The 144,179-nt window shown below is 39.7% G+C and overlaps 4 protein-coding genes across 10 annotated transcripts; 1 reads left to right on the forward strand and 3 right to left on the reverse strand.

Moving 5' to 3' along the window:
• The first annotated feature begins 13,115 nt into the window (after nucleotides 1–13,115).
• Nucleotides 13,116–45,309, forward strand: TCFL5 (transcription factor like 5). 5 transcript variants are annotated; one of them, XM_072633338.1, is made up of 6 exons: nucleotides 13,116–14,401; nucleotides 16,695–16,881; nucleotides 17,444–17,606; nucleotides 19,536–19,788; nucleotides 26,776–26,917; nucleotides 45,140–45,309. In XM_072633338.1, the coding sequence occupies exons 1-6, from the start codon at nucleotides 13,623–13,625 to the stop codon at nucleotides 45,191–45,193; spliced, it is 1,578 nt and encodes a 525-aa protein (XP_072489439.1). In that variant the 5' UTR covers nucleotides 13,116–13,622; the 3' UTR covers nucleotides 45,194–45,309. The 5 variants fall into 5 exon arrangements, with proteins under 5 accessions (XP_072489439.1, XP_072489437.1, XP_072489440.1 ...); XM_072633336.1 differs by lacking the exon at nucleotides 45,140–45,309 and adding an exon at nucleotides 32,029–32,880; XM_072633339.1 differs by lacking the exon at nucleotides 45,140–45,309 and adding an exon at nucleotides 29,810–29,963.
• COL9A3 (collagen type IX alpha 3 chain) lies at nucleotides 32,879–85,243 on the reverse strand. The gene is made up of 32 exons (XM_072633335.1): nucleotides 84,976–85,243; nucleotides 83,452–83,520; nucleotides 80,090–80,125; nucleotides 78,655–78,726; nucleotides 77,639–77,692; nucleotides 72,278–72,313; nucleotides 71,881–71,904; nucleotides 70,311–70,364; nucleotides 69,625–69,678; nucleotides 68,265–68,306; nucleotides 63,822–63,878; nucleotides 62,548–62,601; nucleotides 62,063–62,116; nucleotides 61,169–61,222; nucleotides 59,249–59,302; nucleotides 57,633–57,686; nucleotides 56,780–56,833; nucleotides 54,683–54,736; nucleotides 54,031–54,084; nucleotides 53,186–53,230; nucleotides 51,881–51,934; nucleotides 51,279–51,332; nucleotides 50,053–50,106; nucleotides 48,490–48,561; nucleotides 46,122–46,157; nucleotides 43,445–43,489; nucleotides 41,682–41,714; nucleotides 40,785–40,931; nucleotides 40,424–40,478; nucleotides 39,350–39,532; nucleotides 34,491–34,568; nucleotides 32,879–33,871 (listed from the first exon to the last, which is right to left on the reverse strand). The coding sequence occupies exons 1-32, from the start codon at nucleotides 85,039–85,041 to the stop codon at nucleotides 33,681–33,683; spliced, it is 2,043 nt and encodes a 680-aa protein (XP_072489436.1). The 5' UTR covers nucleotides 85,042–85,243; the 3' UTR covers nucleotides 32,879–33,680.
• An 8,778-nt stretch (nucleotides 85,244–94,021) lies between these two features.
• OGFR (opioid growth factor receptor) lies at nucleotides 94,022–114,215 on the reverse strand. Of its 2 annotated transcripts, XM_072633341.1 has the most exons (8): nucleotides 113,581–113,878; nucleotides 108,425–108,562; nucleotides 104,672–104,740; nucleotides 103,081–103,159; nucleotides 102,135–102,213; nucleotides 100,565–100,631; nucleotides 98,649–98,797; nucleotides 94,022–97,488 (listed from the first exon to the last, which is right to left on the reverse strand). In XM_072633341.1, the coding sequence occupies exons 1-8, from the start codon at nucleotides 113,713–113,715 to the stop codon at nucleotides 96,285–96,287; spliced, it is 1,920 nt and encodes a 639-aa protein (XP_072489442.1). In that variant the 5' UTR covers nucleotides 113,716–113,878; the 3' UTR covers nucleotides 94,022–96,284. The 2 variants fall into 2 exon arrangements, with proteins under 2 accessions (XP_072489442.1, XP_072489443.1); XM_072633342.1 differs by lacking the exon at nucleotides 108,425–108,562 and having other exon boundaries at nucleotides 113,581–114,215.
• A 14,865-nt stretch (nucleotides 114,216–129,080) lies between these two features.
• Nucleotides 129,081–136,961, reverse strand: MRGBP (MRG domain binding protein). 2 transcript variants are annotated; one of them, XM_072633345.1, is made up of 5 exons: nucleotides 136,442–136,961; nucleotides 135,042–135,163; nucleotides 132,268–132,349; nucleotides 131,664–131,726; nucleotides 129,081–130,520 (listed from the first exon to the last, which is right to left on the reverse strand). In XM_072633345.1, the coding sequence occupies exons 1-5, from the start codon at nucleotides 136,929–136,931 to the stop codon at nucleotides 130,330–130,332; spliced, it is 948 nt and encodes a 315-aa protein (XP_072489446.1). In that variant the 5' UTR covers nucleotides 136,932–136,961; the 3' UTR covers nucleotides 129,081–130,329. The 2 variants fall into 2 exon arrangements, with proteins under 2 accessions (XP_072489446.1, XP_072489445.1); XM_072633344.1 differs by having other exon boundaries at nucleotides 131,652–131,726; nucleotides 136,442–136,960.
• Between the last annotated feature and the right edge of the window lie 7,218 nt (nucleotides 136,962–144,179).

The raw sequence follows: 144,179 nt of genomic DNA on the forward strand, positions 1-144,179 counted from the left end.
AGACTTTGAAGAATAACTCCCACAATTTTTTGCTTGTTTCATAGGATCAAAAGTCTAGATAGTGAAGCATGCTAGTTTCTGTGGGATGTGAAAATAGGCAATAATAATAACAGCAATTTAAGGTTTGTAAAGTACTTTATACAAATAAATTTTGATCCTCACAACAACCCTGTGAGGTAGGTACTGTTATCTCCATGTTACAGATGAGAAAACTGGTGATGACTTGCTCATGTTGGTGGCTCATAAAAGAGATAGTATTAATACCTATGTAGTGCCAACCTTGGTAGCTTAAATTTTAGTAGAGGAAACCAAAAACAAGCCTTTCATACTTCTTATCAAGGAACCTCACCTCTGAAACCCAGCTGAAAACAAAATAAGGCCCCTATGTTTTAAAAATGTGGCAAACATTGTAGGTATGTAAAGCAGTAGTGACTGAAATGGCTCACTGTTGGGCTCATCAGTTCCTCAAGCTCATCCGTAACTCCTCATTCACTCACCCCACGTATCTAGTTCTTTTGTAAAGTCATATTTCTACTTCCCAAACAACTCACATCACGCCTCTTTTCTCCATTCAGGCAGTTATCATTTATTTTTAGGGGATGAGAATAATATCCAAAAAACATCTTAATTGGTACTATGGGTCCATCTCCTCTTGGTTTGGAGGTGGGTTACATGTTTCATCATGAATCCTCTGGAATTAACAGTAGTTGCATTGATGAATGTTCTTAAATCTAAGTCATTTGTCTTTATGGTGTTGATATTGTATGAATTGTTCTCATTTAGATACACATCAGTACCTACAAGTCTTCCTAGGTTTCTTAGAAACTGTCCCTTTTCTTCCTTACAACATAATAGGATTCCATTACATTCACATACCATAATTTGTTCAGCCATTTCTCCAATTGATAGATATCCCATTGGTTTATAGTTTTTGCCATCAAGTGGGGGAAAACGCAACAGCTTGTGGTTGGTTGTTGTCCTTTGTTCTCTCACTATGTTAACAGTCAAGTTGCAGTGTGTCTGACTGTGACTGATCAGACCAATGTGAGCTCAGAATGCTCTACCATAGGTTGAGCACAAGTAGTCCATAGGAACATTTGGGGTGGATTCTCTAAATTTATACATCTCAAGTCTTTTGAGCTCTTGCAGTTTTGAGCTGCTAAGAGAGCACAGTGCCTTCTTTGATGCAGGTACATCACTCTGGGTGGTCCTTTGCCAGCATCTCCCATGTCATCCAGTCAATTCCAAGTTCTTCAGAGGGACCTTGAGAGTGTCCTCGTATTGCTTCCCATGACCACCATGTGACGCATTGTGTGAGTTCTTTGTAAAATAGCGTTTTTGGCAAGTGCGCCTTGGACATTCAAACATGTGGGTAGCCCGTTGGAGCTATGTTCTCTGTAGTAGATTTGAATGCTTGGCAGTTTAGCTCAAGAAGAGACCTCAGTATCTGATACCTTATCCTACCAGATGATTTTCAGAATCTTCTTAAGACAATTCAAATGGAAATTATTCAGTTTCCTGGAATGGCACTAGTATACTGTCCAAATTTCAAAGGATTACAACAAGGTCAGCACAGTGGCTCTGTAGATCTTTTGTTTTGTAGACAGTCCAATACCATTTCTCTCTCACACTCCATAAGCTCCCAAAAACTGAGCTAGCTCTGGCAATGCATGTGTCAACCTTATGATCAGTGTGCACATTCCTGGAAAATATATACTGCTAAAGTAAATTAATTTATCCACAGTATTCAAAACTCCAATTGCTATAATCGATGGTTCCATGTACAGATGCTTATAGCTTCATATATATCGGTACTTTTCCTCTGATCTATTTGGGGCTACAGACCTAGTAGGTCTATTGCTAGGTTAAAGGGTAAGGATAGTTTAATAACGTTGAGGGCATGGTTCCAAATTGCTTTCTAGCATATTGGAAATACTCTGAGTATCTGGACCAAGTTCCAACAGTGAACCACAGCCTATTTGGTCAACTTTGCAAATTTCATGGGTGTGATATGGAACTTCACAATTGCTTTGATTTGCATTTCTCTCAATGATTCGGGGCATTTTTCATATGACTACTGATAGTTTGGATTTCTTCCTCTGAAAGCTGCTTCACTCATGATCTTCTCCTTCTAACTCCAGTCCAAACCATCCTCTGCTTAGCTGTCAGAGTGATTTTTCAAAAATTCTGTGACCACATCATATTCCCCTCCCCCAACTCTCCAATAAACTAATGAGTGACTATTCCTTCTAGTATCAAATATCAAATTTTCTATTTGTCATTTAAAGCCCCTCACAACCTGGTCGCTTCTTACCTTTCTAATCTTAAACTTTATTCCCTTTTATGTAGTCTACAATCCAGTTACACTGGCCTCATTGCTTTTTCTCACACACACAACCCTCCCCCTTCCAGCTCTGTGCCTTTGTGAGGCCTGTCTGCCTTACCTAGAATGCTCTCCCTCCTCACTTTAGCGTCCTAGGTCCCTTTAATGAGGCCAAGAAAAAAAAAAGACAACAGGCTGGGTGGGAAACGGCAACAGTTACTATTGATAATCACTCTAAAGCTAGGAGGGTTAAGAGGAGCCCTTAGGCAGGGGCCAGCCCATTGGCATCCCAGTTTCAGAATGCAGTAGGTTTAAGGTTTTGGGAGAGGACAGGACAGGACAGAACAGGAGAAAGGGAAGTGAAGGGAAGGAAAGGGGCCAATAAAACCCAAGTCAACTGGGCAACTTTTGGCCATCCAAATTTACTGTCCTTTGGAGAGGAGAAGGAAGGGGAGGGGGAGGGAGATAGGAGAAGAGGAGTTGAATTACCCTGCATCTACTCACAGGATTGTGTCTGTCCTTCGGTGCTAAAGAAGACCATGCCATCCGAGAAGTGATGACATGACTTGCACTTGACTTTGTTTTGAGTAAGGGAGGCTGTGCAGGTCACCAGCCTCACTTCTCCTCCAGAGCCATCTGAATCCAGTGACCTGATATTCTTCAGGATGACTGGAGGTGACTCAGGATGTAGAGGGAGACCTTGGGCCCAGCCTGTTGTCTTTCTTTTTCTTGGCCTCATTAAAGGGGTCATGGCCTGACTACTTCTTAAACAGGCCTCTTCAATGAATGGGTGTTGCCTCACCCTAAGTGAGTACCTGCAAAGATCTTGCCCTAAAGGGCCCAAGGTCTCCCAGTGCATCCTGGGTCATCTCCAGTCATCCTGAAGAATATCTGGTCACTGGATTCAGATGGCTCTGGAGGAGAAGTGAGGCTGGTGACCTACACAGCCCTCCCTCACTCAAAGTCAAATGCAAGTCATGTCATCATTTCTCTGATGGCATGGTCTTCTTTAGTACTGAAGGACAACCACAAGCCTCCTAGGTTCTCCACTTTCCTACAAGACTCAAATCTCTCTCTCTGTCTCTCTCTCCCTCTCTCTCTCTTCTCTCTCTCCCTCTGTCTCTCTCTCTCTCTCTCTCTCTCTCTCTCACACACACACACACACACACACACACACACACACACACACACACACACACACCTTTTTTCCTGTTCTCTTTCTTCCATCTAAGATTCCTTCCCATTTACATCGTATATATTTTGTATGTCTATATCTTATATTTCCATGTTTACTTGTTTTTTCTCCCTTTAGAATGTAAGTTTCTTAAGGGCAGGGATGGTGCTTTGGCCTTTCTTTGTACCCTCAATATGTAGCACAGTGCCTGGAAATAGTTTGTTAGTTGACTGATGAGATTTGGAGCATTTGTCATTAGAATAATGCACAACAAAATTGGCTAAGAAGAATAGAGAATCGTAAAAGCTAGGGAAATGCCTTGACACAGGGTTGTGTCACGTAGGAACTATAAGATTTTCAACAGAATTGGATAATGAAAGCCAGCATTGTTCAGGAGATATTGAATGTTAGCGAAGAAACCTGAAGCAGCTAACTAAAAGAATTTTATAATAAGAACATTCCCCAAATAAGTAGCAGTATGTAAAAGTATGCATGCACAGAAGAGTTATTCATTTGTAAAGAAATATCAATCCCTTTCCCACTTTTCACTAGTACTAATCACTAACTGGAACTTGGACTAGGGACAAAGTCTATTCTCCTACCTGTGCTAAGCCCAGATTTCTGAGGTTGTAAAGGAAGACACCAAACAGCAGTAAAGAGATTGAAGTTGGCTCAGTTGCTGCTCTAATATTTCTAAATCCTTTCACAGAATCAATATCATAGCAATTATCATGTTTAAATTGTTTATATTGTCACTAAGCTGATTTGATGGTAACAGTAATTAAGTCACAGTCCCTAGCTCACAGCAAGTGTTTTTAAGTTCTTGACTCAACTGTATATGATAGAAGACATTTCAGTTTAAATAAATCTAGCATTAGCAAGTATTTAAATCAGGTTTTCTCTACTTTTGTTATTTTTTTCAGAATTTGTTCAACATATACTGAATTTCAGTTTTTTTAAAACCAGAAAAATATTACAAATGAAGTGCATTTCAGAGTTGATTCCATTAAGGCTGATCTTTTCACTGTTATTCTTTAGTGACAATGTGATTCCCCAGATTCTCTTGTTTATGGATGGCATTGTGTTAACCCCATCGGGCCCCACAACAATAAGCTAATAAAAGAAATCCACAAGATTAGGATCATAGATCTAGGGCTAGAAGGGACCTCAGAGAATAGGTAGTATAATAACTTTTATTTTACATATGAGGAAATTGAGGCCTACCAAGGTAAAACAACTTACCTAGAGTCATACAGGTAACAAGTGCAGAGACAAAATCTGAATTTGTCTCTGACTTTAAATCTAGTAATCTTTCCACTGTGCCATACTGTTGAGGTTTAAATCCAGAGATGCCAAAAACTAGAGGTATAAACTCTAGGACACCAAAAACTGTTGAGGTTTCATGATGTGTTGTGTGGAACCGTCTCAAAGAATTCAGAATTAGACCATTTCTAATCCAAGTATAGGTATTTATTGAGACTGACACCTCTCATGAAGCAAGCTAAGTTCCAAGAGGAATCAGCAACTTCAGAGAGAGTAAGATGGATTTTTATAGGGTAAAAATGCAATTACATAATAGAAATTTACATAGACTATAGGATTATAATTAATATTAAAAAACAAGAGGAGTTTGTTAAAGGATTAGGTAATGGAGGAGGGGTCCCATTTATGGTTTGGTGGTTAAACATGCTGCCCTCCAATTGACTAGTTATTGTGGTCCTCTCTGGTCAAGATGGATAGATAGGTATTGTGGTCCTGCCTTGGGCTAGATGGATGACATGATTGATTACAAGAACACACCTGTTTCTGTGGGAATGGGTCTGGGGGTCATGGCTGAGTAGAGGCAGTGGCTGAGTTCCCATGCCTGTTGCTTCTGTGACAACTATGAGTTTCAGGGACACACTTGTTGTTCTAGTGAGTAGTGAGACATATGAAGAAGTTAGGACATTGGCAGGGGGAGGGGGGTGAGGGGTGGTGGTGTAGGTAGGTACATTGGGCCTGTAATGACGTAGGACTATTGGGGTTGGGGGCAGCTCCCTCAGAGAGCTGGGATCCGAATTCATTGGGAAAAGGCTGAAGGTCTCTGCTTCAGTAGTTTCTTCAGGTTGAAAAGGGATGTAGAGCTGTCCCTGTCCCAGTGGGTCTGGGGAAGGAAGTTGACTGGAACCAAGGATAGATCACAGAGGATGATGGGTAAGTATGGATTGGTATCCACTGTTTGCTGCTGACTGTAGGTGAATTGACCTATAGTCTGAGAGACACAAATCTGACATGCAAGTTTAACATGCAGGGCCCCAGATATAAGGAGAAAGACAGGTATATCTAGTAACAAGCAGTTGACCAGACCAAATACCCATTTATTATATTATTTAGGCTGTAGAAAGGAATATAATTTTAGGCTGATCTAACAAACATTTTGGCAGCTCAGATGTATTCCAACCTTAGTATATGGGATAATGATTAACATTGTTTCACAAACTTCTTTTTTCACTTGATTATTCAGGCAGGCAGATGACAAGCCCGTGTACTAATTTACCCAATTGTTTTGAATATGGAATGACTACACATTCAGATTGAAAACAGCAAGAGTTCACGTATTTGTATTGTTCTCATATCTTTTTCTGACTGCTTACTCTAATTAGAGAAATTTTCTATAAAAGGGAAAAGCAGGGACATGCCAGATACGACAGGACAAAGCATCCTTAGTTCTGAATTCAGATAATGGGTCACTTTAATTTCATCTCACAGCCAGATTCAGAAATAGCCAGGTGGGAAACATTCCTTTTCAAAGGAAAACAACGGGGAAACTGATTTTGGAAGGTTCCATCTTAGACTGAGGCTAAAATTGACCTTCTGGTTTTTTGCAGAAAAATCTCAACCTTTAGTAGGATTCCCTCTGAGTAGTTTGTGGCATTTCTCTCAATTACTGACTTAATGCAGACAACTATATCTAAATTCAAACTCAAAATAAAATTACTTGTGGTCCCAAGGGCTTTTAGCTCAAATGGCAAGTCTCACCAATCACAGCTCAGGACTAGATAAAATTGTTTTTACTCTTATGGAGTTGCAATAAGCAATAAAAATTTACCATGACTTACATATATAAGAAATTTCATTTTTCAGTCAGCCAAGTTCATTGTTTAGGAACTCTATAACCCAAACAAGCTTCCCTCACCCCATTTTTTCACTGGGGTTTATGACCTTTCCCACCAGATGATTTCTGGGGATCTGACAAGTTTGTAAATAAGGAGAAATCGACTCCAAAGGGACTCCAAAGAAGGGGCTGATCTGGCTATCCCTCCTATGATATTCTTCCTCTGGACTTGTGAAAGCCTCGGACTTTCTGCAGGGAAAGTCCCCTAATTTAATTTGTTTTGCCTTGTCTGGTTTTTCTTTTTCCTTGCCACGGTGTCCTTCAGGGTTCCCATCTTTTATTTTTAGGACCTAGTATATGGTAGCTGGTGCTTATGGCCTCCAGTCACCCCCCCTATAACCCTACATTTGGAGACAACCTTGGCCATCTTCCTAAGGGAAGAGAGTAGTGAGTGTCTACCCTTAGAGCTGCAGTGAGATCAATTTTAGGTTTCAACATTATAGCAATAGTCCCACAGAACTTAGTTAATGATCTTACAATTTTCATAAATGAGGGCCAACTTGTTTTAGCTGTAAGACAGGGTTAACAGGGCTCAGTAAAATAACATAACTGGTTTTAAACAGAATTTTTCCACTGTCTTTAAGTTTCAACAAAACTCAAGATTATAAATCGCTAACATAATTTCTGACTCACTATGGTCACTCACATTTTACAATATAAGAGAATTTAGAAATACAACAATTACAGAAACAGCAAACTTCAGATGACATTAATTGCATTTCCAAATCAACACGTATGAAAATTATTGATAGAAGATTGGGTTTACCAAATGTAGAGGCTGGTTGGCTGGCTTCTGACCTCATTTTCTCCTCTCCCCACAGTTGCAGAGCCTGGTTGTGGGGGTGGTCGATTTGGGAAGGAAGGAAAAAGAGGGTGTTGCTCCTTGTGTGGGAGGGACTAAGGACTGGGGAGTGCTTGGAGTTTGTAGAGTCCAGCACCTGAATTAAAGGTCCAGGGGCCATTGAGGACGGAGATTTTGTGAATAAGGAGGAGGGTCCCTAAGGAACCTACAAGCCTCCTGATAGGGGTTGCTCAGCTTTGGGGAACTTGGAGCAGAAGCTCCAGTTCTGGTGGTGTGGGAGCAAGAACTTGGGGGTTTGAGAGGAGAGATTCATCTGCTTGCCTAGATGGATGTGCTTCAGGATGTGCAGGTGCCTAGGGCTGTTGCCAGTGAGGCCCCACTGTAGCTGCTGTGCCTCCCCCCTCTTTCCTTTTGTTGGCTGGGGGAGATTAACTCAAATTCCCTACCACTCTTTTAACTTTTCCATTGCAGCCTTAGTTCAATCAGAGCCAGGATGACAGGGTAAAGAACCATCTTAATGGTTCTAACCTTTTACTGTATCCTCAGCTTGATCAGAGCTGGGATGATAGGGAGAAGGTACTGTAGCCCTAGCCCGGGAAGACTTGGGACCATGGGGAGGAGAATCTTAGTGGTTCTTACTTTTCATTGTAGCCTTGGTTTGGTCAGAGTTGGACCACAGACTTGCACCTAGCCTCATCAGAGCTAAGACCACAGGGAGGAGAGTCTTAGTATTTTTTTGGGGGGAGGGGGGAGATGTGGTTTAGTCAAATATACTTCACCTGTGTCTACTCCTTAAAACTTCTTTAAAAGTGAGAACCTACCAGTCAAGGTGTGTGGGACCTCAGAAAAGATCCAGTGGCACCTAGTCCCCTTTTGCCCATACTCAGAGTTTCATATCTGAGGTGTCTTTTTTTCAGTTCTATGCATTTTCCCAACTTATATCAGCCCAAATAGTAACCAGAATTTCAATTACCTGGATCTATATTCCAAATGATATTACGTGGTTCTCTGTGACTAGTTAAGGGTTAAGTGCTAGTTCTATTCCAAAATGTAGCTTTGAAGCCTTCCTCTCTTTGATCAGTGAAGTTACCCCTTTTCTCTTAGGTAGATCTGAGGGGAGAAGTTTCCTCCTTTTTTTACTATCTCTCCATCTCCAGAACTTGGCCAGAATCCAAGAAAGTAGGAAGAGAGATTTTTTGCCAACAACCTTTCTTTAAGACACCATCTAGCTCAGGTACAATTTTTTTTTTCTTTTCTGGATGTTTGCATTTTAAATCTTATAAGGTAGCAGAATCAGATTTTTACAGACACAGTAAACAAATACAAACAGAAAGCACAGATAGAGAGCAGGATCTATTAGTCTCATAGGATGGGTGTTGGGACTGAATGCCAGTAGGCATAAAGAAATTCCCCCTACAGCCACCTTCATCTCAGTGGCGACCCATTGAAGGATGAAGAGAAAAAAATGCAAAATTCCCAGAATGTCCTTTGTCTAGAGGGAATTTTGCTGCCTGGAGTGCCTTGGGTACTAAGGTCCAAGCAATCCAGTCAAGCCTTCCTTCCTAGGTGATTGAAGGACCTCCCAGGGAAAAAGAAAGGCTTACCTTTGGATTGAAGGTGGGGTCCAATTCAGACATTCTGTTCCATATGGAGGGGGAGGTCAGAGTAAGAGACTTGAGCCCAACCAGGAACACCAAAAACTGCTGAGATTTAAACTCTGGGACATCAAAAACTGTTGAGGTTTCATGATATGTTGTGGTGGAACTGTCTCAAATAATTCAGTCAGACAATCTCTAATCCAAGTATAAACTTTTATTGAGATTGACACCTCTCATGAAGCAGGCTAAGTTCCAAGAGGAACCAGCAACTTCAGAGAGAGCAAGACTGATTTTTATAGGGTAAAAATGCAATTACATAACAGAATTTTACATAGATTATAGGAATATTTTTAATATTAAAAAGACAGAAGGAGTTTGTTAAAGGATTAGGTAACGGAGGAGGGGGTCCCATCTATGGTTTGGTGGTTAAACATTCTGGCCATGCTGCCCTCCAATTGGCTAGCTATTGTGGTCCTGTCTGGTCAAGATATATAGGTATTGTACTCCTGCCTTCAGCTAGATAGATGATGTAATTGTGATTGACTATAAGAATACACCTGTTTCTGTGGGAATGTGTCTGGAGGTCATGGTTGGGTAGAGGCAATGGCTAGGTTCCTATGCCTGCTGTTTCTGTGAGAACTATGAGGTTCAAGGACAAACCTGTTGTTCTAGCGAGCAATGGGGTATATATGAAGAGGTTAGGACCTTGGGGTGAGGGAGTAGGTAGGTACAGTGGACCTGTAACGAAGTTAGACTATAGGACTCCATCATTACTATCTCAGTGGTCTAGCAAGAGACACTTCTTGTTTATACAAAGAGTACTTCCTCTTCAGATATACCATCTAGTCACTTGAGTAACCCATAGAATTCATGTGTGTGTGTGTATATGTGTGTGTGTCTTGAACATAATGCCAGAAATAGGAAAGAAAAAGCTGAGTATTGTACATACTTCCAATGATCCTAATTTTCTCCCTCATCTTTTCAACACATAAATCTTGATGTACAACTGTGAAGTATGAATGTCCCAATCACTAAAAGACTAAAGTTGATGGTCATCATTTAGGGCAATGGAAAAGTACATGGTGGACACAAAGAGGCTAGAATTCATCAGCAACTGGGAATTACAGAGCAGAGGTAATATAAAATGTTATTAGATATATAAACAAAAAAATTGGACTAGTCATCTGGCATGATCAAATGATAATTGAAGGAGAGTACACAGATTCTATTGGTATCTACGCAATGTCAAGAGAATCATACACAGCCTCCCTGCACATCGGGTGGATCTTCTGTGGAGGTTTTATGAAACGACATAAATAAGAGCTGAACAGGAAGAGAAAATGTGCATGGGCTGTAATCTGCACCAGTGAAGTTTCCACATTAAAGACTTTCTAGATTAAAATTAACTAGCCACATATAGTTTTTGAACAGTATTACAGGGTCATAGATTTAGGGCTGGAATGATCCTAGAGGTCATCTAGTCCAGAGATTCCCAGAGATTTGGCCTTCAGAATCTTTTTCAAAAAAAAAAAAAAAAAGTTGCTCAGCAACCCTCTAGAAATCTACTTCTGTTAACCCTTAATGGTTTTTTAAAATGTCATTTTCAAAAATGAAAATTTTAAATTATATATCTTAAGTTTAATAATTTATTGTAAATTTGGTTTTTTCCTGCATTGAAATTTTGGTGATGCAATACTGCCTCATGCAACCATATAGTGTTGTATTGTAAACAAGTTATCACATGCACATATTCTTGCTGATGCATACTGGACTTCCTGACAACGCATGATACACTAGTCTACTTGTTAAGATCTGTTGACACACTTGACCACTGATCAATTATAACTTGTATTTTGTGTTCATTTGGAAAATAATGTAATCACTACAATTTTAACTGTTAAACAATAGATGAAACATGTACAAACGGTTTTTCAAAATGTTCTTCTTTTCTCTTCTTTCCTTATTTTTATTCAACAGCCCCTAGCTGCACCCCAGGCTACTACTTCTCCCGGCTATTGGTCCAGCACCCCCCATGGAGTGGTATCATCCACTTTGGGAACTTCTGATGCAAGCCCTCACTTTCCACATGAGCAAACTAGGACGCAGGGAGATGAAGTGATTTGCCTAAAGTCACCCGGATAGTAAATGGCAGAGATGAGATTCAAGCCAGACCCCCTGATTCCAAAACCAGAGGGCTCTCCACTGTGCTAGACTACTCTTCTTTTGTGGTCATTATGTCTCTCCTCTCCCACCTCCATCTATTTGGCCATGACTGGTGAGTACAATGGGCTTTCTAGTTGAGATTTCCTCCAGATTTGAGGAGAAAAGAAACCAAGAAAAGTGGGGATACTTACATCTCTGTATCACCTTGTCATCTTTCAAGCACTGTTAGGCAATTACATGAGTTTGTAATCATGCTAGCTTTGTGCTTGAAGTGTCAAAATACGGTGGTTACATGGTAATGAGGTGCTTATAAAGTCGAAAAAATATTTAACAAAATCTAGGAACAAATTACTGCTATTAATTTTGTTATCCTCGGGTTGCAATAAAATATCTTCATATTGTCATTTAAAACCCTTGTACAGATGAGTATTATTAGCACAATAAAATTGCTGTTGTAAGCTCTTAAGTAGTAGGAAAGGGGAATGGAGCCCGTCATTCAATAAACTTTGTGCCTACTATGCATCAGACACTGTATTAAGCTCTAGGGACACACACACACAACAACAATAAACAAGGTATATAGGTGTTAAATTGGAAACAATCAACAGGGTTGGCATCAGAATGAAAAGCGATCGGGAAAGCCTTCCTGCAGAAGGTACAATTTTAGCTGGGACTTGAAGGAAGCCAGAGAAGAGGAAACACATGATAGATGAAAATTAGATCCAAAAGATGGAATTTCGTCGACAAAGAGTAGAAGGGGAAATTTACAAAGGAAAGCAGCAGGTTAAGTAGCGAATTTACCAGGACTTTGAAACAACTGAAGCCCTCCCCGGGGAGGTGACTGGATCGTAGGACCACACAACACAGACTGAACCTCGTGCGCTTGCACGTAGGCACCCACATGGGAAGCGCGTCGTCCCTCCGAGATGCCAACTCAAATTGTTTTGGAGGGGGATGCCAGGTCTGCCTCTAAACAAAGTCAAGGGAGGGGGGAGGGGCGAAGCGGGCGGAGGAAGGCGTCGGGCTTTCCAAATCAGAAGAGGCTGGAATGATGCTGTCGACTCGGGATTTGGGGGTGTTTTTTTTCCTGCAAACTGGGCAGAAGACCCTCCTAGGCCACCTCGCCCCAAATCACCTGCTCCAGCAGCCCCCATTGCTGCATCTCAGGAACAAACGACAGCCCGGGTCCGAAGGACATCGGAGCCCCCCCCGCCCCTGCAGCCACAGGACGCGGAGCTTTCCGCGGCTCAGCCGCCGGGCGCGGCTGGGCGTGCTGACCCGCTTTCCAGACATCACGCGCAGAAGCGTTTCTCCCTCCAGTGCTCGTTTGCACCCACGCTCAGCCGTCTCGACCTGCGGACGCGCTCCCCCGCCTCTCCCCTTAGCAACCCGGGCCTGTGAGCGCGCGCCCGCTCCCTCCCTACTCCCACAGCGCCGACCCCCGGCGGCGGCGACGCGCGCGCGCACGCACTACAGCGCGCACACGGTTCCCCCTCTCCCGGGCTAGCACATTCCCTATTTATCCCCGCCTCTAGACCCCTCAGCCCCTTACCCCGGGCCCCCTCCTCGGCCTTTCAATACTTCTTCCAGTCTCTCCAGTCATAAACCCTTGTCCCCCTCCCCCTTCGTTTTTCTGTCCCCTGAAACGGTCGTGGTCGCGGGCTGGTGGGTCAGGCGGTTGGTCACTCCGGGGTGGGCGGGGAATGGAAGAAGCTAGGTTAGCCCCGCCCCCCGGGCCAGTCCGTCGGCGGGTAACGGGGGTAGGGGGAGGGCATTGCTAGGGTCGAGGGGGAGGGGTTACCGTTGGCTAAGGGGGCGGGGCAGAATGGGCGTGCGCACGCGTGCTGAGCTCTGCGAAGGGTGAGCGGTTTTCCCTCCCCCAACGGGAACTTCTGCTCGCCTCAGTGGGCTTCCCGCACGCGGCTCGCCGCCGCCGCCGTCCCGGGGTTTTTGGTGCGCGCCGTCCCTCCCTCCCTCCCTCGTTTTCTTTCTCCCCCCAGGCGCGAGCCGCTACTCCTTCCTCCCTCCCTCCTTCTCTCTACCTTCCCTCCCCCTCCCTGACCTCCTCCTCTTCCTAGTGAGTCCCGACGCGGGGAACGGGGCCTCCCGGGCCGCCCCGCGCAGGCTCCTCCCCCTCAGCCCCTCGCTCCCGTTGCTGCTGCCGCCGCCGCCGCTCTTGCCGCCGCGGCCACGCCTTGTGGTCGGGGGACGTCCAGGTGACCAAACCAGGGGCCGGGGGCGGGGCGCCCGTGTCAGCTGGGGGCGGGGGTTTGGGACGAGCCCCGCCCCTCTCCCCGCCTCCGACCGCGGGGTGAAGGTCCTCCCCAGCCCGGGTTGCGGTCGTCCTGTGCAGAAAGCGACCCCGTGGAAGCCCCGCAACTCCCAGGTCAGCCCTTTGTTTGGAAGTCATGTCCGGTCCGGCCCCCCGAGAGCCCCACACGTCCACCCCCCAGGCTGCGGCTGCTGCTGCTTCGGCCTCGGCTGCTGCAGTCGGCGGCGCCGCTGCTTCCGACCCCGCCCCCGCGGCCGAGGGCCCTTCCAATGACACTTCGTTCGGGGAGCAGGGCCTGAGCTTCACCACCACCGACCTCAACCTGGTGGAGATGACGGAGATCGAGTACACCCAGCTGCAGCACATCCTCTATTCGCACATGGAGGCCCAGGCCAATGAGGGGGAGCTGGAAACCCGGCTGAATTCCGCCTTCTTCTCTGCAAGCAACCCCTCGAGCCAGGCTCAGTACCAGTCCTCCAGCAGCGCCAGCCAGCCCAGCTACTCCTCCAGCAGCACGGGGAGCCAGTCCGTGTATCCAGTCATCTGCCAGTCAGGCCTGGCTTCTGACGGCAGCTTTGTGGGCTCAAACCAGTGTCTGGGACACATTGATTTCCAAGAGCTGAGAATGATGCTGCTCAGTGAATCCAATTTACCTGTGACAGTTGCCAACCAGGTAGAGAAAACACCCAACAGTAGCTCTGTAGAGGTCACTGGCCACAGTGTGGTAAGAGTTAAACATGGAGAAAATGTTGGTGGACCAAATAAAGAAAATATAGCTGTTGAAAATCTGGCTCCCGTGCCAGAAACCAGATCTAAATCTGCAGTCCGAGTTCGGCTGGAAGACAGATTCAACAGTATCCAGACAGAAATTCCCAGGTGCCAAGAGCCTCAGGAATCTGGAGTTACTCTTAACAAGTGTGTTTCAGATCTTTCTTTTTTTTAATTTCATAGATTTTTAAAAGTTGCTTCAAAACAGATTTCATGAATTTGAGTACAAAAATGTCAAGAACACCTAAAAATAACATGCTTAAGTAATTGTACCATAACATTTTAAAATTACTTACCCTCACATTGTGCTTTACGGCTTACAGAGTGCCTTCCTTGAATTCTGTGAGGTAGAGTGCAAGGATCTCCATTTTAAAATTCCCTTCCTCTTACCTGTGGGGGATGGGAAATTCTCCCTGTTTATTTAAATAAAATTTAAAATTGAATGATGCAGAAACTGAGAGTTGAAGTGACTTGCCCAGGTTGCCTCAATAGTGATAATAATAGTTGTATAATATTTTTAAGTTTTGCACAATGCTTTACTTTTATTTCCTCCCACATTCCTGTGAGATGGGTAGGATAGGTATTATTGTCTCCATTTTATAAAGAAAAAGACAAAGAATTGAGATGACTTACCTAGGTTCACAGGCTTAGGAAGTGACAGAGTTGTAATTTAAACCTTAGCTTTCTCACTCCTAGTCCCATGTTCTTTCCAGTATACCACTGAAGCCTCACATAAATGTATGAGTATATATACACATAATTTTTAAAAATCATGTTTTTATTGCTATCATGTTTTTGCATCACCTTCATTTTCAAATATATTCCTTCCCTACTCTCCTTCAGTGAGCCAGCCCTTATAACAAAAAATTGAAAAAGAGGGGAGAAAAGTTTAGAAAAACCAACACAGTAATCGTGTGCAACAGTACAAACAAATTACACACAGTCTCTCATTTTTGCAAAGAGAGGAGGAATATTAATTTTCTCAACCTTGTTGGGGTGACCTTGGTCATTATAGTCACACAGCACTAAATTAGTTGTCACTGTTTTGCTTTTTCTAGTTCTGCTTACTTCATGCTGTGTTAGTTCATTGAGTTCCCCTACTAAGAATTCTTCATACTCACCATTTAATATTAGAGTTTTGTAATGGATCATTACATCTGTGTACCATAAATTGTATAGCCATTCTTTAATCAGGTGTCTGCTTTGTTTTTAGACATACACATTTTTAACAACTTAGTTAAAATGTGTCATAACAGTTTCAAAACAGTGTTTTACTTAGTTTTAGCTAGATAATTCTGCTGAAGGTACAATCAAAAGAGGTAGTTTTGTCATTGTGATAGTAAAATAAAGCGTTTTGTATATTCAGATTCTAGTATTTTTTTTTAAATTATAAGTTTACACAAAACTGTATCATTTGTAGTTTGAATCTTTAGTCTGTGGCAATACACAAAGGGAAACATTGAGGTCTTGGCAAAAAATTGTTTGCCTGAAAATATTTGGATATGTCACTAGAGTTACTGTTTTGATGAGCCTTTCTCTTTACCTAAATATTTACCTCAATTCTCATTCATTTTACTTGGGCAAAAGCAGCCTATAGACCTAGTCAAACAGTATTGAGGAACTTATTGTATTAAATTAAGCTTAAATGAACTATGAACATACTCTTCATTGCATATATATATATGTATATACACATATATGTATAATACACATACATATTATGCGTGTGTATATATAATATGTATATTATATATGATATATATTTCAAATAGGTGCAGGGTGATGATATGGGCAAGTCACTTAAACTCTATCCTAGGCAAAACTCTTAAGACTAAAACTGCTGATTTGTATCAGTGAAGGGAGTTTTCCAGACTTTTGAAATCACAGATTAAAATAATCCAAAATCTATTAAGTTGAAATTGTCCAATTTATGTCTTATGTTCAACAAATTCAGTTAAACATTCGTTAAGCATCTTATAATAATGCAAGTTACTATTTCTAATAGTACTTGAAATGAGCAGCCTACCTGCTGGGGCAGGATTTGTGGTCAGCAGTGGTTCTCCAGGCTGTTAACCTTGTCATTGCCCATTTTCACTTAAGCCTGACCTTGTTCACTTCAGTCCTTCATCTGTGGTTTGAGTGAAGAAATAGAGCAAATGAAGGTAACAGATATGTCTTGAGTTGTTTGCACTGACTTGGAAGAGAAGAATAATTGAAACCATTAAAATAAGAAATAGGAATGCCATGCCTCTTTTAGTGGAGAGTAAGGGGAGCAAGCACAGTCACTGAGCTAATTACTAAGGTCGGTAACAGTAACTGTTTGACCTGTATTTAGAAAATCAAATGTGATCTGTCAGTCAGTGGCTAAAGTATGTCTGGAAGAGTATCAGTTGCATATTCTTGATTTGTTTTTTCTGGGTTGTCCTTTTTGTTTTGGCAGTTTGGTAACCCTTATTCGACATCCATCTGAACTAATGAATGTTCCTCTTCATCAGCAGCAAAACAAATGTACCACATTAGTGAAAAATAAAACTGCTGCTGCTACTACTGCTTTGCAATTTACATACCCATTATTTACTGCAAATGCCTGTTCTACTGCTGGGAATTCTAATCTTTCACAAACACAGGTAGGGAAAATGATTAGTGAAGCTCTGAAGTACTAACTTTTGATGGGTTGCCATGGCCAAAGAATTCACCTAAGGTGGCCAACCTACTAGCGATGAGCCTTTCCACATTTAACAGGGCTGGCCTTTGAACAGCAGACACTCTATTGCTAGGTTCATGTTCCAAGCCTTTCCAGCTTGGTAGAAACTGCCAGAGCTTGTGCTCCACTCATGTACTCCTGAAGTACCCAGGGTCATGTCTATGCCAGAATAAGACATTAGAATAGGATTTTTGTGAAGGAACTTTTGATGGACTTTATTAATCATTGTCTTAATTAGACCTCATGGATTGTATTCTTTTCACTGGATCTGATAAATAACTTTTTAATGAAGGTACTTAGGGAATATTTTAGACTCTACAATATTTAGTTTGCAAATTTAAAGTCTCAAAGTTGTATATACATAAGTGCTGTTATTAGTATTTACGTCATGTTAAAGTACATTTTACTTGTGGCAGCAGAGAGGAGATTAAGATGCATATTGATAATAAAATTAATTATATTGCTATTCCTTCATTATATTCCAGAGTTCTAGTAACTCATGTTCTATACTTGAAGCTGCCAAACATCAAGATATTGGGTTACCCAGAGCATTTTCTTTCTGTTACCAGCAAGAAATTGAATCTACTAAACAGACTTTAGGCAGTAGAAACAAGCCTTTACCTGAGCAGGTTTGGATTAAAGTAGGAGGTAAGATATATGACATAAGATAACAGAGTTTCTTTCTTTGGATAGGCTATGTAGTAGACCTTGTAAAAAATTGCATTAGACATCAGTTTTGTCATGCAACAATTTCCCGTTACTGGGAGACCTTTTTAGACATTTATCAGTGATTCCTGTCCCTCTTTTCCCTACCTTCCCCATGCCCCTGAAGTGATCATATTTCATTTTTTGAGCATTCCTTCTCAAGCTTGAACATTTGAATTGTGCTTGCCTAGTGTAGCAGTATATTAAGCTATTGGACTTTTTCCTTTTAAATAGTGAATTTAGTAAATAGCTAATAATCATTTTTTGTGATAATAGTTTTTATTTTCAAGTTGCTTCAAGCACATTATAGTTCTTCCTTTTTAGTTTTCTCTCCATCTCTAATTGAGGAGTCTAAAATCCTCTACAGGTAAATTGCCATTATAGCAGATACTACAATGAGGTATTTAGTATAAAAAAGTTTTTTTTTTTTCCAAATCACAAGTGATTGACCTTTAACAATGGTTTGGGGTTCTACTTCCAACAAATTTTCTGTGACAGTTCAGTAGAACAAAGAACTAATGAAAGCACGAGTAAATATTCTTTGAATTATAGTTAATAGCTACTGAGTTATAGCTGAATTGTTTGCAACTCTTCTTTTGCCATTTGGCAACATTTGTACTAGTAAAGAATTTCTTTTGCCAGGGACCTGTCTTCTAAAATTATGATCCTGAAATTCTTCACTTCATTTTGCCACAGGGCATGAAAGTCTACCACTTAGAGATTCATTTATGCTTCATCTTATGAAATATAAATCCCTACGAAATGTTTTAAGTGGTTATCAGTCTTTCAAATCTTAGTGTGAATTAGGTTAATCAGAATGCTTTCTAATAAGAAATTGAGATTCATACTAAGAGAAAGGGAGTTGTTATTGGGGATAAGTTAAAGAAATTTTATAACTTGGTACAGTTTGGACATGCAGACATGGAGCACTTGAGAATCATGATGAAAGAAAGCTCAGAAAGGGACATAAGGTAATGTCAAGACAAATTTGGCCTCTTGAAGTTTTGTCTAGGGTCAGTCCTATTCTTCAGCCTTTGATACCTCAAGCATTTTTCATCATGTGGGGCAATGGGAAAGGGAGAGGCGGAACTTAAAACTATAAAAGCTATCCAATAAAACAAAATTTCTAGAGCTTTTAGGGAAAGTGATAGGATAAAGGTGTTTGCCATGCCACCTCTTGCTTTTACTATTATCAAATAAGAACCACTGAAAGGCTGAGTTTGTTGTAGTAGAGGGGAAATAATCCTATGGAATTCATTATAATGAGACTATACTGGTTTCTAAGGAATAAGTATAAATTCAACATCTGTTTCTAATTAGTTTGTAGTAAGATATCCTTTAGGGTAAGAAGGTATTACATCACATGCCCTTTAGGTTTTTATTCTCTTTTCTAAAAACTGCAGTAAGAATAGCAAGTATAATAATTTTATATTGTGCTTTAACGAAGGGAAGAGAAAATGTTTTTCTTTTTTGGAGAAAACAATTTTTTATTTACTTTGAACACCAGAAAATGTGAACAATTCCAGCTTATGTATGATAAGTACCTAAAGATTCTTTTAAAAATAGAAAGTGTAATGCAAAGATATTCCAAAAACATTCCAAATATAGTATTATAAAATAGACTTCAGATTTAATGCTGGGCAGCCAGCTAAAAGGGAGTAGCATTTTTACTATAGAAGTAGAGTAGTTAAGTTTTAGGTTAATTTTTTAGTTTTGCTTTAAGTTATATTCAAACTACAAAACATTAATTTTTTCTGTTTTGTACATAATACAGAATCTAATAATGCAGAAAAATCAAAGATTAATGTATTAGGAATTCATTTAAAAGGAGAATAAAAAATTAAAGTACTACTTTTTTCTTGTTTTGCAAAGAAGAAGCGTTATGTAAACAAGCAATAAATAAAAGAAATCGCAGTCGAATGCGTCAGTTGGACACAAATGTAGAAAGAAGAGCTCTTGGTGAAATTCAAAATGTAGGAGAAAGCCAAAGCACCACAACTTCACAGGGTGCTTGGCAATCTACAGAATCCACGCAATCAAGCCTAGGCGACCAGACACAAAGTGGGCAGCAGGGTGGACGCTCTCAGCGCAGGGAGAGGCACAATCGAATGGAAAGAGATAGAAGGTAAGTAATATAATTTAGTAGATTTTGTTCACAAATTATTTTAAAAGCATTGGTTCCTCATAATCAAAGAGCTTCTGAACCATTTTTTGTTTATTAGGACCTTAACTAAAGGGTAGGCAATAATATTTTGTTATTTAATAGTAGTTTTGATAAAATGGTAAGGGATAAGGTTGAAACTAATGGCTGGAATATTGGTAAAGTAAATTCATAGATTAAATAAACCCATCTGTATTATTCATATTCTTATCCCTTTCATCTTCCTTATGACCCTCTACCTCCCATCATCAAGAGTTGGCTGTTTTAATTGATTTTCAAAATTGTACTTATATTCTTCACTGAAGTTTGATTCCAATGTGTCATTCTAAAATGGCAGTGGCTCTGAGTTCTCAAAGGCTATGCAAATCCTTCACACAAGCTCTGGCAAATCCTTCAAAACTTGAAACCCAGAACTTTGGTTCTGCTTCTGATAACCATTTCTTGTCTGAGGACAAGCCTAGTTAAGTGTGGAGAAACTCATCACCAGATGACTGTGGAATAATTACATTTTTGACTATAGTTCACCTCATATGCCACATTCTTCATTAGGCTTTTCCTGCCCTCTAATGTCCTCCCCCCACTCCTGATTTAACTTTGTACTTAATGTGTGTATATATTGTATACATTTATATGTGTACATGCAGAATGTAAGTTCCTTGAGGAAGGAATATTGTCTTTGTATGCCCAACACCTAGCACAATGCTTAGTACATAATAAGAGCTTATTAAGTGTTTTTTAATTGATCGCAACTCATAGACTTCCTGTGACACTGCTCTCTTGATTCTCCTCCTACTTACTTTAATCCCGACTTCTCAGTCTCCTTTGCTGATTTAGTTTATATTATGCCTCGTTACTCATGAGTATACTTCAAGTATTTGTCCTGGACTCTCTTTTCTCTCATTTAATGACCTCATAGGTTTAAATAGGTTTAAATATCCTTTTTATTTAGCTGTCCCACAGAATTGTAAATCTACTCATACTCTCTCTTAACTTCCAGTCCTATGTCTCCAACTGCTTATTGAGCATTTCAGACTCAACCTGTCCCAAAAACTTGCATATCTTCTGAAATTCCTTGTCTGCATCAAAAGTGCCACCATCTTTTCAGTCATCCAGGTTCAAAACATTGGAATTATACTTTCTAGGCTTCTTACTGTCTCACCTCACATATCCATTAAGTTGTTGCTTCAGTTTTCACATCTTTTAGATCCATCCCTTTATTCACATAGCCACTACTTCAGTTCATACCCTCATTACCTTTTGCCTGTACTCTTACAATAACCTTCTTAATTGTATCTACCTCAAATCTTTCCACTCTCAGTCCATCAGCCACATAGATGCCAAAGTATAGATCTACCCATGTAATTTTCCTATGGAATAAACTTCATTGACTCCCTATTGCCTTTATGATAACATGTGAACTCATCCAGTATTTAAAACCCTTCATGGCTTTGCTGTCACTCACTTTTTCAGCTTTAATATATAATAACCACCCCCCCCTCCCAAATGGTCCAGCCAAAATAGCCTTTTTATTATACCTCACATATGATATTAAATCTTAAGGGCCTTTGATTGACTGCCCTCATGCCTGAAATGCATTCTCTCCTTTGTTTCTTAAAATCACTTGATTCCTTCAAAGCTCAACTCAAACACTACCTTCTACCATGAAATTATCCTAATCTCTCTAACTGCTAGTGCTGACTTCTTTCAAATTTGTATTTATCTTGTATGTACTTGTATATATACATGTTTTCTCCCTTGGTAGAATGTAAGCTCCTTGGGAGCAGATACTGATTCATTTTTGTCTTTGTATCCCCAGTGCCTAGCATAGTGCCTGTTATATAGAAGGGGCCTAATAAATGTTTGTTGACTGATTGATTGGTAGAGTGATTACAGTTTGCATTGGTGGAGGCAGTAGCCACACTGACGATCACAGATCCTTCAAGTAGCCTTGTTTAGTATTTTAACATATAAAAATAACTGCCTACAGATAGCACTTAAAGGTTTACAAAGGACTTTTAACATATTATCTCGTTTGATCCTCACACCAATCCTGTAAGATAGTACTGCAATTATTATCATCATTATTTTACTGAAGAGGAAACTGATACTCAAATAGGTTGTGACTTACTTAGGTTTACACAGCCAGTAAATGTTGGAGGTGGGATTTGAACCTAGGTCATTCCTGATTTCAGATTTGCTCGCCATTCCATCACATTGCCATCCCTATATGAAGACATAGATGTATAAAAATCATCACAATTTCAAAGCTGAATCTTCTTGTTTTAATGCTTAATTAAAGCAAGTTACTTCCATTATAAAGGAGAGCTATATCAGGTGCACATAAGCTATAGTTATTTTCATGTTAGTTACTGTACTTTTGCTTTCACAAACACACCAAGTGTCTCATGACATGTTTCTTCTTGCCTATGAATATGCAGTGAAGCTGTCTCAAATTTCGTTTAGCTTCAACTTCTTTATATATTCTGGTTTTATGACATTAAGAATGACAATATGGATGTGTTTAATTCCTGCAGTCCTATACTTGATGATCAAAGATCTTGTACTGATGATAACAGTAGTTAAGTTGATGTTTATAGATGGCATGAAAATTGTGTGATTCTTAACACCCTGTATTCCCTTTTCTGTCATTTGGAATTGGGAAGAGGCTCCCCAGGACTGAGGACTATTTTGCTTCTTCTTTGTTTCATGACTGGTCATGGCCAAAGAATTAATGACCTAATAAACAGTCAGCTGATGTTGAGCCTTTTGTGTCCTTAGCTAAGCTGGTCCTTTGACAGTAAGAGTGATCTGTCATAGTATCGTATTTGAAACCTTTCCAGCTTGGTGGAATCTGTCAGAGTTTGCACTTCAGTGATATACTCTTTAAGAACTTAGAATATCCTTGAACTTTAATAAATCATTGGATAAAGAGTTTCCCAGAGAACAAAGAAGTAAAGAACATGACAAAAGACTTGTAAACCAAGTCACTATATGTATATGTATACAAACATATGTACATACATATGTATAAATATGCATGTTTGTCATAATGCTCAATGACTTCATTATGAAGGTGGGCACAGGGAAGGGTTGCAAAATGTTTTGCAACAAATTGTTTGGAATTAAGAAAGTCTAAAGTCTCAAAAATAATTCCAAAGCATTCAGTCTGTGTTTCAACAAAATTTCCCTATATTTCTATAGGGAAAGATTTAAGAGGTACAGTACATGAAAGAACTTCACAGATAATGAAATTGACCAGTATTTTATAGCACTGACTGAGTCATTTCTGAATTTGTGCTCTTTGTAGAGGTGAACTATCAGTTACAGCAAAGATCAAAGTCAACATCAAATTGAAAAAAAGGATAGAGCTAAGACAGCACTATATGCAGTTACAGCAACTGAAACCCAACCTGTTTAAACAAGATTTTGCCTCTGAAAAATGAGAAGTGACTAAAGATAAAGATTATCTTAGAGAAAGGCCAAACACTATAAATATATTAAGAGGTTTGGTTGTTTTGTTAAGTCCTAAAATTGTCTCATTGAGTGAATATGTTAGATGACCTAGGAAAGCAGAATCATAGCAGCCACAGGAAACATGACTTTTCAGTACAAGCTTAACTACAGAACTTTATATACAAAGCATGGGGGAGGTTACCTATATCATTGCCTCATAAAACTGTTAAAAGTAGAAAAAGGGAAAATGAGTCTTCAGAAAGCTGGGCATGAGACCCAGTTACACCAGTTCATCCTAATAGCATTTATAGATGAAACTAGAAGGAAGATAACAAATTTGAAAAAGCAACAGATTTGTCAGACATTCTATTGTGGTCTGACTGTAGTAGAACCCATTACATTTGGACTTGTTGCATCTTAGTACTTGTTGAAGAGTGAGAACTACCACTTGAGAAACTATCATTGGGAAGCGTGGCTGGGTTTGCTGAAGCAGACACAGAAGAAATCTGGTCAAGGCAACACAGTTTTGGAGGCAACTGAAGAATTTTCAAGATTCACAAAATGGGGAAAGATAACAAAGGAGTGGGAAAAAATCATTTATGGTACTATTACCAAGAGAAGACAAAAGTATCAACAGCTACTGACTAACCCATTTTCCTACTTTGTTAATTTGATGAAATCTTTTTGAGAGTGAAACCTTGATAAAAGTTTGAAAGGGGGACAGGAGGACTCACAGAACATTTTCTAGAATATTATTCTTTCGTTCATACAACTGATTGAATGGTGTAGAGAATACAAGATCCAACTGCATCTTATTACAAAAATAATTTTTCTTGGTAGAACAAAACACAGATTTTAAAATTCTACATAAAGTATGTATTAAAATCATATGCAATTCCTTGATAGATATAACACTAAGGTAATTTTGTTTAGTGAAACAATGATTAAGTGTAACATAAAACAAGGGAAAATGCACTTGCCAAAGGTTTTTACTACCATCATTGAGGATGTCCTGAACAAATTCCAAAAAGAAGATTGAATCTCTGTGGATGATATTAAACTGATTGTACCAAGCCCCAGAATATTACAGGCTTTCCACAATGAGATTCATAGCTGCAAAAGAGATTGACAAAGGAATCTCCATAGGATAAGCCAAGTGGATAAAGAATACATACTGCCCAGGTCATAGCATATAGGTGGATGATCAGTTATTAAGTCAGTTACCATTTATATCTTGGATAAGACACTACATGGATAATTTTCTGGGTCCATAACTGAATAGAAGAAAGAGCATGTGCTTAGCTGCATTTGGGAAATTATACAATGCTTTCCAGGAACCCAAGCTGTTCCCTGACAGACAGACCCATGTTTTTTTAAATACCAATATTCTCAAGGTGATGTTATGTGACTGTGAATGATGAAATACCTCAGTCTCTAAAGAATAATATTTATGAGTGATCCAGAGGGCATCAGAGAGCTTCACAGTGGGTGTGTAGGTAGGCTATGCATATTAGCAATGATATCTTGCCTACAAGAAGTACAGTAAAATATCATCTACAAAATATATACTTGGAAAAGGAGGTGGGGTTGTCTTACAGCAAGCGTGGGTTATCCAGCTTGTTGGTTCATGTACAACACTGGTACCCATAAGAAGTTAAGACCTAGAAGAAGATCTCTGGTGTTTTGTGCAAATCTTCCATGGTGGATTTATAGAAAGTTGTATGAACAAGAGCCACCCAAAATGTATGCACTGGTGAATGGAGTACCCACATTGAGGACATCATGAAGCCATATAGGGCACAAGCTTATAGTAATCACTTCAGGGCTTCAGTAAACTACAAGTTTTGTATAAGTAATTGCAAATGTATCATTTGAGAGGCAGTGTGTCATAGTGAATAGAGGGCTGGCCTTGGAGTCAGGAAGACCTGGGTTCAAGTCTTCCCTTTGACCTATACTGTCAGTGTGACCATGGGCAAGTCACTTAACCTCTCAATTCCCTGGGCAATTTTATTATACAAGAAGTTGCAAAAGAGTTGATGACCTGCATCAGTGGAAGGAATTTCCACACTGGGAGTGCCAAGCACTGATGCAATCACAGGTCTCAACTTTAAAAAAAAAAACTTTTTCCTACCTGAGTATCCAATTGAACCTCAGTTATACAGTTGTGCCTCTAGCATCAAATGAATTGCTCACTTGCTTCTTATGGATATGGTTAGGAATATGCAGATTGGCAAATGGGGCCACGTTGTATGTATTTTCACAGTACCTGCATCCTTAAGACTGGATACTGAGGAACCAAAAATTTGGAAGTTACAATGTAGTCTAGAGATACAGTGCAAGTTAATTGAACTTTGCTTCTACTACATGATACTATAAATAAGTCTATTTCTGTGGACTGTGGATATCCTACATTCCTCCTAGTCTGTAATGTGAAATAATCTTTAAAGATAAACTAATACTTCAGGTCTACACTTAACATAGTTGGATTGCTGTATAGTACCTTAGTACCATTATATATTACCCCATTGACCTGAAAGCATAATTAACCTCTAAAAAATGGACAATTTTGAAAGTACTTTATTAATCCATAAATTCTGACTTTCTTCAAATTTTATATGGATTAATCTAACCCAACCCAACAAACATTTATTGAATGCCTCTTGTTTGCTGGGTGCTGATGAAGTATTATAGTATTTAAATATCAGTCTTTGAAAACTAGTTTATAAATTGTTTAAAAGTTTAGAATATTAAAAAGCACATGAACTCTAATATCAGAGAAATACAAATTAATGCAACTTTAAAATATTAACTTACAACTAGCACTCTTGCAAAAATAATTGAAAATGCAGTGTTGGTGAGTTGTAGGGAAACAGGCACTGTGCTACATTGTTGGTATGACTAGATTGGTGGTGTTTTATGGAAGGAAAAATTTGGCGAAATATAGAGCCACAAAAGTGATCTTTGAGACAGCTGGTCCTCAGTGTTCTCATTTCTGGGAATATCCAAAAGATGCCATTAAAAGAAAAAATAATCTGTACAAAAAATATTTATAGATGATTTATTTGTACTCATATATATGCAACAAATGGAGAATATCTGAGTAAATCATGAAATATTAATGCAACTGAGTATTATTGTGCCATAAAAATAAGTTTGAAGAATAAAAAGAAAATGGAAAGATTTATATGAAGTGAAGCAAAGCAAAGTCAACACAATAAGAACAACAACATACACACTGATATCATCAAAAAAAATAATAAAGAGAACTTTAAGTATACAAATAGATTAAAGAGCTATAGAAAAAATACATTATTGTTTTTTAAAATTATGCTTTTTTCAATGAAAATGTATATAGTTTTGGCTTTGACTTCAAAATGATTTGTTTGTATTTGTTGAGAGTGTTAAGTTTATAATAAAAAAAAATTTTAAAAGAAACATCATTTTAGATGGCTAGTTTTATTTAGTTTCTTTCATGACTACTTTGGGTTTTGAATGCAGGCGCAGAATTCGGATTTGTTGTGATGAATTGAATCTTCTAGTTCCATTCTGCAATGCTGAGACTGATAAGGCAACAACTTTGCAGTGGACAACAGCATTCCTAAAATATATTCAGGAAAGACATGGAGATTCTCTGAAGAAGGTTAGTAATTAGGCCAAAGTAAATTTTCAGAATTTCACTTTAAAAGCCCACAAATAATTAAAAGTGCTTGGCTTTTGTTTTAAAAATTATTTTCATACTGGGGTCCTTTATTATTTTCTTAAATATTGCCATCAGGATAGTAGGTATAATATCAGGAAATAAATACACATTAATAATGTTGTTACTTAATATTTATTAAAAATGAAATAAGAATTGTAGCTAGCTAATAATATGTAGCTAACAATACATCAGACTGGCATCCCAAATTTACAGTATGTTGGTCATTGCCCTAAAAGAATTTGAAACCTGTATGGATGTGAGACATGTATACATAGAAAAAATTAACTAAAGAAGGTGATAATTGTTATGTATCAAACAATTATTAAATATCAAAGTGGTACAGGCAGTAAATTCTCCCTGGGGGAAGAGATTTGTGTAATCTCTTTTAGAGCAATCTGGAAAGGCTTCAATGAAGTATGAATCACAAATGTATATATTATATGTGCTTTAGCTGTAGCATTTATTATATACATGATATTTCACAATTATTGAATTTGGATCCTCAAAAACAATGTTTGAATGCTAAAGTTTGTATTGGACAGTTATGTCAGCCCCTTGATGTTTCATTCTAAAATTATGTTTGCTGAGATGGTTTTATTTTGACTGTGCTATGCTTTGGGATGGTTACATTGACTATAGATTTTGATTATTTGCTTCTGCTACTCTGGGAATATGATTGTCAGTCATACAAAGGATGGGCCCTGACAGACCACATATACAGGACAGTGATTTATAAAATAGAATACAAATTTATTACTTTACATTGAAGGAAATAATTTAAGCTACTAATCACTACTGGACACCACTTTCGCATCAGAATTTGATTTAGTAACTAAAATTAGACATTTAATTAGCAAATATGAAATTGAAAATGTTAAAGATATTTCTAATTGGATCATAATAAAGCCTGATAGATCCCCCTTTCCCACTACAGGGTCTATACATGTCCAGGCTACAGAGAAACCACCAACAGATAGGGCATCCCTCTCTTAGACAGTGCTTGCTTGGGGTGATACCAAGTTTGTTTCTTCTTCATCCTCCCTTTTATATTGTTTACATTAATGCACAAATCTCATGAATCACACCATTTCATCCATTTCCTGGTTTTTGTCTTTAGAGTTGACATACTTAACTATATTATGAATCAGTTATGTTGGATTTATGTCTGTGTGAAGTGTCATCCTAATTTATACTGTGGCTTATCTTATGTTGTAGCATATTGATTTATGTTTATTTTTAATTAAGTGAAGTTTTTAATCCTTTTGAAATTTGACTTTTATCAGTTTAATAAACTTTTTGGTGTTCAGCTTTGCAAATCTACCAGATACTCTTACTACCTATATAATGGATATGGGATTCTTGCTTGTTTTTAATAGAAATGGGAACTAGGTCATTACTAGCTTATAATTTGGTAATATGTATAAACTTCCCAAATATATGGCATTGGACACATACATCCATCTCTTCATAGCTTGTTTAAAAAAAAAAAGTTTTATTTTTGCCTCTTTTTTTAACCAGTTGTTTCCATATTCTCCTTTTACTGAACCTTTCCTTATTTAAAGAAAACAGTTAAGCAGAATCAACTGACACAGCGATAGCATTTCACAACATATACCACATTATTTGAATGTAGTACCTACCTCTCCACTGAAGAAGAAGTAATGTTTCCTTTTCAGTTTTCTTTGTCCCAGATTATTCATTACAATTCATTAAAGATTAAGTACTTTTTAGGGTTATTTACATCATTATGGTCATTGTGTATATCGTTCTCTTGGTTTTTCACTGAATCACTTTTTGCAATGCCTACCATATTTCTCATACTTAAGTTTCTCATACTTGTTTCTTACTCTTATTCTATTACATTCATGTACTGCAATATAGATATCTGTTCCCAATTAATGGGCAGTCCTTTTGTTTCCAGTTTTTTGCTACTAAATTGTGCTGTTAGGTATATTTTGTTTTATATTATAGGACCTTTTTCTGTCATCAACTTCCTGCTCAGTATGGCAATCACTTGGTCAAAGGGTTGAAGTTTCCTTAGAGTGTGTTGGAGCATCATTTGATCAAAGGTTTAAGCAATTTAGTGGCTTTACTTTCATAAATTCTAAATTAATTTACAGGAAAATTTTCATCAATTCTTGGTTCTACTAATAGTGTGTTAGTAAACCTGTCTAACATTGACTATTTCTGTTTTTTATCATTTTTGCTAATTTGGTAGGTATGAGCTTTAAGTTTACATTTTTCCCCTTTCTGTTTTTGAAATGGAACAGCCTTTCATATGTTTTTTGCCATTTGCATTTCTTCTGAACACTGTTCATATCCTTTGCCCACCTTTTTATTGGAGTCCTCATATTATTGCTTCTAGGTAATATTATCCTTAAATTTGACCAGCAAAAACGATTAGCTAGTTAGCAATGGCTCTTTAGGAATTAAAACATAAATAAAAATACATGTCTTTGGTCACAGTCTTAATAACCATTTCATCCTCCCCCCTTCCCCCTAGTAGGAATTCCAAGGGATTTGCATGAATTGAGATTAGAAAATGTCACATGGCCAAAGATCTTATTTGACCCAGTTCCCATAATTATTCAAAGTATTACCAACAGCTGATGTTGAAATTCTAAGTAGACTAAGAAGGTAGAAACTAAGAATGATACTGGGATTCTTATAATACTTCAGCCTGACTGTATAATTCGAGAAAGAAGACGTAATTCTGTCATTTAGTTTCTTTAATCAGATAAAGGTAGTTTAGTTTATCTGTCTCCTACATATGAAATAAAGTATTATCAAAGTAGGAATAAATATTCTACATTTACATTTTCTGTTATATAGATATGTATGGACATGGTGACAGACTCTGTGTTGTCTGAGGACCATACCAGCTAAATTTGTAGAGGTTCATCACCAGAAGGTGGACCCCCAGGTGATGATTTTCCTTGATCACACATGAAATTCTCTACTGAAGCATGGAGAGGTTTCAGTTTGTTACCAGCAAAAGGAGTACTAACTACATTGATGAAATAACATACCATTTATACTACTAAAGCATAGATATGTATTATCTCTGTTGATATGTATGAAGAACCCTGCATTAATGTCATATCAGACATTGATCGTCAGATTCAGTCTAAATAAGAAAAATCGTCTAATAGATGAGCCATTTAATTGACAGGGTTAATCAGAATAAAAACATGATTATAAAAATAAAGGTATGTTTGTACTTCAAGTGAGTGTTTTATGGTATTTTGGCTTACAGTGAACATTAGTACATTAGGGCAAATATACTTTGTTAATATGGGATTGTGCATGAGCCATAGCTAATCTGTTTGCCAGTTCTTTGTACTGATAAATATAAGGTAATAAATCTGAATGTTCTTCTTTGCCTACTTGGAATTTGACTTTAGTTGTGGGCATGAGTATGATAATTACAAAATGTGAATATCAGCTTTGGTCATATGGCATCTTTCTTAAAGAATGAAAATATGCTTCCATTAATTGTATTTTTACATTGCATATGAGCTTATACTTATTAGTGAAAGAGAAAGAAGAGAAATTAAATGGGGAAATATCAGTAAATATCCATAGCTATATGCTTGGTTCATTCGGTTGGTTAGGGTTATGAGATCTGTTGGCTTTACTCTGACCTACACTCCCTAACCTATATTGTAAAAATGCATGACTTTTTTCATCATGGTGGGTTGGGGTGGGGTATGGAGTGAGCTCAGTACATGTATACATAAATTTACCACTCATTATCACCACTAGAAAAAGCATTTAAGATGCATGCTTTATTAAGAGTAGATCAGCAATAGCTTTTTCATTTATGAAAAAAATTTAACTTTACTACATAGTACTTTTTCATATTTAGAAGAAATTACTATTTTCCTTTATTTGATGTTTTTATTTAATCCTAAGCACTGTACTGTCTTCCCAGAATATGTGTCTGTAGACTATGGTTAGTGGACCATCTATGTGTTTTGGTCTCCAGGGTTTTTTTGTTTTTTGTTTGTTTTTAAGTACCTGTCAAGTAGTTCAAATAAGATAAAAGCACCTTATCATTTTAGAATTTTAATACTGAGACAAGACATTTGGGATACCGTCTGTCTGCTCTGACCTTCGTGTTTCACAGATGACTAAACTAAGGCTCATCCAAACTCAGGACTTATCCAAGGGCCAGATTGCTTGTTAATGATAGAGTAAAGACTTGAATCCACGCCTTCTGACTCCCAGTCTAGGATTCTTTCATAATGTCTCCTTGCAAATTCTCCCCGCTCTCCCCAGCAATATTCAGTTTTGTTCATTAGCTGCCATTTCAACCTTCAGACGCATGCCATTTTACATGGAGGAATAATTTTAGTAACATGTCTTAGGAGATAAAGTGTGAAATAATATGCCTCGTCTTGAATTGCAGCAAACTTCTGAAGCACTTTACATTCAGAGAAAAGTATAAAAAGAATTTATACTTAGAGTATAAGCTGTAATGAATATGTTTGGGTGTCTAGTTTTTTGAAAGAAGATGGATTTAAAAAATAAAAATGCCTTCTAAAATACAAAACAGTGGTACATATAATCTACATTAATTGTATTAACTAAGAATTTTATACCAGTGTTTAATATTGCTACTGTAGTCCTGCCTACCAGTGTTATTAAGTAATTATAGTAATTGCATAGTGAAGTAGTAATGTGATACTTTTCCTAAAAATCAGCGAATAAATAAAAAAACTTATATTTTTGAAAAAATATAAATTACTTTTTCTGAATAGGTAAAATGGCTTTAATTTTTTATTCATTCTAAAGTTTGAACTAAAAGCTAACCATAGTTTGAGAATTATAATTTACTTCTCATTTATGTGAGCATTTATTTGAAAAACTATATAATAAGCTCTGTTAAAAGACAATTTCATGTGTAATTTATGTGAATATTAAAATAACATTTTTGTAAACAGCCTAAATGTTTATACTGTTATTAATTTGAAGCTTAGTAGTTTTGTATCTGAATGCAACTTGCACAAATTCAATATATTAAATTAATTATCATTTTTTGACTTTAGGAATTTGAAAGTGTATTTTGTGGTAAAACGGGCAGAAGGCTAAAGCTGACCAGACCAGACTCATTAGTAACATGTCCAGTGCAGGAAAATCTACAGAATAGCCCCGCTATGGAGATCAAGTAGTTTGAACTGAATACTTAGTATTTTTACTAAATATATGGCTATCCAGGGATGATCCATATCTATTTTCTACAATTCTGGAATTCTACTCTCATGGTCTAATTTTATATTGACAACATTTGTTAATGGGATTCCAGTAGTAGCGACTTACTGGCAAAATACATTTTGTAAAAATATATATCTAGAACATTAAATATTTGTTCATCAGTGTCCTCTTGGACCTTTGGGGGACCAGCAGCAGCAAGAAAGCATCTTGACAATAATTAGTAAGTAATTCTTCAATTATCAATGAAATCCATCATGTTTTTCTAACATGATATGTTATAAAAAATATCTGAACAATCTATTTGATTTGTGTTTATCCTTATTAAAAGGTACATTGCTTTTATTTTATTTATATTTCAAATATGCCCACTTAGCAATTGGAACAAAGTTAAATTGTTCTTGACTATAAGTAGTTTGGAAATGATACTGTATTTGAGTTAATTTGCCAATTATCTGTCCCCCTTGGAATTATATTTTCAGTCATACAGTACTGTTTGTTTGCATTGTTTGCAAAATACAGTACTATTTTAAACTATTTTATCACAAGCTTTCCAAAAGTTTCTCTAAGCTGCTTTTGCCCATAAATGGTATGCTGTAAACAATGGATTACTTATATGCACAGAATATTTTCATATTGAGAGTAATTGCTCTATGTGATAATAAACTACAGTGTTTTGAACTAAAATACTTTCAGATTTGAGTGGCTTTATTTATTACAACAGATGACACCAACAGGCTTTAAAATACATACAAAGTCACCTAAAATAAATACTGTAAAATCACAGATATTCACAAATTTGTAGCAATTTATTTTCAGACAAAAATAAGTGTTTAAGAGGTAAATCTGGCTAGAGCTTTGTGTGTATAGGATATCACAAGTTTTTTTAAAATTTCCTTTTATTTTTAATAATACTATTACCAGTTTTACTGGATTCAATTAACTTCCTTTTTTTTTTTTTTTAACTGGGATTCTATCATAACCTTTGGTTATGTGCACAGTATTTGTGAAAAAGTGAAGTTTGGTATGATCTTGTTGTTGAATATCCTTTGTCATCTTATGGAAATATACAAAAATTCTCCTCTGAAAATTTTATTTACATACATTAAATCCCCTTAGAAATGTTTTAAGTTTATTGCTTATGGCAAGTTGAGGTATGAAATCAAGTTTAATTCTTGTACACAAACAGACAATTATGTGTAGAGAGAAAAGATACTAAAAAGAATAAAGCCCTTCTGCAAGTAGGAGTTTGTTGCCATTAAAAGGTGTTGAAGGAAATAGGTTAAGCTTTTTTTTTTTTAAAGAAGGGCATATATAAGGTATTGAAAATGCTTTTGTTATAGTGCTTCATTGAGCTGAATTACCATGTACAACTTTGAATTCATTAAAATTAATAAGGGAATACTGTCTATCTGTGGGACAATTTGTCTTTTCATAATTCAATGTTTACTCAAATATTCAGTCACTGGTCCATTTCTTTAAGTTACATTTATGAGCTTCTAGGGCCAGATTTTTCTCCCCCTCCTCCTATAACAGCTCCTTGACAGGCTGAGGTATCACAAATCCCTGGAGTTCCCTGAGCACCAATTGCACCAGGAATGCCAGGATCACCTGGAAACCCAGGCTCACCATGGGCACCATCTCGACCATCTTTACTAGTTCCAGGAACGCCTTGAGGTCCTTAAGAAAGATTGCAAGGAGAAAAAGTTAGGTAGAGTTTGGATACAGTTCTTACATTATCAGTTGGGTAGTATTTAGCTTTTATTTTTAAAACATAGCTCAGTAACTAGTTATTTTATTCCTGCTGTTGAACCTCTGTCTTTGCCTTGCTCATGTCTTATTCAGAACTGGCTACAACCACTCCATAGATTAAAAAACATGTTTTCTCATTCACATTTAAATGCCAACTCATGTTTGACAATCAGATTCTAGGGTCAGTAGAAAGGTTCCCAGGTAGGAAGGAATTTATGCTTACATACAGAAGGAAGACCTTTGGTAAGGACCTATGTTGTTAGATAATTGTTTCATAGTGTTAAAAATGGTTATTAAAATCTTTAATAAAATTGTTTATTTTTATCTTTTCAAAATGGTCAAGAGGAAGGTCAAGGGAGTTAAGATTTTAATCTAGGAATGATATTATTTTTGCCTTTAAGAATTCTACCTATGCTTTGCTGAAGACAATATTTTTCTCATAAATAACTAAATTTCAAACAAATGTTTCATTTAAATACTCTGTCAGGAAACTGGAATGCTGACAATAAAGCAATATAGACTGTATAAAGATGCAGCGTTCTCATACCTTGAGGTCCTTGATCTCCATCAGGCCCATCAATACCTACACCAATAGCTCCTTTGTCTCCTCTGTCACCCTGATCACCTGTATTGAGGTATTGTGACATAAAAATGATTTAAAATAACTCAACAAGATCCCCATAAATTTGAAATAATCCTAATACAGCATTATAATGCCAATTACATTGAAAACACAAATGTTTAATCCTACTTTGGGTTTTTTGTTTTTACAGTGCATCCAGTTTTCATAGCATTTTATATTTGCTATTACTCAAAAGTCCTTCTTTGATGCCTCATTATGGTGTGGAGGTGACCCAGGGTTCTCTGAGACTGTGCCAGTGAAGCATAAGCTCTGGCTTGTCCTCCCAAGCTGGAAGGCATTGAATATGGGACCAGCCTTATTAAGTTCAGAGAGGCTCATGACAAGAAGTTTGGCCACCAGGTGATGATTTTTTTCTGACCAAAGCAATTCATGAAGATGTCTGCTCTGGCATAGAGGGGCTATGATCTGTGTTAGTGAAGGAAGACCCTCTCTGATGAAATCACACATCTCTTAAACATATTTAAATACTTAAACAGTGTTGCAGACAATTTCTCTTACAGGAATAATTGTGGAGTCCTGCAAAATGAGATATCTGTTTAAAGTGGTTCTAAGACTTTTATTGCTATTCAGTGCTAGAGACCTGTTGATGGTACCTAATTGAAAATCCAGTTAAATGGGGAATACCACTGCCATAAAAAGAGTCACAAATAAAAAGCTCTTTGGTCTTGCTAGTAGTGTTTTTGGGTGGGGTATTCTGTCTCCAGAGACAAGATGGAAAAATGTACAAGGGTGATAAAATCTGAAACACAGAGAACAAGGGGGCACTGAGGCTTCACCATAGGATTTTGGGATAGCCCTTTAATTGCCTTGGCACAGTGATTCAATTCACACATTTATTGTGGTGCCTGGCACTGTGCTATAATAGCAGCTATAATAGTTGCTATTTATGGAGCACTTACCATGTGCCAGGCACTGTGCTAAATGCTTTACAATAATCTCATTTGATCCTTACAACAGCCCTGGGAGGTAGGTGTGTTATTATTATCCCCATTTTACAGATGAGGAAACTGAGATAAACAGAGCTTAAGTGCCTTGCCCAGGGTTACATTGGTAATAAGTGCCTGAGGTACTTCCTGACTTCTGGCTCAGGGATTTATCCACTGTTAATAAAAAGGGGGAAAAATGGTTCTTGCCCTCAAGGAGCTTACATTTTAGTGAGGAGAAAGCATACACATATATGTATATATACATATATATACACACATACATACATATACATATATATATATATATACATATATACATACATAATACAGAGTAGATGGAAGATACCTCAGAGGTAAAGACACTAGCATCTGGAAGGGCTGAGAAAAGACTCCTGGAGGAGGAAGCACTAGGGCTGAGTCTTAAGGGAGCCAGATTCTAAGAGTCTGAAGTTAGGAGGTAGAATATTCCCTATGGGGAGATATAGTGCAAAGGCACAGAGATGGAAAACAGAGCTTTGTGCTTAATGAACAGAAAGTAGCCCAGTGTGACTGGACCATAGAGTGTGTGGAGGAGTAACATGTTAGAAGACTAGAAAGATAGTAATTTAAATGCCAAACAAAAGTTTATACAGGGTGTCCCAAAAATCTTAGTCTCTGTTTTAAGTATTAATGGCTTTATTAATTTTTAATAAGCTTTAATAGTTTTAACACTACGCTGAATTTTAGAACACCCTATATTTAATCCTAGAAGTAAGGGGGAGGGGGAGGAGAGGACCAGGCAGCACAAGAGTTTTAGTGGGGTGGATGCGGGAGAGGCTAATGGTTAAACCTATACTTTAGAAAAATCATTTTGACAGCTGCATGGAGAATGGAATGGAGTGAGGAGAGAGATGAAGCAGGGAGTCCAATTTAGAAAACTATTGCAATAGTCTAGGCCAAAAGTCATTTCTCATTCCCTATACTTCATCAAATGCCAAGTCTTGCCATTTCTACCTTTGTAATATCTCTATGTAACCCCTTCTCATTCACACTGACACCATCCTGGTGCAGGCCCTCATCACTTCATACCTGGACTATTGTAGTAGTCTGCTGTTGGTCTCCCTGCCTGAAGTCTTTTCTCCATACTCCATTCCATCCTCCACTCAGTTTTCAAAATTTTATCTTCCTAAAGCACATATCTAGCTATACCGCTGTTCTCCCCACATCCAGTCAACACTAGTGGCCTCTTATTGCTTCCAGGATCAAATGTAAAATCCTCAGTTTGGCTTATAAAGCCTTCTATAACTGGGTTCATCCCCATCTTTCTAGTCTTCTTACACCTTATACCCCTTACATACTCTGTGATTCAAAAATAGTAGCCTCAAACACAAAATTCCATCTCCTCACTGTGCATTTTCACTGGCTATCCCCCTATGCCTGGAACTCTTTCTATCTTCATCTCTACCTCATAGCTTCCCTTGCTTCCTTCAAGTCTCAGCTAAAGTTACACCTACAAGAAGCCTTTCCTGATCCTCCTTAATACTAGTGCCTCCCTTTTGTTGATTATTCCCAATTATTATTCCCAAATACATGTGTGCATATAATATATATATATGTATATAATACACACACACACACGGTTGTGTGTCTCTCCTCTTAGAGGTTCCTTGAGAGCATGAACTATCTTTTGCCTTTGTACCCCAGCACTTAGCATTGTGCCTACTATGTACCAAGCACTTAATAAATACTAGTTGACTGAATTATATCAAAGTGTAGTTATCAGAATATTTAGGCTGATGGTTCTAATAATGCATTTGATTCAGAAACCCTTTGTCAAAATACTTAATAATAAAACAAAAAAACTGGACTGCATATGATTGACAAAATGAATTACTTGATATTGTTTGTCCCCTAGGGTTGGCATTCCTAAATCACTAAAAGGAAATTCTAAAATAGTTCTTAAATATGCTATAATATTAAATTTTAAAAATGTTCAATGTGAAAAACTGAAAAAAAATGCTAAGGAAATTTTTTGGAAAGTAATTCTGTATTTTCTAATCCTGAAAATTTTTGCCTTTGAAAAAAAAGTAATAAATCAGAGTTATACTGCCTAGAACCATGTTTTTAAATAAAAAGTCCTTTAAATTAACTGTGAGTTTAGTTTACATATACCACACACTTTGCAGTGATAAAATGAGGCAAATTTTAAAGACCATTTTAAAATGGGGAATTAAAAAATTCCAGTAGTTCAAATTATTTTGTATTGTTATATTTTTCCTATATTAAGACCTACTACATTCAGAGTTCTGCTAAGAAAAAGCAGCCCTAAATCATATTCTTCTGATTACACATTAGTGGTAGTATTCAGTGTTAGGTTTCTTTCCTACTCTAGCCTTATATTAAAAAACAATAAAAACAAAGTACCATCAAAGTACCAACAAGACCTGAGTTCAAGTGCCACCTGAGATACTAAATATGTAAACCTGGGCAAGTCACTGAACTTCAATGTGCTTCAGTTTCCTCAATTGTAAAATGAGGGTAATTAAAGTACCCACCTCTCAGGGTTGGTGTAATGCTCAAATGAGATAATATGTGTAAAGCACTTACCACAATGTTTGACACCCAATAGGATCTATATAAATGCTAGCTATTATTTTTTATGTTTTATATATATATGTATGTATATGTGTGTGTATATTCTAATTTCATACTTAGTTTGAAGTAAAATTTACTTAGTTCATCACAATCCTTAGTGTGTGTTAGGAAATTCAATGTCATTTCTAAATACAGTTTACATGTGAATTTCCTAGTCTTACTTTATCTGACAAGGACCTAGGTATATTCAGTATTCATATATTGACAGCTGTAACTAAGACATAAACTAATCAGTGATTGACCTTCAAAATAGGGATAGAGTATGGAACTGTGATTGTACCAGTATAGGGAATCCCCAGGGAAGGAAATTTCCTCCATAAATGCAGATTGGCACCTTCTCTTCATGTCTCAGTTGTTTAGCTAGAACATTGAGAAATTAAGTGACTTGCCCAGGGTCACACAGTATGTGTCAGATCCAGAACCAAAACTCAGGATTTCCTGGTTTTGAAACTCTCTCTCTACCCACTGTGCCATGACGCTTCTGGTCTCCAAATAGGAATTCACATCAGGATTCTTCAAAGGATATCTGAATTATTCTTCCCTATTTTATGGAACTTTGTCCTTGTTTTGTTGATTAATCTTTTGTATTTTCCACCAATTTCCTCACAAAATATCATTCTGATGTGGTCTTGCAATTATTTAATTTTCCCCCAGTGCTTAAGATGCTGTAAAATTTGTTGTATTAGGAGGAATAGGAAAGAATATGATATGATCTCTTCCTTCAAGGAATTTATAAACTAGATGCCATGTTTTTCTCATTTTATGTACATGTTAAATTATTTCTGTAAGTACTTGAGTTAAACCTTGAAAGAAGTAGGTCAGCAGAGAAGAATGAAGGACTCACTTCAGGCAGGGGAGCCTTCTGAGCAAAGGTCAGGGTCAGGTACATGCTTGTTTTGGTTTGACTAGAATTATTCCAAACCACTGATTTATAAGAAATCATGTTTTCTTTCTCCATATTTTTCATCACTTCTAACAAACTCTTGGTTCTTTTGTTTACGGATTATTCAGACCCCTAATCTTCCTTTCTGTCCTCTTTTGTTCTTTAGTACCTCTACCTGAGAATATCTCCGGTCCAGGAAGTGAGTGAAATGAAATATAGAGCAATCTGTAACAATTTGGTGCAATTCTCATTTGAGGGGAACAGTTAAAATTGGGAGGGTCTACAACGGAATTCACAATATCCGTGGAGTTATAACTCACCTCTGGGACCTGGATCTCCTAGCTCTCCAGTTGGACCTCGATACCCAGGTGGCCCACGAGCACCAGGATGACCAATCGATCCTGTTGGACCTGGAGGGCCTGGGGGCCCAGCTGGACCAGGTCGGCCAATTGATCCAGGAGTTAGAGGCTTCCTTAAGTTAGCAGCTAACTGTGCAATTTGTTCTGTTTTGGGGGGGAGGGGTAGAAAACAGGGGGAAAAATGTCAACTCTTGGTAGGTATACCATATGGAAGAGAATTCACGTATGCATTATCACAGATATTATGAGGAAAACCATAAAAACCTTTTAAGAGCCAGAATTAAGAAATTTATCCTTTAAAGAAAGAAATGTTTCATGTTCTTCCTTTGAATCACACAACCAACACTAGTTTCCTTTTATGGATAGCACAAACACCTTTCAATAGAATTAGTGACAGTGCTAAAAAAGACTTTCTTTCACTGGTTATCTGATTCGTTCCTAGCTGAATTATGTCTGCTCCACATATGATACAGTATTGTCTTAAACAGTTCATTTAAATTCAACTAAGACAACCCGTGGGAACTGAAGCAGAGATACACAAGGGAAACTAATTTTCTGTTGTTTCTTTTACATCAGGACCTGAGTATTTTCTGAGGTCTTCCATTGAAACACCATAACGAGTTACCTCCCAACAACACATCCCTGCCTCAGGTCCAATCACTATGGTAACAGTGGCAGTAATGATGATGACACTATTACTACCGCCTTACCTGTGTTTAACTGTTCATACTTTTCAAAGCACTGGCACGTACATTATCTCGTTTGTAAATACAATACCCTGAAGTAAGAAGGAGCAGGGCACTAGTCCTTCCCCACCTTCCCCTCTCCCTCTTCCTACCCCTGTCCCTACGAATAGTGCTAGCAAAGTTCCCTTCCCTCTCTCCTCTCAGTCACCAGCTTCTACACAAACAGAAGCAGGAGGATGGGGAGTGAGCTTTTCTTGATACCCAACTAGTCTGTATTTTGTTAAATAGGTGAAAAGAAGTGTAGGTGGAAATCTGTACTTTATATAATTGTTTAGATCCTTGTACTCACCATTAATCATTCCTCCACAAAGTTCCCTTATATGTTGCTCACTGGCTTCTTTACCCTGAAATTACCAATTTTTTTTTTTTTGAAACAAATGAATTTACAGATAACCTTTTTAGTACTGAGTGCACAGTTTAACCGGATCGATTACCTTTGGTTCTTGTAAAAGGTCCCTTGTGTGTGTGTTTGTATGTGTGTATGTGTATACACATGTGTGCATGCTCACATGTGTGTACTTGTACAATTGCTTGCTTAATCCTATTCCTCACAGGCCCAGCCCCTGAACCCCACATCTCATCTATAAAGTCAGTGAACATTCAGACTCCAATATGTATCTGTTTTAAGAAAGGGCAAAAAGAATACTTACAGGAACCCCAGGTTTTCCAGTAATTCCAGGGACACCTTGCACTCCCTGGAAGCCCGCTGGACCAGGATGGCCTGGGAGCCCTTGGACACCAGTGGTACCATTAGGACCCTGAATACCTTTAGGGCCCAGTTCGCCTCTACTACCTGACTAAAAAAAAAGGAAAACAACCACAACAAATACCCAGAAAGGGGGAAGGGATCAGAATTAGAATTTACAAACTATTTCTTAATGTTTGAATGCCTGTTTATAAAATACTCCTTTGCAAGCTTTCTGAGTGTCAAACAAGAGCTTAGAAAATGTTTTTCATATCAATCACTCATAGGAATTTATAAGTGCTTTACAGCTAATGCCCATAAAGCATGCTTACTAATTATCAACAATTGTTCCCATCATGGATGCTGACAACTGTTTGCTGAGCACATACCATTTGCTGTGTATTCTGAGCCTCAGAATGACACATTGTTTTTGTTTTTTAATTTTAAACAATTATTTTTAGTTTCAGATTCTCTCCTCAGAAAATTTGATACCCATTAAGAGCAGTCAGTGGTCTAATCCCAATCATTCCCATTTCCCTAAATAATTTCCCATCTTGGTTTTTGTTTTCTCCAGATTGGTTTATATTTAAGCAGTCACTTAACTTCTGCATTTGGAAACCAGTAAACCATAATTTCCTGTTCATAGGAGAATTAAGCAAAAGGCAGGGAGCTGGTTAAGTACAATCACTCCCTCCTCCCAGAACCACCCTTAAAAAGAAAGATAAAAGAACCATCATAAACTCAGGAGATGATAGAATCCTTGGAGATGGTCATTATACAATCAAATCAGAAGTTCCCCAGAGATATGACAAACATATGTATTCTGAAACTTCCCAAGTTCAAATCTTTGACAATCACTTACCTCTCCTTTCTGTCCAACAGGACCATTAGGACCCTAAGGAAATAAAAAAAGAGAATAGAGGTTAAGGGAGGAAAGAGAAAAGTTAATGTTTAAAAGGTTGCCTTTTTTTTTCTTAACTAGAAGCCACCGATGTACCGATTTAGTAGAGTCACAAGAACCTAGTTATAGACATATTGTCTTCTAAAAAGTACATTGAATTCATGCTTTTGCCTGTATGCTCCAGTCATTTCATGATATAAGCATATTCTTAAAAGTCACTGGGCTCCTTAGCACTTCAGGGCTGTGTGGCTTGGGGCATATTCCCATCTCTGATAGAGCATTGTAAGCAATATGTCTGTTAGGTAGTTCTATTTGATTATAGAGATGGATTTAGAAGTCAAAGTAACTAACGGTAGACTTGGTCTGTACAACAGGAGGCAGTGAAAAAGGCATGACTTGTTTGGGATAGACTATCCTTCATATATAACCATCACTTTCATCATTAATACCATTCAGAAACATGTAAGGTTTCCTAACTTACCATCAGTGATTCTCTCACTAGTCTCCCTTTTCTCTGTCCTCAAAAGCCAAGGGAGATTCAAGCTCAAATCCTCAAAAAAATCTTTGTTTCTATACTTAGGCTTGAAAAAGTAATTACAATTATAAGGTGGACCCAAGATCTTGAAAATTCAGTGAGTTGTGATGAGGCTACAACAAATGCATGAAAGTAAAGAAACATCTCTTTCATCCAAAGACACAGAGGAAATTTATACAATATTTGAAATACCAATTATTTTAAAGTTGGATAGATTTTTGGAAATTCATATTAGGCCCATAGTTGTTAACTTTGGGAGCACTGGTCTGGTTGAATCACTATCCTCATGGCCAGAAACAGATCAAGCTGAATTCTTCTTGGCTGTACAGCAGCCAGTGGGGCTTATGTACTTTTTTAAGCTTCAGAATGGGTCAACAAAGCATGCATAAGAAATATTTCTTTTATCTCATGGAATACTTAGCCAGAACTTGTGGATCTTTGCCCATAGCAAGAGAATCCTTCTTTATAACTAAAACTTCTCTTGCTTGTTAACTTAGCTATCATTCACCCCTTTATATCAAAAAGTTATTTCTATAGTGAAAAAAATACATAACTTATCTCAGGCATTTAACTTTGGAAAAATTTATACCATCAGGAAACATCATTTTAGTGTTGTAATCATTTATTGAAGTGCTTCTATTATGTGCTTTATTATAATGAGGTTCTCAACAGCAACATTTGCCATCCTGAAAGCAAAAGTAAAGACTTCACATATAGGTGAGACACTGTGTCTCAGGACGAGTCTTGCCAAGACGTTCATCATCAGAAGACTGATTGGTAGATTTTTTTGGGCCACCACAATTTAAGAAGTGCCCCCTCTATTGCATGACAAAGTTATTTTATGCATGAGTGGATGGGGCAACCCCCATTGATGTAATCACAGGTCTTTTGAAAGATTAAAACTGAATTCACCAAGAACAGCTTAAAACCTACTGGATCCTCAACTGTCCATTCCTAGGACATGTTCCATTATACCTAGACATTCCGTAGAATTGTCCACTAAAAAGAAATGGTGTTGCTTATTGTGATTCATTGTTACTACCCATTGTGAATTTCTGTGTTCTTATACTCAGAGCTCTTCTTTTTGAATTCTCATCTACAAATTCCAAATTTCCCATTTAGAGTTCCCATTAGACTTCCATTGCTTCTATTGTTATTGGATTTTAAAGATAGATTTAATCAAACATACCAGCTCTCCTTTGTCTCCAGGAAGGCCATCAGCTCCAGCGATACCCTGAAAATGACATGCCTCAGATTAACAGACCAGGTATCACTCTCATCCCAGCTCTCTGATGCTAAGGAATTGAGTGGTTTTCACAGAATAAACTTAATACAAACCAAAGTCAATAACAACTCAGTTTCTGTAATGCATAAACATAGAGTATTTGACAATGTATGTCCTCTAGCATGATACCATTTTACCAGGTCATTTGTTAGCTAAATTAGTTTTTGACCAGTTAGCTTAACATTGTTTCAGATTTAGGAAAATCTGAGTTACATCAAGTACATCTGTCATTGCTACTGCCACTTAACCACTTGGGAGTGGGGTAGGATTTCGAATCCAAATCTCTTAGTCTCTTGTATGTACAAAGCTGAAAGATCTGAACTTCAGTCAGGGAGTCTGAAGGCAGGATTAGCAAATTTCAGTGGAGGACCTAGAGAGAAAAGCACAAAACTATCCCACAAAGGAATGAAGGGATAAAAAGCTGTATACATTCAAAGCAACTCCCTCTCTCTGCTGCACTCTCCCAGTCTGCCCTTTTGAGCTAAGTGGAGATGACCTAGAAATCACTTATCACAGTAGAGGCATTAAACTTAAAAAAACAAACCAAACCATTTCTACCTCTGCCCCCAAGAGCGTGTCATGGTGGAGATTTGTTTTTCTGGGAATGGATTAGCTGACCACTTGAGATAATTTCCAACTCTGAAATTCAATGATTCTATGAATATTTATTTTAATTTACCAAAATGAAAATCAAATCTGTAGCTTAAGAGATAAGCATCCCTAATAATTCTGCATCAGTCACAACCTCCTTCTCTCCTTGCCCTCTTTCCCAAATCATCATTTTGGACACTGAACATTCAGTTCTATTTGTCAGCTATAGCTTGTGAATTGACATGCCACCTAATTGGTTGTCTTACTAAATCTTTATTGGTCATTCTGGAGATAAAGAAGACCCCCTTTTCAGTGAATAGTAGTCCACAGATAGAGCCAGAACATGGACCACAGGAAGAGAGGGAAAAAGAAAGCCAACCAAGCACACATGTAGGGGAAAATGCCCACAGTCCACTCATTATCTGTCCTTATAACATGCATCTCCTGTTCAACTAAACTAATTGCCCAAAATTGAGTCTGAATCAAAGCATGGATTTTGTTAAGAAAGAGTCATTACATCCTAATTCTCATGAAAGCTTTCCTCAAACTTAGGAAATGCAGTTATATGAACTACAAAAAGAAATGGTGAAGTGTTTTGGGAGAGTAGTCATCTAGTTAAAAACCAATCTAGTGATTATACTGAGTAAGGACGCCCTTCCAAATGAAGCATGGTTTATAGTAATGGTCTCAAGTCCACACGAACTATATTATAGAATTATGGGAATGTTAGGTTTGCTCAGTAGTTAAAACCTGGAGATGATGAAACCAGAACTGCGGTTTAAATTGGGATATGGGGATGGCTGAATCAATCTTTCTCTACCACTGGAGGATCACTATGCTATCAACAATGGGTTATCATCTTTGCTTACAAAGGACAGCTCCTTTAAGAAAGTTTCCTCCTCATACCATGAGAGGGCGTCTGCCACTAAGTTGTAACTATAGAAACCCCAAGTACATAGTACCTAGCTTACATCATCATCGATTGCTGTTTTATTCTTTCTGTTACAGGGGAGTGCAGCAACTGATGTCAATATGGATATTTCCACTGACGCTGAAGCCTGAAGTCACTGTTTAAATATGATCAGTATGTGATATTTTTGCAAAATAGTGAAATCTGAAATAGTTTAATCCCAACAGGATGCTAATATACCTGTCAATATGAAATGAACCTGCTCCTGTACCGGAAATCAAACAAAAATAGAAGTAGCTGAAGCACCATTAAAATTGTCAGCAGAGAATACCTAGCTTTTTCCAAGGTTGAAGTTCATGAATGTTAAGCTATTTCTGTGGCATAAAGAACTACAGGTACTTCTAAATTTGTTCAGCCCAACCTTCAAGCATCTTCCTTTGCTGCCTGTATGAAAGTGATTCTGGGCTTCTGAAGGGTCTAAAAATAAAACATAAGGTCTAGTAGTTGAAAGGATTAACATGCAAACTTGTAGGATGTATAGGTATGCTGCCTAAGGTACCTACCTAAGTATAGAGAAGCTTATCACTGAAAGGATGAATGCCAGGTGATAGATTTTTGGGGCTACAACTTATAAAAACACCTACTAAATTGTGGAAGGCTATAACTCTTCATCAATGGGGAACAGATAGGCTCTGATGAAATCATGCAATGGTTCACGTTCCAACAGCAGCACGCTCTTTTCATAAGTGGAAAAGTTTAGAGGCAAATTCAGTAAGCCGTATAGGTGACATTCACTGTACTCATCCCAAGAGAGATAACTGTGGTATATCTGGGGGGAGTGGAGTATCACCTGAAGAAAAAAGTATGAATTATAAACCAGTTCAGAGTCAGAGAGGATGAAGAAATCTGTTTTTTTCATGGAGAAGACTGAATGGCACTCACTGAAAAAAATGGAACTTTAAAAAAAATTTTTTTTACTACATTAGTAGGAACTGTATCTAATCTGAAATATGTGCCCCAAACACTCTCTCCCACTCTGCCTCAGTGAAGACAAACAGGGAGCACAGCTCCTCCACTCACCTGATTTCCCTTGGGACCCACAGCTCCTCCTGGGCCCTGTGGAGAAGAAAAAGCAGCTGAGCTGAGGGATGACACCATTTTCTAAGGTGTTAAGGGCATGATCACTGAGAGCCAGGAGCCACACACACACAGTGAGATAGCCTCAGACCACAGAGCCCTGAGACCTTGCTGTTCAATATGCAGTTTGTGTTCATAGGGAATTACAATAAGATTTAAAAAATATTTGACAGTTATTTGGGGTGATTCTTTCTCTTTTCCTTTTTTAATACAAAGACCAAACGTTCAAATTTTTCCTTGTAAATAAAAAGTAAAGACGAAAATTGTGTATAATGATCATTAGCATGAAGTTGAATAATTATGTCTTTTCCTTTAACTAAACTTACCAGGAGAACTTGGCTCATATTGCTATACCTTCTTGAATGAAAGCAGTTATTGATATATTCCTAAGCATAGCAGCCATCCTGCCTCTCTGGGCTTCTATGTCATCTCAGGGCCCCTTGAGCTTTTGGGTAATTTTTCCCAACCTCTGGAATGTCTAGCTTTTAGGTTAACAAAGGGTCTACTGTCCTAACTCCACAGGGCATTGACTTATACTAAACTTCCACCTTCAAGAATGAATCAAGGTCTTGAAGCATGAACTTCCCTCCATCTCCTCACTTGTCTGCCACCATGTACTGGGAAATAGGTGTGTCTATGTTCAGAGTGGGTCCACCATGTCCCAAAAAGACATTCTTTTAAGAAAAAGGGACATTTTATTCAGTGGGGGAAGGGGAAATTCAGGTGTCTGAATTATTCTGAAATGCTTATGGATAACTCAAATTCGTCATTTTTTATGTTACAATAATATTTCATTACATTCTACTACACAGTTTGTTAAGGCATTCCCCGATCAGTGAAAATTCATTTTGTTTCCAATTTTTAGCTGCTATGAACACTCTGTGAATGCACAGAAATGGAGACAAAGCAAATTGGGGAATGGCTGAACAAGTTGTTATACACAAATAGAATAGGATGGTGCTGAACAGAAAAAAAATGGACGCACTAAATATAGGGAAGCCTGCTAAGACATAGGAACCGATACAGAGTAAAGCAAACAATATACACATGACTAAACCAATGGAATGGAAAGAAAATAACCAAACAATTGAAACTGAAAGCTGTGAAATTAGAATGGCAAAGTTGGTTCCCAAAAGAGAGATTTGAGAAGCTCTCTCTTGGTCTTCTGTGTAGAGGCAGAAGGCTCTAGAATACTTCATGTTATGCCAGATTTCTTTTAAAATGTTGGTAAATTTTGTTAAACCTTACTTACCAATTTAAAAATTCTTTTAAAATTCTTTGTTATAAGCAAAGGATGGTTCTTGGGTGGCGGTGGGGTGAGGATATATTGAAAAATGTAGGTGATGTAAGAATAAAAGATGTCAATATAAAGTTTTTTATTAAGTGCTGCGATGTTAAAAGACTTAAACACTCTGATCAATGCAATGACCATCCATGATTCCAGGGGACATATGATGAAACATGCTGCCCACCTTTTGACAGAGAAGTGAGAGACTCATATATACATATATATGTGTATACACACATATATATGTATATATTGGATGGTCAACGTAAGAATTAGTTTTGCTTGACCATTCTTATTTATATTGAGAACTTTGTTGTTCTTTTTCAGTTAGGTAGTAGGGGGAAAGAGAGAAGGTAAGTTGTAGTTAATTGGAAAAAAAATAAGATTTAAATTTTTAAAAGCACTACTTTAATTATTTTGGTATATGTATGGCCTTTCTGTCTTTTAATTTGTGTGTGTTTTGAAATTGGATCTCCATATAAAAGGATATGAAGAGTTTAGTAACTTTTCTCTAATAATTCCCAATTACTTCTAGAATGTGGGACACTAGTTTGGTCTTTTTCCCTAAGAGAAGTAAGTTGATTTGCCATGGTTATGATTGCCTTAAAAAATCTCTGACTATCATTAAAAGGGCTTTAGGAACTCTGTGGTATAGTAGAAACTGAATATAGAGGATTACAAGTCAAAAAGATTTAGGTTCAAATCCTAGTACTGCCACTAACTTCTTGTGTTATTTTAGGCAAGTCATTTCCTCCTCAGGTTGAGGTTTTTGGGTTTTGTTTTGTTTTGTTTTTGTTTTTTTACTGTAAAAAGAAGTTGCATTAGATGAGCTCCAATGTCCTTTCTAGCTCTAACATTTCTATAATATCTCTAACATGTTAAATGTAGATTTAAGGCAAAGAATTCAGTCTCAGTGCCCATAAACTTCTCAAAAAAGGTAACAGGGAAGAAACAATTCATGGATCTCAGGGAAAATCACAATAACCCATTGCCCCTCTTATCCCAGCAGATTATTTTACCTACCTTGTCTCCAATACCACCTCTGAGGCCCTGGGGGCCAGGTAAGCCAGGATCTCCAATGCTGCCCTTCCGACCCTGTAGACAATACAGCAGAGGGGAAGTTAGTTATTGATGTTTCAGAATAACTCCAAGATAACAAAAGTTTCTTCCTGGGTGGAGCTCATTTTCTATGTTCAGATTCATAACTCAAAATTAACATAGGTACAAGGGAACACAGAGAGAGGAGGGTTCACCAACAATACAACTCTTTTTTATGGCATTTTATGAGTAAAAAGGTTGTATACTTATGGGAAGAAATTTTCATCTCAGTGTTTCTGGATCTGACATTTCTCCACTCTCATTAGACTGTGAGCTTCTGAAGGTAGGCACAACGTCAGTTTTCATCTTTTCATCCCCTGTGCTAAGCACAGCACAGGGTGTTATCATAGATGCATAATAAATTTTTTATTTGAATTAGAAGCTATTATCCATTAAATCTACCACAAAATGTATTCCTTTGCCATGCTCACCTACCTCGTCCGTCTTACTACACAGGCAATTTCTGATTATGTTTGCGAGGGGATAGAGAATGTAACAGTTCTCCAAGTGCAAATATGAAGGACCAGTTATAGATGACAGTGCTCTTGTGAACAGCACATTTAATCTATAAGATTAGATAATCCATAATAGTGGATAATCAGGAATAGCAGAAGAACATGGACATTGGGATGCATTATAAGAATATTCCCTTGGATTCCTGATTATGTCTCTCAGCCTCTGGAATCATCCCAGGCTCTGGTAAGTGGGCTTTTACCTTATCTTGGTGGCATCCAGGCCTTTTTATCTCACTTCCTGGTCATCTCCAAACCAAGCCACCTGCACTCCAGTCATCCTCCCTGCCTGATCCCCACTGGAAACTTAGACTCATCCTTTGGAATCACTCTGGGTTCTGAAAGGTGAGCCCTTAAAATTTCCTGGATTGAGACTCACTTCTCAGTCACCTCCAAATAGTGTCACTGTGGGCACACCCCTTCCCTTACTCTTACCCCTTTTTAGCTTCCTTTTCTGTGTCATTTTCCCTCATTAGAATATAAACTCTGTGAGGGAAAGGATTCTTTTCTTTGCTTATATTTGTGTCCCTGAAGCTTAGCACAGTGCCTGGCTCATAGTAAGTGTTTAATAAATGTTTTACCTATTCATACTTATCTAAAATCAAGCTGCATTTCCAGGACACCCAAAGCCAGGTGACTACGGTCACCGTATAGATTGGTCAAGGAAAATACACCCATTTGATATGAGGTGTTGATTGTGGTTACCAGTTACCGGAGTAGCTTGATCCATTGGCTCCTACCCTTCCTGACTGTTCATCAGACCCCAGGCAGCAGAAGCCCAAGGCTCCAGTCCACTACTCATTCTTCCACCTACTAAGAAAGGGCCAACAGGAAAGGATCCCCTACACATTTTTGCCCCCCTTCCTTGACACCTGGACCCCTTTTTCCAACATAGGAATGGATGGTCCTTAAATATTCCCAATATGAGGTCCAAATTCTCTACCCCATGCCTTGCTGACCTAATGATTTTACTGACCTGAAAGCCTCTGACTCCAGGGGGTCCTGGTGGGCCCTGGGGACCAAGTGCCCCCTGAAAGACACAAGCAAGAAATAAATGTCATTAATGAAAGCAGTTCAGAAGCAACCATTGAGAAGCAGCAGCATAAATAACTTAATTGGAAAGAGATTGATCTCACCAGGGTGAAACCAAAGGACCACTGCATAAAGGAGGAAGGGGTGGCTTCCTCACTCTCCCCACCCCTAATTAGTCTAAAGATTCCTTGTAATGGCTCTCTGGGGTAACAGCCCTTAACCCTGAGTCCCCAGAATATTTGGATATTCTATATATCAATATATTATATATAATAGCTGGAGGAATATAGGAGGGTAAAATAAATGACAGGTTGATAGATGAGATTTCTTCAATCTGCAAAGACAGAGGTTGAAAGAAGCTGGGATTGGGGTCTATAATCAAAGAGGAAGAATGTAGACCTGCTTACCAAATTTCTGTGTGGATTTGGCAGATGTAGTGACCTGTCTTAGAACTCAGAAGTTATTTTAGAATAAATTAAAGGTCATCTACTGACACAGATGGGAACAAATAGATAAGACTTAACACATACTCCCCAGCAGCAGGTACAGGCTGTAAATACAATGAATTCAGGAAGGACTTTTGACAAAAAAAAAAGGAAATGAAAGAAATTCAGGACTATTGAAGGGAAAATTCAGGGTAACTGGGACCTTTTTGACCTTTGAAATTATGAGAGAGAAGACAAGCTTAGTCTTCCCAAACCACCCCTGTCAGAGCTGGAATGTTGGGCTCCCCACAGAAGGTTGTAGGTTGACCTAGGAGAAATAGTCACCAGGTGAGATCTTTCCCCTCGGTGCTTAACTGAAATGAGACGACATTTCCTTAAAAGGCACTGGTTTCCTAGGATCAGAATGTAAGATAATGTGGGAATCTATGACTTAAAGGCAATGCCATGTTTTTACCCTAATGCAAAGGTCAAAAGGAGGTTAGTCCACAGCCATTCAGAGAGAAGACGAGAAAAGAAAACAGTCTGTATTTCCTGAGCTTTTCAGTCTCTATGTTCCCAACATGGAACCTGGGAAAAATCTGCCAAAGGGTCATGCTGAAAAGCCTAGATGCCATCCCTGTGGTGGGGAAAGCATCTTTGTTGTGGTTGACTTATCCATCCCACTCAATGCTACTTGATTTGACTTATATTTGTGAAGGTTAAAACTGAGTCACTTGTTACTCACTGATGATCCCCTGTGTCCAGCTTCTCCTCTCTCTCCAGGAACTCCAACATCTCCCTATAAATACACATAAAAGAAGAGGAACAGTGGGGGTAGTTAACAACATGGAAATTACATAGCCACAAGAATGTCCAAATTCCTTGTTTCCATTTCCCTGCCATCTCCTCCATTCATGTACCTCACCAGAGGGAAGCAAAAGAGGCAGATCAGCTATTTTCATTACATCCTGCCAATGGGAGAGTCCAAGGTTGACTGAGTCAGTCAGAAAAGTGGGCGAAATGGGGTCGGAGTCATAATAAAATAATAGCTGACCTTTACATAGTGTTTGAAGATTTGCAAAGCATCTTACCAATATTATCCCATCTTCACAACAATCTTGGGGAAATGGGTGCTATTATTGTTCCCATTTTACTGATGGGAAAACTGAGGCTGAGAGATTAAGTAACTAGTCCAGGGCTGTACAACTAGTAAGTGTCAGAGGCAGGATTTCAATTCAGATCTTCCTGACTCTAAGTCCAGTGTTCTATCTGCTACACCATCTAGCTGCCTCAAAATAAATTACCTTAAAGAGTTCCAAAAGAAGAAGAAACAGCAAATATACTTACAGGCATACCAGGTTCTCCTGAAGGGCCAGCTTCACCTAGCTCTCCTTGTTTGCCCTGCAAAGAGAAAAGAACTCTGAGCAATAGTCTACTGCTTCCTTTCTCCATCTAGAGAGATGGTCCTCCCCTCTCCTCCCAAATCTTTGTCTAATGGTGTTATACCAATGAGAATCATGAAATAATTTAGACTTTCCTTAATAATAGCTAGCATTTATAAAGCACTTTAAGATTTGCAAAGTGCTTCACAAAGATCTTCTCGTTTTATCTTCACAACAACCCTGAGATGGAAGTACTATTATTATCTTCATTTTCCAGATGAGGGAACTGAGGCAGATAGGTTGTGACTTACCCAGGGTCACATAGCCAGTAAATATCTGAGTTCAGATTTTAACTCCAGCCTTCCTGACCTTTCATCCAGTGTTCTATTCACAGTGCCACCTAGGGATCATCTAATCGAAACCCCTCATTTTGCAAATGAGAAAACTGAGTCTCAGGACAGGGAAGTGAGTGTCCAAGTTTACTCAGCCAGCAGGTGGAGAAGTTGGGACTGCAGAAATTTCTAGATTCTGAGCTCAGACCTTTTTGGTCTTAGGACCCCTTTATATTCTTAAAATTTTTTGAGGATCCCTTTATGCTCCTAAAAATTATTGTGGATATCCTAAGGAGTTTTTAGTTACATGGTATTTACTGTATTTAATTAAAAATTAAAATAATTTCAAGAAAATATATTTGAAATAAATGTATTTGAAATACTATATTTGAATATTTGATGTAGGTGTTTGAAATAAAAAACTCATTTCATGTTAACACAAAAAAACATTTTAAAAGAAAAATTACTTTCTAAAACAAAAAAAATAACGAGAAGAGTGAGACTGTTTTATGTATTTTTACAAATCTCTTTAGTTTCTGGCTTAACAGAAGACAGTATGGATCCTCATATCTGCTTCCGCATTCAGTGTGTTGCAGTATTGTTTTGAAATATACAAAAAAGATAGTCTTACACAGATATGTAGTCAGAAAAGGATGGAGCATTTTAATCGCTAATAACATCTTATAATTATTATGAAAATAGTTTTGACCTCTTAGAGCTGCTGAAAGGGTTTCTGGAACCCTTTGGTCCCCAAGGTATAAGGAACACTGCCCTATACCATGCTGTCTTTAGGTAGATGGGGGAGACATCATAAAAGAGAATTTGGAGACAGCCTTCCTTTGTGAATGACAACTAGACACTTTGGTCCTGATAACAAGCTTACTCAAGATACAACCTTCCCACTGAAACCTTAACCATGGGAGAAAGAAACCACTTACCAGTTCTCCCTTTTCGCCTTTGGCCCCAACTCGTCCTGGCAGCCCCTGGACAAACAGAAAGGAATGCCAGCTGGTCAAAGAGTAAATGGGAGCTGCTATTACTAGTACTATGACATACCATTCTGAGCTCACCTATATCATACACTCTTCTGATATTCTGCTTCATATATATGCGTCTTTAAACTGTAGGATCCTTGAGGGCAAGGACTCTATTTTCCCCACAGTGACTAGTACAGGACTGGACACAGAGTAGCTGTTCAAATAACCAATTGTTTGTGGGACTTTAAAGCAAAAATGTCCAAATACTTCAGATTCTGTCCTTTGTCTTTTTAACTTAGCACAGTGCCTAGCACATAGTAGGCATTTAATAAATGTTTTTCCCAGGAGGGAAAAATCTCTCCATGAAGTGCATATCTCAGAGAAAGATTGATCATTAAACAATTGGCCATTTCTCCTACACACACACACACACACACACACACACACACACACACACACACACACACGCCAGATAGAGGAAATTGACCAGCAAGGAAGATGGGTATATGCAGGACTTGTACTTTCCTCCATGTGCATGTACACACACATATACAAGCATACACATGCTCTCTGCTTTGCTACTAGTGACATGACAAGGCTCCAGACATCGTCTGCCATCTTGACTCCCCACAAAAGAGACCCTATAAATCTATGGATCTCTTCTTACTGGCTCCTGCCCATCCCACTTACTTTACTGAAGGTCCCTGAGATGGTCCTTAACATAGATACTCCTGGCCCTTCTTCTAACCCCCCTCCCAAACACTGTAATCCCTGAATAGCTGTGGAACACTCTTGTGTATACTCACTGGGAGCCCATTAGGACCCTTCTCCCCAGGAGCACCAATTCGAGCTGCTTCACCCTGTGAAAACAGAACAATTAGGAGAGAGAATAAAAGTGGAGGGTAGGAAGGGGAAAGAATTGGTAAAGCTCAGATTATGGAAGGACTCTCAACTGCAAATAGGTAATAGCACTTAAATTCATCTCAGGGATGGGAAACTGTGGCTTCAAGGCTGCAACTTCCCCACCCTTGGACTGTGAGCCCCTTGAGGACAGGGAGTGTCTTTTCTACTTTTGCCCAGGGACCCCACAAAGAAGCTAAGCATGGTCCTGGGTTCTCAGGCTGTGCCTGAGAATTATTGGCTGAGCTGAATGGAATTTATCATAATTCCTGCTTACCCAGATTCCTTCTCTGACCATTACCAGGCTTAGACTCCACAACCTGTCATCAGTCACTCACAGTTACCTGACTTCACCATGTAGTGCATGCCACTGCCACAGCCTGACATTTTATGAGGGTGACCCTTAAACATCTGGCTATTTCCTAGATTTTCCCCAGGGCTAGTCATCATCCCTCAAGACTAGAGCCAAATTTCAGGGCTACTGCTTGGCATGGTCCCAGGGAACATATGAATGAGATGGAAATGATTCAAGGGGAAGCATAGATGTTGACTACAGACCTTCTCACCATCATATCCAGGGATCCCATCTCTGCCATCTTTGCCAGGCATACCCTGCAGACAAGAACAAATACCTGTTTTTCCTCCCATTCATTGCAGGGGTCGGGGTGGGGGACCATGGTTGAGGATGTCTCTTATACTGTCAACCATGGTTGATGCATTTTGCTGAACTACTTTTTTTCTTTCTTTTAAAAAATTTTTGTTGAAAGGGATGTCTCATTGTTTAGAGGAGGGGGATAGATATATATTTGGATAGAAGGATGAAAATAGATACTGGACCTGCCATTTCATTAGTAGAAGGAATTCTTAGGAGGGGAAATACCATCTGTGAATGTAGGTCAGCACCTTCTCTGCAACTTAGAGCCTTAGAGAGTTGCTTACTTAGAGAATTGAAACGTTAAGTGACTTTACCAGGACCATACAACACTGTGTCTTACAGTAGGGACTCTATCCATTGTGTCATATTGCCTCTTGTTATTTGGAAAGAGATGATGGGAAAAAAGAAAGAAAGAAAGAAAAAAGAAACAAAGAAAGAAAGGAAGGAAGGAAGGAAGGAAGGAAGGAAGGAAGGAAGGAAGAAAGAAAGAGAAAGAAAGAAAGAAAGAAAGAAAGAAAGAGAAAGAAAGAAAGAAAGGAAGAAAATACTAAAAATAAGATTAATATTTGTTCAAGAAAAATAAAAGAAACCAGCAGGTTCCAGACTTTGAAGTGTGTATACTTCTCTCCCACATCTTTGCTTATCAAAATCTTGCCCAGCTCAAGGTCTTCCTCTCAACTCCACCTTGAAGCCTTTCCTGACTAACCTTGCTTTCACAGACCTTCTCCTTCTTAAATTTGTCTGTGCACCACATGCTTCAGTCCTTAATCATGTCCTATCCTCTAGTGTTCTACATGTATCTTAGTTGCTGTAAGTTTCTTGAGGTCAAGGACCACATCGTATTTTGTTTCCTCTATGGTAGAACTATGGAGCACCACCTCCTACCCCAATTAACAACTCACTGAATTGAATAAAACTGTTGTAAACACTGCTTATCTATAATCAGAATGAAAGGTCTTGAAATCTGAGGATGTGTAGCTCCTTAAGGGAGAATTAGGAATGCATCCAAGCATCACTACCAACAGATGGGAACATAATGAGAGCAAAGCTTCTATTTCCATCCAGGAATTTTCAAGTCTGCCTCATTCTACTGTCTTCATGCCTGCTAGCATCTTGTATGTGTGTGTGTTTGTCCTTTGTTGCAGAAGAAGACCATGCCATCAGAGAAATAATGACTTGACTTGCACTTGACTTTGTTTTGAGTGAGGGAGGGCTGTGCCGGTCACCAGCCTCACTTCTCCTCCAGAGCCATCTGAATGCAGTGACCAGATATTCATCAGGATGACTGGCGATGACCCAGGATGAGGCAATTGAGGTTAAGTGACTTGCCCAAGGTCACACAGCTAGTGAGTGTCAAGTGTCTGAGGTGAGATTTGAACTCAGGTCCTCCTGACTCCTGCACTGGTGCTCTATCCACTGCACCACCTAGCTGCCCACCATCTTGTAGCAAAAAGAAGACAAAACCAAGAGTGCGCCTTCATAGGTTTAAGGTTAAGTAGATGTTTGGAGTAGCAGCAACGGTATTAAGAGAAGAAGCAGAAAAAAAAGAACAGAAGGAAGAACAAAGAAAAGAATGGTGGAGTTGAAAGCATTGGCATAGTTCCAGGGAGGAAGTAGTCCACTTCCATGGCTCTTTCCTCCTCTGAATTACTGTGATGAGCATTCCCCCACTTCTACTAGACCCCTCCCCCTACAACACATGTTCAAGAAATACTACTCTGAAAGTCCCCAGAACATTTTTTCATTGTGACTTCTGAGCACAAAATACAGTAAAATGACTAAGTCCAAAAGAGGCCTAATTTACATTCATATTTTAAAGATATTTTGAAACGGTCTTACCTAGAGAATTTAATAAAATAATTATGCTGACATCAAAACCCACAGCCCAGTCAAAAGAACAAGATATGCAAATATCTGTTGTCTCTCTGTACATGGACCGCCATTGCTACCGGGATGCAGAGCAAGGCTGTGACTATTTTGCTGAAATAAAAGAGACTTACAGGCTCTCCAATAGGCCCAGCTACTCCAGGTAATCCTTTGGGACCAGGCCTGCCCTAAAAAAAACACACAGCAAATTACTGATTACTTGACACCAAATGAATAGTCAAACAAGTAAAGAAGATCCATACATTAGGGGGATATTGAGTCTCTACCCAGAGCACCTTGTTACATCTGGAAGACTTTCACTCACATTGAGTTGTGATCCAGGTCAGGCCCATATTCTCAGTATAAATCCCCCACAAGTAGAGAGAGTATGCCTGACATATTCTGCACCACAACTGGCTCTAAATAGCTTTCCCTCTCCTAATAATTATATATAATGGAATAACAGAATATAATCACTTACTCTGCAAACATAATTAGTTAGCTTTGACTTTAATGAAGCCCCATGTTAGTTCAGGGGTTAGAATACAAACCCAATGAGGCCAAGATCATAAATCCAGTTCCTTCCTAGGAAAACTAGTCCTACTCTGTCTCATGACTAGCATGCATTTTCTTACTCAGGGGTGCATAGTAAGCCAAGACTTACTGAGTCTTACGGTCTTATGAAGGTTACTAGGTTCAGAGAGTGTGTACAATATTCTATGCAGTCCTTCCCAACTTCTGGTGAGGAAGTTAATGCCAATCATTGAGAGTGAATGTTATACTGGTGGGTCAAAAGCATCATCTTTAGACCCTAAGAATAGACCATTATTGTATTACTCAATAGAAAGTTTTGACATCTTTATTTTTTATGAGCCTGCAAAAAACTGATTGGTTTTGAGGAATCAGTGGCAAAACTCAGCTGATAAGAAGTCACAGATCCCAAGGTCTGTCATGACACTGAAAAAATGGATGTCTCATTTGACTTACAAGGTCACCCTTGGGCCCACGGAATCCCTCTGGTCCCCTCTCTCCTCGATCTCCCTGAAAGTTGAGACACAGACAAAGATTATTTTCTGGGAAACTGAATGTAGAGAAGGCTGTTGCAACACATTGAGAAAGGCATGATTTTGGTAGCTTCCTGGTAGTTACAACTGAAGTTTTTATGAATCCCTTGCAATTCGCAGTCTATAGTCAGCAATCAATATTATCAGGAGTTCCAGTAGGAATCAGTAGTAACAGTAACACGATTACTGTGAGTATTAATGATAACTATAAATAATAATCTAATATTTCAAAGGACCATTGGTTTCAGCAGCATGGAAATTAATCCTCTCCACCAAGTCAGATCTCCCAAAACTTTATAGATTGTTTTAAATTTCCATGCCAAAAAATATATCATCCTGCATCCAATTAAGTGCATTAAGGCTAGTCCTCAGAGGAAAGACATACAGTCTGTCCCTGGGCCCAGACTTGAAGTTTTTCTATACCAGGAACACCTGTCAGAGCTTGTGACTCCCTGGCCTAGTCTTTGAGAACCTGACGTCACCATCAGATCATGGAGGGAGGACTGGAAGGGAAGGGAATTTTTTTTGGTAGGAGAAACAGTAATGATATTAACATGTCCAGGCATTGTAATCCTGGGTGGCATTGATAATTAATAATGATATTACTCATAATAAGATTTTTATTAGATGTGACTTTTTATGGTAATTTATTGATATTAGTCATGTTGATAACAATAACTACTGGTTAAACTTTTTTTTTTTTTTACAAAATTTACATATTCATCACATACTATTATTCAGAAGGTGAGAGGGTGCCATTTACTTCCAGTCACATCACTAGAGGATCTGGGAAGGTGATTATGGTATGCTGGAAAATCGTGTTAAAATGTATGTATGTATGTGTGTGTGTGCATGTGTGGGTGTGTGTATGTGTATATATGTATATCTGTATGAGCGTGTGTGTTTGTGTTCAGGTCACATTAAGGGGAGCAATATTCTACAGCTATATCTGTATACCTGTCATTTGAGCAGGGATTCTTTAATTCAATGCAACTTATTTGGCCACTGTTATAATTTATAAAGGCCAGAATGAATATGAGTAAAACCAGTCACCATAATATTATTTTGTCTCATTGGAAGAACCAGCTTGGGGGCAGTTCTTGCACAGGGATGAGAAAATAAAGAAAGAATAAGAGAGAGAAGAGGAAAGGGAATAGATCTGATGGTTTCCTCCTCATAATAATATGATAGATTCATGTAGCTAGGACACCTGAGAAACTCTTAGCCAGCCTGAGAACCATTTCCATCACAACCTCCAGGTCTGGAATCAACCTTCATACAAGGGAGAGAGCTCTGATGACCCCCAACTCCATCTGTGTCCCCAGGATGAGCTCCTAATGCTAATGCTCACATCCATGACACCCAGGCTGGATCCAAATTTTGTGTAGAAGTTTCCAGGACAGGCTGATCATTCTAACCTGAATTTTGATGGAGGAAAGGAGGGATTGTTAAAGCACTGGAAGGGAATCCTGGGGTTTGACAACATTGGGTGGAAGAAGCAAAGTGAGATAGCCCTTTGGTATGCAGAATGATACGTACAACTTTACCAGGCGGTCCTGGAACTCCTGGGGGCCCTCGGAAGCCAATTGGTCCCTGTAAAGAAGATCCATACATTAAGTAAATACTGAGTCTCTGGCCAGAACAACATTGTGCAGCTGGAAGACCTATACTCACACTGAATCTCCCCAATAAGGGACCCAGTTCAGGCCCATACCCTCATTATAAATCTCCTAGGGGTAGGGAGGGCATTCCTTGTATATTCTGCACTATAACTGACTCTAAATAGCTCTCCCTCTCCTAATAATAAATGAACCAGTATTGAAGTAGTACATTATGCTTTTAAGGTATACCTTATGATTGCCAGGCCTGAAGCCAGGAAGATCTGAGTTCAAATCTAACCTCAGACATTTACAGCTCTATGAACCTGGGCAAGTCATTTAACTTTTCTCTGCCTCAGTTTCTTCATCTGTGAAATGGAGATAATAATAGCACTACCTCCCAGGATTGTTGTGGAGATGAAATGAGATAATCATTTTAAAGCCTGTGACACAGTGCCTGGCACATAATCAATGGTGTTATTTTTATAACTTTATTATTGTTATTATTGTTTTCCTTACATTCAAGAATCCAAACTAGAACACATACTGGCTCTGGAGTCAGAGAACCTAGGTTCAAATCTCAACCTTGATACTTAGCACTTGGGTGACATTGGGTAAGTCATTTAACTTCCCTGGATTTCAGCCTCCTCCTGTCTAAAATGAGGGGGCTGAATAGATGGCTTACGGGGTTGCGACCTATTCTTCTAGATCCATGATCCTTTAAGTTTGCTCTCCTTTACAAAGCTAAGATCTAGCCTTCTTTTAATCATGAATTATTTATCCTGTATGTAGCTTATATATATATATATATATATATATATATATATATATATATAAATTTGTTTGTTTCCTTATCATCTTCCCCATTAGATAGTGAGCTCCTTGAGAAGGCAATCTCTTTTGCCTCTTTGTATCCCCAGTACTTAGCACAGTGAATGGCACATAGTAAGGGCTTTATAGATGTTTAGTGACTGACTAATCCATCCTACATTGATAAAGCATGGCTATAAGCATAACATGCTCCTTCTCAAAAACCTCTAGTAACTCCCTATTGCCCAATCAATATTGCATGCAATTTTCTGGATGCTACATGTTAGGAATGATATTGACAAGTTGGAACATTTCCACAGGCAGGTGACTAGAAGGCTGAAAAATCAGGAAAACATGCCTCATGAAGATAGATTGCAAGAACTGGGAATTTTAACCTAGAAAAGAGATGTTTAGGCTAGAGGGAGGTGGGAAGACATGATCATTTTCTTCAAGTATTTGTAGGGTGCCACTGTGGAGAAGGAAGTAACTGTGTTCTCCTTGGCCTCAGGGGCCAGAAACAGGAACAATGGGTGGAAAGGCAGAAAAATTGATGTAGGATCAATACGTGGAAAATTTTACTAACACTTGGAGCTGTCCAAAAGTAGAATGGGCCTCTCAGGAGGCTGTAGGTTCCCCATCACTGGAAGCCTTTAAGTGGATTCTGGATGACCATTTTGTTGAGGCTATTGTTGAAAAGTGACCTGTTTAGATGTACTTTTGCAAGTGACTTCTGAGTAGCCCTCCAACTTTGAGATTCAGTGATGATTCTGTAAAGCATGCCCTGGCATCTAAGCCCTACCATAAGGTGGCCTCAACCTGTCTTTCTAGCCTTATTTCCTTCCAGTCTTTTCATGAACCTAATATTCCAGGCAAATTAAACACCTTGCTATTCCTCAATCACATCAAAAAGGAGAATCCTATACTAGGTGAGTGGGAAACTGGACTTCCTTCATATTCTGAGACCATTCTTTGAAATCACACCTATGGAAAGAGAATAAAAGGTACAGGCCCAGTGCTGATGAAGGGAAAATAAGAAATAGGCAGTACTTACACGATCTCCAGGTGGCCCCAATGCACCTGTCAGTCCCTTTGAGCCCCTAGGGCCCTGAAGGAAAAAGGAAGTAGATAAAACTGAAGGGACCAAGTTAAATGAAGAGGACATAGAGAAGAAAGATTTGCAACAGATTGTGACATTTGTGAGGTTTTAAACAAGGAGACTCTGAGGGCAAAAGATCTTGCATGGGGCCATCTTGAATAAATTGTTGCTTTTGCAGTTGCAAGATTGAAGATTTTACAAAGGTCACTTGGCTCAGGGCCACATGCAGAGTTTTGAAAGCATGGAATTCCTCTGGCACTGAGGAAACAGTGCTTACAGAGGAAGGGTTTTCTTATTCAGGAAAAAGTCAAGTGATTGAGGGAACTCTTTTGGCTAGGGATTGTCCAACAAAGGGTATACCCCCTAATACTCTCTAATAACCGTAGTGGAGGAAGGTCATCATGAATTGTGTTTCTTTTTTGTCTGTAATTGCTGAGACTATATGTTTAAGTAAAAGCTTTTGCCTTGATTGTACCAAATGCAAAATGAAAGTATCTTTGAATTTCCTTAAGTCTCATCTTTTACAATGAGAGTGAGAACATGGGAAATATATTTTCATGTGCCAATATCTCTAACTGGTGCCAAGATGTTTTCCATGTGATCAGTCTCTGAAATAAAAGGCTAAACAACAACACAATTCACAAAGAGTTTACTTGTTCTTTCTTTTATGCAATGTTTGATAAATTTTACAAATTAGTATAATTGGATAGAATGGCAATCAAGGCTAGAGAGAGCCTTGGGAGGTGGAGAGTAGAAGGAGCTGAGAGATCTAATTTGAGGCCCAGCTTAATAAGCCGTGTAATATCCCACCCTTCAGGTTCTCTCACTTGAACCTTCCCCAGTTCTTACCTGCAGACCAGTGGTTCCAGGGATACCAGCAGGCCCTGGGGGACCAGCATCACCCTGCAATGGAGATCACTGCTAGCTTAGAAAGGGCATAGTCACATGTCTATCTGATATATTTGCATCCCTTCAGGCCCAGTTTCAATCCTTTTGTTGCTGTTCTGTCTCACCCCATATACACACTTCAGTATTTGCTTCCATATGAAAATGTACTCACCCTCATACATACGGAACATGAATTTGTTTAGTCTCTATTCTGTAATCCCTGTGTCTTCTGCTTGAGATTATGAGTTTGCACAGGACAGGGACCCATGATGAGTCATTTTGTATGCCTTTCTCAGTGCCCCACACCAAAATATTCTTAAAGAGCCTGGATGCTGAAAGTATGTTGTCACTCTAACCCTCCCAGCAAACCCATTGTGCTGTCATTTCCACAAGGGCAGCCTTCTTTCTTCTTCAATGATAGATAAACACAATTCGGTGACATTTACCTTCTCTCCATCTTTCCCCACTTCTCCTTGCTCGCCTTTGTAACCACTGGGTCCCTGAGAACAGAAAGGATAAAGAACATGTCAGACTTCCTAGGTCCCAGAGCTTCAGTACACCCTGGAGCTGCATGTCAATTTCTGACCATGCTAGAGAAGAAGGGCTATGGTAATGGAGGGTCCTCCATCTGAAGCCAAGCCCTAGAGAATACCATACAGTAAAAGCAAACAAACAAAAACCAAACTATGATAACCATAACCTGAGTGTACTCCTACTTTACAGAAGTAGCTAGTTCAACTTTGCCCAGTTAGTTATTAGTGCTAAAACTCTGTTTTTCAAACTTCTGGACCATTGTTCTTTTCCCCTATGCCACCCCAGGTCTCCTTTTCTCTGGGTGATTGATCTTGAATAATTAACTTTTAGCTTCATCCATACCTTGCTACTGCTAGGGATCCATTTAGTAATAAATGGATTTTATTATTTTTTTATTATTTTATTTTATTTATTTATTTATTTATTTATTTTATTTTATTATTTATTAAAATGCTTTAAAAATAGTTGTTGCCTGAGAAAGGGGGCAGGGATGGGGAATACAGTTCTTGGACACAAAACCAGTTTCATTTCAACCTCAAAAGCTCCTTACACCTTCTTCTGGCCAAATAGTAGTAAACCAGATGCCTGCTCTCATCAGATATAACAATTCAATTAAATAGATGTTTCTATAGTACCTGCTATGTGTGAGGCATTGTATTGTGTTAGGTATCTTTCTTTAGGGGAGGCCAGTGTGATGGTGCTGATGACCCTGTGCTTTTGATAGTATTTGGGGATTCCCAGTATGACAATTCTCTCTACCAATGCAGGTCAACATTTGTTCTGTAATAGGGAGTTAACTGGGGCACTGAGACGTTAAGTGTCTTGTCCAGGAACACATAATTTGTCTATGCCCATTATTCCATACAAATTAAATAACATTCCAGACAAACAGGTCTTGAACCCAGGTCTTCCTGACTCCAACATTAACTCTCTATTGATTAGGGACAATAAAAAGAAAGGAAGGGGAAGGAAGGAAGGAAGAAAAGAAAGAAAGAAAAAAAGAAGAAATGAAAAATCCCTACCCTCTAAGAGCTGACACCTTGGATAACTACATCCCAGCATTACAAACATTGGAAGTGAATGGGACAGCTTTGCAAGGTTACAATTGCTCCCTTTTGACTCTCTAGGATTAAACCCTGCTTCCTCAGTCAGGTCTGTGACACCCAGCTTTGACCTGTGGGCTTACCTTGAATCCTGGCATTCCTGGGGGTCCAGGTGGTCCAGGTGGGCAGATAGCTGGACACTGCAAGATAACAGGAGATTTAGGATCAGAAATTTTTCTTCTCAATCCCTTGCTGAGTGCACGAAGACATAAAGAGCAAATTTGAATCAAAGGTCTGGGAGCTCAGAGGCAGAACCAAGATCACTTCAAAAAGGCAGAGACTCACCTAAGCTCTCCTTAAAACTCTTCTGAACAACTTTAAATAATGCCTCAAAACAAATTCTGAAGTGACAGAACCCACAAATGAAGTGGGTGAAACAATTTTCCTGCCCAAGACAACTTAGAAGTTTGGCCAAAAAGGGTCTATTGCACCTAGGTGAGAGTAGAGCTTATTCCAGTGCAGGCTGCTCCCCAGCAAACCAATAGTAGAAGGCCTACTGAGAAGGCTATTGAATCAATGGCCCCAGGGGTAGTTTTTGTACCTCTCACCCTACCGACAGTCCTGGGTCTTAGTACCAAAGCAAGGGGGAGCACTAGCATACTAGAACTTGTGGCCACAGGGGAGGTGGGACCCTGCTCACAATCCTAGGGTAGAAAAGAGTGCTTGTGGTCACTCACAGACCAGAGCACAGGCCAGGATAGTAGTAAACACACCTCTCCCTAGATCATACCACCTTGGAAGAACTGAAAAGTTACAGGTCCCCAGAATTATCTTTGAAAATAACTGTACCAAAAAACTTGAAACTTGGGGACAGCACAACTATATGTGTGTGTGTGTGTGTGTGTATAATATATATATATATATGTACATATATATATATTATACACACACACACATACATACATAAAGTTACCATGGGAAGATCAAAACCACAAACTCAGAAAAGGACAACAAAGTCAAAAGTGCTACATCAAAAGCGTGAAAGAAAAATATAGTCTCAAACCATGCAAGAACTCAAAAACTCAAGTAGGAGAGGTAGAGGAAAAATTGGGAAGAGAAATGAGAGTGATGCAAGAAAATCATGAAAAAAGAGTCAACATCTTGGTAAAGGAGGCGCACACACACACACACACACACACACACACACACACACACACACACACACACTCTGAAGAAAAGAACACCTTAAAAACCAGAATTGGCCAAAGTAGTAAATGGCACAAAAATACAGTGAAGAGAATACCTTGAAAAGCAGAATTGGCCAAATGGAAAAAGACATACAAAACTTCACTGAAGAAAAAACTCCTTAAAAAGTAGAATTGACCAAATGAAAAAGGAGATATAAAAGTTCAATGAAGAAAATAATTCCTTAAAAATTAGAGTTGGACAAGTGGAAGCTAATGACTTTGTGAGACATCAAGAAACAATAAAACAAAATCAGAAGAATGAAAAATAAAAGAAAATGTGAAATATCTCATTGGAAAAATAATTGGCCTGGAAAATAGATCAAGGAGAGATAACCTGAAGGCATGATCAAAAAAAGAGCCTGGGCATAATTTTCAAGAAAGTTTCAAGGAAAACTTCCCTGATATTCCAGAATCAGTGGGTAAAATAGAAATTAAAAGAATCCACTGATCACCTCTTCAAAGAGATCCCAAAATTAAAACTCCCAGGAATATTATTATAGCCAAATTCCAGAATTTTCAGATCAAGAAGAAAATAGTGCAAGTAGCCAAAAAAGAAATAATTCAAATAACATGGAGCCACAGTCAGAATAACAAAGGACAACAATGTACAAAGGCTACTTCAAAGATGAATAAATGAAGGAAATAAGCATTCATTAAATGATTACTATATGCCAAGTACTGAGCTAAACATGGAAGAAATAAATTAAAAAGCTAGACAGTGCCTGCCTGTAAAGAGCTTACATTTTAATGGGGGAGGCAACACTTATGGAGAGGAATGGTGGGAGTCACAGAGTAGTGCCATAGAAGAATTCATTGATAGACCATGTTCAGAGGTAATTACAGTATTGATTTGAATACAAAATCCTGACTTTCCACCAAGGAGGGAGGGAACAAACACTTATTAAGTACTTAGTGTGTGCCAGGAACTGTGCTAAGCACTTTACAAATAGCATTTCATTTGATCTTCACAATAATCATATGAAGTAAGTACTATTATTATCTCCTTTTTACAGTTGAGGAAGTTGAGGCAGATAGAAGTTAAGTGACTTGGACGTGAACTTAGATCTTCCTGAGTATAGGCTCTGTGCTTTATTCACTGTGCCACTTAGTTGCCTTGATGCCCAGTCAAGGTTCATACTCGTCAATGACAAAAAATGGGAGCAAATACAGTTTTTCAACTGGGCTCAGATCAGTGAACACAGTAAGTTGGTTAGATGGACTAGAGGGGGTTGATTTTCATAACCCTTCCTTTTTTTCCCTGTCTTTCATGGATATATGGATAAACCCTACTTGAAGAAAACCTATTATTTGAACATCTGAATTCTCAGGATCAAGTGAGAGGGTAATTAATCACCGTTTGCTTTGTAAAAGGATTTTTCCATTTATCAAGGGACTCTTAGTTCTTGAAAATGGCAAGTTCTCTTCACATTTAAAACAATGACATGACTTACATAAAGCTCATTTCCCAAAAACCTTTTCAGGACATATAATATCTGTTTGTAGTTACATAGCCATTTCCTTCAAGCACTGTCTGACACATCTCCAGTTTTCAGAGGAGAAAACTGAGGCTTCAAGAGGGTAAGAAAATATTCCAAAACACAGCAAGCATATTAGTACCAAAACCAGGATAGAAATCTCATTACCAATCTCAGGGCTTTCTGATGATGATAGCTCACATTTCAGTCACATTTTAAACTTTTAGAAGTCCTCCCTTAACAATGACAAGAGGTAGATATTGCAAGAGGTAAATATCACAAGACTTGTTATTCGGGAATTGAGGCAGCCAGGTGGCACAGTAGATAGAGTACTGGACCCAGAATCAGAAAGATCTGAGTTCAAATGTAGCCTCATATACTTACTAATTGGGTAACCCTGAGTGAGTCACCTAACCCCTGTCCACCTCAGTTTCCTCAGTTGTAGAACAGGAATAATAGTAGCACCTACCTCAAAGGTTTGTTGTAAGGATCAAAGTAAAGTGTGTAGCATAGTTCCTGGCACATAGTAGGTTTTATTTATTTATTCCTTTTTAAATAAATTAAATATTTATTCTTTTCCCTTCCTTCCCTAAATAATCAGCAGTAAGCATCAGGGCAGAACTGAGATCTTCTGATTCCAAATCCAGTACTAGTTACCTTTTCTACTATTGCAATAACCATCAGGCTAGCCTGCCTCTTTTTCCTTTAGTACAAAGCAAGCAGTTTAATTAGAAGTCCAAAAGGGAGGCCCAGGGAGAGAAGCTATGAAGTCCTCAAATCAGATGAACCCAGTTCTGCCACCAAAAGACCAGTTGCATTTCTTTGAAAAAGTGAAATTGACATACTTTATTTTTGATTCTCAAAAAGGAGAAAAAGCACACTCTTCCCCCAAAATGTTTTTTTTTAAATACATGGAAGTGAGGTGTTAACAGATGTTGTCATAAACAGTAGTGCTGCCAAATGAGTCTTTTCAAAGGGAAGCTGGAAATAGTTTGCAGTGGGGGCAGGGATAAAGGAAGCCATTTTCTGTCACTGACACAAGCTGACAAACTTATCATAGGATTATAGATTCAGAGTTGGAAAGAACCGCTCAGACCATCTATTTAAGGTATCAAACACCATGGCCTGCAACTTGAACCAGATTAAAATGTCACTAGGAAATATTTAACAACATCATAATGCAATAGAACATAAATACTGCTAATATTCACTTTTAAGTCAATATGTATGTAGCCTTCAGGGATGATTGTGTATGGTTTTCTATTTGAATGACTTTGACACCACTGCTTTAGTCCAAGTTCTCATTTCATAGATGAGGAAATTTAGAAAGTTTAAGCAATAGGTTTGAATAGCTATTAAGTGAATGAGGCACCCTCCTTCTTCTAGTTGAATGCTCTATCCTTCATGCCACCTAGCTACCTTGAGGTAAGAAGGAGTCCATACTAGTATCTGGCAATCCTAAGGACCTGTGCAGGATGGCCCAAAGACCCCATGATTAATCCAACCTTGCCAATTAAATTCTGGCCCACCTTTCCCGTGTGAGCTAGACAATGTTTAAGTGCAACATTATATGCTCTTTTCTTGATATATTGTTACCCTAGATAAGTAACTTTCTGCAAGGAGGTTTCAATATAGCCCTACAAACTTGACAGACCATCTTCAGTAAGCATAATACATAATATATTTCAGCTCACTCCATTGTCCACAATCACATGACTGAGCTAGGGCTGGAATCAAGAATAAAATCAAGAGCTCCTTGCCTGGCCCTCTCCATTTGACTCTCTGTCTCTTGGTTTCTGAGGACTGTATACCCAGGCCCAAATCAACCCTTCTAGAAAACAAAGAAACAAAGAAAAATTCCTACCTGGAGGTCACCAGCACCATCAGGAAGAACCCCTGGGTGTCCCTGAAATCAAAAATGTTTTGGGGCATCAGCTGAAGCATTTAGATCCTTCCCTCTTTGTCTCACTCTCCATTTCCACTAGAGATTGACCTGAGGATTTTGGAATTATTCTCAACATTGCCTCATTTATCTGCTTTCTTCCTTCCCAGTTTTATTATGAACTCCTCAGTCAGAGGGACCACCTCTTCTTCTCAGTGATTTGCTGTCACAATGCCTACTGTAGGGCTCACTACAGTGCCTACTACAATGAGCCCAGTGAGTGCCAATAATTTCTTATTCATTGATTAGTGGGTTGAGTGATGAAGTCTCAAGCTAGGACCTTCTAGTAACTTCTGATCAGAGAGAAAGTAGGAACAAGCAGGAAGTCTCTAAATAGGACACCCTCCACTCCTAGAAACCTAGTCTCTAGGTATCCAGGATTAATTATGGAACAAGAAAATAAGTGAAAACCTGTCAGCCCATATTCGAAAAGCTGTTTTCCTAAGGAGGGTGGGGTAGTGGTATAGTCACTCAATTATCTGCCAGGAATTTCCTCTAGAGTGGAAGGACTTACTCAGGGGTCCATGAAATTACTTTTTAAAAATTTTTATATTTTGATAATAATATTTCAATTTAATTTGTTTTATTTTCTGCATTTAAAAACATTATTCTGAGAAGAGGTCCAAAGTCTTCACTAGATCGCTAAAGGGATCCATTTCACAAAATAAGCTCAGAATCCCTTCTCTAGAGAATGGAGATAAGGTGGAATCCTTCTAGTCACATGCTAGACTTTGCCAAGGAGCAACACAAGGATCTAAAAAGCCTTTCCCATTTTGCAAATGAAGTAAAGAAAATCCAGCACATGCTTTGCATCACAGACAGACCAGAACCTGGTAAAGGCAGAAGATGGAGAATTTTCCTGTGGTCAGTTGGATATAAGACAGGATTCTGCCCTGTAAATCCTTCCTCAGAGGAAGGTGGTCTAAACTCCTGAACACAACTCTATGTGTTGACTTATGGTAAGTATTCAATAAATGTTGTATGAATTAATGGGTAAATGAAGGACAGGTCTGGTTGAATTGGGAGAGATCTCACCTCTGACACCCCAGATAATCCCTTTGCTTCAGGTCCTATCCTCTCCTAGGAATTAATTTTTTTTTCTTTCCTGGAGCCTGGGGAACTAAACTTTTTGGTTAGGAGTTTGGCCTTAGCAGAAGGAAGAGATTCAGGGCTCATCTCACTATTAACCTCTTCTTCTGTCCATCTCTTTCTCAAACCCTCCACCCCCATCATGAAATCCCTGGCCTTTCTTTGCTCTCAGCAAGTTGATGCTAGTACTTACGGGAGGTCCTGGGGGGCCTGGGGGACCAGGTAGTCCCGGGAGTCCAGATGGTCCCTAGGAAAAGGAAGAATCAAGGCTCAGAAAAAGGTACAACTGTCACCCTGAAGTTGGGAAGGACAAGCAATGATGAAAGTTCCCTCTAAGAATGACCCCAATGCACTTTTCCCCAGTTCATCCTAACTGCTGTTCCAACAGCAGGCTGATAATATAGCTCCTGACAGGCCTCCCTCCCAACTTGAGTATCTGTCTTACTCACTCACTCACTCACTCACTCACTCACTCACTCACTCACCCACTCACTCATATCCAGGGTTCAGGATGGTATTTCTGCTCTGCTGGTTGTTTTCCAGAGTTGTGTCTGCATCAGCATAGTTTTTAAACTATGAACAATATACAGGCAAGGGACTGGATTGGTGCTACCCTCTCTGTACTGCATGCAATCCAACCCAGCCAGGTACCATGAAGAATGAGCACCTACAGATTTTTTGATACATATATGGATTGGTAGCATCATGTCTGTTCCCCCAAAGTAGCTACCATGTTGTGTGTATGTGTGAGTGTACATGTGTGTGTATGTGTGTGTATGTATAAAATGGCTAACCTATAAATACTTATCATTATGGTACAGAAATACTAGTTTAGCCCAGAAATATCAATATGGTTTTAGCACTAGGGTAGTCACTCACAGGGGGTCCACGGACTCCATTTCCTCCTGGGAGGCCACTCAGTCCAGCCTCACCCTGGAGAAAGAGAAAATAATATATATTAGGACTTGCTTCTTTCAGCTCTAGTCTTCTGTTTGTTACTGAGAGTTTGGGGGGACATGGTTAGGGATCCTACTCTGGAGCTATACTTGGCAAACTATGAATGAATGAAAAAACATCTTAGTGTTTACTATGCCTCAAACACTGCATTACGCATTGGGAAGATAGAAAAACAGCACATAAAATAAAGTTCAACAACAGACAGGGAAATGACAAAGCTTGAAAGTCCTAAGGTTGCTGCCTTGGGGCAATTAGAAAGGCCTAGGGATTCATGGGTTGTATCAGCAAGTCAGATAACTGCAGAAGAAAAGTTTAATCAAATTCACTCAAATCAAAGTCAACTGCAAATTATGTCATCATCTTCATGTCATGGTCCTCTTCAAGAACAAAGGGCAAACACAACCTGTGAGTGAGTAGCCTCTCCTCTCCTCTCCTCTGGTGCTCTACCCAGGAGAAGGTACACTTCCATGGCCAAAAGCTGCCTTTTATCTTTTGGGTATTGACTAGTCAGTGAAAGTCAGAGTGATTTGGGTTTAAAAGCAAGCAAAATAGCTCCATTTCAAACACAGTAGACTTTTTAAGAGTCTGTCTTTTCAGAACTATGTTTCAAGAAGTCAAAAATGAAAACTGTATAGGGCAAAAAGCAAATAGTCCCAGCCTTTTTTAAAAATCAAAACAAACAAATAAGTAAGTGAAGAGGTTTATTTATTCATTCATTAATTCATTTATTTGTTCGTTTGTTCATTTTGATTCTGCTCAGAGGCATCAGATTAGATAGGATCTGCCAACAGGCTAGAGGCTTTTGGAAGTCTGTAAGAGAGACATCAACTTAGTCCCTTCTCTGACTCTTTTTGGAGCAGAAAAGAACTGAATATGTTGAGTTTTGGGGTGCTGGGAACCCCAACATATAAGAGTACAGGGTAGTCTGCCTGGAAAGAATTCAAAGATTCAAGTCTTCTTTCAGTCAAGGTAGTGAGATTGATTTTAATGCCAATTGAAGTGGGCAAGATTTTTAGGGAATTTGCAACTTAATGGGAGTAAGATTGATATTTATATACAAAAAAGACACAGAAAAGATCCGGATGGGATTAATGAGTGGTAAATAGTCTGGGCTGAGCCAGATACAGACAATGAAAGGAGTTAAATGGTCAGAGAGTCACAGTGAAAGGGCAGTTAAAAGGATTATTGAGTATCTAGGTAGACTGGTACGGGCCAGATGTCTCAGGCAAACCACCAATGTGGGAAAGTTCTGGGGCTGGGTTGCTTTCAGAGACATATTCTTTTCCTTTTAGGGGTCTAACTCCCATCACCCCATCAGATGGACAACTGATGGCTAATGCTGGTCACTGAGAGATTCAACTATTTGCCCTAATGTAGGGATCTGGGGACTTTGGTTAGTCTTCACTGGTTGTTTGGAAATAGCACTAGAGTTTGCGGGGAGAGAAGGGGTCACCAAGAATATAAACAAATTCTCTGAGCTATTTCTACTTACTGGAGGTCCAGGAAGTCCTTTGCCCTACAAACAGGAAAGAAAAAGTAGAGATTATTCAGAAAGTAGAAGTTGGGTAGTGGTTCTAATGGGTCAAGGAAAGATTGGGTGGGATTCTGGGTGGTTCTTCTTCAGGGGCAGGGGATATTCTCTGGTGGACTTTCCCAGGAGAACAGAACAATGAGACATTGGACATTTGGCTTTGAAGTCCAGCCTCTTAGGAAACTCTGGTAGGTCCAGTTGGAAACTTCAGAAAGAGATATAGTTATTTCTAGATTTTTCTGCTCACTTCCCTTAATATAGTCTCATTGCCAAGAAGCTGCTGACAGTGCCCAAGACTCCCACCAATATTCTACCAGCTCTTCCTTCAAATGCCACCTGATAAGAAAGTGGTACTTACCCCCAGCCCAGGAGGTCCTGGGGGTCCAAGGCTACCCTGTGGAATGAAAACATTAGTTGATTATAGAGCTTCTTCAAATGGGGAGGTTAGAGGGGCAGAAAGTTCAAGGGGAAAAGTCAACTCTCTCCATCTCTAGCCACACAATGGATAGAACACTGAATTTGGAAATCAGGAAAATCTGAGTTCAAATCTGGCCTCATATGCTTACTAGCTGTGACCTTAGGCAAATCACTTAACTGTTCTTTGCCTCAGTTTTCTCAGTGGTAAAATGGACATAATTATAACACTTACCTTCCAAGATTGTGGTAAGGATCAAATAGATAATATTTGTAAAGCATGTGGTACAATGACAGGTGCATAATAAACACTATATAAATGCTTATTCCTTTCCCTATTCTTGGGATATACATATCACATCTTGGCATTATTTTTTTGTTGTTGTTTTCTGAAGGACTTTCACATCCACTATTCATTTGGTTCTCATAGCTGCCAGGCATCTCTATTTGACAAATGAGAAAACTATGACCTAGAAATGTTAATTGACTTGCCTAAGATGACATAGACAGTTAGTGACAAGTAAGCCTGGAACCTTGAGCTCTTGAATTCCAGACTTTCTCTTATCTTGCAATTCTCATTATTCAGTAAAACCTGGAGTCTAGCCTCCAATACTAGGGGTTCTAATTCCAGGTCTTCCTTGTCTCCTTGCTAAACCTGGAAGCCGAAACTATAACGTGGAAAGCAATTTCCTCTTGTAATTCTTGCCCTGAAATGAAAGATCACTGTCAAAGTCATCATATGCTTAGTGGTTAACTTTAACCACAAAGTTAAACAGGTAAGTAATTTCAACCTTTTTTATGGTTGTTGTTTCTCAGTTGTTAACTTGGGGAAATACTTTGGAAAAAGCTAACTTCTGCATTGCTGAAAATGAAGACTTAGAAGAATGCAGGAGAATGAGTGAGATGACCTCTAGGAGTGATGTGGTACGGGGTACTAGGAACCCTGAAACGCAGGGATACAGGGTGGGTCTGCCTGGAAAGAATTCAGCCACTCAAGCCTTCTTTCAGTCAGAGTAGTGAGGTTTTATTATAATCCCAATTAGGGGGGTGATATTCCTAAGGAATCTGTGCATTTGATGAGGATGGGACTGATACTTTTATACAGAAAAGGACTGTTTGAAGATCTGGCTGGGATCAAGGAGTGGAAAGTGGCCTGGAGTGGTCTGGAGGTAACAGAGAAGGGATCTAGAGGGGATTAAGGAGTATCAAATAAATTAATTAAGTAATTAATCAAGGTGGGCTGGAGTGGGCCAGGTGCCTTAGGTGGAGACCCCAGTGATCTGGGCTACTGAAATGTATGGGAAAATTCAGGGACTGGGTTGCTTGCAAAGACATGCTTTTTCTTTTTAGGGGTTCAGATCCCATCCCCATAAGATGTTCCTTCCATCCCAAGGATTTCCCATTTGTCAGAGAAGGCACAAAGTAGGCAAGTGATCGAAATCATAGCTTGAATGAATGAATGGCAGTAGAACCTAGAGATTTTCCGGTTTTATCTTTGTGATTGTAAGCTAGATGAAGGCAGGAGTTATGTCTTAGCTAAACTGCGTAACTCCCCCCCATCACACAGCAGTGTTCCGCACATCGTAGGCTCTTCATAAATGTCTGCGAAATGGCTGAATAAACATTAAAATCATTCACATGTTTGACAACTTGGGACACCTCTCCTATGCCTACTCAGACAGTCACCTGCACTGACGCTGCCCTCCTTTCTTCCTGATCCTACCATCTGATGCAGCTCTTGAACTTAGATTTGGAATCCTACCACCGAGTCAGGGAAGTCACTCTCATTGCGCCTTGTCCACGACACCCTTCAGTGGTTCCCACTAGGGGCTTCCTGGTCATACACTCTTCATACCTGCCACTCAAGCAGTGGTGGTGAAGGGGGTGAGGATGGGGGAGGTTAGGAAGGTAGCCTCTGAACTGGATAGCATGAGAAATTATTTTCATTCTGACACACACTAATTGCAAGTTTGAGAACTCCTGCTGTAAGCAAGGGAAAGAAATCCCTTAAAGAGTCCTTGTGGGGACATTATAAGGAATTAGACTTATTTCTAAAGGAAATTAGTCCAGCTAATGCTTCCTGACAGCACAGGCTGGAAGGCAGGAAGCAGATCTGCTTAGAAGATAATTAGAATAGGCTTTGCTTTCACCCCTTCATGTGTGAGCCGAAGTGCAAGTGAAAAGGTGTGTACATGAGTCCCTGTGAAATACTGCAAAGTGGAAAGCTTGGTGCAGGGAATATGGGTGTTAAGTTTGTGCAAAAGGGAGCCAGAAGATGAGTTTGGATGAGGGTCTTACCTGACAAAAGAAAATGAGTGTTTGCAGTCTCACAGACACGTGTATGTGTGTAGAAATGGTGAGGATTTGGGTTTCTGGGAAGCCCATCGATTCCCTAGTCATTCTTCTGTCACATTCTAATCAGTACAGAGGTGATATGGGTTCCTCAACAAGTCCCTGATTCTTCTTTAAGAAGCTTTCCCCATACCAGGGGTGAGGAACCTGAAAGCTTGAGGCCTTCTAGGTCCTTGAGTGCAGCTTTTTGACTGAGTCCAAGTTTTACAGAACAAAGGGATTTTTATCAAAGGAATTTGTTCTGTGAAGTTTGGATTCAGTCAAAGGGCTGCGCTTGAGGACGTAGAGGGCCATATGTGGCCTCAAGGCCACAGGTTCCCCATCCATGACTTAGATCATGCACCTCCCCATAATCCATGAAAGGGAGACATGATTTCCTCCTTCTTCTGTGTTCCCACTTCTAAATGGGACTTTATTTGTTCTACACTGATTCCACAACTCCTATTCCTAAATGGGGCCCTCTGACAGCCTCCCTCTCACCCTAACCAACAGGAAAAGAAAGATATTATATCTGGTAACTCTGGAATAAGCTTCCCAGACCTCCTCTCCAAGCTCCTCCTCCCAATATTACTCCTTACTTGTAATTAATTCCCCCCACCCCAATCCTAGGCCACTCTTGGATCATAGGTGGGAAGATCTCTAATCCAACCTCCTCAGTTTTACATATGTGGAAACTAAGGTCACACAAGTAGCAAGCATGAGCAGTGGGATTTGAACCCAGGTCCTGTGACTCCAGAGACAGCATATACCATGCTGCCTGCAATCTGGCTGCTGACCACCTTATGGCTTGAGATCCAGTTCTTTTGGTATTTTTCAGCTTTGTTCCTCCAGCAACTGGTACAGAGGTTAGAGCTTGTCCTGAAGGGAACTGTCCCATTCTTTGCATATCTTTGTTTTCCCCACATTTTGACTAAATCCAAGCAGGCAACTCTCCAGTCAGCCAGTCAATTAAGATGAGTAACATTCTAAGTAAATTCACTCTATGAAAAGTCAAATCAACAAAGCAGAGGAATTAGGAATCCTCCTAAAAGGGTTCTCCCAGTGCACTTATTTTTTTGTTGCTTATGGGATATTGTCTCTGAGATATAGAAGGCACAGGGAATGGGCCTGTGATTTCACTGGTACAAGGAACTCCCAGGTGAGGAAATTCCTTCTACTAGTACAGGTGAGCATCTTCTCTGCAATTTATATTCTTAGACATTTGCCTAGAGTCTTAAGGTGAAGTGACTTGCCTAGGGTCATACAACATATGACATTCAATTAACATGCTTTTTTTGATGGATAACACATTGGACAGAATGGCTGAGGGATATAGATCCTTGTAGCTAAAGTTAGAAGCCCCAATCGTACAGAAAACATTTACAAAAAAATATAAACTAATAAGGAAATAAGATTTAATTTACCAAAAAAAAATCCTTAACTTCTATGTGGCTTTTTAGCACATCTGGGACAGGTAAGACTTGAAAACTGTGACCCTTTAATATCCTTTGGATGCATTAAGCCTTCAGCAACTTCACTGATCACAAGTTACTTATGGGTCACTGAGAGTGTGATCTTTTTGTATTTTAAAAGTTTATTTTGAATAGAGAGCTGACTTCAATACCAGGAAGGTCCACATCTGACAAACCCTAACTGTGTGACCTTGGGCAAGTCACTTAACCTCTCAGGACTCCAGGCAATTCTCTAAGAGTTGTCCAGAATTATCTGTATTTGTATAGCAGTGGTGGGAAACCTTTGGCTTCGAGGCCACACATGGCCCTCTAGTCCAAGTACTGCCCCTTTGACTGAATTCAAACATCTTGTTCTATGAAGTTTGGATTTGGTCAAAGGACTACACTTGAAGACCTAGAAAGCCACGTGTGACCTTGAGGCCACAGGTTCCCCACCCCTGGATAGGGAATTTCCTCACCTGAGAGTTCCCAATAATATTGAAATCACAGGTCCGGAACTAAACTCTAAAAATGTGTATTTTTTTTTAAAATTAAAAAATAACTCTTACTGAGTGTTACATTCTAGTGCTGCCTACCTTGCCTGTAGCTAGTCCTTATTCTTCTTTTTAGGTACCTATTCCTTTGTACAATTGTGAAGGCACTGCATAGAGAGGAAAGGAAGAAACAGGGATAGAACTGTGACCTCCTAACTGTTGTTCAAGCCAGCAGCTGCTGGTGCTTCTAGAAGGCCTTCAAGCTGGGCCTTTCTTCTTCCTATTCTCTAACCCCAAACACTGCTTATTCCTGGGAAGCTGAAAAAACAAAGCTAAACCCAGCCTTGCTTCCCAGAAATTCTGCAGACTTCATCAGCAAGAATCAATCAAAGCAAGATTTTGGTCTGAGGCAGTCAGGACCAAGGACATGACTTTTACACATATGGAGAAATGTACATATGTAAGTAAATGGGCATAGAGGGAGGATTCTAGTTGGAACTATCCTAGTATAGTTAAAGCCTATCTGAAGGCACCAGATCAAGTGTCTCTGGCTGACAGTTCTGCAAGGCTATGAGGGTAAGCTGTCCTCCATTCTCTGCTCTGAGAGGGTGTCCTTTCTGCTGGCCTTCCTGTTCCCTTCTTCCTCTGCCTTAGGCCTCCTCTGAGCTGGAGACATTGGAGGCTATAGGGAAGACAGCCACATTTATCCTTTCTTGTCTACCTCACAGGGTTGTTGTCAGGAAAGTGCTTTGTAAATCTTGAAGAGCCATATAAATGTGCCTTGTTACTTTTTTCCCAAACCCTGTAGCAAAATAAACTGAAGCCTGGTCCTTTAGAGATATTCTGGTATCCACAGGGTCAAGGAATAGCTCAAAGTTTTCATAGATCATTAGGAATGAGGTTACCACTTCTGTGCCCTGTGACTGTGCCCTGGAACTACTTCTGTTCTCCCCACCCCCTCCCAGCAAACAAACAAACAAATTAAAGCAACAACAGCAGGAAGGCCATATAGACATTTCAGGAACTTACCCTTTCTCCGGGTGGGCCTTTGGGACCAGGGGGCCCATCCTGACCTGTAAGACCCTGAGGAAGAGGCAGAAAAGACAGGAGTCACCTGGAGAGTGCTCTGGTACACAGCAGAGAAACAAGAGGGACAGTCTACTACATTATCATTTAAAAATTAAACACCAAAGACACCACCAAACAGCAGGAAGCAAAAGTATCTCCTTCCCCAAATTCCTGACTCTGCTGCAATTCAAGCAAACAGATCCCAACGTAAAGCTTTTCTGGCCTGTGGACCTGACTGTCATAAATGATACTGGGGGGGGAAAGGAGAGGAAAGGGGAATTTCTGCCGCTATATAAACATACAAAACGTTACATACACAAATAAGCTTTTCTTATTTTTCTATCAATAGGCACCCTTGGAACGGAGAGCAGTGCAAGACAAACACTGCTTGCCTCAAGGGACTTAAGAGTTCCTTTTGGAGTCTAAAAACCATGGTTATGGGGGTATCAGTGAGAAGACATTTCTTAAAATTCTTCACTTTAATATCAGTGGTGAAATGGTGCAAGGATGGGCAGGGAGAGGAAGAAAGAGGAAGAGTAACAAAGAGGTCTGGCTGGTGCACCCTCAACCCAGGATTCAAAACTAGAATGGACCTTGCAGACATTGTTCTCTGGATAATTAAGAGTTGGCTCAGCTTTAAACTTTCTAAGGAGAGGAACATCACGGTGCTTCTTTGTCCTGCCAACAATCTGTCTAGCAATCACAAATCGGTGGTTATTTGGGTTACAGCCCAAACAATTCCCCAAACTGGAGACTTCCTGTAACTTGGCCCCAGCTTTCCCGCATGAATGGGCATTGGGAAAAGAGAAATTATTACTGCCTTCTGGAAGTTGCTATGAGAAATCTAGGGGCCCAAGCAAAGAGACTGGGTTCCATAAAAGGAAAACAAGCAGCCTTTTCCTGGGACAGGATAGGAATGTGGAGAGGGGAAGTAAGCCCCCATGGGAATGGCAAAAGAGAAGAGCTCTGATACTCACATCTACACCTGGAAGTCCAGGCAGTCCTGCATCTCCAGGCTTCCCTGGTTTCCCTGGGCCTCCTTTGGGACCCTGCACAAGAAAGAAAGAGAAGAATGAGGGAGATGGTCTAGTTCCGTATGATGTGGCCCACAGTGCCTGGCTCATGGTAGGCACTTAGTAAAGGTTTATTGAATTGATCACGTCTTCTTTGGAACTTTCCCCTTTATCTCATATCTCTTGCAGAGGCTGTCAGGCAAACACCTAACATCTTCCTAACTCCTAGGCACAGATTATCATTTCTAGCAAGGGAGGTCAGCTTTCACCTTTGCCTGTACAACCAAACCTGTCCCTAGAAGCATCATCCCTCACAGATTAAATGCATCCCTCCCTTCTTTTTCCATCTTCTAAGCAATGTTTCAAACTATTCTCCTCTGGAACAGCTTCCCAGAGTGTAGGAGGGTCCAGGGCAAGGACCCAAGCTCCCTCTCACTCTGGTCATGTTGTTTCGGTGCTTACAGGCCCCTGATTCTCCCTTCCCCTTTGAGTCACTCTCTTCAGTCTTTTTCATGCTTGTAGGCTGCGTCTCTCTATTCTGTAACAATCCTAAGGGGGGGCGGGGAGCCAGGTTCCTTTTATTTTCCTTTGGATTTACCCATTTCCATCCCTTTCTTCTTGGTTGTGGTGCCTAAGATTGGGCTCTGAACCCAGTTGTCGAATGACTTTTAGATCTCAGAAGCCAGTGAAAACTGGAAGCCCCAATCTGCTGGAGAGCAGGCAGCTCATATGTCAAAACCAGCTCATCCCCCACCCCCCATAAAAAGGGCCCCTTTAGGGAAAGAGGTTGAAACAACTCATTGACCCAAGCAAAAATATCCCAGTTCTTTTCAGTAGGAGAGTTTGAGGCCAGCCTCCCTTAATCCATCTTGGACAGAGACCACATTGCTCTGGGCAGTGGATCAGATGTATCAGAAAATGGGATCATAGGATAGGAGGATAGCACAGTGACTGACCTATAATAGGCTCTATATAAATGCTCATTCCCTTTCCCTTCCCTAGGAAGTCTCTTGGCCAAAGAAACAGCAGAGCCTGTGCGTACATGAAGTCTTCTGCTCCCTAAGCCCTCCCTTTCTACCCTTTCACCATCCTGCATTGCTGTCTTCCTGGCCCCTTTTCTTGTCTCTGTTCTATTTTGAGGGTTCCTTCTTCTCAAGACATCTAACACCTAGTACTCCTGACTTTCCTTAGCCTGCTAGGGGAGCAGGAAGAGCCTGGTTAAGGACTAAACTGTCCTTCCACCCTTGGTCCTACACCAAATGAAATGTCCTAGGTAGCAGATCATTGTCCCTGCAGCTCATCCATCTGAGCTCATTCTCCTTTCACCCCCCCCCCCCAAATTTTTGTACCGATAACGCCTGACAGATCCTGGCAGTTCTTTAATTAGGGACATACTTACCGGGGGGCCAGGAAGACCTGGAGGACCAGCTTCACCCTATGACAGGGGTAAAAAGTAACATTCAAAATGTTAAAGACAGACCTAGCACAGCTTCTCTCCTACCTCTACCCATGTGGAATGAAGGGATTTTGGATGCCCAAAGTCACCCTGGGAATCCCATCTAAGCTGCTTCATTTATGGAAATATTCTGTTTTCAATTCCTTTATATTTTTATCCTCAGAAAAGGGAAGGCAGGATCCTGAAAGATTTCTAGGACAGAGTGATCCCTGATTAATCCAAAAAATAAGAGACTGGGAGCCAGGTGTCACAGTGGAGATTTGGGGAGACTAGTTATGGTGAGCTATTGACAGAGACACTTCTTTGTTTTCAGGCTCCAGGGTCTTCTCACTGATTGTCCCACCTCTAAGAGAGGATAATGAATTGTTGTTGTGTTTGTCCTTCGTTCTTGAAGGGGACTATGACATCAAGATGATGACATGACTTGCAGCTGACTTTGATTTGTGTGAGTGAGGGTTGTGCAAGGTCACCAACTTCACCTTCTCCTCCTGAGCCATATGGATCCAGTGGCCTGATATTCATCAGGACGGCTGGAGATGGCCCAAGATGCACTGATGTAGGTAAAGTCAGGATTTGCAGCTAGAGGAAAGATATGTTACTGTAAACAGAGCAGTATGAAAAATGGTCCAGAAACAGAAACACTAAGGCACTATTGGTCTAGTTGTTCATGTATCCAGTCATTTTGCAAAACAATTTGGAACTAAACCCTTGAAGTTATTAAACTAGGCATACTCTTTGACCAAGTGATACCAATACCGGCATATACCCTAAGGAATGAAGACAGAGGTAAAAATCTTGTATATACAAAAATACTTATAGTAGTTGTAACAAGTAACTAGGAATAAAGCTAATATCCATCATTTGGGGAAGGGCTGAAAAATTATGGTATGTAAGTATTATGGAATATAATGTACCATTAGACATGACAAATTTGATGGATTCAGAAAACCCTGAGAAGACTTGAATGAATCAATGTAGAGTGAAATGAATACAACTAGGAGGAAAGCCTTTGGAACTGATGAATGCAGTGATCATGCATCATGCAGTCATGCCTTCAGAGGACTGAGGGTGAAGCAGCTTCCCACTTCTCGACAGAGAGATGACAGAGAGACACCTAGATTCTCAGATATAGCCAATGTATTGTTTGTTTTGCTTGACTGCACTTTTTGTTGTAAGGGGGGTCTTTTATTTGTGCAAGTGTTATTGGTAGGTTATTGGTTACTGAAGTTTAAAAAAAATGGAGGAAGGTAAAGAGCATCAATTAAACTTTTAAAAAATACATATACAAGAACAGAAGGAAGTAAAAGTACATTTTAAAAACTGTGTGTAACAGGACTCTCTAGTTTCATATACAAGCCTCTCTTCCATTCTTCATATATTAAGATGTGCATATTTGTTGATGTTTTAAAAGTTCACAATAAAAAATAAAGTTCAGATTTTTAAAAATGGTCCAGAAAACTGCAGACTATACCTCTTTTCCCAGTAATGTCACTCCACGTGCCTAAATTCTTCCCTACCCCTCATGGTTGGAAAAGTTATAAATGTCAAAGCTTCTGTCCTGCTAAGGGACAATATCTGGATATTCTTGAATGTCTCTCACTGACTCCCTTCCGATTTTGTCTGGGAGTAGTAACTCATTCCCTTGTGAAAAAGTACTGGACTCATATACATAATCAGAATAGACTGCTATCTACATGATGTGACTTTGGGGATTCAGGAAAGTCAAGATTATTTACATATTATATTTATTATGTTTTTTATTATTTTATTATATTTCACTATATTTCTATATCAAGATTATTTCCCTAACCCATCTTTGTGTCTAAAATGCCACAGTTAGAACCATTGCCCAAAATGAAGACAGTAGGATATTACACTGCAAATGTTTGTTGGGGGAGGGAAACAGAAACAAGGTCATTATAGTCATCATGAGTCTTTGACATCTAATGGATTAGTGCTAATGGAGGATTGAGGGTAGAAAGAAGGTCAAAGAAGAAAATATGGGTATGCTGGCCTAGAAGGCTTAGGAAGCTGGAGGTCCTCAGCAATAAAGCCACTGGAGGCCACCAAGGGACTAAAAAGAATAAAGCTAAGATTAAGAGACACTAAGTAGGAGAAATGAGGGGACATAAGATGGGGGTCAAGGAAATCCTGGCCTAGTTCAAAAGTTTTGCCAAGAACCATCCAGGATTCAATATGGCAGACTTAAACCTGGCATTCCCAGAAGGCTAAGACCCCACTTGCCACATGGACCTTTCATTCATTCCTATTAAATAAGAGTATTTCAGGGTGAGCTCCCCACCCCATCCCCTTCCAGATTCCATTCCATCCTATCTGTCAGAGACTGAAAGCTTGAGGGAAACAGTCCTTTCCCTATTAGACCTGCCTGCTGTACACACAGAACAGGGGCGAGATACAGTTAGTTCTTTATTCCTTTGTAAAACCACAGAAGTTGCTGTGGTAAGAAAAACTGCCACCTTGAAATCTCCTCCTTGCTCAGTTTAGGAGCCTGCTTTGTGGCTTACCAAACTTGGTGGTTTTACTAAATTGGGAAAAACCAAATTCCGCAGTGCCAGATCCAATGTCTGATCAGCAAAGACTTCTATGAAAAGGGGGAGAAAGAAAAAAGGGGGGAAAAGGGTGCAGAGGGAAAGGAGAAACACATGGGATTTTCTGAGAAATGGGTGATAAGATTTCCAGGTGCCTATCTAGTTAGCAAGGCCTAGCAACCACATCTACCCATAAGCATTTAGATCCTAAAATTAGGTAGCAATTTTCTTCTGAGTTCATCAGTAAAAGGTGTATTTCTTAGCCACCCCTGAAACCTGCTAGTAGAAAACACTGTGGGCCTTATAAAGAGAACACACTGTTCCCCAACCCGCCTCCAATCCCCACCAAGGGAAACAATTTCAGTCTGAAAACTAGCAAAAAGACCTAACTCTGCTCTTTTTTTTGGGTTCTGCTGAGACATATGTACCAAATTGTTCCCCAGAGCAGAGCCTCACCTTACCACCTTCTTTAACACCCTTTCTAACCTGACCTGCCAAATCCCTAATTCTTCCTCAGGTCAGAGATTAATTCCTCAGACAGATACCCCCACGAGTAAAAATTTTTCCATTTTAGAAACTTTGTGGCTAGTTTGCCAATATTTAGAAAACGCTTTCTTTTTACAGTTCCATTTAAATGCTACTTATTAAAAATGATAATTGCCCAGTAAGCTACCTAGGAGCCTGAGTTAACTTCTCTGCATTTTTTTCTCTTTGAATTCCCACTCAAACTCTTCACTGTACTCCAAGAATACTCACATCTATGCCATCTTTTCCAGGAGCTCCAGGAGGTCCTTGAGGTCCAGCAGGGCCCCGGGGTCCCACTTTCTGATAGGAGAAACAGAAAGATGTCACCAGGTAAAAGTCCCCCAAAGACAGATAATTCCCTAACTCATTCCATTCACACTCCAGCATGGCAGTCAATCAGCCTGTCAATTATTATTTATTAAGCTCCTACTGTATGACAAGGCATCGTGTTAAGTGCTGAGGATACAAAAAAAACAAAGAACAGTCCCTGCTCTCCAGGAGTTCATGGTGTAATGGAAGATACAACATGCAAGATAGACTACAGGATAAATCAAGGGGGTCTCAGAAGGAAGGCACTAAGATTAAGCAAACTGGGAAAGACTCTTACAGAAGGTGAAATTTTAGCTGAGACTCAAAGGAAACCAGGGAAGCTATTAGGCGGGAAAGCAGGAAAACTTGGGGGCATTGAGAGAATTCTCCATCTCAGGCAATCAATGAGACTTGGAGCTAAGATAACTTTCCCCTTCCCAGAGCAAGTTCCTTTACCAGCCCTGCCAGGTAAACAATGTCATCTAAAGGATGATGTTCAGCCCAAGCTGCCTGAGATCACCTAAACTCTCAGCAGAAGCAGGCTGGCAGTTGTTGATATCCAAGGTGGGGAATGTCTGGAGGGCTGCACAATGCTGTCTGTGTGCCCTGAAAGGGGCCTCTCTGTCAAAGTGGAGGAGGTGTGGAATTTTTTTATTTTCATACTTTTGGTAAGAGAGAGTCTGTACTGCAGCATGGGCTCTATGGGGAACCTGGTCCAGTGGAGCCGTTCTGGGAACAAAGGTCTCATTGTAAGTTTTGCCTGAAGAGCTGGGGCTCTGCTCTCGGGGATTTCTCTAAGAAGAAGTGGAGACACAGAGTCGCCTGGTAGAGGGACTCCGTCAGACACCAGGGACTCCCAGGTGATGCATGAATTAGAGCTCTTCCTAGATGAGGTGGGCACTCATGACTGGGGGTGGAAGGGGCGCCTCAGGGAAGGGGGGATTTCTTACATGGTTACTGGGCTCTCCACTGAAGAGCAAAGGAATGATTTTGGTATTTCCTCTAAATGCTGTTATTGAGGTCAAATAAAGTATGTGCTTAAGCTCATGCAGAGAGAGAGAGAGAGAGAGAGAGAGAGAGAGAGAGAGAGAGAGAGAGAGAGAGAGAGAGAGAGATGGAGAGAGAGATTTTTAGGTCCACTAGTTTTGTTTTTGCAAATGGTATGTTGGCTTTAATAATATTACCCACTCCCTCTTCTCACAAGACAGTAGTGACCTCCGGATTGCGAAATAAAGCCATCCATCCATCCATTCATACATCCTGCTCTCCCTACCCCAGATAAGGTTTCCAGTTCTCTCTTGAATTTTTGCTCTTTCATCCTGAACAAATGAAAACTGGAACTACCTACTTATTAACCCCTACCTCTACAACTTGGAGGAAAAGCAATCTATGCCCATGTTAGTTCTTTCTTTGCTTTGACCTCAAAGCAGACAAAAGAATGCTTACCTGAGCTAAGGAGGTAGCTACAAGTTGACTAAGAAAAAGCAGCACCAGGACAGAGGTTACAGCCATGCTTCTGCAGTGTTGAGCTGTTGCTGGTTGCTTCCTTTTCTGGTTTCCAGAAGGTTTCTCTCCCTTACCTTTCAGCGCCTTATTGCACCAGCCAGTCCCCTCAGTGTCCAGACTCACCCGATCTCCAACTAGAAGCTCATAGCCAAGGGCAGCCTTGCTGGGAAGTGGAGGCCAGGTTACTGAAGAGGCGGGCTGGAGAAACCAGGGGGTTGGCCAACTCAGTGAGTGACAGTGAGCTCTGAAAGGACACCCATTCACACCCTTTCACACAAGTACTACATTCAAAGCTCCAGCAGGGCCTTTCAGAGCCAAGGGTGGGTCTTCTCCACATACACACTGAAGATCAGGAGTGTAAAAATAACCAAACTGAGTAACTATTGAAAAAACACTCATGGGGTCCTCAATGGAGGTTAGGAAGTTAAAAAAAAAATCAAGATTTTTTTCCTTTTCTGAGAGTCCCAGATAATGTAATCTTCAGTTTATATCCTCAGCAAACATTCTCTTAGTCAGAAACTCATTTCCTTAAATAGTGAGCCCCTTCATCATAGAACTATTTCAAGGGGTCATCACTGCTGAAATGTTGGGGAAAGCCCTCCAGGAGAGCCAGGCAATTCCCTTGATATGACCTAGAACAGGGGTATGACCTTGAGCCCCACCAAATTTCAGGATCTTTGGTGATGGTGGAGAGGTGGTGATAAAATTCAGACCTAGGAACATAAAGATTCCTGATCTACTTTATTTTTTTATTCTGAATTTAATCTGTACCCACAAAAAGAGACTATTTCCATGTACAAAGTAGGACAGAAAAGAGGATTATGTGTAAAATCATGAATTTCTATTACATGCAACTTGCTTTTAAAATATATACTATACACATATAAATTTAACATGTCAAAGCTATCTAGTTTGTCTGTGCTTCCCTCTGAATTTCCTTCTGTTCCTTTTTTTTTGACAATGTAGGGAATAGTTCTCCCATGACTGTTTGTTAGAATATGAATACATTTTAAATCAGTATTTTAAAAAAATCAAGTTACAGTACATGCATAAAATACAAAGTAACAATTTACAAACACATCAGTAGCATCTTAAGAACCAATACACTAATAGGATAAAATAAAATAGAATAAAAGGAAACCAAAGTTACTGGCAAGCCATGTGTTCCATGTGCCCTATGCACCACAAAAGATCAAAGACTGACCATGAGATATATTAAACTGTGTAGGCTCACATGTTTCAGGCTGACTCTTTCAATGCCTGAAGAACCTTTGGGAATCTCCTATCACCCTTAATAGCTTCACTGTACCCAACTAATAAATGGTCAAAGGATATGAACAGGTAATTTTCAGTGGAAGAAATTAAAGATATCTATAATCATCTGAAAAAATGCTCCAAATCACTTTTGATTAGAGAGATGCAAATCAAAACAACTCTGAGGCACCACATCACACCTATAAGATTGGCAAACATGACAGAACAGGAAAATGGTAAATGTTGGAGAGGATGTGGGAGAGCTGGAACACGAATTCATTGTTGGTGGAGCTGAGAGCTCATCCAACCATTCTGGAGAGCAGTTTGGAACTATGCCCAAAGGGCTACAAAAATGTGCATATCCTTTGACCCAGCAATATCGCCACTAGGGTTGTATCCCCAGGAGATCGTAAAAATGGGAAAGGGTCCCACATGTACAAAAATATTTATAGCAGCACTCTTTGTGGTGGCCAAGAACTAGAAATCAAGGGGATGCCCATCAATTGGGGAATGGCTGAATAAATTATGGTATATGAATGTAATAGAGTACTATTGCACCATAAGAAATGATGAACAAGAAGACTTCAGAGAGGCCTGGAAGGACTTATATGATCTGATGCTGAGTGATGCTGAGTGAAAGAAGAACCAGGAGAACTTTGTGCACAGCAACGACCACAGTGTGTGAGAGTTTTTTCTGGTAGACTTGGAACTTTGTAATAACGCAAGAACTTAAAAAAAAAATTCCTAATGGTTTTCTAAGGCAAAATGCCTTCCACATCCAGAGAAAGAACTATGGAATTCAATCGCAGAATGTAGCAGATCATTTGTGTGTGTGTGTGTGTGTGTGTGTGTGTGTGTGTTGTGTTTTGGTTTGTTAGATGATTTCTCCCACTCATTTTAATTCTTCAACACAGCATGACTATAGTGAAAATGTATTTAATAGGAATGTATGTGTAGAACCTATACAAAATTATATATTGTCTCGGGGAGGGAGGGGGGAGGATGGAAAAATAATATAAGTTATATGGTAGTGATTGCAGAACACTGAAAATAAATAAAATTAATTAATTAAAAAATAGCTTCACTGCAATTGACACAGATTTTAAATTATTTTAGACTAAACACTTACTGGTCTCACTTTTAAAGATGGTTCAATGAATTTCTTTTTTTTATCTTTCATACATTTTTTTTAAAATCATGAATTCATGCTTACAATTCTTATATCCATAAAACATGGGTATTTATGTTTCAACTCTATATAAAAGTAGTTTGGTTTTTTTTGGGGGGGTGGTGTCAGGATGATTTTGGCAAAATCTGTTAAAATAAATAGAGCTGCCTCTCAAAGGAAGTGTCTTGTGCTGTATTTTCTAATCTAGGACTGCGGACACACAATCATTTCAGTTTTGCAAATCACTACTTTTGCTGATTCTTAATTTCAGCTCCTTTACTCTAGGTTTACTTAGGGTTTGATTATATTATTCCTTTTGTGACCCTGAATCCTTTAAGGATACTCATCCCCCAAGCACATTTGGAATGAAGATCAATCAATAAAAAAGCACACGTTATTTACTACATTCCATGCATATATAATGGGGACGCAAAACCAAAACAGTACCTATCCTAAAGAAATATATACTCCAGTGGAAAAAAACAACGTGCTCTTATAAATAGAAGCACAAAAATATACAAGGTAATTCAGGGTGAAAGGCACTATTCCTTTCAAATATTCAACAAAATTATCATGTAAATTTCCTTTTTTTCTCCCTCCCTCCCCACCTTCTCCCCCCCACTACAGAGATGGCTACCGTTAGATACAAATAGGTATATATATATATATATATATATATATATATATATATATATATATATATATATATATATATATATATATATATATATATATATGTAAAATTATTCTATACATATTTCTGCTTATCAGTTCTTTCTCTGAATGAAGATTGTATCTTTCTTCCTATGTCCTTTATAGTTAATTTGGGTATTTTATAACAGTCAAAATAACTTATTCATTCAAAGTCATTCTTAAACAATATTGTTGTGCTATAAGAAATGATTAGCAGGTAGACTTCAGAAAAACCTGGAAAGACTTACATGAACTTACCAAGTAAAGTGAGAAGAACCAGGAGAACATTGTACACAGTAACAGTAACATTGTATGATGATCAACTACGAATGACTTAGCTGTTTCTAGTAATACAATGATCCAAGACAATTCCAAAGTACTCATGAGAAAAAATAGAAGATCCAGAGAGAGAACTGATAGAGTCTGAATGAAGATCAAAGCATATTATTTTCACTTTTTTTTCACGTGTTTTTCTTCTTTTGGTTTGTTTTTTCTTTCACAACATAACTAATATGGAGATGTTTTATATGTTCACATATATATGTATACATATATATCATATAAAATTGCTTACTGTCTTGGGAAGGGAGAAGTTAGGGATGGGGAAGTGAGAGAGGGAGGAAGAAAATTTGGAACTCAAACTCTTTAAGTGAATGTAAAAATTTGTCTTTACATGTAATTAGAAAAAAAATATTAAAATTTTTTTTAAAAAAGTGTTGAGAAGTGAATGAAAGTGAAAACAACTTTTCCTAAGAGATTGACTGTGAAAGGGAAGAGAGATATAGATTTTAAGGGGACAGTGTAGGTTTAAGAACCTGGGCATATTTGTAAGCAGCTGGAAACAATTCAAAGGATTAAAAGAATTAAAATGGGGGAGGGAAAGATGATCAAATATGGCAATGTCTTGGTGATAGAATATGGGATTAAGTCTCCAAGTAGGCAATTTTTGTTAACACGAAGAGCCACCTCTGTCCAACATTGAAACAAAGGAAAGATATGAGGGATGTGAGGGATGAGATAGAGGGATGATGCACATAGAAATGTAGAGTTGGGAGTGGAGAGAGGAAGCTCTCTATGGATGACAAGTTTTTCAGTGAAGTGACATATGAAGTAAGATCATTTGCTAAGTGGGAGGTTTAAGGGCGATTTAAGAAAAGAAGAGGTTTGGAACAAAGAGGAATTGCTCTTGCTTGTTATTCATTCACGTCTGATTCCTTGTGACTCCATTAGGAGTTTCCTTGGCAAAGATACTGGAGTAGTTTGCCATTTCCTTCTTTATTTTATTTTTTTAATTTAATTTTTAACTTATGGAATAAAACCAACATTTTCATAACATAGCATAATAAGAAAGATGATTGCACACAAAACTGCTTGTGTTTTAGCACATACTTGCTATTCCTTTCAAATATATAATAAAATTACCATGTATATTTCTTTTTTTTTCTTCCCTCCCCCCACCTTTCCCTAGAGAAGGCTATAGTAGACTCAAATAGATATATATGTGTAAAATTATTCTATACGTACTTCTATTTATCAGTTTTTTCTCTAGATGCAGATAGTATCTTTCTTTATATGTTCTTTATAGTTAATGTTGGTATTTATAACAGTCAAAATGAAGTTTTTCAATGAAGAAATAAAAACAATTTATAGTTACATAAAAATGTTCTAGATCATTATTGATTGGAGAGATGAAAACTAAAATAACTTTGAGATATCATTTTATACCTACGAGACTGGCTAAAATGATTGGGGAGGAAAGTGACATTTAGACACATTGTGCCTATTTCACAAATGAGGAAAGTTAAGTGACTTGCCCAGGGTCCCATGGCTATTAAGTGTCTGACACAGGATTTGAACTCAGCAAGATAAGTCTTCCTGAGTCTAGGTCCAGCACTGCCCATTGCACCACTTAGCTGCCCTAACAGTTACTGAGGGACTTGGAATAGAGTCAATGAGGGACAAGTGAAGGATTGAAGTCACATAACCCAACCTTGTAAAGGACTCAGTCAGCTCGGTTGTACGACCTCCTCTGTTGGGGATAGAGGTGATGGGATTTTTCTAGGGTTAGGATTTGGAAAGGGACAAGCATAGATAGGACAAGGATTTGATTAAATAAGTATTTAAGTGCCTCTTATGTGCCAGAAACTGTGTTAAGTGCTGGGGATCTAAGTAAGAAAAAGAAAAACAGTTCCTTTCCTCAAAGAGCTTAAAATTTAATGGAAGAAGACAAAAAAAAAAAAAAAGAAGTTGAAAAGGGGAGGGAGACCAGAAGGTAAGAGGCAAAAGGCATGATGTTTTGTGGAGTTGAAACTGAGCAGAGCTGTTGATGGAAAGTGGAGTTACCTGGGAAGTACAGACCCCTTCATGATGTTCCTTCGTTCTGGAAGAGGACCAAGAACACCAACCAAGGTGATGTCTTGACTTGTGCATTAAATGGATATAAGTGAGGCAGAGCTTTGCAAAGACATCAGTCTCACTCTCTCCTCCAGTCACAGCAGTCTAGTGGCAATACCAAGGTCAAGAGAACTGGTGATGGCTTATTCCTCTAAAGAAAGGCTTTGGGGATGAGGTCAGTGCTCCACCCTTCAGCCCTCCAAGCAGAGGGGAGAGGCAACTGAGAGAGTTGAGATGTTGAGTAGCAACAACTGAAAAGGAGTCAAGGAACTCAAGGGCGAAGGACAGCATAAAGTTGGACCAGCTAATTTTGTGATCTGGCGACAGCTAGGTGGCACAGTGGATAGAGTGCTGGGCCTGGAGTCAGGAAGACCCATCTTCATGAATTCAAATCTGGCTGCAGACAATTACTAGCTGTGTGACCCCGAGCAAGTCACTTAAACATGTTTACCTCAGTTTCCTCATCTGTAAAATGAGCTGGAGAAGGAAATGGAAACCATTAGTTTCTAGTATCTTTCCTTGGAGCGTCGGACATGACTGAAAAATGACTGAACAGCAAAAACTTTGTGATTGAGACTGAAGGGAAGAAAATAAGACCAGAGCAGGGGTGATTTGGGAACTCATGGAAATGTGTTTAGGGAAGTTTTGACAAGGGTAGAGAATATGTTTAGAAGGGAACAGGCATATGGAGAAATAGGATAGGAGGTTCTGATCAGAGATAGATATTTCAATATTATGGGTAGCAGAAGCAGAACTTTTATGAGTAGAACATAAAATTTGGAGGGTAAATTGTTTTATTTTTGTCTTTGTATCCCTAGAACCTAGCATGGTACCTTACACATAATAGGCGCTGACTATTTTTATATTGAATTTTGCTGAGTTAAAGGTGGAATAATACTATAGTCAGCATTTATGTAACACTTTAAGGTTTACAAAGTGTTTTTCTCCTTTTATCTTCACAACCCTGTGAGGAAGGTACTATTATCATTCCCATTTCATAGATGAGGAAACAGAGGTAAATTGTAGTTAAGTGATTTGCTCAGGGTCACACAGCTAGTGTCTGAAGCAGGATTCACACTCAGGTTTTCCTGATTCCAAATCTACCAATCTATCTAATGAACCACCTAGAATCCCCTTCCTTCCCCACAGACTCTACTGAGCCCTGAAGTCTGATTCACTCCAGCCTACTACCAAGAGCTCACAAGTAGCTCTCAAAGTTTCCACAAATGAATCACTCACTTATGGTGACCAGACCCTTCCAAATATTTATCTGTGCATTGAATTGAAAGCCTAAAGGACAGGAGAATGGGGTGAATCTACTGTTCTGACCTCCTATACCTCTACTTCAGGGTACATTTACTTGTTTCTCAAAGTTAAATATTTGTTGTTTAATCTTTTTCAGTTGTGTCAGACTCTGTGGGACCCCATGGACTTGTTTGTCCACTGGCTTTTCTTGGCGAAGATACTAGAGTGATTTGTCATTTCCTTCTCCAGCTCATTATACAGATAAGGAAACTGAGGCAAATGGGATGAAGTGACTTGCCCAGGGTCTCACAGCTAGTAAATGTTCTGAGACTGGTTTTGAAGCCAGGAAGATGAATCTTCCTGACTCCAGGAACTCTATCCACTGTATCACCTAGTAGCCCAACTGAAATTTAGCATTATCAATTTTGATGATCATTTATTATTGAATCATCTGCATCTCTGCCACTCCATTCTGCATCTTGTATCCAGGTCGAGGATACTCTACAGCAGCCTCTTTCAATACTTGTTTAGGCAGTATGCACAGCTGAATAAAATACTAAACTTGTTTGGAAGGCCTGGATTTAAATCCTACCTTTTGGCTCTTGATAACTGTGAAGCCATCACAGGTCATTTAACTTTCCCATCCATAAAATAGGAATAATACAGGTAAAATCAACCTCAAAATGTTGTCCCAAGGTCAAATATATTCTTTGTGATGAGGTCAGACACATATCTAGAGCCTCTACCATATACACTTCTAAAGTACGTACACTTTACCAAACTCCCAAGTTTTGCTTTGCAGATAATAAAAAGAGCCACCATTTTTATACTGTTTGCAAAGCACTTTACAAATATCTCAATTTTTAAAAAATCCTCACAAAAACCCTGGAAGGTAGGTGCTATTATTATCCTCATTTTATGGATGGCAAATGGAAGTTAAATGAATTGCCTGTAGTCACACAAAGCAGCTATGTGGTAATGCAGAGCGTTGGGCCTGGAGTCAGGAAGACCCAAGTTCAAATCTGTCCTTGGACATGTGCTAGTTGTATGATCCTGGGCAAGTCTATTTAATTCAGTTCCTCATCTGTAAAATGAGGGCACACTGGAGAAGGAAATACCAAATCACTCCAGTACCTTTGCTAAGAAAAGCCCATGAACAAAAAAGTCCATGGGGTCACATAGATTTGGACATGACTGAACAATAATGACCTCTTTCAGGTATTGTGGCTTAGTAGATCAAGTGTGGACCTGGGAATCAGAAACACCCGGTTATGTGAGCCTCATTAGTCAACATCTTTAGGCCTTTTTTTCCTTATCTGAAAAATTATGAAAACACTTGTTTTAGAAGCATCAAAAAATATAGGTAAAGAGCTTTGCAAAAAGTGTGCTCTTTCCATATCTCCATAAAAATAGGAACATAAACACTCACATAAAATCTTTTGGTTCAAAGCTGTGATTTCAATGGTATGGGGAACTCTCACTGCAGCTCAGCGACAACTCCGCAAGACTTGGAGTGGTTGGGGGTGATGAGGTTCAATTTGACTTAAACCCAGATCTTGATTCTGGGGCTAGTTTTCCCTCCATTATGCCATGCCATGTCTTCTTGAGTGCTATGTAACCAATAAGCCAACAATAAACACCAATTTTGTGCCAGCAACTGTAGGCATCTATTATTGTTGTTATCATCATCATCATCATCATCATCATCATCATCTTTTTCTCGTCTGCCTTTGTCTTCAACTTAGCTTATATTTCAAACAACACAGAGAGCCAGCATGGTACAGTGGGAAAAGTCCAGGACTGGAATAATAGACTTGAGTTCTTTGTTTTTTTGCGTCCTTTGTATTCCTAGCACTTAGTTCAGTGCCTGACATATAGTGAATGCTTAATAAATGCTAGTTGACTAACAGCTAGCATTTATGTAGCATTTTAAGGTTTGCAAAACACTTTGCAAATATTGCATCATTTTGGAGTCAGAAGATATGGGTTCAAATCCCAGCTCTGACATATGACGTATGACCAGGGTGACTTTAAACCTATCTGTGTCTCAGTTTCAACTGCAAAATTAGTTCTAAACCTATGATCCTGATTCACATGCTATTATTTGTCAACATAGAAGTAGATTTCAAGGTAATATCCATAAATTGGCTTCTAAAGTCTCTCCCCCAACTGCCTACCAACAAGAAAGAGGACTCTACTCACTGATAAGAACAGATCTCAGGAAACACTGACTGGCAATAAACACACTTTTATTAAAACACAGTCCATTTTCACAGCTATTAACTTTGAAGAAGAAAAAAATAATGAACCAAATTCAAACATCTGCCAGGGGAAAATAATCTTAATTCTACTTTAACAGTCCCTTTGCAAACAAACAAACAAAACCCACAACATCCAGCTTCTGACTCTCTTGAGATTTCTTTTGCTCAACCAGTCACTGAACTAGGCTGAGCAAGTTCTCCCTGGGGATACTCATCACTGAAAATGAGCACCAGGGGAAAAGGCATCCCAAGGGAGCACTGGGACAGAAATCTTGGCCAGGATTGGTGGCTTCTCCTTACAGCTGCTAGGGAGAATGCATAATCTTGTCACTGTGGGTGGGAGAGAGAGAAAAAGAGAAGCCAGAAAGTGAGATGAAAGACGGAGAGAAATATCAAAATGGAAAGAACAGTTCTAGTCAGTTTGGGAAGCCAAAACCCAGTGCATATCATCAGCTCCCCAATACAGAAAGCTTCATTGCACTAAACATTAGCAAGGAAGAGGAAATATTACATCACAGGCTCCAAAGTCCCTGGCCTCACAGCGTAATGGTGACACTCCTTTAAATGCTGTTAGAGGTAAAGAAGTCATTGCACTAAGGAGTCACGTGCTTGTACAGTTGAGTCAATGAAGGCTCCCAAGGGACATTTCTTTCTTTCCCTTTTCTTCATATCAACCCTGTGAGGTAGGTGAAAAATTACATATAGTTGTGGAGCAACTTGGTGAGCACAGACCTGAGCAGAGATTCTAACTCTTTACACCACACTGGAAGAAAAGTCAAGCTGGGTCTCTCAAAATCCCAGATTGGGAAGTGACCACTTCACTCCTTTCCCTTTCCCCTCCCATCAAGGACAAATGTCTTGGTCAATAAGGTATAGAAGAGATTGGGAAAGAGGTGCACATATCATAGAGACCCTCTCTCTAACCATACTAAACCAGAAGAAAGGGGGAAAAAAACCACAACCCTGCTTTCTTCACTTGATTGGCTGACTCTGTACTGGTAAGAAGAAGGCTCTATATAATTTACAGGGGGCTACAGCAGAAGGCAAAGCAAAGGATGAGAGCACTGTTGCAAATATTTCTATCTATACATGGCAAAGGAGGATCTGTAAATGTACATACACAGAGAGCTAATAGCCACCAAAAAAAGAACATGCAGAGAGGTTCAAACCGTGATCACAAGTCAAGGGGGTATCTCAGAGTTCCTTAGTGATTTGCCTAACTGTTTTTGGGAGATAGGAGTACAAAAGATAGACAGGGAGTTCATCTTTCCTGGGAAGACTTACAAGGGACAGATGACCCAGTCTGGGTCTTAAAAACAAAAGAACTCAAGAAAGAATCCTGAGCCAGTGTGAAAAGTGGAAAAGCAGATGCCTCATAAAGTTCTGGAGCCAACAGGCAGAAAAAAAGAGAAAGGCCAAGTGTCTGCAAGGGATGCTGTACCCCAAGTCTCTCCACAGCTTCTTCTTCCCTCCTCCTCAGGCTCACCAGGATGAGGACTAGACTTCCACCTTGGGCAAGGCAAATCAACTATGATGGAACGAAGTGACTTTTAGGAAAAGGTCAGGGGGAAAACAGTATAATGAAAATTCCTTCATAAGGAAAGGGAGGAGCCAGCTACTTATCTAGCTAGGCCTTTTATCCTCAACAAAAGTTCAAAGTAATGAATTTACTCAGAAAAAAATTCCTGGACATGGGACTGAGAAATTCAGACTTTCCATCCCCTGGATAAAAAGGAAGTGGGGTCATTGTTATAGGATGTGAATTAAAGTGATGTATACACACCCTCCAGCCCCTTATCAAAATGATCACTTGTATTTCAAAGTCTTAAATTACTCCTATCAAAGTCTTATCAGTATTCCTTCCAGAATGGTACTCATCATTTGTTTTCTTAGTTTCCCCACAGCTTATCGTAAAGGTGATCAGGCAAAAAGAGGCAGCCAGTTTTGTTCAGGGAAGAAGTGGATGACAGAAGAACAAAGGCGTTCCATGACATCTGTCTTCTTTCTACCTTGAACTTCAGACACCATTACAGGTTAAAAACTCATAAGCTGAGGAACCTCAACCAATTTGTCCAAAAGATATGCATGGAAGAATGACTTAAAAGATGCTGAGAACCCTAGAATCTTGCAGAATCCTGTCCCATAGAGTCAGGGTCCTGAATTCCTTCATTGCCTACCCACAGGCAGTGGATTGTGGATATCCACTGAACTTTATGAGTTCAGTGGCTCACTGTTTATTCCGAATAAGGCCTTTCAACTGCAGTTTCATCCCCTGCCTTTTGTGGGACATCTCCACCTGAACATTCAGTACCTACTGCCTCCCCAGGATCTGGTCTCTTGGCTTCAGGTCTCTTGAGTTCAGGATTTGCATCAACACTTCTTTTTTCAATGTGAACATATTCTTGTAGGTCTGACTGTTCAGATGTACTGATGCTGGAGGGGTCACAGGGATTTCCAGATGAAGCTACAGGAACAACATCATATTTTACAGTCTTTGTTTGTAGGCTTTTGGCTTCCCACCGAAAGTTACTCTTGTCCTCTGTTTTCTCGGCTTCATGAGGAATACCATTGGGTATCAGGAGAGTTTGTTCCACATTCTTTGTTGTCTCCATATGGTTTTTCGGTGCTTTTGATTCAAGTCTCCTCCTCTTATTCACCTCATCATACATTTTAATCTCCATGGACTCAGGGCTGGAAGGTCCCTTCTCCCTTGGCAGAGCCAGGCCCCCCATTTCTTTAGATCTTTTAGAGATTCTCTGATTGCTCTGGCCAAGGCCGAATTCTTCCAGGTTATGGGCAATCTTCTCCACGTCAGAGGTGCCTTTCCTTTGCTCCTCTTCTTGCCTGAACTCAAGTCTGTTCACCTCATATTTCCTTTTCTTACTTTCCTTTGGACTTTGAGACCTTGGGGCCTGGTCTCCAGCACTCTTGGTTGCAACCTTCTCTTCCTGCTGATCAGAAGAATTCAACCTTTCTCCCTTTTTTGTCTCACAACTCTGCAGCATGGTACTGGGGTTCTTCTTGCCCATCTGCTTGTCTTTGGAAGCAACGCCATCCCCTACAATCTCTTCCCTCACCTGAGTCCTAACTTGGTCTTTCTCTATTCCAACCTCATTTTGCGATACACCTGGACCCTCTTCATCTACACAGTCCTGCTGCCCAGGTATGAATTTCTTAAGCTTCTCATGTGGCCCCCAGACAAATTTATACTGGGGATTAAAGTGCTCCCAGGCATAGTAGACAAGTTTCCTGCGCTCCGTCTTGTTCCGTACTGTGAACATGAAGTAATCCAAGGCACTCTGCTTGACACTTGGCAAGCAGTTATTAACAAGGATCTCTTCCAGAAAGAAATGAATCAGGGGCACCTGGTAATGTTCATAGCCCATCTCGCCCAGACACTTCAGGATTCGAGTGATGCGAAGGTTGTTGTGGCTGTGCCTGGAAGAGAGGATAAAACTCCATGTATTAATGGAAAGGGACAATGTGAATTCTTCCCAAAGCGCTGATCTGAGTTGCACAGACACCCGTAACAAAGGCCATGCCTGAGAGAAGGCATAGTATAGGGGCTTTGGATTGTTTTGCATACAGAAAGTATGTATATAATAAATGTGAGCTAAATGTTTGGGTTTAAAGTGCTAATGCTGCTATGTTATATGCTGTCCCTGCTGTGTGGCAGGAATAGGATGCTAACCAGAAACAAGTTTCTATCCTACTGTTTACCCCTCCACTGTGGGGTCCTAGTTACAAAAAGGGACAGCCTAATTGATACACAGAAAAGACAAATGTGGAATATATTTCTGCTTTAAGCCAACTGTCATGGGACCAAAGAATTTAGAGCTAGAAGGGATATAAACTAATCCAATCCCTTCATCTCTCAGGGGGAAGATAAGGTTCATAGAAGCAATATTTTCCCAAGGAACACGTGTCCTTTCCTCTCCTCTTATATAGTTACCACCCTAGTTCTGGTCCTTATCACCTTAAATGGACGACTGTTATGGCTTCCTAACTAATCTCCCACCTTCAAGTCTCCCAACCCACACAGTTGCCAGAGTGATACATATGATATATTTCCAATTTCCTCAATTAAGTGTCAGTGACTCCCTCTTGCCTCTAAGACCAAACACAAACATCTGTGTGGTGTTCACAATATGATTCCAGCCTCCCTTTATTGTCTAACCATACACACTATATTCCAGTTTCAAACATTATTAGTGATAGGATTTGAACTCAGAAAACTCTAAGTCCAAATCTGGTGCTCTTTCCATATACTGGACATTTGCAACCTAGGTCCAAATCTATAAACCTGGGTATAGAGTATTTGAAAGAACCCTGACCATGAAAGCTGAATCCTGTCTCTACTCCAATTGTAAAATTAGGATAAGAAGACTTCTACATTAAGGTAACTTATGAACTGCTGGGCAATTACCATCAATGACAACTTAAATGTTTTCTCTCTGAGCAGGACAAAGTTAGAGAATTAACCAGAGCACCCCATACTGGGTAACAAAAGATTTTGCTCTATGAAAGCCCCACCTTGAGACCAGAGGAGAGGGAGGAGGGACAAAGCGATGTAAGCGTCACCAGTTTCAAACACTTACGAGTTGAGGTTCTGAAATCTCTCCAGGTAGTTGTCAGCCTTTCTCACTTTCCCAGTTTTGTGATTCTCCAGTTCAATTCCATAGAAGCCCAGAATGAGTTCATATGCTTGGACGAATCTTCTCATGACTTCAGCAGATTTTTTAAATTCCTGGAACATATAAACCCCCATCTCTATTAGGATGAATGACAACAGATCCCAGAGTTGGATATTCCCATTTTCTCTTTAAGTGAAGAAAATGTATCACAAATTTATAGATCTAGCTTGAGTTAGAAAGGTCAGAGCTATCTCCCATGTATAGACTTCCCCCTGTCTCCACCTCTTCAGACCCTAGGTTCCTTCAAAGCTCAACTCTAACACTGCTTCATACTTGAGGATTTTCCAGATTCTCCGCCCTCCTCACTTCCCCATTAATTACCTTGTATTTACTCTGTATATATTTAAATGTTCTTCACTCCCTCCATCCCCCACCCCCACCCCTGACATAAACTCCTTGAAAAGAAATAGTTTCATTTTTGACTTGTATTCCTGGTCCCTGGTACAAAGCAGGCACATAATAAATCCTTCCTGGTTGGTTCATTAGCCAAGTCCTTTATTTTAAATAAGAGGAACTGAGATCCAAGAGAAACTTGGATAACTGAGAGAGAGTAGTGATTGGCTCAGTCATACTGGTAGTAAATGACAAAACCAGGAATTTGAACCCAAACTCTCTCACACTCTAAACTCAGGACTCTTTCTAATAAAGATCAGGAAACTTATTGCCAAATACAAATTCTGAAGACATTTGTTTCGAAATTTAGACAGACAAAGATAACACAGTTTTATGACAAACATGTTAATCTGGATGAACTTCCTAACTTGGATGAATCAGCCTGGATTACTGAAAAGTCAGGCTTATATTAATAATACTGTTAAATGTAATAAAAGCATTCCTCTAAGTCCATTCAGTAACTCAGTCTCCACTTAGTGGGATTTAACAAATATTGTAAAATTAAATGTAATTAATTGTAAAATGTAAAATTATCTGTAATTAGTATACTGGCTGTGAGACTGAGTAATAATAAATGATAATAAGCACCACTGATGCCATTTCTGTCATGTCCTCACATTTGCAGCACGTTCCATGCATTATCTCACTTGATCCTCTTGCCAGTCTGGTGACACAGACAACAGAAGCATTATCACCTCATGTTTCATGTAATGAAACTGATGCCCAGAGCTGCTCACACAGCTACCAAATGAGAGCAGCAGACTTCAAATCCAGATCTTAGGGCACTTGCTCTTGTCCTGGTGAATAAGGATCGCCCAAGCGCTGTTTAAACCACCTATGAGTGGATGTTCTTAAAGTACTTAAAAAGAGTTTCTTCACATGCACTGAACTCCTTAGCAAACCTATCCTCACAGGTAGTAGTATAAGGAGATATTTCAATCTACCTCATCTGAATCATCACCAATTTGGAAACAATGTTTCAGAATATAAATCTTTCCTTCTTAAGATGAGTTCCTAGATTCCATGTTTACCTTTCCATCTAACAATAATACCTGATAAAGGACGATTTCCACCTTTTCCCTCTTGCTAAACAGTTGACTTTTTTGACTTAAAAACTCTGCCCAGGAAATCTTTCATGCCTCTTTTGGGGAGAGGACACTGATTGATTTAAAAACTAGCCTTTTGTCAAATAAGATTGTGCTGAGAATCATTAGTGCCTACTCAGTCTATGCTTTTCCTACATCAAGCCAGTAAGTGACACTTATAAAGAGGAAAAGTCCTACTATGTGCACACACATGCGAGCGTGCGTGTGCACACACACATACATGCACGCATGCACACACATGCACACATATCACAAAGGAGAGGGTCAGTGTCTCTTCCAGAGAGCTACAGAAACAATAATCATCCCATAGAAACGCCCTACCTGGATTTCTCTGAGTGTCAGGGGCTTCGCGTGCCAATTCACTCCCCTCTCTCGCAAAGGGAATAACCTGAAGGGGAAACATAACTGCAAAGTCATCCAAAGTCACATGTGAAGGGGTGGGGGTGGGACGGGGAGGAAGACAAAGCCTCCTCTAAGAGGAGGCTCTGAATGGATCACTGTTATGGACCACTGACCAGGATCCCATAGACTTGACAAGTTACAGCATGATGCATCCAGGAGGGCATCTGCTTCCATGAACAGGTTCACAGGCATCCACTCTTGATACAAATGGTACTACTCTCTCTCCTATGTACACAGCCTGTGCTTTCCTACTCTGGCACCTTTGTCCTTTGTCCCCTACATCTGGAACATTCTGGTTCTCCTCGCCTCCTTGACAGTTAAATCCCTACCTCTCCTTTACAACTCAACTCAGATACCTCCTTGGCTGTTAATGGCTTTCCCCTTCTACCTTCATTGGCATGTTGTACTCATGACATGTCTAGTCATCTGTGCTCACAAGTTATTCTTCCTGCAAGACTGTCAGCTCCACAAGGATGTGGAACAAGTTTACCCTACTTTATATTTCCCCTATGCTGAGGGTGGCACTGTATTCTCTATACACAGTTAAATGGTTAATAAATGTTAGATAATCCTTCCTGTATGTGATTACCAAGGTGAAAGAATGAGAACTGTTCACATAAAGAAATGATACCACTATTGTGCAAGTAAGTGTATGACTATAGGAGAAATACTTATACTCTTTCTGAACCTCAACTTTCTCATCTGTAAAATGGAACTAATAATAATACTCATATTACCAATCTTACAGAATTCTTGTGTGGAATAGCTATCCGTTTCACATCATGATTTCAATATATCACTCGTCAGCATAAAAAATTAAATAGGATTTTTTGGGAGTTTTGTGGAAGTTGTGGCATTTTCTCTTTTACTGCCATAATAATTCAAACTTCTTTTCTGGTATGAAGGGAGGTGCCATACCCCTAATCCCCCCTCAAATTGAAAGGGATATTCGTATAGTAAGAAAACTAAAACATTCAATAAATGTGAGAGATCATTAATATTAAATTTAAATGGCTATCATTTCCATGTTGCTAGGAAAATGTCTTTCTGGACAAAAAGGGTGAATTGGTCAGGAAACAAAGATTAATGGAGGCAGTGGCACTGCATTGCATTGGTACCCAGGCAATATCAAAAGGCCTCCAGCTAGGTGTCATGGTAATCTCTGCTCCTAGAGATACTGAAGCTCATGGATTTCTTGAGCTCAGGAGCTGAGCTGCAGTGGATTAAACCAGTCTGGCATATGTACTAAAGTTGGCATTAATAGAATGAGCTCTCAGGAGGAGGCGGAGAGGAAAGTACCACCAGATTGTCTAAGGGGGTGTAAAATTACCAAGTTCAGAAACATAGCAGGTAAAATTGCCATGCCAGAGTGGGACTGGGCCCGTGAGTAGCCCCCCAAACTTCTAGCCTAGATAAGATGGAGTGATCTAGTGTTACCAAAACAAAATGACCTCCCTCTTCCATCATGTGCATAGATCACCTCACTTACCACTGTATGTAAGAGTGGTTGTCTTCCAGGATGTCATAGTCTTCCTTCCAGTTCTTCAGGATTTCCTCAATAAAATAGCCTGGGGTGTACATACAAATACCAGGAAGTTACATAGCTGAGTCCACATCCACTAAATCCATGGTACCTTACTATGTTGGTATCTAGAGCTATGATAGCCCACAAAGATTCAGAGAACAGGTACAACTGCTGGGTTTTTTTGGGTGTTTGTGAAAATTTTTAAAAATTGGGAAAAGAATCTTTTTGCCAAATATCTCCAGGTTTTCATAGTTCTTGGTATGTTCAATTGAGAATTATGCCAGTTTAGTGACTTTGGAGGTGTAGTTCTAAATGACTGGATCAATCCACAGCACCATCAAAAAGTCACTCGCATGCCTCTCTTGCCCTCTCTATTCATCTTTTCCAAACTAACTCATGTGAGGCAAAGCCTCAGAGCTGTTTAATTTGTATTTCTCTCATTATTTTATTTCTCTCTTATTAAATATAATATAGATATTTCAAAAATAAAACATATATAACAAGGTTTTTTATTCTTTGTTTACTGAAATGTTTGAATTTTTTCATGATTAAGTTCATAATTTAAAAAAAAGTCATGTCATGCTACTCTCCCAAAGTATAGAAAAATCTAACACTAATGGTAATCTATACTGGGACAGCTGACACAAGTTACTAGAGGAAAAAGCAACCAACACTTCTGCTGGTCTATGACAAGGGAAAGTGAGGAAACTCTCACTGGTCCTAGGACTCAGACAAGCATGGGTAGGAAGAGTGAATAAATAATGAACAAGCACACATGCTTACTACTTTTGAAGACACACAGTGGGCGCTTTAACAAAACCATGACTGAACCACTGAGACATGGATCTCAAGAAGAGGACTCAGTGTTGACATAGGAACGAAGGTTATTGGAGTTGAGGTAGACACATACCATTGGGCAAGAAAGCAATTTCATTTTTATAAAACTTCAAATTCAGCATTTCATCATTGAACTCTTCATCTGTCAAACCCTATAAGAATTTTAAAAAATGTTAAAAGATTGGTAAATTACCACACACTTTCTACTGTTTCATTTCTCTTCGGAATTAGAAATCAATTCAATAAACATTTATGAGCCCATTACATTCTACTGGGGGAAATAGAACCTCTGTAGAGACAAATATAAAACAATTTGAAGGAGCACTAGCAACTACTTCATGTATAACTTAAGAAAGGAGTCAGGTGGGCAAATCAACAGGAGCTGAGTTGGTCAGCTGGGGTATTGGGTCCAGAGATCCAGACTCTTGGTTCACTCTTGCCATCTTTGTTTTTGTTCTAACCTGCCAACGCTTCCAGACATCATGGCAATCCATCCACACATCAAGCACCTGTTATTTTGTGGGAATTCTTGGTATGGGAACACTCTCTATATTGTAGATTATAGCTAGTTGGTAACTTCTTTAAAGCCTTAGGAAGTTTGCCTGAGGTTCAGGGAAGTGGAAGCATCCCAACGGTAATAATAATGGTAGAGTGCTTTGCATGAATTATCTCACTTGATCCTCACAACAACCCTTAGAAGTAGGTACTTTTATTATTTTCATTTTACAAGTGGGGAACCTAAGGCTTAGGGAGATTCACTGACTTACTCAGGGTCACACAGCTAGGCAGGGCTTCCTGACTCTAGGAAGCATTTGGGGCCCTTAATATCATGCCTCAAAAGCACTTACCACTTGTCAGGCATTATGTTAGGTTCCTAAGATACAAAGCCAAAAATGAAGTGGAAAACTTACACTGTATAAGGGAGATAACAAGCACAGAAGTATGTGTGCATGTATTTGTGCGTGTCTTCGTGGTGAGAAGCTACGAGTGGATCAAGGAAGGCTTTACGTAGAATGTGTCCCTTGAGCAAAATTTTGAAGGGAACAAGTGATTCTATGACACAAAGAAGAGATGCAACTGCATTCCAGGAATGTCACCAACATTGTGCCAACTCTTCTGTGTGATCTCATTTGGGGTTTTCTTGGCAAAGATACTAGAACGGTTTGCCATTTCCTTCTCCAGCTCATTTTACAGATGAGGAAACTGAGGTAAACGAGTTATACTGACTTGCCCAAGATCACACAGCTAGTAACTGACTGGGGCTGAATTTGAACTCAAGTCTTCCTGACTCCAAGCCCTGTGTTCTATCCATTTCAGCCACCCAGCTGTCCAGGGTTGGGGGAGAGCCATTTAGAAGGCACAAAGATAGCCCTTCCATCTGTCATGTGTAAGGAAGAGCAAGATGGGCAGGTTTGTGGAAGACAGTAATGTATAAGAAGTGCTTGGAAATGTGTGATTGGAGCCACTAGGGCTGGATACAGAGGTGTTAGTCATCTTCCTAGAGACAACTGAAGAGCTTGCTCACAGTCATCCCTTGCATGAGATCTGAACTCAAGCTTTCCTGCCTCTAAGTCTAGCATTATAACCACAGTGCCTGTAGCAATAAGAAAATAACAATAACGCAACAATTGCCTTGAAAGGAAAAGGAGGCTTCAAAGACTTACTGGGTATCGACGTCTGTACCTCTGCATGTCCTGGACTGCTCTCCAGTTTCGGCATCCTATCATTCGGCTCTGGAAAGGGGAGAGAAAATGAAATTCAACAGCAGGAAATTCAGGGTTGCTTAGGATATCCAATACTCTGTCATCTAATGGGAGTGTTACCAAGTAAGAGCCCTCAGCAGGGTTTACCTTCTGGTGTAGGTACAAGAGCATTCAAAGTGTAAGTGTGTCACTTAACTGCTGTCTATCTAAGCTTCCTCATTTGTAAAATGGTCACCATAGCACCCACCTCTCAGGATGTGAGGATACAATAAAGTAAATGAGTATAAAATCAGATAAAGTGAGGAAACTATTTTCCAAATCTAAAGCACTATATAAATGCTAGCTATTATTATTATGACCATTTAATTATTATTTCTGATTTTTCCTTATACTTACATAACATTATAAAAGGCTACTACTACTAAAAGCTCCTTTAAGGCTTGCAAGGTACTTTACATATATTATAATTCACATGATCATCATAGCAACCCTGTGAGGTTTACAAGTGAGGAAAATGCAGTTAAGTGACTTGTTCAGGGTCATGCAGTCATTAAGAAAGATACTTTCTAGGTACTAAGTACTTTTCTCAATCTTCATTCTCCTTGACCCCTCCTTTGATACTGTTGAGTGCCTTCTCTTCCTTGAAACTCTATTCAAAATTTCAGGACCACGCCCTCCTCGTTTCCCTCCTACCTATCTGAGCTCTCTCTCCCTCTGTCTCCTTATCCAGATCATACACTCTCTAACTCTTGGGTATCCCTCAGGGCTCTGTGTTGGGTTCTGTTCTCTTCTTTTATAATACTTCACTTTGTGATCTCATCAGCTCCCATGGATTTTAATTACTTGATGACTGTTAGATCTACCTATTCTGCCCTGACCTCTGTGATGACCTGCAATCTCATATCCTCAACAGCTTTTTGGACATCTTGAACTGGATGTCCAGTAGACATCTTAAATTAAACATTTATAAAACAGAACTATCTTTCTCCCAAAACTCTCTCCCATTCCTACCTTCCCTATTATTGGTGAGGGCTATACCTCCCACCTTGTCCCTTCTATCCCTCACAGTTTGAAATTTAGGCATCATCATGTATTCCTATTTCTCACCCATCCCTATCACCCCTTACACATCCAATCTGTGGCCAAGCTCTGCTGACTTCAGCTTTGTAACATCTCTCTATGTTTCCTTGGACACCCTCACCACTCATACTCCATAACTGGACTATTATAATAGCCTTGAGTCTGCCTGCCCCAAGTTTCTCTCTACTCCAATTCATTCACCCCTCAACTACCCAAGCTCATTCCTCCATTCAGGTACCTGTCAAAGGGCAAGTCTGACCATGTTGCTTTCCTATTTGAGAAACTCCAGTGGCTCCTTATCACCTCTAAAATCAACTACAAAACCCTCTGTTTGGCACTTAAAGGCCCTTCATAACCCACCCCCCCTTCTACCTTTCAATATTCTTAGACCTTACTTCCCCCACCCCCACTCCCATCACATCCTCTTCAATGCAGGGGCACTGGCTTCCTGGCTGTTCCATGAACATAACATTCTATATTTCAATTCCAGGCATTTTCTCTGGCTGACCCCTATGCCTGGAATACTCTCCCTCTTCAAATCTGCCTGCTGACTTCCCTGGCTTCTTTTAAGTCCTAATTAAAATCCCATCTCTTAGAGAAGCCTTTCCCAACCTCTCTTAATTCTAGTGCCTTCCACCTGTTAATTATTTCCTATTTACCCTGTATACAGCTTGTCTGTATATATTTGTCTACATATTGTCTCCCCTGTAACATTGTGAGCTCCCTGCCTTTGCCCCTTTTAGTGTCCTCAGTGCTTAGTGGCACAATGCCTGGCATATAATAGGTGCATAAAAATGATTATTGATAATTAAACGCAGAATCTGAGCTCAGGTCTTCCTGCTACTTGAGTCCAACACGATATCCACTATGCCACTGTAATATCACATTCCTGCTTCTGTTTAATTACTGTTGTTCAGTCATGTCCAACACCATGGACCATAGCACACCCCACTGTCTGTAGGGTTTTCTTGGCAAAGACACTGGAGTGGTTTGTCATTTCCTTTTCTACTGGATAAAGAGGGTAAGTGACTTGCCCAGGGTTACACAGCTAGTAAGTGTCTGAATTCGGATTTGAATTCAGGTTTTCCAGACTCCAGGCCCATCACTCTACCCACTGAGCCACCAAACTGCCTGTTTAATCGCTAATGGTAATAATAATAATAACAGCTAACATTTATAAAGCATTTGTTATGTGCCAGGCACCATACTTAGTGCTTTACAGTTACTATCTCATATGATCCTCACAACAGCTCTTTGAGGTAGGTGTTATTATTATCATCCCCACTTTATAGATGGGTAAACTGAGACAAACAGAAGTTCAGTGACTAGTGCAGGGTAATAAAGCTAGTAAGTAACCAAGGCTGGATTTGAACTTAGGTCTTCTCGACTCCAAGTCTAATGCTTTATCCACTGTGCCACCTACCTGCCTATACATTTCAGCATAGTACAGTGCAGTGATGGATTTAGCATTAGAGTTCTTAAAGTTAGCTCTGCCACTTACTCTGGGCCTCAATTTCTTCATCTGCTAAAAAACATGAGTGGGTTGGACTGGATACCCGATAGTCCATTCTGGTTATAAGTCTATGATCCTATGAATCCTGTAAAGTGGTCAAAGCAAGGATGAGTGTTCCAGTTTGATGGTTAAACAGACAAAAGGAGAGATCCAGTGACTTGCCCTTTATCACAGTGTATTAGTGACTGAGCTAAGGATTCACGTCTCATGATTTAACAGTCTAACTGACTTTTCCAGAGCACCAGAGCTCCCCAAGATGGTCTCTGAGGGCGTCAGAATCACCGTACACTCATTGTCCTGCCAAAGGAATGATGTCTCTCAGTTTCCCCTTTGCAGAGGTGGTTCTAAGGATGAAATGAGCTCTGTAAATGTACCCCTCCCCCTCTCTCTGAGCCCCCTTGCTCAGCAGGCTGCCTGACAGAGTGGGCGAAAGCCAAGAATAAAGCAGAAAGCTGGAAGCAGCTGAAATGAACAAACCATCAGGAGAATGGCAACGCCTGAGATTTTTCCAACAAGGGACAATGCCTCATTTCTAGTTGCTGGGAGCAAAACAAGACTTCCCAACTGCCCCAAGGCCATTAACCCTGTATCTCTGTTCTTCCTGGCATCAAGATGAGATGGCAAATTTAAAACTGCACTGCTACAAATCCCAGCATGTCTGGTTATGTCATCAAAACCAGAGACTCATAGAATTCTGGATCTAGAAGAGCCCTTAGAGGACAATTGATCCCATCCCTCATTTTACAGATGAAGAAACTGAGGTCAGAGATGGAAAGTGACTTGAACACAGGGAGTAAGGTACAGAGCCAGTATTTGAATCCAGGTCTTTCAGACTCCAAATTCAGTTCTCTTTTTCTTGTACCACACTGTCCCTCCAAAGGGCAAATGTTGAACACAGGGATCCCTACAGGCAAAGCATGTGTTCTAGCAATGAACAACCTCTCAAAACCTCAGTCAATGCCCTGGTCATTTCAGTAATTATCTTTTACAAAGGTACCTATATAATCTAAGACTTGGAACCCTCTGAGACTTTGCTTTAAGGGAATTTCAGCCAGAAGTTGCTTGGTTCTAAATAAATAATTTTGTGCATTTGAAAGGAAAAAAACTGGGAGATGACCAACCTTTAGTTGATTACAAGTTATCTGAAACTGTTGATTGAGATAACCCCAACTGAAGAACAAACTGACCCAAGAAGTCCAAAAGCTGTAGAATTGCCACATATGTTGGCAGAGTCTGAAAAGGAGAGAGTCCCATCTGGGCTGGAGACAGAGGACAACAGGTTCATGTATATTAATAACACAATTTGGTATAAGAGGATAAAAATGATAAGATAATGATGTGAGCAGAGAGACTAGGAAGTATGTATGAAACTAAAGGGAGGATACCATGGAGTTAGAGCACCACTTGGGTTTTGACTCAGACCCTTAACAGTTGAGAATCTTAGGTTTTTACAACCTTAGAACCTGACTCAAAAAATCTTGGAGCCACAGAATATTATGGTTGGAAGATTGTCAGCTAAAGCTAATGGCTCAACTTCTACAAGAAGGCTTTCAGATTCCCCATTAATCCTAGGGCTTTCCCTCTATTGACTGTTTTTGCATGTTGTCTCTCTTCCCTATTAAACTTCCTTGAGAGCATGGATTTTCTTTTGTGTTTCCTTGTATCTCCATTGGTTAGCACAGTGCCTGGAATATAGAAGGCATTTAATAAATGCTAACTGACTGACTGAATTGGAAGGGGTCTTAGAGAGCATGTAGTTCAAGGCCCTCCTTTGACACATGAGGGGTATGAGGCCAGAGAGAAGTGATCTGAGGTGGAACAATCAGACAATGGCAGAGTTGGAACTCATATCCATGTCTTCTGCCTTCTGTTGTCCAGTGACTTCTGTGAGATAACTTTTCTCTGGTCCTTGATTTCCTCATCAATGAAATGAGGGGCCTGGATTATAGAAGTAGTATAGTCCAGTTGAAAAAGCATTTATAGACAGAGGACCGGGTTTGAATCTGGACAATCTACTTATCATCCATATGACCTTAGGTAAGTCAGTCTCTCCGGGCTTCACTTCTGTAGCTATAAAATAATGGGGTTCAACAATGGTCTCTTTAACATCTAAAAGCTGGACTCATGAAATGTAAGTTATCTTATATATAAAGAGATGATGCTTTTCAAAAAAATTATGTTGCTCTGGAATGAGGGCCCCAGAAGGTAGGATCATAAATTTAGAACTGGAAAAGACCTTAGAAGCCATTGAGCCCAGTCCTCTCATTTTACAGAGGAGGAAATTTGAGTTTGAGAGAGGTTAAGTAACTAGTTCAAGGCTACACAGCTAATACCCGAAGCAGGATTTGAACCCCAGGTCTTTTTGACTCAGTCTACTGCCTTTACATTATTACACCATGTTGCCTTTAAAAGGGCATGTGCATGGGCCACTTGTAGAAGAAATGGTTGTAGCTGTGGAATTACAGGCCTGACTGATAGGTACTCTTTCTGTTCCCTCCTTCCTGTTGAAGAGGGGACAAAGCTGAATCCTTTCTAAATTTTTATTATCACTTTCAGGGGAGAGCTGTCAGTGACCACCTTCTTCTCCCTACCCTCTTTCCCCTTAATGTCATACTCTGTCACAATGTGTGTGTATAGTTGTGTGCGAGCTGTGTTTTATTAAATACCTACTAGCTGCATGGATTATATACATGTCTATATGGTTCTAAGTTTTGCTCAACACCTATTATGTATGTATATGTATATGGGCACACATACAGATGCCACAGTAAAGATCTGCTAAATAAATGAATAAGCGAGCAACCTTGGTAGGGTGGGAAGTGCCCTAAACTGGAAGTAAGGGTCCTAGTCTCTGCTCCAATGCTAAGGCCAGTTGGGTTACTTAGGATAAATCCTGTTTCTCCCCTGGGCCACAGGGCCCTTATCTATCAAATGACAGGAGTTCAATTAGGCAACATGGAAGATCCTTATTATTATTCCAGATATTATTTTCCAGATATCAAGAAGAAAAGAGCAACACTGTATTGAAGGTGAATGGGAGGTGTGAGAAACAGAGTAAATTATATCAAGTAAATAAATGAAAAAAGCATTTATAAAACATTTAATATGTCAGGTTCTATGTTAATGACTAGAGACATAAATACAAAAGCAAAGACAAACTCTGATCTCAAGGAGTTTACATCCTAATGTGGGAAATATTGGAGTAGTAACCAGAGAAAGGCATTTTGGATAGTAAGTCCCAAGGCTGGGATGGAGCCGAGGGGGAGCATATTGACATATCTTATTTAGTAGCAATAGCAGGGTGGATTTAATAAAAAATTATCAACAATAATTTAATTAATTGAAGGAAGTAGGTGGGGAGGGAGACTGTGGAGCAAATGGCCAAAAAGGAAGGAGTAAAGTAAACTGTAGCTGGTGCTTTCCTAAAATAGTAGTACTCTGAAGGCAGGACATGTATGTCTTTGTATCCAGGTGGGCCTCTACACAAAGTAGTTGCTTAACAAAGATTTGAAGTACTAAGGTACTTACCGTTTTAGCTCTGACATTCTGTGACCAGATTTGCATTTTTCCTGTCTTCTAAAAATCAAGTCAATTTTACTAACTAAAATTAGCAGCAGTGTTTGGGAAATGACCCAGTGCCTGGAACTGGGTAACTGACCCGGTTCCTTACTGATACCTGGGGGGGGAAGGTGAGTCAGGGTGAAACTGGAGAAACCCAAAGAAAAGCTGACTACTCCCTCCTCACCAAGTTTCTATTCCTTTTTTTCCCTAGGCCTAGAGATTTCTTTTTTTCCATAGTCCATGCACATAGATCTACGTAATTCAATAGGACAAAGATAGGCAGTACTACTATCCGGACTGGTACAATGGGATACAAAGTAGTTTGGGGTAGAGAATGATACAGTAAATAAATTACCACTGACTATGATCTGGGCCACAGTTTCCTCCCTTAAAATGTCGATAATAACATTTGCAGTACCTACCAACCAACTCAGGAGACTGCTGTGAGGAAAGCACATAATTCCAGGTGCTTCAATTTCTAGGTTAAACCCTAGGATCAGTATAGATTCTGCCCAATGCCCTACCCTGTCTGCTGCCTTCAACAGTGATCTCTGCTGATCAGAGAAATGACCCTGGCATTGTGGAGATGATCAAGTTCAGACTCTTTAAATGGGAGGAGAGTAAAATCCAGAAAGGTACAATATGGTAGAATGAAAATGTAGTCCTAGATCTGGATTTAGATCTCAGAGCTACTTAGTTGTGATGCAGTTTCTTTATATGTTAAAATTAAGAGAGTTGGATTACATAGTCTCTAAGGTCCTTTGCAGCTTGAAATCTATGACTTATTAACAAACACTTAAAGGCCTATTGTGTTTAGAGCTCTGTGCTAAGCAAAGTTGATAAAAGACATTGTCCCTGTTCTCAAAGTTTTCCAGTACAATCAGATACCAATAAAGATGACCATAATATGCAACATTAAATGTTAAGTGTGCCAGAGGGATAAAAATTGTTAGGTGAGGTCCAAAGAGAGAAAATTAAATGAGGTCCAGGGAGATGAGGGAAGATTTTTATGGAATGAATGGTAATTTGTTCTTTTAGAACATGGTAGGAATCCAACAGGCAAAGGGGGAAGGGAAGATGTTCCAGGCATAGGGATAGGCATGAGCAAAAAAGCACAGAAAAGATAAAACGCGTACTGTGTTCAGGGAGAAAGCAGTCAGGTAGTCCAGCTAGAGTGATAAATGAGTGGAAGAGAGTAATAAGAAAAAAAGGCAACAAAGGTAAGATGGCACCAGATTGGGATGGGCTTTGAATGACAGACAAAGGATTCTAAACTTTACTGGATAGTTAAAAGTAAGATACTAGAATATTCCTTAATGGGCAAGACATATCTGTGCATAAAAAGATCATTCCAGCATCACTGTGAAAGATGGTTTGAAGGATGCAATCAACTGTCTAGGCTTGTATTAGGGGGGCAATAAGGGAGTGGAAATTGATAAGACCTTAGAACTGTTTGAATACAAGAGATGTAAGAAAGGGAACAGCTGAAGATAAACCCAAGGTTTCCAAAAGGAAGCCTAAGTGAATGGCAGTACCTACGGAAAGGAGGAATAGGTTGGAGGGAAAAAATAAAATGTTTAAGACATTTTGAGTCTGACAAGCCAGTAGGTGGTAGGGGTTTTGTGGGAAGTTTAAGATTTGAATTTGGAGCTTAGAAAAGACGTCAGGACTAAAGATCTTTATTTGGGTCATCTCTTTAGAGATGGTGTAGTTGAAGCTGTGAAGTAAATGTGACTGCCAAAGAACAAGAAAGAGAGCATACCTTTGGGGGAGACCCATATTCTATTGCTCAGGTCTGGCTTTTGAAGGCAGGAGGAGATCTAAAGAAAGAGTGTTAGGTATGAGAACTAGAGGCCTGCGATGTGCATGGTCCCAAGGGAAGAAAGGGCACTGAGGTCTACAGTGTCAAAGGCTGCAGAGGATGAGGAGTGGGGGAAAAAAGGTCTTTCAGACTTGGATCCGTCACATTCTCAAGGTCACAGCTACTTGGTGGTGGCAAGGCAGAAGTCCTAAAACATTCACAATACTCATCACTGTCTTACTCTATCTTCGTGTTTCAGTGTCTTCCAAGCATGTGTGAACACGCACACATATGCATAAACACACACACAGATTATTACGTTTTTGAAGACAATGCGGACCCCCATCCTGGGTCCCCTCACCCCACAAATTCATTGAGGGAAGCCCACCACCAAAAAGCCCCAAATGTCCAGGAAAAGTTAACTTCACTTGCAACAGCAGAAAAGTCGGAGGCCGGGGCCAGGGCTTTGGCGGTGGGAGGAGTTGGGGTGGGGGCGGCGCGAATGTTGGGAGTAGCCCATGGCTGTTCCAGTAGGCGCCGCCGGCTCTTTGAAGAGGCCGAGGGGTAGGGGGTGCCAGTCGTGAGAGGCTCTTAGAGGAGGCATTTGTACCTCAGTGGCCAGTGTCCCCACATGAGTGCTGTCTGGCCGCGGAGGGCGCAGCTCCCATCTAACATAGCCTTCCCCACTCCTGGCCAAAAGATAAAGGCGGGTTGCAAGCGGAAGCGGGGGAGGGGGTAGCGTGGGGACTCGGGCAGGTTTGGGGGCAAAAGTGGGAAGGGGGATGCCAGCAGGACTAGAAGGGCTCCCTGGCTCGCGCTCTCTGCCTTTCTCCCAGCCCCACGCCCGCCGGGCACCGTGCACGCTCCTACAGGCGCCCGCCCTCCGCAGGCCCTGGCCATTTCCTAAGGCTTCACCTGGAAAGCTTGGTTCCCGCGCTGCTGCAGCCTCGGCTTCGCTTCCTCTTTGGTTTTCCTCTCCTCCTTCTCCTTTTCCTGCTCCTCTTCCTCTTCTTCCTCTTCCCAGGTCGAATCGCAGTCCCCGTCGTCCATGCTCTGCGCAGCGGAGGTTAAAAACTCGGGTCACGGCCAAAACACGGAACAGGAGAGGGCAAGGAGGTATGGAGGAGTGTTGGGTCCGAGGGCGGTAGGCTGGAGTGGCTAGGGGCGGAGAGACGCCGGCAGGAAAGGAAAGAGAAGCGGAAGAAACGAAAGAGAAAGGAGGAGGGGGGGAGGAGATTTGCGAGGCGAGTCGCGGGGGAGGCGCTGCCGGAGTCCGCCCCTAGGGTGGGGAGAACCGGCCGGGTTCATTGTATTCGGTGCCGCTGGAGTGCGTGGGTTCGGGCGTTCCGCGGCTTCGCCTGCCTCTGCTCATATTCCTGCTTGTAAGATAACTGGGGAGCCCCAGCCCGTTCTCCGCTTTGGTTTGCAGTTGTTAGGGATGATATTGGTTTTTCATTTAATTATTATACTGCTTGAGTGCAGAAGGTGAGAATTTGGCCTAGGATTTTCAAGAATATCTCAATCCATGATCGATTGAATAAGCACACAGCAGGTTAGAGCGGTCTTGGACGCAGAGAAGTGGCGTAAAAACGTCGTCAAGGACGTGGGTTCCAGGAAAGGAGCTGGCTCAGTCCCGTAGTGAGAGCTGTCAGGAAAATAGCCTATGTGTTACAGTGGCGTCAACAAAACAGCCTGGCTGTTAACAGGGTTATCCATGGAATAGCGAAAGAACCACAAGACTGCACTGGTGCATTCGGTGGATTTGCAGGAGATCATGGAAAAGCCCCTAGCAGAGAGAGACAGACAGAGACAGACAGACAGGCGGTCAGACAGACAGACAGGCAGGCAGGCAGACAGACAGAGAGACAGGCAGACAGACAGAGAGACAGGCAGACAGACAGACACACACACACACACACTCACAGGAGGGGGAGGCGAATGAGAGTACGATGGAGAGCATTCATCGAAGTAATAGAAAATGAAAGATGTCTACTGTAAATAATAAATAGAAGAGAACGTTGGACTTTCCTTTTCTCATTTGTTTTGGGATCATTATCGAGTTTCCAATTCTGGAACACATCTCCAAACCAATTTTCCTTACTAAGAAGTTAACAGTGAATTCTCCTGGATTATTCTTCTTCATGAATCAATTAACCCTGAAAGATGAGCAACCCCAGCACCTGGAACTTGGGAAGAAATGACTTCATTCTGTCCTGCACTGGCTTTTGTGACCATTTAAAACAAAAAGTAAAAAAAAAAAAATGAGTAAGGAAATACAGCCTAAATCTTAGGCTTCTAAGAAAAGATCACTGAAACAGTGTAAAGTTGCTAATAGGACCTTTTTTGGGATAAGTTAAGATTCTACTCTGTGTGTGTGTGTGTGATTAAGACAAGGAGTTACAAGAAAACACATCATTTCTCAGTTCCCAGTCAACTTCAGCTAATGAATCAATGAAAAAAAAACATTGTTTCTTTTGAATTTTTAAAAAATTAATTTATTTGTTTTCAGTTTTCAGCAATCACACAATCACTTCCATAAGCTTAAATTTTTCTCCTCCTCTCTTCCCCATGCAATCTTATATGGGTTCTATACCTATATTCTTATTAAACACATTTTCACAATAGTCATATTGCACAGAAGAATTAAAACAAATGGGAGAAATCATGAAAAAAAACAAACCAAAACATAGTACAAGAGAAAATAGTCTGCTTCATTCTGCATTCTGATTCCATAGTTCTTTCTCTGGATGTGGATGGCATTTTGCATCCAGTCTTTTGGGAATGTTTTAGGTCTTTACATTGCTGTGAAGGGCCAAGTCTATCAGAAACAGTCCTCACACGCTGGCTGTTACTGTGTGTAATATTCGTCCGGTTCTGCTCATTTCCCTCAACATCAATTCATATAAATCTTTCCAGGTGTTTGTGAAGTCCAACTGTTCATCATTTCTTACAGCACAATAGTATTCCATTACATTCATATACCACAACTTGTTCAGCCATTCCCTAATTGATGGGCATTCCCTCGATTTCCAGTTCTTGGCCACCACAAAAAGAGTTGCTATAAATATTTTTGTACATGTGGGACCTTTTTTCATTTTTATGATTTCTTTGGGATATAGCCCTAGAAGCAACATTGCTGGGTCAAGGGGTATGTACATTTTTATAGCCATTTGGGCATAATTCCAAATTGCTCTCCAGAATGGTTGGATCAGCTCACAGCTCCACCAACAATGAATTAGTGTTCCAACTCTCCCACATCTCCAACATTTATCATCTTTCTGTTTTGTCATGTTAGCCAATCTGATAGGTGTGATGTGGTACCTCAGAGTTGTTTTGATTTGCATTTCTCTAATCAATAGTGATTTAGAGCATTTTTTCATGTGACTATATATAGCTTTAATTTCTTCCTCTGAAAACTGCCTGTTCATATCCTTTGACCATTTATCAATTGGAGAATTCTTATAAATTTGACTCAGTTCTCTGTATATTTTAGAATTGAGGCCTTTATCACAGATACTAGCTGTAAAAATTCTTTCCTAGTTTTCTGCTTCCCTCCTAATCTTGGTTGCATTGGGTTTGTTTGTGCAAAACCTTTTCAATTTAATCAAAATTATCCATTTTGTACTTCATAATGTTCTCTATCTCTTTTTTGATCATAAATTCCCCTATTCTTCACAAATCTGACAAATACACTATCCCTTGTTCCCCTAATTTGTTTATAGTATCACCCTTTATACCTAGATTGTATACCCATTTGGACTTTATTCTGCCGTACAGTGTCAGGCATTGATCCCTGCCCAGTTTCCACCCCACTGTTATCCAGTTTTTCTAGCAATGTTTGTCAAACAGTGACTTCTTATCTCAGAAGCTGGAGTCTTTGGGTTTATCAAGCAGTAGACTGCTATAATCATTGACTACTGTGTCTTGAGTACTAGCCTATTACATTGGTCTACCTCTCTGTTTCTTAGCCAGTACCAAGTGGTTTTGATAATTGCTGCTTTATAATACAATTTCAGATCTGGTAAGGCTAGGCCACCTTCCATAGCATTTCTTTTCATTAATTCCCTTGATATTCTGCACCTTCTGTTCTTCCAGATGAATTCTGATATTATTTTTTCTAGCCCTAGAAAAAAATTTTCTGGTAGTTTGATTGGTATGGCTCTGAATAAACAAATTAATTTAGGTAGAATTCTCATTTTTATTATATTAGCTCAGCTTACCCATGAGCAAGTGTTGTTTTTCAAAATACTTAGATCTGACTTTATTTGTGTGAAAATGTTTTGTAATTGTGTTCATATAGTCCGTAGGTGTGTTTTGGCAGGTAGACTCCCAGATATTTTATAATGTCTTCTGTACCTTTAAATGGGATTTCTCTTTTTATCTCTTGCTGTTGTTGGACTTTGTTAGTAATATATAGAAATATAGGTGATTTATGTGGGTGAAAAAAACTGTGAAAAAAAGCTTAGTATGTGCCAGGGACAGTGCTAAATGCCTGGCATACAAATATAAAAAGCAAGATGGCCCTTGCCCTCAAATATCTTGTATTCTAATAGCACACATAGAAAGGTTTATTTAACTTTAGCACCCAGTACATTATCCTGCCTAAATAACAAATTCAAACTTACTATTATTCATTATTTCAAGTGTGTTGGTTTGGTGTCTCTAAGCAGTCTGTAAACTCTTTGATGAAGAATTGTGTTCACCTCATTCTGCATCATCGACCAAACTCAGGGGTACTCAATGGAGGCAGCTAGGTGGAGCAATGGATAGTGGGTTGGGCCTGGAGTCAGAAAGACAATGCCTCAGACATTTATTAGCTATTTTATCCTTGGCTAGTCACTTAATCTCGTTGGGCCTTAGGTTCCTAAGTGATGGAGTTAGATTCTAATGTTCCTTCCAACTCTAAATCTCTGATTCTATCTATTTTTTCTAGTTGTTTTAAGTATGAGTCTATTCAATTCAACAAACATTTATCAAGCACCTTCTATATGTAGGCACCGAGCAGTGTATTTGAAGAGAAAAATGAAAATCTTTGCCTTCAAGAATTTTACATTCTATTGACAATATCTTTGCACCATCTCTCAAATAAGCTTCCCTCCTCTGATATTCCCACCACTCATACTTCATGCCTGAACTACTGCAATAGAATGCCAGTGGGTCTGCCTGCTTAGAGTGTCTTGCCTCTCCAGTCCATTCTCCATCCAGCAATTTTTCTAAGGGAAAATTCTGACTTGTCACCCTCCCTACTCAAAAAACTCCAGTGGCTTTCTATCCTCTCCAGTATGAAACATAAAGTCCTGTTTGGCATTCAAAGTCTTTGTAACCTAACCACTTCTTACTTTTCAAGTCTTCTAACTTCTTAATCTCCATCATGTATTCTTCAGTCCAATGACACTTGATCTTCTGGCTTTTCCATGAACAAGATACTATATCTAAACACTTTCTCCAGATGTTTCCCATGCCTGGAATATTTTCCCTCTTCAACTCCACCTATTGATCTCCTTGGCTTCCTTTAAGTCCCAGTAAAATGCCATCTTTTACAGGAAGCCTTTCTTAATCCTTAATTCTAGTGCTTTCCATCTATTATTTCCTATTTATCCTGCATATAGTTCATTTGTTTGCTTGTGGTCTCCACCATTAGACTATTTTGCCTCTTTTGTATTCCCATTGCTTAGGACAGTGCTTGGCGCACTGAATAAATGTTCGTTGACAAGCTGACAAATTATTAAACATATTAAACTATGTTGGTTTGAGGTGACCACCACCTCAACCCAAAGGGTAGAGATAGCCTTACCACTTTAAATACTCCATTGGCTCTCTCATCTCATCAATTAGGAGCTGTCAGCAATGACACAGATTGTAATCCATTCATGCTTACTTATCTTGTACAACTCTCTTTTCAGGTTAGGACCGTACCAATGGAGCACTCTGGTTGGCTACCTGCCATCCCTTGATCTTGCCACAGGACCAGCACTGGGGATATAAATACAAATACAGCCCCTTCCCTAATGGAATTAATGAAGACAACACACAAAAGGAAGATGAAGGGGGGGGGAGAGAAAGTACCCTGTTTAAGGGCATGATGGAGAAGTCCAAAGCAGTCCAGAAACAGTTCAGCTAGAGACTTCTTAAAGGGGGTCTCTGGAGATCCTAGCTCTACCCTCTAGTCAGAAAGTCCAGTCAGAGGGGCAGAGGATACTGATGAGATGGGAGTACCAAGGTTGATTGAATCTTGCAGGATGTGATTTTCCAATGGTGAGTCAGTGGTGTGCCACACATCAGTGCTATGTAACAAGACTGCTAAGATGTTAATATTTAAATATGGACCCTTTGCTTTTGTGGAAAGTTTTTGCGAAGGGAGTAGTTCCTAGGATTTCTTATTATTTTTATAACAAAGGTCCACCAGGTCCAAATTTCTAAGTTAAGTTCATTGGAGTGGATGGAGTAAAGGAGAATGTGGAGCAGGTGGAGGAAGAAGTTCTTAGTGACTAAGGGGAGGGTGGGACCAAGAGAAACAAGTATCATACTAAAGTGTCTTCCAGAACTTCCACTAGTTCCTCCAAGAGAAAAAAATATTTCTTAGCACTTTGTTGCGCCATGCTTCCTGGTCAAAGGATTTACTATGCTTTTCTTACAGGGGCTTCAAGGATTTAAGTTCATGATGCTGCCTGCTAAGCCTGGTCCAACCCATCTAGTCCTATGTAGTCCAGCCCTGGTGGCATACTACTACAGAATTCCAGATGCTCTACTAGGGAGTTCAGGATAGGAATGGAAATGAAAAGAGAGAGGAAGATACTGAGTACAGCAACCAAGTCAGGTGCTGGGAGTGGGAGCATATAGATTCAGTTTTTTTCTTCTGCTAATTAAGAGAACTGGTAACCAGACTAACTTACCTGAACTATTTGGAGTGCTTTGCTGTCCAGATGTGTGGGGTGTCTGGGTATTGCAGCAGACCACCTACTCATACCCAAATCTCCCCCAGCTTCTGAGTATTCTCAGCCTCAACTGGAGTTACTAAACCAATGTAATGACACCATACTTCTCCCAGTTTTTATTGCTGCCAAAAGTTCTAGATAGACTGTCATATATGAATGTTTGACATATGGACAAAGTGAGAGTGCCAGTGTTAATATTTGCCCTTAAATATGAATAAGGCTCCATTTTTTCTATTTTTAATCTAAAAATGGAACTCTTTTTCACATGCCGCCCCCCCCTAATAATTTTGTGTCACTTTGGAGATCATTGGCATATGTGAAAAGCTGTATACTCTTTAGCCTGGTGTTTGAGGCCTTCTATAATCTGGTTCCCACCTACCCCACTACAGTCCTTAAAATAAATTACAATGATACTTTTTGATTTTTACAGTGCAGTTATTTCCTAGTTAGCCCCACCTTTACCACCACAAAGCCACCTTGTAACAAACAAAAACATTTAAGCAAAGTCAAGACATAGTAACTACATCTGACAGTACATGTAAGTTTCCATATCTACAATCCACTACTTCTCCACTGATACGAGGGACATGCATTTATTATCTGTCCTCTGGAACTAATATTGCTCTTTGTATTTCATAGAGTCATAAAGCTGGAAGGAAATTAAGAAGTCATCTAGTCCAAATTCCTAATTTTTACATTTAAGGAAACTGTGGACCATAGAAAGTAAGTGACCTGCCAAAGTTCACATAGGAACTAAATAGCAGGGATGGAAATTGAAGCCAAGTTTTCTAATTCCAGCATTCTTTCCACTGCAACATTTCCACTGCCTCCATTTAAAATGAGTTCAGCTATCTTTTAGGGTTCTTTTCATCCACAATATTGCTGCTATTCTGTTTAACATTCTCCTGGTTTTGCTTTCTTCATTCTACGCATCAGTTCATAAAAGTCTTTCTGCTCCAACCTAGCAACTTTTCATATTACCCCCCCTCTAAGAATTCTGTACTCAAGTCACACTGGGTACTTAACTGTTCTTTACACAAGACCCTCTTTCCTCTCTTTGTGAGTTTCCTTAGACTAAATGCCTGGATTGCTTGTTCTTCTCACTTTTCCTCTTAGAATCTCTCATTTCAAGAGCTGTCTTCTACATGAAACCTTTCATGATCTCCCCCAAAGTTAGTGCCTTCCCCTATGAACTATGCTGCATTTATTTTACATTTTATATACCTTGAGAAGTATGTCTCAGAAAGTATGTATGTATGTAAATAAGCTCCTTGGGGCATCCCTAGTGCCTAGCACAGTGGGAAGGTACTTAATAAAGTAGGTACTTAATAAATGCTTGCTAATTATTTCATATTATTCATCTTCATTAATATGTCCCAGTCAGTCTGGGTAACTAGCCATTCCCATTACTTGTTGCTCTGTCTTCTGCTTCACACAAGCAGTTTGCCATGCCTGTAATGCAATCTCATCTCATCTGTACCTCTCAGAATCCTTTCCTTTTTTCAAGACACAACAGCACAGTTATCACTTCTTACATGAAGTCAAGATTTACCTGGATATAGTTTTCACCCGTTGCTCTTAATTCTGCCCTTTAGGACCAGACAGAATGCATCAATTCATCTTTCCCATGACAGTCCTTCAAATACTTGGAGACAACTATCATGTCCATCCTTCTTCCCCACCCTCATAACCCTATCCTACCACATCTTCTAAAAGCTAAACATTCTGTTTCTTCAACTGTTCATCATAAAATACAGACTCAAACCCTTCTTTATATTTATCCTTTGTTATTACCTATGCTTGTTTTCATCTTTTGTACATTTACTTTTAGAATACCAAGTTGATTGGTAAGTTACTTGTCTATGCATATCCATCTCTTCTGACAATTCCCATTTTCCTCCTCATTGAAATAGTTTTCCTTTGTATCTCTAGTATTTCATTCTTGACCATCTCTTTACCTTCTCAACTGATTTCAGCTTGTAGTGTTCATGGACTCCTGCCTATTCTTTCTCTGAACACTTGAGAATATACTTTCCTAATATCTTAGGTTCATAGTACACTTTGCCTGGATTTCTTCTCCCTTTCTATCACAGTTTTGGAAGAGAATGATCACTCCCTCCACCCTTTTCCCCAGGGTTCCCATTATTTTAATCAATTTTTCTGTTCTAATGATTTGGATCTAGGATTAAATTTCCTCTGGTTTCCTGAACTTTTAAAAGACCTTTTAACCTTTTAAAACACATCATTCAGGAATATTATGAAATTATTAGCTGTTCTGCTTTTGGCTGAAGAGATCTAGTAGATGGCTGTATAACTGAAGTACCTCATTGGTATATTGTGCATCAGTGCCAGGCTTGTGATATTTCCCCAAATCCTCATCTTTTCACTTTCTATCCAGTCAGTAAACAAGTATTTATTAAATATTTACTGTGTGCTGTCATGAGGGCTTATGGAAAATTATGTCAAAATTTGATTGCCAGGAGAAGTTCATCAACATTGTATGTCAATTTCATGATGGCATGTTTGCCGGGTTCTGGATAATGGACAATGCTCTTGTACCTTCCCAGTCACCAGTAGAGTGAAACAGGGTCGTGTGCTTGCTCCTATGCTTTTTAGTATGATGTTCTCAGTCATGCTGACAAATGCTTTCAACGAGGATGAACATGGCATCAAGGTCAACTACTGTACTGATGGCAAGTTCTTCAATTTAAAAAGGCTACAAGCCAAGACCACAATGGAGGGAGGATTGGTGCGTAATCTTGTTTGCAGAAGATTGTGCACTCAATGCAGCCTCTGAAGCTGAGATGCAACAAAGTATGGATCAAGTCTCTGCTGCCTGTGCTAATTTTGGCTTAATAATTAACACCAAGAAAACACAAGTGCTCCATCAGCCGCCACCATACACCATCCATGTGTGGAGCCATCAGTTAACAACAAATTGAGAAGTTTTCAATGCTGTGGATAAGTTCACTTACCTTGGTAGTGTACTTTCCAGGGATGTACACATTGACAATGAGGTTGATGCATGCATTGCCAGAGCTAGTTCAGTATTTGGGAGGCTCCAAAGAAAAATTTGAGAGAGAAGAGATATTAGACTGACTACCAAACTGAAGGTCTACAGAGCCATTGTGCTGAACTCATTGTTATATACTTGTGAAACATGGACAATCTACCAGTGCCATGCCAAGAAACTGAATTGCTTCCATTTAAACTGTTTTAGGAAGATTCTGAGGATCACTTGACAGGATAAGGTACTAGACACTGAAGTCCTTGCTCGAGCTAAATTGCCAAGTATTCAAACTGTGCTTCAGAGAGCGCAACTTTGATGGGCTGGCCACATTATTTGAATGCCAAAGGTACGCTTGCCAAAAGACTTTTATGGAGAACTTGCATGGAGCAGGCGATCACACAATGGCCAGAAGAAACGATACAAGGACACTCTCAAGGTCTCTCTTAAGAACTTTGATTTGACTGTGCAACATGGGAGATACTGGCACAGGATCGCTCAGCATGGCATGCCCACATCAGAAAGGGTGCTGTGCTCTTTGAACAAAGCAGAATTGGGACAGCACAAAGTAAATGCAGGATGCGCAAATTTGGGATATCCGTCCCAAATATTCACACAGACTATCTGTGCCCAACCTGTGGTAGAGCATTCTGAGCTCATATTGGTCTGATCAGCCATAGTCAGACACACTGAAATTTCATTTTGTCATGGTGATGTCATTTTGGTCCTCTTCGAAGATGAAGGACAACAACCAACCAACTGTGTGCTGGGCACTGTTCTAAGTATTGGGGACACAAAGAAAGGGTAAAAACATGGTCTTTGCCCTTAAGGAGCTCACATTCTAATAGATGAGAGAACATACAAATAACTATGGACATACTATAGATAAGTAAGATAGATATCTATAGTCGTAGATATATAGATGTATATATTATAAATGTAAGGTAATCTCAGATGGAAGGCACTAAGGGGCCATGGAAGGGCTAAGGGGGTGGGGGGGAAGGGAAAGACCAGCTGCAGAAATAAAGATTTAAGCAATCCTGAAGGAAGTCAGAGAAGCTAGGAGGCAAAGAGAGTATTCTATGCAGGGGGGACAGACAGTGAAAAGGAAGATGGGGCTGTTGTGTAGGAGGAACAGTAATCTGGTCAGTGTGGCCAGATTGTAAAGTTTGCAAAGGGTGGGTGGGAGTGGGGGAAAAATAAGAAGACTAGAAAGAGAGAAAGGAACCAGGTTGCAAAGAGTTTTAAATGATAGTCTTTTATATTTGATCTTGGAGGTAATAGAGAGCCACTGAATTTCACTGAGTATGTGTGTGGCGGTGGTAGTGGTGGGCACAATAGCATGGTCAGACTCAAAATTAGCAAAATCACTTTGGCAGCTCAGAGAATGGATTGGAATGGGAGGACACGAGGCAGAAAGACAACCAAAAAGCTATTGCAATAGTTAAGGCATGAGGATGATGAGGGCCAGCACCTGGGTACATTTGGTGTGAAGGGAAAGGAAGGTGCATGTACCAGACGTGTTGTAAAGGTGGAAATGACAAGCCTTAACAAGAGACTGGATATTTTATAGCAGCTTCCTTTGTGGTGGCAAAGAACTGGAAATTGAGGGAATGCCCATCAGTTGGGAAATGGCTAAACAAATTGTGGTATACGATTGTGATGGAATACTACTGTGATGTAAGAAATGATGAGCTGATTGATTTCAGAAAAATGTGGAAAGACTTGAATGAAATAATGCAAAGTGAAGTGAGCAGAACCAAGAGAACAATGTATAAAGTAACAGCAATATTAACAACCCAATTAGGACCTATTAAGGAAGATGCTATCTAACTCCAGAGAAAGAACTGATAAGCAGAAGTATCCAGAGAATGGTTTTACATATATTGATAAATCTGCATCAATTGATGACTTTCTCTAGTGTGGAGTGTGGGGGAAGGGAGGCAGTTCAGAATTTAAAATGTAACAAAAATAAATTAAATAAAATTTTAGAAAACCCCAAGAGATTGGATAACTAGATAAATGCAAGTGAGAAGTCAAGGTTGACTCTGAGGTTTGTGATCATGGGTGATTGGGAACACAGTGGTTCCCTTGATACTGTGTGGAATGGCTCAGGTCCCTACATAAATCAATTACTCAGAGGCCTCTCAAAGTGATGACAGAAAAGTGATTTATTCAGTTCTCGAGAAGCGGGGGCTTACCTGTAGGAGTAGGAAAGCCGAAGACAAAGAAAAGGGCAGTGATTTATATAAACCCTAACGCAAGTCCCTCCTCCCCCACTGACCATTATCCTCATTAGCTGAGAATATGGTCTTACATTCTAGGCATGAAATCTAACCAATCCCTTTTGAAATGAAGACATCGAGGAATTATGTAAGTTTTGTCCAATCATTGAGACCCTAATACACTACACAGTTTTATATCCTTATATGGAACTATTCTATTCTAAAAATATTGTAACCTTGAGCCTTTAGGCCTTCCCTCACCCCTGGGAGAAAAATTACAATCTGAGGAGTCTTCACTAAGTCTATCCCACTCAATACTAATAAGAAAGTTGGGAAACGGGGAGAATTTGGAGGGAAAGATGAGTTCTGTTTTGGACATGTTGAATTTGAAATACCTTTGGGACATTCAATTCAAGATATCTAAAAGGCAGTTGGTGATAAAACTGGAGCCCAGGAGAAAGATTAGGGTTAGATACATATAATCTGGGAATCATCTGCATATAGATGGTAGTTTAAACCATTGGAACTCATAAGATCACCAAGTAAAATTGTATAGAAGGGGAAGAGGTCTCAGGGTAGAACTTTGGGGGATAACCACAATTAGTGGATATGACCTGCATGAAGATTCAAAAAGGAACAGTGAGAAGTCAGACAGACAGGAGTGTAAAATACTGCAAAAACCTAGAGGGAGACCAGGATCCAGGAAAGAAAAAGGATAAATAAAGTCTGTAGAGAAGGCTTGGTTGAGGTTTTGAGAAAAAAACAGAGATTTGGCAATTAAGAGATCAGTGCTAACTTTGGAGACAGCAGTTTCAGTCAAATGACAAGGCTGGAAGCCAGACTGCAGAGGGTGTAGGGAGTGAGAGAAGAGTGGAGGCACCTACATGGTTTCTTTAAAAAAGTTTAGCTGAGAAGGGGAGATGAAATATAAGATGATTTGGGGGAAGGTTGTATGATCAAATGACTGGTTTTTAAGAAGAAAGGAGATGTGAATGTGTTTAGAGGCATCAGGGAAGGAGGCACTAAAGTAAAAAGTCTGAAAAAAGTTAGAGAGGGAATGGATATGATATCAGGGACAATGTGTTGGAGAAAATGTAATGGGATCAGATACATATAGACCACTTCTTCAGAGAAAGGCTCTGAAGGACGAGACCGTGGGGAAAGACATCTGAGAAAGATATTCTGTAATATACTCCAGAACAAAAACTCTTCTTTGTCCCTCACTGACCACCACTCAAATGCTCTCCATTAAGCTTCCACACTGGTTCTTGGATTTCCTCACAAAAATATTCCTTCTTAATATGTAATACATAATGATATTTACCCCTCACCCCCATTCTCACTCTTCCCCATCTTATTTATTTTGAATTAAATACAGTTAATTGGGCCGTGCCTTGATATACTCATTCCTAAAAATCACCAAGCCATGCAAAATCTCACAATAAAAACAGTTTATGGGGAGAATAGGGTTGAGGCACAACACTCAAAAATTTCATCAGTGACACACAGACAAAAAGAGAGGAACCTAATGAAAGCAGTAGTATAGTTTTATACATGTTAAATGGTTAAGAAATACATAAATATTACGACAGTTATGGTTGAATTCTCAGTCTGCATTTCGACATCCTCTGCTATTCCCAGAGGGCCCAGGGTAGTAAACTTGAGTTGCTGAGGGCAAGAGAGCAGCCTTGGTGGGTCTAAACTCCACGGTTGGTGGAGGATGGGAGTGGGGGCTCATCCTGGTGGTAGAGGGTGGAGTGGAGTGTTGGGGAGAGAGTGTGGTGGATCAGCCCTCCTCAGCCCACAACTCCTATAGCACTGGAAGACAGACAACATTTATCACATTACCTAGAAAAAACCAAACCTGATGTTTGTGGAGGTGTGCATCAGGAAAGGTTGCAGCTTGTGAAGTTTTCTATGTTCTCTTGATGCTTCTTGAGGATGGAACATAAGCAAACACAAAATTCAGTTTATGCTTAATTGTTCCCAAGTATATTGATCAGGTTGGAACAAATTCACATTTTAAAAACAAGCATTATAGTAGAACTGACTGTACGTTGATCCAAGCAATATACAGTTCCAATCAAGGGGTTTCATCCCAAGTGTTAATGTTATCTGAGATCAAATTTGCACTCCCTCTCCGCCCCCCCCCCCCCCCCCCCCCCCCCAGTATTAGGGTATCTTTTTCTCCTTGTTTCTTAGACTTTGTTATCTGTATAAAGACAATTGAGGCCAAGGGTTTGTTATTCCTTTTTAGAATTTTTCCTCCAGTGAATCAGTAGGTGTTTGAATACGAATTCTTCATTAGAGCTACTCTTTTTGGTATCTAACTTGGATACACATATAGTCTTTCTTTTTATTTTAATTCTTTTCAATTTGATTTGCAAGATACTTGTCATGTACATCCTTATCAGGCTTTGTTAGATGCTACTCCACCCCTGGCCAGACAAGTCCCTGTCAAGCAGTGCTATTTTAATGCATCACTTTCTTAGCTAGCTATTTATTTCCCAAATCAGTTTTCCCCTTATGCATTGATAAGTGAGGAAGACACAACTTTAGTATTGTTTTTGTCCAAAACTTCCTAATCTTTGGTAATACTTCTTCTGGCATTATCATCCATTCCTAAATTTATTACTAAAGTGAATAGCAGCCATCTATTTTGGCAAGTCTTAGAGGATTCTCTATTATTTTTTAGGTAAGATACTTCCTCCCAAGAAAGATAACAAAACTCTGATTGTTATTAGGGCTACAAACAGGTGACCATGACCACCACTACTTCTCAATGCTTCCTTTGATCCTTATCAAATGATGTCTTAGCTAATAGCTTCTGTGCCTCTACTGCATCATTCTTTGGAAGAAAAGCAGTTGTTTACTTTTTTAGAAAATCCTTCTGGAAGGATTTCAAATTTATTTTTTTAAGCTCTACATCTCTCCATGTAATAGTCTAGTAGGTTCAAGTTTCATCTGTCGGGAGGTGGGTAGCATGTTTGTCAATCTTCTGTAGCCACCATTGTCACTTTATCAGTTTCAGGGTTGTATTTCTTTATCTTTTAGTCACTGTATAAATGGTTCTGCTTATTTCTTGGCATCATGTTTCATGTTCATGTTTCTCCATGATTCTCCAAATCTATTCCTTTCATCATTTACAGTTTAATAATATTTCATTTCATTCCAAGAGCCATTTCTCAATTGATAAAAACTCCTTTCTTTTCTCATTCTTTGTTAGAGGTAAAAGTGGTGCTACAAATACTTTTATACGCATGGGTTCTTTCTCTTTGTTTCTGATCCTTGAAGGACATAAGTTTAGTGCCAGTATCGCTGGGTCTAGGGGCATGCATGGTGGAGTGATTTTTGGGGGGAGACTTCCAAACTGCTCTCCAGAATGGCTGGACTATTTCATAGCTCCAACAGTGCATTAGTGTGCCTTCCTTCCCACATTCTCTTCAACAATGATTTTCTTTTCCTCTATACCAATCTGATGAGTGAAGTGGAATCTAACACATTTTTCCCCCCAGATGGCTTATAGCTTCAATCTATCTAACCAACTCATGCCAATAACCAATAGTCTTTCAATTTACTTTATCCTCCAACTGCTTTACTCATCTTTTCTGACTTTCCTTGTCTCCCTCTTATCTCCTTAGCTTTCTTCCTCTTTAGGTTCTTAATTCCTGTGCCTCCTTCACCTTTCTCTCCCAGACCAACATTTGGAACTAGTTTGTTTTTCAAATTTTCCTAATTTCTCCTCCTTCAAATTCAATCTCAGGCTTTGTTTACATGCCATCCCCCACCTCCATCACCCATACATTTTCTCCTTATTCAACTCATCCTCTCTCATGGAAACCAGAGATGGAATCCTCAGCCTTTTCTCCTTAAGCTAATCTGTTTCTGATCAGCGATTGATCAATGAATATAAGAATATGCCAAACATGAACAATTGGGGTTACTTAAAATTTTTTCCAAAGGGTCAGTGCATGGAAATGACTCAATTCTTCTTAGTCATGCCTGGATTCAGCAAGTTCTGGCAGTTGCTACTAAGCTAGAGACTCACTTAGTTTTAAGTCTGGAAAGAAACCTCACCAAAGGGTTCTCAGGGGAGAAATTATTTGCACCAGAATACTTTGTGAAATCATTTATCTTCTTAGGTTTGGAAGAGGAGTACACATCACTGGAGGAAGCACTGAAGAATTCGCAAATCTTTTAAATATAAATTTAACTCACTTTGATATTAACACTACAAGACAATTTAAGGGAGTTTTAGTACTTTTTATTCAGCAGTCAAACGGGGGTATATTTCAAATATGTATTTTGTGCCATATCCAACACCAGTTCAACAGACTAAGATTCCCTCCCACAAAACAGTCATTTATTTGGTCTGTCTGCAACCGTCTGCATAATAAATAAGAACTGCTACAAATGTTCAATATTCCAGCATATAAAACCGAGCAACAAGTATCTCAAAATAGTCATGACCTTAAAACAAATTTCTCAGAAAAAATACAACACAAGATTAAGCTTCTGCAATATTATTTCCATATAAAACACTAGTAAAATATTTTTTTTTAAAATTAAATAATGAAATACCAAACCAATTATATACAGTACACACGAATGAGTCAAAACATCCAATTCTTGGACTCTCTGGTGGCAAGAAGAGAAGTTCTATCACATTTTGTGGCACTAGAAAGCAATTCAGTCAAGACCCCTGATTTATGAAGCACTCAGTGAGAAAATGTTTACAGCCCCACACTTAACCTTAAGTGGACAGGTTTGACTGAAGTCTCCAAGAAGAGATCTTATGTTTACTTCAGTGGGTAGAAAATTAAAACTTTTTTTTTCCTGACACAGCAGCCAATGCTGTCTTTTAGGTTTACTGCTCCTAGCTCAGAGTTATGTATTTGAGAATAATGCTTTGCTTAGTATACGGTAATTTGTGCATTTGAAAGAGGTCCCCCTTTGAATCATCTTCCTAGTTCACGCTAGCATTTGCTTTACTATGATAAAAAAAAAAGTATACATATGATCCTACAACTGATTTCAGATACCAAATCAAGTAAAGTTGGTAAGTACCTAAAGGGTCAGCACATCTCTAAGAAATGAATTCTGACTTCAAAAACACAAAGAATACATAAATAATCTTTCTATACGTATATCATCACAAAATTCCTTAAGTACACACTTGCAAAGCTACCATTCTACCTTGGGAAATCTGCTTATCAGCTAGAATGCTCAACAAATATCCTACTGCCACCAAGGTAAGCTAGACTCTTTTCTGTATTCAAACCATATTCCTATCTAGCAAGCATAGGATTCACTTCTCTGCCTCTTCCCTCATGCTAATCTTTTCAAGCTCCTTCCCAATGATTAGCAAAAATGACAATATGTACCACCTGAACAATTTGTGTCATTTAATAAAAACTTGTCAAAGTCCTTCCACTAAAGTAAACATCATCAATTTTTTTGTTTCATTCTTATTCTTCTCTAAGTTATTAGCAACGGCCTATGTTCTTCGACGTTTGGCTGCACTTGGACTAGAGGGATTGCTGTTTGCATTTAAGACCTTTTCTGTAACCCGGTTGCGTTTCCTCTTGTCTGCACCCTCTTTAGATCCAGAGTCTGATGAGCTCTTTTCTTTCTCTTTGCCACTGGACTTTTCAGCTCCTTTCCCCAAATTTCCTGAAGATGTAAAAACTGAGAAATAGAAATTTTTTGCTATTTTATTAACCATGAAATTGAATTTTTTGAAAACATCTGGTATTTCAAAATTTTTTTTAGTATTTTTATTACATTTTTTTACTAAAATATTTAGTATTTTTTAAAAATTTCTTTCATATTTCAAGTGATCCTTATTATAATTAACATAGCCGTACACATAATATTCAGAAACTCTTTTTAATGTTCCCTGATCCCTTCCCCTATCTCCTAATATGCTAAGCCATATTACAGTCACACAAATTCTACTTAAGAATAGGCATGCCACTTTTAGTCTGAAAAAAATCTGAAAGTTATCCAGAATTTTGGTATGGATGTCAATGTAAGTTATCAACTAGCTGTCCAGAGTTTGATTCACTAGGATTTTGCTGTACTGAATACTGCCACATTAAGTGAGCCATTATTTGGCACCTGTAAATATTTTTCTTACATAAAGAATTTCATTGCAAATATCTGTTTTAATAGATTTGATTGAAGGTAGATTTTAAACATAGGACCCATGGCTAGTTGTATCTGAAAGTCACTGTTTAGGTTTACTTTTATATTTGTCCTCCCCCCCCCCCCAAATATTCAACATCACTACTATACTTTACTGAAGAACCTGGTCAGCACAACGCTACCGGAGAGCTAAGGGAAAACTGCTGGCACTACGAAGAAGTTGTTCCCTTCAAGCCATCTTTGGATACCTCACCATAGCATCGAAGTGACACTAGCTTTGTGAAGGCTGTTCCAGGAGAGGGCAAGCACTAGCTGTCAGCCTTGAAAAGCTTTAGCCGGGACACTGATACTGAGCTCACTGGGAGGACCAGTCTCCTTAAGCCTGGAGAGGCTCACTGATAAGTTGGCTGCACTGGAACAGTAATAATATCACTAAAAATCATAGATCCTTGGATTACTTTTTTAAAAAGATACTTCTTTACAGTGAAGTAAAAATAGATTCATTAGCAGTTGTTATTTATTCTCCAGATGACAATTAAAGATTGATATGGAGAAAAAAAAAGATTAAGAGATCAAATACTGATGTTAAATTGCTAAGCTGAATCTATTTTCAATGACACAGCCTCCTGGAGAAGCCAGGTGAATGTGGTACGGCACAGTCTACATAATTACCATCTTCAGTACCAGTGTGTGGATCCACTTCTTCCTTTATTTCTTCCTTCACCTCATCTTCAATCATTACTTTTCCTGTAAAAAGAGTAAGTAAAAAAATTCACTGAGAATCTGATATGCACATCACCAAAATGAGTAAGTACTGTGGGAATTTATCTCTATTCTGAGAGCCTTACAAGTTGAGGTGGGAGACAAAAACAGATGAAGATGTAACACAAACATCAAACACAATGCTAACTCCTGAGAGCTAAGATCTACACTCATATTCTAAAAAGGTTCCCTAGAAAAACTGAGTGGCACTAATTAAAAAGGTACTTTTTTTTTTTAAAGCAAAATTAGCTCATTCTTGAGCAATAGCAGTAATTTTCCCAAAGAAAACTAACAGGAATGCAAGCTCTGTATCTATGATACTGTAAGATCTGTCTTTAGAAGTGACAAAGCACAGCAACTATGTTACTATTTTGTTGCCTTTTTATTGGGCACAAAGCAATTCTTACAAGCTAGTGATAAGGATCAATGGTCTTAGGCTGGCCAGTTATATTCTGTCAAGGGCTAAACAATGTGTAATATTCTTATCTAGTCTTGGCAGAGATTTAAACCTGGAATTGATTCTTACCTTCTTTGACCTCTTGAATGATTTCTTCAGGAAGGATGAAGTTCTTCTCTGAATTAGGGAATGGAAGAATCTCAGACTCATGCTGAACATCAAATATTGTTTGGTTTTTTAAAGAAACAAAGAAAAAAGCTGTCAATTTAGGCATATAATTCAAAATCTTTAAGAAAATGCCACCACTAATTACTGAAACTACAAATAAAAGTCATTTACTGCTGATTTCAGCAGTATGAAAGTGATCTGGAGTATGAGTTGCACATATTGTAAAATACTTATCACTTATCCACTCGAAACATGGATTTTAAAAAACACCAGGTTATCCAGGAAAGGAAAAAAGAGACTTAAAAAAAAAACAACAACCAAACCTAAAGAAAAAAACAATTTGAAGCCATCTTCAAATATATTAAAAGTTATAAGGGAGACCACCCAGTTTCCTTTTGTAATTTCAGAGGCAAAATGTGGTTTTAATTGCAGTAAGAGTTAGCATCAGGATAAAAGTTTCTTGCCTACATATTCAAGCATACCAAGAGAAACTGGTCAAAGTCAGTGAGATAGAATGTTAATGCAAAGAGATAGGGTACCAATTCCCCAAGTGTGCAATAACCAAAAACATTTGAAGAGCTGTTGGCAGAGAGAATATAGAGATAGAAATTGGGAGAAAAAATAATATACAGCAGGCCTTAATTAAAAGGAGGATGGGAGAAGTAATCATAAATATCATGGGACAAAGAACAGAAATAAACGTGAATATGAATACATGCTAAGAAGCAGGAGCAGGTGATCTAATCAAAAGATTGTAGAACACAGTGAATTAGTAAAGAAAAGGAAGAAACAACAGAATTAAACCCAAGTTCATTAAAGAAACAGGATTTGCAAAGAAATTTACATGGTAAAGGAATTTATATGAGAAAAGTATTTTCAATGTTGTTTTCTATTCTTCTCCCATTTTGGTGAACTAGGGCTAGCAAGGAGCTGGGATTAGAACCCAGGAAAACTGAAGTTGGCTAGTCATGGGACCTGGATTCAAATCCTGGCTTGACATTTACTAGCTGTGTGATCATGGATAAGCATCTTCTATGAGTTTCATTTTTCTCACTATTTTCTCTCAAAAGGGGCTAATATTTGCACTATTTACCTCATAGGATGACTTCAGCAATGACTGATGATAAATCTTAACATCTATTAAAGATGTAAATTTTTTTTGTTGTCCTTACTTCCTATGAGGTGGTCCTTCTACTACAGCTTTCCTGTTACTTGCCTCTTTCATAAAAGTAGAGAAAAAACTGAATTGTTAACCCAAAGAATTCCATTCAACAAGTATTTATTATGCCCCTACTCTATGCTAGGCACTGAGGATAGGAAACAAATGAAATGGTCCTTGTCCTAAAAGAGGTTATGTTTTGTTGCAGAAAATACATTTAAACACATGAAGTACATATAGGCAGGCCAGATTTATGAAAAGCTGAACAGTACAAATACTGCTTTGTGATTTACACATCAAATTCAGTAAACAAAGCATCCTCATAATATTCAATAGTTGCTATGCTTATGAGGTTCAAACATTCAATTTAGCCTATGGGGAAACTCCACCCACTTTTCACCCTTTATTGATATTGGACTATCACCAGTTCACTCAGGTGAATGGACAGCACTGACTTAAGAAAGATTTTCCACAAACATGGTATGAACCAGGTCAAGAAAAGGGCACAGCATAATGCTTGAAAAGACCACCTGTTAAGTACAGCCATAGCTTCCAGAAATAAAGAACCTAGCTACATAATGGCATGCTGATGCAGGTTAGCAAAAGGTCACTGGCTTGTAGGATGCTAGGATCTGGCAATCAACCAATTATAGGAACCCCACCTAGGGAAGGAGAGACAAAGGTTATCCTTTTAACACCACTTAACAGTTCAGTGGCTTTTCAACACCCTATTATTTTCGGTCCCTAAAAACACTTTTGGGATTCAAAGATTAGCTTGTTCCTCACTTTTTGAGGTCAGGAACTTAAATAAGAACTCAACTGAGAAACAAATCATTTTGTATATAATCACATTTTATTCTCACACAGCCTCTGAGGCTGGAGTGCAAGTATTATCTCTCTTTTGCAGATGAAGAAAAAGCTCAGTAAATATCAGAGTCTAGACCTAAACCAAGACCTTTTTATTCAACCCATGTTCTTTCACTGCCTCATACCTGAACATCTTGGGATTCCATCTGGACTGGGTTAGCCTGTTTGGCTCATTACAATAGACTGTTCCATTGCAGTCCATTTTCATCTGAGAGAGGAAAGGGGAGTACTGAGACAATTCTCTGAAAACTGCAAAGTTGTGATTTCCTTCTAGTAATTAAATTTGTGTAGATTCTTAGAAATTATGGCCCATCAGCCATAGGATAGTGGAAAGAGGGGTCAGGAACACTGGGTTTTTAGTCTTGTTTTGCCACTAACTAGCTGTACAACTTTCAGCAAATTCCTTTTCCTTTGTGGGTCTCAGTTCTCTCAGCTGTAAAATGAGAATGCAAGATGATCTTTAAGGCCCCCTTCAAATTCTAACAATTAATGGGTTCCAGTTAACTGAGTTCAACTTCAATACAATTTTACTGTTTTAGCAACTATCCCCCTAAATTTTTTAAGCAGGATTTCCACATACCCTATTTTCTTATAGCCAGACACTCCTGTTTAAAGGTTTCTTAGTTTGTAGGAACTCAAGGGAAGAACAGAATTAAATCCTCTCACTTTTACTTATACGCCCAACATTGTGCTGGAATTCACTCCTTACCAAAGCTTGCATATCGTACATAGTACTTAAATGGTCCCAGATGACTTTGGAGGAGATCTGCCTCCCTATGTTCTGACTGAACTTGTCCCTGATGCAGATCATGTGGAAGTGCCGGTTCACACCTGTAAGAGGGGGGAAAACTGTTCAGGAAATTCCACCTGTTCCTGACTTGAAATTTTTTTGGGGGGGAAATCTTTATTTTACAACACAAGGAAAATAGCAGAGTTCAAACTTATAAAAACAAGTGTTTTCCCTCTGTCTCAGAAATATTAGTACTCTTTTTTCCCCGCTACAATTACGCTCAAGTACAAGAGTATTCTCTCTCCCAAGCTCCTTGCTCTCACCCTTGGCAGCCAGTAAATAACAAGTGCTCAATAAATCCTGGTTGAATTTAAGTCTCGAATCCAAGTGTTGGTTCAGACAGAAGAGCCATAAGTATTTAAAAACAAACACCACTACTTCTCCCCTCCCCCAACAAGGAGGCTGGCCTGGCCTCAGGTTTTCCCATAGGGCTCCACCATGAGGAGAATCAGCATTTCTCTCCCTCCCCAAAGTTCCTAAAAAGGGATCAACAACATATATTCTCCCTGAGCTGGGGAAAGGGTAAAAGAAGAAGGGAAGGGGGGGAGAAGACAAGGGAGACACACAGGGTTGCAGGGGGAGACGCCCCGGAGTCTGGGGTGGAAAAACTGAGGGAGAGGGCGGAGATAGAAGGGGGGAGGAGGTTGGGAGGACCCGGGAACCAGGGAAGGGGGAAAAGCTGGGGGAGGTGGGGTCGGGAAGGGAGAAAAGTGGGGGTGGGCGGGGAGGGGTAGATGGAAAGCTCAGGGTTGGGTGTGGGAGGGAGAGAAGCTCGGGGAGTCGGGGATCAAAGAAGTAAGGGGGAGAAGCCTGGGGGAGTCGGGGATGGGAGAGGACAGAAGGGAGGGATCGGGGGCTAGGGGTGGGAGAGGAGAGAACCCGGGGGGGCCAAGGATGAGAGAGAGAAGAGATAGGGGGCCGGGGATGGGAGTGGGGAGAAAGAAGAGATCGGGGGCCAGGGATGGGAGAGGGGAGAAGATAGGGGGTAAGGGATGGGAGGGAGGAGTTGGAGGTCCGGGGGGCGGGGATGAGGGGAGGAGAAGCCCGGGGGAGCCAAGAATGGGAGTGGGGAGAAGAGAGAGCTCGGGGGCCGGGGATGGGAGACGGGAGAGAAGTCCTGGGGGCAGGAGCCAGAGGGAGGAGGGCTCCCCGGGAAGCTTCCTAGGGGCGGATTAGTGTGAGGCCCAGCCCTCCCGCCGGCCGCAGCCCCGGCCCTCCGCCAGGCCGCGGCTGGCACTCGAGGCCGCGGCTCCGGCCTGGCCCAGGCTGCGCTGCTCTCCGCGCCCAGCGCTGCGCCCTCCCGGCTCCCCTTTCCTCACCGACGGGCTTGTGCCCCAGCATGGCATGAAAGAGGCACACTTCCACCTCGGGGCTCCACACCACGACTTCGTCGGGCGGGCCGGGCGCCGACTCCCCGGGGCCTTTTTCACCGCTACCGCCAGGGCCCGGGCCGGAACCAGGGCCGCCTCCGCCGCCCCCGCCGCCGCCCCCGCCGCCGCCTCCCGCGCCCGAGCTAGAGCCGCCGCCGCCGCCGCTTCCGCCGGTGGCAACCTCGGCTTCCCCCATAGCTCTGTCCCGGTTAATAGAGCTGTAGAGCTGCGAAGCGCTGCGCGCGCGGCCCCGGCGCCCTCTGGCGGCCGCTCTGCGCCGTGCGCGCCCCCGCGCCTGCGCCCCCAGGGCCGCTCCTCCCTGTCCCTGACCCCCCGAGACTGCTGAGCTAGGCTGGCCCTGGCCGCTCTGGCCGTCGTCCCCCGGCCAGGCCGCGCCTGTGCCCACGTACTGGCGCGCGGGCTCCTTGGCTCCAAACATGTTTCGCTCCCGTCTCCACTACACCTAGCCTTTCCTCCGTTTTCGTTTCCCCAGAAAGAAATTAAACCTCAGTTTAAACTAGACTGTGGTGAGCATTTATGAGGCTCCGCGGAAGTGGTGGGTGGGTGGTGTGGGTGTAACAATCCTATTATTACTTTGGATGGGAATCAGGCCCCGGTTAAAAGAAAAGCCGCAATATTGTTCCCTCAGCATTATTCCTAGGGCAATCATTAGTAGAGATGACCACGTGGGGAGAGTGGTGCAAGGGTTTTAGAGCTGTGGAGAATACTTTGCAAATGGCAAAACCGGGTCAGAGGGGTTTAAGTGAAATGTCCAAGGTCACACAAACTAGCTCCTGAACTCAGGTCTTCTGACTCACAAACCAGTTCTCTCTTCACGCTATTCTTTACAAATAATACTGCTGAACCCTCCCTCGCTTAGTAACCCATATTTGAACTTCATTGGATTGATGGAGGGAAAGACGTTGTCCCTTCCAGCCTTGGGTACACGAGACTTCAACAGAGATGTGAGATAAGCCTAATAGAAATCCAGAGAGAGCTGATGCCCAGGTGTTATGCATTGCTACTTTATGTGGCTAGGTATGCAAGCTCGTGTGGAGACCTTATCTCGCTTAGTGTAACCCTGAGCGAGTGGCTTAACCTCTCGGTGTCCCAGACAAATAAGACCATAAAATACTGTTAGTGTTGATTTGGAAAGAAGTTTTTCACCTAGAGGTTCCTATATCCATGAAATCATAGGCATTAAAAAAAATACCATGTCTTGGGCTAAGAAGAGTGCTTTGCTGAAGATTATTTTAATCAAGGGGCTTTCGTAGCTTTGATCCTAACCTCGTCTCACTTAGCCTAGTACATAGTAAAAACCTATGTCCGCAAACATCTCTTGTGAAGTAGTTATGTTTTAGCCTGGATTTGATTTCTGCGTCTCCCATCAGAAAATGTCAATTTACAAAAAAGGTAAAGTGGGATGGTTACAATTAAATTCACTGTAGGGGTTCCTTAATTAGTTGCTAACTGATGTTTAAGTATAGGGTGGGTCAGGTTGATGTTCAGAGATCTTAACCAAGGTGTGTCCTGAACCCCTCGGGCAACCTTCAGATGCCTATGGGTCCCATATCAGAATAATGTGGGTTTTTTTTTTAAAGAAAGGTTTATGATGTGTTTATAGACCCCAAGTTAAAAACTTTGACTAAATTGATTGTCAGTCCATTTATTGAATCAGAAATGAAGACAAAATATTTCCTGAAATGCCAATGTAATGAAAATTCATTTCATTTGAACAAAAACATGTTAAGGCTTTGCTAAACTATAGGAGATTACTTAAAGTTTACATAAAAGGAGGTTAATTCCCCACTTAGTATGTGCCAAACAACTGTTAAACCCTAGGGGATACAATTACCAAGGTAAAAACTATCCCCACTGCAAGAAGCTTTCTCTAAACATTTACTAAACTATGTGTCGGACATTGTTCATGGTGTGAAGGATACAAAGCCAAGAATGAAACATTCCCTGCCCTCAGGGACCTTCCATTCTGTCAAAAGAGACATGTTTAAGTATATGCGATAGCTAGAAACTGAAACAATATAACCTTGAATGAGAAGGCACTCTCAGGTGAAAGGACAAAGATTCCTGTAGAAAATGGCACCTACGCTGAGTCAAAGAAACACATATGAAGAAAAGTAACGCATTGTAGAGTTCATGGAGGGGAGTAATGCATAAGAAGACAACAGAGATAGGAAGGTGTCAGGAGTTTATATTTTGTCCTAGAGGTGACAGGGAACCATTGCCATTTATTGACTAGTGGTGTGACAGGGTTAGACATAGAAAGGCTTTAGGAAAATCACTTTTGTGGCCATATGGAAAAGGGATTGAAGTGAAGAAAGGCTTAGGGCAGGGGAACCAGTTGGGAGGCTAATTGCAATAGGCTAGATGATGAGGACCTGAATTGGGGTGTTGGCTTTGTGAATAGAAAGAAGGGGATATATGCAAGAATTGCTTGCATATATATATGTGTGTGTGTATAAGTATAATGCATATAATATATATACATTCATATACATATGCATATATACAATTGTATACACATTTATATGTATTTATGTTTTACACATGTATATACACATACAGGACAACTGTGTCTCTTTTACTATTGTTTGCTTTTTTTTAGGAGGAAATTGAGGTTTAGTGACTTGCCCAGGGTCTCACAGCTACTATGTATCTGAGGCCAGATTTGAACTCAGGCTCTCCTCACTTCAAGGTCTGTGCTCTATCCATTGTACCACCTAGCTTACCCTTTCTTGCTATTAAAGCTTAAATTTGCACTAAGACTTTTGGGATACCTTTGTGTGTGTGTGTTGTTGACCTGAAAACTTTGTTAAGAAAAGGCAACATGGCTAAATGCATACATTTTATGATTTAATTAATTAATTGATCAATTCCCTATAAAGAAAACAGTTACATAGTGCTATGGAGTCAGAGGTGACTCTGACTACCTAGTGCAGAAATCATCTGTCTTAAGTACATTTTGCCATGAGAAAGAAACTCTCCTAATTAAGCAAATCATAAATTCAGTAAGACAGGACAATTAACAAAGCAATGTGAGTCAGGCCTTGAGATTCCAAGCTGGGTAAGCATATGTCTCGGTGATAAGGAAAGAAACCCCACCACTAGTAAGTGGCAGGCTTCCTCCCTTAAACAGATAATTGACATAGGAAAGGGTAAACAATGTTCAATAGAAATTATGATCTAAGATGTCTATATTTTCTTTATCATTAATACGCCATAACATAGTATATGTCTATAGATCAAAGGAAAGTCCCATTATTCATAACATAGTATGTGTCTATAGATAATAAGATTCATCAAAGGAAAGTCTCATTCATCAAAGGAAAGTCTCATTATTCAAGATATAGTGTCTTAGGTTAAAGGTCTCCTTAAGGAGTGTAGAGTCGGCCTTGGCTGGCTTTTGCTGACATAGGAAGAGGCACTCTCTGAGTTTACTTCAGAGAGAACAAAGAGATTATTCCAAAATTTTATATTAAACATTATCAGTGTGTACAAATATACATATACATATTCTACACACACATATATAAAATCAGTGCTAGGATAAGTGGGCAAGGAACTTGAGAGAACTTGAAATACTGTAGAATTAACCTGGTTCACTAAGGAGTTAAGATGGTGAAAGAAGGGGAGTACAGATAGTTCAGGGGTGCAAGTCTGAAAAAGAAGTGAAGGGTGGAAGGAATGGAGGTTAAGGTTGAAGAATAGGGGTATGGTTCATAAGGCAAAAGGAAAGATGCTATGATAAGAGATTATGATTAGATAAAGGAATTTCAGAGTTCAGGAACAGGGAAGTGGAACCCTTGCGGGTTATGGCAAGATCCAGGGCATTACATTTGTATGTGTATAGTGGGGTGAGGAGTAGGTAGTGGGAAATATAGAAGTTGAGAAACTGGGAGGTTAGGGTCCTTGAGGAATATCAGTGTGCATTTTGAAGTCCTCTGGTGTGAAGACAGGAATTGAGAGAAGAAAGAAAGACTGAAAGCTACCAAAAATTGATTGGGTAATAAATATGGACTTATTGAATCTCGAAAGAGGAAATGATGTAATGGTGGTAGGGGGAGAATCTACAAGAGGGGATAGGAGCAAGGAATATTCCAATGCCTCCAAAATGATCAGTGTGGGGGGGGGGATGGGGAGGGGATGAGTGAAAGTGCAACAAATGCTGGAAAGGGGTGGTGGGATGGCGAGGAAGCTGTGTTATTAGGATAGAATCAAGTTCAAAGAGTACAAGAAAATAGAAGTGGGAAAGGAAAAAGTGAAAGAAGAAAGCAAATGTTGTTACCTGTGGAGCAGGCATTCCAGGGAACCTAGTGAAAGAGGTGGGTAGATCTTGAATGGAATGTCAGGGGCATTAGAAATGGGACAGGAACAAGGGAGCAGGCAGTTGGGGATGGAAAATAGGTTCGAATAATTTTATCTTTAGTTCAGACTGGAATGGGGAGGATATAGTGAAGTGGGAGTATGTTAATCATTGAAGAATGACTTTAGGCAGGTTATCATCACCTAGGGAGACAGGCAACTTGTAGTGGGGGTGGGTCAAGAATTCTAAGAGGTCCTTTCCATGTTTTCACAGTTTCTGCAGAGTGCTCTGACAAAATAAGTAGATTTATTTAATTTTCTCTTTATCTTGCAAAACTGATTCTAATCAAATATTCATCCTCTTATCTCTTTGACTTTCTTCTCCTTGGTTCTTTTCCTACCACTGCCCTGAACCTGTTGAAATCAGCTTTTCTATAATTAATTGGCATTAGAGAAGATAGACTGTCAACTCCTTCAGGACAAAGATTTTTGTTACTTTTCATTGTATGCCCAGCACTTAGCACACAGCCTGGCACCTAGGAAGTGTTAATAATTGCCTATTGACTTAACTTGAGGATATAAACCTTGAGATTGAAGTCTCTACTTGACAGTTTATGGGCCCTGAAAACCTCTTCCCACACCCCACTTTGAACTTCTCACATGGCCAAGTCTCTGGCATTTGCCTGAGGCATGGACTCATCCCAGCAATTTTTTCAATTGGCCTTTCATTGTGGCCCTCTGCCCAAATCTTCAATTTTTTGTTACCTCTAACCTAGTCCAGGCCTTCATTGTCTGAATCACCTCAGGCCACTACTCACCCTTAATTCCATCTAGACCCCTTCTCTGTTACCTTCCAGTCACCCCAAACTACTTGGCCCCTTCTAGATCACTTCCAGATCTTCCCACAGTCTTTCTATATGAAAGGTCCATCTTGCCTCCATTAAATTACTCAGATTCTTAAAATCTGGTCAATAGGACAGCCTCTCTTGGAATCTCACCCACCTCAACCGGTGTTTTAATAAACCTTGTCTCTGACTGAAAGAAGGCTTGAGTCAAATTCGAGGCAGGACCTGCATCTTTTGCCCTTGAATTTCAGGGTTCCTATCACCCTTAGACTGCAACATTCTGACTTACCTCAAGATTTCTGGTGACTCTCCAATTTTGAAGGCAACTGTTTTAATGTTTGGCCACTGTCCACCTTTCCCTGAAATTAAGGTGTATCGAGGTTTAAAGAAAGATTACTTTCTTAACACCTTGATTTCATTCTTAGTCAAGATGGTTATACATGAAATGCCATGTATGGCAGACTTTGGAGTGGAATGGAAAAAAAACAAACTACTGGTCTGGAAGTCAGGAAACTCACATGCAGGTCCTTGTTCTGCCGCTGACTTTCTGTATGACCTTGGACAAGTGACTCCGAGCCTCAGTTCCCTCTTCTATAAATTGAGGGAACTGAATAAACTTTCAAGGTAAAACCCTATGGTTTTAAGTTCCAGAGACACTTAAAAATACAAACTATTACATGAAGACAAGGTTTTCTAGATATTTTATTGTTATTACATATTATCATGGGCAAGACATGCCAATAAGAACCATATGAATGTGTGTGATTCTTCATTCCTGAAAACTCATTTACAATATAGGAGAAATTGACTGAGGGAATTCAATCGCTGACGCTTCACATAACATTATAAACATTCCATGCTGAAACAGTTATACTAATATATGTTCTTTTTTATGTTCCTTTTTTCGTTCCCTTTCCCACCCCCACACCCCTTTAAATGAAATAGGAGATTTGCTGCTTAGAAGACTATGTGCTTCCTGCTACTTCCCTTTCTTGAGGACAGAGTTCCTTTCTTATAGTGACAGTGACCATGTTCTCTGAAACAAAAATCAGGACTCATGGTCAGACAAAGGATAGCCATTTTGTAAAACTTGTTTAAAAGTACATTTTATTTTCAGAAAATCAGTCTTCGAAAATCTGGGACTTCAGGTCACTAAACATAATCATAATGCCTACCAACACAAATCTTGCTGTTTTGCTCACAAATATGAAGCACATATTTGTCAAGTTAGTGCTATGTTTATTCATTTATCCTTCATCCATTTAGCAAATGCTTACTGTGTATTATTCTAAACTCTGGGGGAAAAAAACATAATTAAAATATGGGTTCTGTCCTCGTAAACCTAGAGTAGGGGGAAAGGGAATATGACACCTATATAAATATATAATACTATATCATAAATCTAGTGCTGGAGTATAATCTAAGAAGTAAATAAGAAAAGTACAAAATGCTATCTATGCATCTCTCCAAAGGAGAAACACAAATGATCAATAGCAACATAAAATGTGTTCAAACTCTCTAAATAATCCAACAATTCATGTACATTAAGTCTCTGATATATTAGTTTATACCACTAAATATTTTAAAAGTAAAAAATAAAATTCAATGCTGATGGAGTTGTGGAATAATAGGCATCTGGTTGGAGATGTAAGCTGGTGCAATTATTTTGGGAAAACAAGATAGAATTATACAATAAGTTGCAGAACTATGTCAATTATACATGATATTGACATAGGGATCTCACCACTAGGACCATACCTTAAGGCTGTTATTAAAAGAAAAGACAAAAAGATCTATGTAAAAAATTCTAACAGCATTTTTTTTACAATAGCAAAAACAAACCAAAACAAAAACTGGAAACAACCCATGCATCCATTTACTATATATGTATGTGTGGACCGTTCATGTGTTCCTGGCTTCTTCATGCCCTTATCACACCCTAAATTGTTATAGATCTGTTTCTGTTCTATCCTCTTATTAGCCTATATACTCCTTGAAGTCAGAGAGTATGTTTATTTCATCTTTGTATTTAGCACAGTGCCTTGGACATTTTTTTTGGTCTAGATTTGTGATTTCATTGGTATAGGGACTTCCCAGTGATGAAACTCCCACTCAGTGCCTGGGGTTGGGGAGACAAGGTTGCTGTGCCAGGTCTGGGCCTCCTTCCCCTCTCTGGCCTGGTTGAAGTTCTGTGCCCAGTGAATAGGAGGTACTCAACAACATTTGTTGATTGATTAATTGCTCAACTGGGCTGCTCAGGATTTCAGCCCCAAATGAATGGTGTCTTTCAGCACAATCTACCTGGTGATGGGGTGGGTAGCAGGAGAGGGAAACAATCCTTCAACCCCTGCTATAGGATCATGCCTTACATGGTCCTACAATCCTCCATTTTAGGGACCTTTTTTTCCCTTGCAGTCTTTCCCTTCTAGGTTTCTCAAACCTTTTTTATTGGTGACAGCCTGAAAGAGAATGAGCTTGAGGATAGAGTGTAAATTTAAAAACTGAGAGATCTTACTCATGAA

The sequence above is a fragment of the Notamacropus eugenii genome, chromosome 1 (assembly GCF_028372415.1).
Source record: "Notamacropus eugenii isolate mMacEug1 chromosome 1, mMacEug1.pri_v2, whole genome shotgun sequence".
In the NCBI taxonomy this organism is placed as follows: domain Eukaryota; kingdom Metazoa; phylum Chordata; class Mammalia; order Diprotodontia; family Macropodidae; genus Notamacropus; species Notamacropus eugenii.

Coding starts and splice junctions, on each gene's coding strand:
- COL9A3 (XM_072633335.1), bottom strand. CDS start 85,041: ATGGCTGTAACCTCTGTCCTGGTGCTGCTTTTTCTTAGTCAACTTGTA. Junction 62,602..63,821: donor CAGGAATGCCAGGATTCAAG/GTAAGCCCACAG, acceptor TTCTGTTCTCAG/GGACCCAGTGGTTACAAAGG. Junction 51,935..53,185: donor AAGGCGAAAAGGGAGAACTG/GTAAGTGGTTTC, acceptor TTCTCTTTGCAG/GGCAAACAAGGAGAGCTAGG.
- TCFL5 (XM_072633336.1), top strand. CDS start 13,623: ATGTCCGGTCCGGCCCCCCGAGAGCCCCACACGTCCACCCCCCAGGCT. Junction 14,402..16,694: donor TCTGGAGTTACTCTTAACAA/GTGTGTTTCAGA, acceptor TTGTTTTGGCAG/TTTGGTAACCCTTATTCGAC. Junction 17,607..19,535: donor GGTTTGGATTAAAGTAGGAG/GTAAGATATATG, acceptor TGTTTTGCAAAG/AAGAAGCGTTATGTAAACAA.
- MRGBP (XM_072633344.1), bottom strand. CDS start 136,931: ATGTTTGGAGCCAAGGAGCCCGCGCGCCAGTACGTGGGCACAGGCGCG. Junction 132,350..135,041: donor TGTACGATATGCAAGCTTTG/GTAAGGAGTGAA, acceptor TTTGATGTTCAG/CATGAGTCTGAGATTCTTCC. Junction 130,521..131,651: donor ACACACTGGTACTGAAGATG/GTAATTATGTAG, acceptor TCTATTTCTCAG/TTTTTACATCTTCAGGAAAT.
- OGFR (XM_072633341.1), bottom strand. CDS start 113,715: ATGGACGACGGGGACTGCGATTCGACCTGGGAAGAGGAAGAAGAGGAA. Junction 104,741..108,424: donor TAACTTGTAATCAACTAAAG/GTTGGTCATCTC, acceptor TCCCCTTTCCAG/AGCCGAATGATAGGATGCCG. Junction 103,160..104,671: donor GGTACAGACGTCGATACCCA/GTAAGTCTTTGA, acceptor AAATTCTTATAG/GGTTTGACAGATGAAGAGTT.